General features: G+C 44.8%; 1 protein-coding gene, 2 long non-coding RNA genes and 1 pseudogene across 3 annotated transcripts; 1 reads left to right on the forward strand and 3 right to left on the reverse strand.

The window, feature by feature from the left end:
* Positions 1-18,991: 18,991 nt before the first annotated feature.
* LOC119566795 lies at positions 18,992-84,145 on the reverse strand. The gene is made up of 3 exons (XR_005226159.2): positions 83,999-84,145; positions 59,845-59,960; positions 18,992-21,732 (listed from the first exon to the last, which is right to left on the reverse strand). It is a non-coding gene; the product is annotated as an uncharacterized LOC119566795 (long non-coding RNA).
* On the reverse strand, positions 35,516-35,661 carry LOC114018930 (annotated as a pseudogene).
* On the reverse strand, positions 52,327-57,750 carry LOC122466644. The gene is made up of 3 exons (XR_006292327.1): positions 57,606-57,750; positions 55,700-55,783; positions 52,327-52,493 (listed from the first exon to the last, which is right to left on the reverse strand). It is a non-coding gene; the product is annotated as an uncharacterized LOC122466644 (long non-coding RNA).
* Positions 53,683-65,462, forward strand: PLAU (plasminogen activator, urokinase). The gene is made up of 11 exons (XM_007057488.4): positions 53,683-53,814; positions 55,471-55,587; positions 56,774-56,831; positions 56,994-57,098; positions 57,741-57,915; positions 58,340-58,437; positions 58,912-59,107; positions 59,905-60,050; positions 61,072-61,212; positions 62,639-62,787; positions 64,065-65,462. The coding sequence occupies exons 2-11, from the start codon at positions 55,528-55,530 to the stop codon at positions 64,251-64,253; spliced, it is 1,317 nt and encodes a 438-aa protein (XP_007057550.1). The 5' UTR covers positions 53,683-53,814; positions 55,471-55,527; the 3' UTR covers positions 64,254-65,462.
* Positions 84,146-142,840: the final 58,695 nt, after the last annotated feature.

Consider the following 142,840-nt stretch of genomic DNA (forward strand, 5'->3'; position numbering starts at 1 on the left):
GCAGGCTGCGCAACAGTCCTTGACCCATCCCGTAGGTGAGTAATTGGTCACGGAAGACGCGGACCCGCCAGTAGGCCGCAGCATCCTGCTTCCCCGTCCCTTTACCTTCCCCCATGAGGGCCCTTGTGGCCCGGAGGATTTGAAAAAAATCCCCCCATCGCTGGAGAGCAAGCTGTACCTTGTTGCGGGAGCCACGGACATCCTCTAAAAACTTCCGCAGCTCTCCTCGCAGCTCATGGGGGGGGTGGGGTTACGGTTTCCCGGTTGTTCCCCGGGGGGGGCCCTTGGTGCAGCCCCGTGGCCCACTAAAATGGGCAAGCAGGGTGCAGACCCCCGACGGGGTGCCTGATGGGCTGGAGCTTCTAGGCCTGCCTCAAGCCCTGGGGCGATACGGGGCGGTGGAGGGAAAATAGCAGCCCCTAATGGGTCGGGGCAGGAGAACGCAAAGGCCACTCCCTGGGGGTCATCGTTTAGAAAAGGGAAGGAGACAGCCCCAGGGGCAGCGATAACATCGCAGGAGGTAGACTGGATAGGGATAGGGGTAGGGGCAGGGGCAGGGTCAGAGGCAAGGTTCTGGGTTTCGGGAGGCGAGCAGCTGGATGGTGGTGCCTCCCGATCAGGCTCGAGGGTTAAGGGGGTGGGGAGGGAGCTCTCAGTGATACCGGGCGTGGGCTCCATGGTGGATTTAGCGGCTACAGCATCAAGACGTGGATTATCTTCTGTTGGGCCCCCGCCCGGGAAGGAAATCAATTGCTCTGCACCAACGGGGGGTGCCCCTGGCGGCTCGTGTCCCGGTCACGTGGCGCCGGCTGTCACCTGAGCAGGTTCGGTGGTCGTCAGCGGGGTGCCATCAGCGGCCGGGTCAATGGAGGAGTCCAGGGGCTCTTCAGAGGTGGGAGCAGAAGCAGCAGTTAGGAGGAGGGAGCATGGGGAAAAGAGGGGTGGAGTGAGGTCGCCCAAATCAAGGATTGTTGGCAAAAGGTTGTCCTCCCCCTGGGGTCAGATCTAGGGCCTCGATCTCCTCGAACATGGAGGAGAGGACACTTTCCGTCGCCCCGGGGTTCTCCCCGCTGGCACCTGCCATGACAGTTGCCTCAGGGTTCACAGGGGCTTCGGGCAGTGTCAGGACAGAAAGGGCTTCCTCGAGGGTCTCGGAGGGGAGGGGAGACACTACCTTCCAGTGCTACCACGTCTTTCCCAGCTGACACCGGTGGATGGGACGCACTCGTGGGCAAAGCGGAAGGTTCAGCATCGGTGCCCCCCTTCCTGGTCTTCCGGGGAGCCTCTGCCTCGGGTAGATGAGGTGGAGCTCGAGCCTTCCACTTGCCTCGCTTCCCCTTGACTAGGGCCCAGCCCTCCATGGCATCATCTGGGGGCCGGTTAGCAGGGGTCGTGTCGGGGGTAAAGGCGATGGCCCAGGGGCTTGGGGGGGGGACGGTGGGGCGGCATAAGGGAGGGAGGAGTCTCCCTGGGGCAGGCTCTCTCCCATGCCTGGTGGTATCTTTGCCACACCCTCCTCCATAGGCCCCGCCAGATTGTCAGCAGCGAGGGCGGGACTCTCCCGCTCGTCTGGGCGTTGTAGGGAAGGTGCCCCTTGGGCCTGAGCGGGAGAAGTAGTGGGTACCCGATACCCGAATAGGACGGGGGGCGGGTTCGGGTATCGGGCGGCCAGGGGTGACGGCAATGACGGGGCTGATGTCCTGCCGGGTCTCAGGGATCCCAGGTGCCCCTCCTTGCCGGGCTAAGGGGCAGTCCCTCCAGACATGCCCTGACGCCCGGCAGAGGTAGCACTGGGCTTCCCCCGTGGAGAAATACACCCGGTAACGGGCCCCCTGGTGGGGGACTAGGAAGGACCCCTCGAGCGCCTCTCCGTTGCGTGCTGCCGACGGCAATAGAAGCTGCACTTGCTGGCGGAAGGAAAAGATGTGACGGAGGGTGGGGTCCTTGCAGCCCAACAGGAGAGGGCTGATGACAGAAACAGGTTTCCCCAGAGTGGAAAGGGCGGGTAACAGGGCAGCATTTGGGAGAAAAGGAGGGACAGAGGTCAGGACCAGGTGGACGCCCAGGTCCTCTAGCGGCTCTAGGGGGACAAACACCACCCCCCCCACCGCCAGGCCCCTCTCCACCGCTTCCTGGGCGGCAGCCTCCGATGCTAAGAAGAAGACAACCTTCCCGTACATTTTGGAGGCCGCCACAATGGCCGAGGGCCCCACCACCCTCGCCAACGCCCACACGTAGGTCTCCACATGGGGCGAGGCGGGCACCAGGAGGCATTGGACTCTGTGCTTCCTTGTCATGGTGGGAAAGGGGCCCCAGCCGCTATTGATGGTGGCGGAGGCGGTGGGCGGGAGAGATGACGAGGTGGCAGGTGGGGGGGCTGCCGCCGCCCGGGCATACATACTGGGGGCTGAGGGAGGGACATCCGCAGAGCTGGTGGACGGGGCAGCGGGGGAGGACGCCGTGGTCGGTGGCAGGGCCGCAGCAGTGGGGTTGGCCCTTGCCACAGAGGGCCTGGTGGTTTTAGCGGGGCCCTTCCCCTTCTTCTTGCCCTGGCCTTTCCCGCTGGCTGGGGAGGCTTCCCTAGAGTCTGGGGAGGCGATGGGCATGGCAGCGGTGGAGGTCACCCCAGTGCCCTCCATTGCCGATGCCCCAGCGGTGGCGGTGGCAGGTGATTGACAGGAGTTGGGGTCAGGTAGAAAGGGACAAGCTGTGGGGTGGACAATTCAGGTGGGTGGGGGGGGCACATGAACCACCGTATGCTTGTCCAGAGAGTCCTGTTTGGTTGGCTGGTGCTTCTGGCCCACGCGGTGGAATCAGGGCGAGCAGCTAAGTGGAGCAGCTAAGTGGAGCAAAGATGGTGGAGGAGGTAGTTGTGAAGATGGTAGCATGGGAGTTGGGAGGATACAGATGGATCGGGGGGCAGCTCCGTGCCACACCCCCTGTGTCCTTACAAACACAGTTAAGACACAGTCAAGGCCTCCCCCAACACAAGAGCATAGTTCGAAAGTTACTCAGTCTTAGGCCCCCTCCACGGCGATTTGTAGATTCCCCTGGCGGTGTTCCTCTGGTAGATGGCTTTTTCTCTGTCTGTTCCGGGTCGCAGATGCAAACATTCCAGGGGTGCCGGAGCGGATGATAAGAAATTCTCTCAGCCAGAGACGGGTCCGCAGACAAACAGCAAGCAGCTGGGTCTGGGTCCTTCCACTCCCCCCGTCCGGGGAAGCGGGTCAGCAGGCCCTCCCTCTCTCAGGGGGCATGTTTCAGCTAGAGCGGCAGCAGCGTCCGAGGGCGGGCGGGGGGGGCTAACAGCCGGCCAGCAGCCGGCCAGCACTCTAGCAACAGCAGAGAAAGAAAAAAAAAAAAAAAAAAAAAAGGAAAAGAAAGGGGGAGAGCGTCTGGCCCGGGAGGGGGGAGGGGGGGGAGCCAAAAGCAGGGGCAAAAAGCAAGAAAAGCCCAGGCCAGAGGGCAGCAGCAGGAAAGCAGACTAAGTAGGTCCCTTTTCCCTGGGTAAAGTAACAGGGAAGGTTTTTGTTGTTTTTTTTTTTTTTTGAAACAGAAAAGAATTTTATTGTGTAATACTTGCAAAGAGTTACCAAAGAAAACAAAACAAACTATGCAACAAAACAACGCAAACAGAAGGTATAACACAGCAGCTTTCAGGACGGAGAAGTGTTCAGGCTAGCCTGGGCCTAGAGCGGGGGGGCTTCCTCGACACTCGTGGTCTTCCACCCCCTCGAGTTACCTAGTGCCACGCCCAGTGTCACCGATTATCCCTCTCCTGAGAGTGCCCGGCAAGATGGGCACGGCTGTGGGGTGGGCGGTTTGGGGGGGGGGGTAGACACCCATGTATTATAGGACCCCTCCTAGATGACAGTAATGATGGTATCCATAGCAGCAACGGCTGGGGCTGGCGTCTCTCGCTCTTCCCCTCAATCAAAGGGTCAGACGGAGGGAACCGGACGGGGTCACCGAGCAGAGAACCCCGGACAGCGCCCACCGCTCCTCGAAGGCGTCAAGGGAGTCGGTGGACGCCGCCCAGAGGAACTCCGCCCGGATACGTGAATGTACTGAGGATCGAAAAAGGCCCTACAATCGCAGGACGCTTCATGGGCCAACCTCCCCTCTCTGGTTTTATAAATGGTTGTTTTAGCCAAGGCTAGGAGGAGGTTAACCAGGAGACCTCACGATTTTTTGTGGCCACGGATGGGGAGTGTATAGATAAAAAGGTGAGGGGAGAAATGAAGCCAAAAGCGCAATAGAATATTTGTGAGGAGCCGGAAAAGGGGCTGCAATCTGGCACACTCTAGATATACGTGCGCCAGGGTTTCCCTCACATTACAAAAAGGGCAAGTATCCGGGATGGGGGTAAACCGTGTCAGAAACACACCCGTGCTCACAGCTCCGTGAAGGAGCCGCCAACTGATGTCCCCGACGGGCCTCGGGACCAAGGTGGAGTACAGGCTGGCCCACCGAGGTTGCTCACCCTCCAAAGGTGGCAGGAGGTCCCGCCACTTTGTATCGGGGCGGGACACCAGGGTGTGGGCGTGAAGGGTGTGAAGTGTGAGTGTGTATAAATATTTCCGTGGTGCGATTTGAAAACTGACCGGCTGCAGTGAGGGGTTTGTTGAGATCGGCAGGATAGGGGCCCAATGCAAAGGTCCGGCGGGCCTGGGGTAGAGGATGGGCGGGGTGCGCCCTCGCGCAAGGCTCGGTTGACATAAGCCCGAGCAGCGGGGGTCAAGGCGGCCTTCACCTCCCGAAGTACGCGCCGGGGAGTACGAGGGCTGGAGAGCCCCATGCGCCGAGCGAGTGTCAGGGGATCCAGCCAGTCTCTCCGGTCGTAGTCCAGGAGGTCTCCGACCCTCGTGACTTCCGCCAGGACCAACCTCTGGCGCACCGAGCGGGACTCCGCCACCTGCACATGGAGTTGGGGGTTGTGTAGCAGGGGCTCTGTGAGGAGATCTGCTCCCACGGTGGCCGCCATGGACCTGGTCGTTAGAAACAGTTTCCAGGTCCGGAGGAGGTCCTGGTAGAAGACCGGCAGCCCGGAGAGGTCTCGCGGAAAACCTCTCGGACAAAAATAAAAGAGCTGCCGGTCGTATCGGAGCCCTTGGAAGCGGCGCAGGAAGGCGTGCGCCAATATGCTCCACGTCGAACTACCTGCACTGTAAAGGAGCCTCTGCAGGGCCTGGAGGCGGAAAACGCGGACCTGAGTGTACAGACACTTCAGGCCCTGCCCTCCTTCCTTCGGGGGTAAATGAAGAACTCCGACAGGGGCCCAGTGCATTCCTGACCAAAAGAACTCTAGAATCAATCTCCGGAGGTGGGTCAGGAAACCCGGGGCCGGGGCCAGGGTGTTGAGCCGGTACCAGAGCATGGACAGGACTAGTTGGTTAAGCACCAGTGCTCTCCCTCGGAGGGAGAGACATCGAAGTAGCCTCGTCCATTTCCGGATCCGCTCTATCACCCCGCCCTCTAAATTTTGCCAGTTCTCCAGCGGGGAAGGGTGCGTGGCGGAAAGGTAAACGCCGAGATAGAGCAGAGGACCCGCGCTCCACCGGATGGTCTGAAGCGCGGGTGGGAGGGAGCTTACCTGCCGCCAGTCCCCCACCGCCAAGCCAGAGCTCTTGACACAGTTGACTCGGGTGGAGGAGGCTGCCGAATAGATGGCCTGGCATGCCTCCACTCGCGCCAGGTTGCCCGGGTCCTGGACCACGAGAAGTACGTCATCGGCGTATGCCGACAGGACCAGCCGCAGCTCCGGCTCCCACAGCACCAACCCCGTCAACCTCCTGCAGAGGAGACAGAGGAAAGGCTCGATCGCAAGAGCGTACAGCTGGCCCGAGAGGGGGCACCCCTGTCGCACTCCTCGCCCAAAGCTGACCAGTTCGGTCAGGGTCCAGTTGAGCCTAACCAAACACTCCGGGGAGGCATACAGCACCCGGAGAAAACTCACAAACTGAGGTCCGAGTCCAAACGCCTGCAGAGTGCTCAGGAGGTACCCATGGTCTACTCTATCGAACACCTTCTCCTGATCAAGAGACAGGAGGGCGAACGACAGACCGTCTCTCCGCCTGAGTTCCAAAAGGTCTCGGACTAGAAATAGGTTGTCAAAAATGCTGCGACCTGGGACAGTATAGGTCTGGTCTGGGTGGATCACGTCCGCCATCACGGACCCTAGCCGCAGCGAAATTGCTTTCGCTACGATTTTGTAATCCGTGCTAAGGAGTGAGACGGGACGCCAGTTTCGTAAATCGCGGAGGTCCCCCTTCTTCGGTACCAAGGCGAGCACCGCTCGCCTGCACGACAGAGGGAGGACCCCGCCCTGCAAGGACTCAGCCCAGACAGTGACTAGGTCTGGGCCGAGGATGTCCCAGAACGCGCGGTAAAACTCCACGGTCAGCCCGTCCATGCCCGGAGATTTATTGGTGGGCATGCGGCGGAGGGCTTCCGAGAACTCGGCCAGGGTGAGAGGCAGCTCTAGCGGGTCTCGGTTGCCCACGCTAACTGTGGGGAGTTCCTCCCAGAGCACCCCGCAAGCGCCAGGATCGGTCGGATCTGGGGAGAAAAGGCTTGTGTAGAAGTCATGGGCCCTCCCACACATCTCCTCCAGATCCGTGAGGGGGGTGCCGTCTTCCGCTAGAAGGCAGGTGACGTGTTTCTTGGCCCCCCTCGTTTTCTCCAGGGCATAGAAGAAGCGGGAGCCACGGTCCATCTCCCGAAGGAGGCGGATGCGGGACCGAACGAAGGCACCTCGGGCCCAGTGGTCCTCGAGGGCCTGGAGCTCCTCCTGCTTCTCCCGGCACGCTCCGCAGAGGGACGGGTCCTCGGGGTTGGCGGCCAGGCGCCTCTCCAGCTCTAAGACCTCCCGTTCCAACTGCTCTATCGCCGCATTTCTCCGTCGGCTGGTGCCCCGAGTGTAGTCACGGCAGAAGAGCTTGGCCCGCACCTTCCCTAAATCCCACCATCGCCGCACCAAGGGAAAGGCACGCCACTGCTCTCGCCAGGCCAGCCAAAACTCCCAGAAGGACGTCACAAAGCTCTCATCCTCCAACAGGCTGTTATTAAAGTGCCAATAGGCCGGCCTCGGTCTCTCTGCACGGAGGGAGACCGTTATGGTGGCTAAATGATGGTCGGAGAATGGGGCCAGCCGAATGGTGGAGGAGTGGCCCTGTGAAAGATGGAAACGGGATAAGTAAATACGGTCCAACCGAGAGTGGTGTGACCGATGGGCCTCCACCCGGACAAAAGTGAACGTGGAAGTATCATCTGGGTGATGGTCACGCCAGACGTCCATTAGGGAGTGATGTTTGACTATTCCTTGGAGAATGTTCGCGGCGGCTGGGCTTGGCTCGGCCCCTGAGCGGTCCTGTTCCTCGAGGGTGGTGTTAAAATCCCCTCCCAGGACCAGGCACTCGTGCAAATCTAGGGTGCCGAGAAAGTCGGACACCCGCTGATAGAATTGTGGCCGCTTTGGGCTCGTTTGCGGGGCATAGATGTTAACAGGGTTGACCACGAGCCCCTCCATACGGACTCGAAGGTGCAGCAGGTGGTCCGGCACGGCCTCAGTGACCCCTAGCACCTCGGGCCGTAGGGTGGGGGAGAACAGGGTCGTTACTCCAGCTTGCCAAGTCGTGAAGTGGCTATAGTATACCCCGTCCCCCCACTCCAGCCGCCACCTGTCCTCGACAGTCAGGTCCGTATGGGTCTCCTGCAGGAAAGCTACAGAGTACCCCCCTTCCCGAAGGTAAGGGAGCACCTGGGACCTGCGGAGAGCCATCCTACAGCCCCTGGTGTTCAAGGTTGCAATAATGAGAGGCGTCATGCAGAGGGCTGGGGGGGTGGGGGTTTCTTATTGGTGGGGGTGTTCGTGGCCCCCGGCAGGTGGCGCAGCAACCCGTGACCCATCCCGTGGATGAGGAGATCTTTTCGGAAGCCGCGGGCCCGCTCATAGGCCGCAGCACCGCGCTTTCCTTGCCCCCTGCCCTCCTTTATAAGGGGCCTTGTGGCCTGAAGAATTTGATCAAAGTCCCCCCATAGCTGAAGAGCCAGCTGTACCCTATTGCGGGCGCCACGGGTGTGTTCTAGGAACTTCCGTAGTGCATGCCGCAGCTCATGGGGGGGTGGGGTTACGATTTCCGGGGTATTCCCTGGTGGGGCTCTTAATGCAGCCTCGTGGTCCGCTAAGGCGGGTAGGCAGGGTGCGGACCACCGACGGGGCGTCTGACAGGCTGGGGTTATTAAATCCATTTCACGCCCTGGGGTGGAAGGGGATGGCGGGGAAAAAATTGCAACTCCTAATGAGTCGCGACTAGAAAGTGCAAAGACTGCTCCCTGGGGGGAATCTGCGAAAGGCGGGAAAAAAATAACCCCAGGGGCGGCAATAGCATTGCAGGAGGAGGTGAATTGGGCAGGGACAGGGGTGGGGGCAGGGGCAGAGGTAAGGCTCTGGGCTTCAAGAGGCGAGCAGCTAAAAGAAGGTGCCTCCTGAGCAGAGTCGAGGGTTAAGGGGTAAGGGAGGGGGCTCCCAGTGACGCTAGGCGCTGGCTCCGTGGTGGTCTTGGCGGCCATGGCATCAGGTGGTGGACCACCTTCTGCAGGGTGCTCGCCCGGGAAGGCAATTAGGGGGAGGGAGCATGGGGAAAGGGGGGCTGGGGTGAGGTTGCCCAGATCGAGGCCAGCCGGCAGTAGATCATCCTCTCCCTGGGTGACTGGGGTCAAATCTAGGGCCTCAATCTCCGCATACATGGAGGAGAGGCCAACTCCTGCTACCCCGAGGGCCTCTCCTCTAGGGCCCGCCTCAACGGTCGCTTCGGGGTTCGCGGGGGGTTCGGGTGGTATCCGGGCAGAAGGAGCTTCCTCAGGGGTCTTGGAGGGGAGGGTCTCCCGTGGAGGGGGGATTCTGCCCTCCAATGCCAGTCTGTCTTCCCCTCCCGACACCAGCGGATGGATCTCACTCGTGGCCGTAGCGGAAGGCTCAATACCAGTGCCTCCCTTCCTGGTCTTCCGGGGGGCTTCCGCATCGGATGGGTGCAGCGAAGCTCGAGCCTTCCGCTTGCCTCGCTTCCCCTGGACTAGGGTCCAGCCCTCCATAGCGTCGTCTGGGGGTTGGTTAGCAGGGGTCGTGTCAGGGGGCGGAGGCGATGGTTCAGGGGTTCGGGGGGGTAACGGTGAGGCAGCATGAGGGGCGGGGGGTTCTCCTTGGGGCGGGCCCTCTTCTATACCCGGTAATATCTTTGCCACACCCTCCTCCATAGGCTCTGCCGGATTGGTAATAGCAAGGGTGGGACTCCCTTGCTCGCCTGGGCGTTGTAGGAAAGGTGTTTTTTGGGCCCGGACGGGAGCAGCGGTGGGTCGAGTAGGAGGAGGGTTGGTTTCAGGTGCCGGGCGGCCAGGGGTGTCGGCAACGACGGGGCCGATGTCCTGCCGGGTCTCGGGGGTCTCAGGTGCCCCTCCCCCCTGGGCCAAAGGGCAGTCTCTGCGGACATGCCCCGCTGAGCGGCAGAGGTAGCACCGGGCCTCTCCGGTGGAGTAAAAGACCCGTTAGCGGGCTCCTTGGTAAGGGACTAGGAAGGACCCCTCGAGCACCTCTTCATCACGTGCCGCCGCCGGCGGTAGAAGCTGCACTTGCCGGCAGAATGAAAGGACGTGACAGAGGGTGGGGTCCTTGCAGCCCAACGGGAGAGGGCTGATGACAGAGACAAGTTTCCCCAGGGTGGAGAGAGCGGGTAACAGGGCAGCATTGGGTAAAAAGGGAGGAACGGAGGTGAGGACGAGGCAAACGCCCAGGTCTTCTAACGGCTCTAGGGGGACAAACACCCCCCCACCGCCAGGCCCTTCTCCACCGCCTCCTGGGCGGCAGCCTCCGAAGCTAAGAAAAAAACGACATTCCCATACATTTTGGAGGCCGCCACAATAGCCGTGGGTCCTACCACCTTCGCCAATGCCTGCACGTATGTCTCCACATGGGGCGAGGCGGGCACCAGGAGGCAACGGACACCGTGCCTCCTGGTCAAGGTGGGGAAGGGGCCCCAGCCGCTGGTGATGGTAGCGGCGGCAGTGGGTGGGCGAGATGATGAGGCGGCAGGCAGGGGGGAGCCTGCCACCGCCCGGGCATACGTCCTGGGGGCCGGGGGAGGGATGTTCGCAGAGCTGGTGGAGGGAACAGCAGGGAGGGATGCCATGGTCGATGACGAGGCCACAGCGGTGGAGGCAGCCCCTGCCATGGAGGGCCTAGTGGTTTTAGCGGGGCCCTTTCCTTTCTTCCCGCCCTGGCCTTTCTGGCCAACTGGGGGGGGGTTCCTAGAATCTGAGGGGGCGGTGGACGTAGCAGTGGCAGTAATCGCCCCGGTGCCTCCTGCTGCCGGTGCCCCAGCGGGGGCGGTGGCAGGTGTTTTGACAGTGGTGGTGGTGGTGGGGCTTGGGGGTTGGGCAGGGGGGTAGGTGGGGGAGGGACAACTGATATTGTTAGAGGGGCCTCGCCCCTCTCATTCCCCGCCATTGTGAGCAGGGAGAGACGGGGAGACACCTGGAGGAGGGAGAGGGGGAAGCAGATTAACCGCTCCTCCCTGCTAGGCTGCAGGCGGGGGTGGGTGCCAAATGGGTTGGACTGGTAGGGGGGAAAAACAGAAATCGGGGGCCGGTGATAGGGGCAAGCTGTGGGGTAAATAGTCCGGGGGGGGTGTGGACCCATGCACATTTGTCCAAAGAGTCTCATTTGGTTGGCTGTTATGTCCGGTCCGAAAGGCAAAGTTCAAAGCAAACAGCTGGATCCGAAGGCAGATGGCAGGTTGCCAGCAGGGACGGACGGCAGGGGGGCCGTGACAGTTGTAATAATGTTGGGGGGGGCACCGATGGATCGGGGGGCAGCTCCGTGCCACACCCCCTGTGCCGCCATAAACGCAATTAAACCACAGTCAAACTCCCCCCCACGAGAGTATAATTCAAAAAATTACTCAGTCTTACAGCCCCCTCCACGATGATTTGTAGTTTCCCTGGGTGATTTCCTCTGTCTTCTATCTTCTTCTCCAGCTTTGTTGGCTGTGTACCAAGGCTTCCGGCAGGCCGAGAATGTTGCAGAGATAAGAAGAAATTCCGAGCTGACAGCAGAACGGCTGGATCTGGGGGCTTCCACTCCCCCCTCCGGGTAGTGGGTCGGCAATCTTCCCCCCCCTCCTCCGGGGGTTTCAGCTAAGGCAAATAGCTGCGCCCGAGAGCAGGCGTAGGGGGGGTGCTGGCGGCAAGCTGGCAGCCGACCAGCACTCAAACGGCAGCAAAAAAAAACGGCAAAAAAAACAAAACAAAACAAAAAAGCGTCTGGCCCGGTCTGGGGGGGGAACTAAGGCAGGGTCAAAAAGTAAGAAAAATCCAGGCCAGGGGGCTTTAGGAAAGAATAGAAAGCAGACAGCTGAGGAGCAAGCGAGGGACGGTCCCATCCTCCAACAGGGAAGGCTCCAGAACAATCAGGAACTTCTGGAGACAATTAAGACAGGCTGATTAGAACACCTGCAGCCAATCAAGAAGCTGCTAGAATCAATTAAGGCAGGCTAATCAGGGCACCTGGGTTTTAAAAAGGAGCTCACTTCAATTTGTGGTGTGTGTGTGAGGAGCTGGGAGCAAGAGGCACTAGGAGCTGAGAGTAAGAACGCGGACTGTTGGAGGACTGAGGTGTACAAGTATTATCAGACACCAGGAGGAAGGTCCTATGGTGAGGATAAAGAAGGTGTTGGGAGGAGGCCATAGGGAAGTAGCCCAGGGAGTTGTAGCTGTCGCACAGCTGTTGCAGGAGGTACTCAGACAGCTGTATTCCACAGGGCCCTGGGCTGGAACCCGGCATATAGGGTGGGCCTGGTTTTCCCCCCAAATCCTCCCAACTCCTGCTCAGACACAGGAGGAGTCAACCTGGACTGTGAATTCAGAAAAATGGCCAAGCTGAGGGCTGCCGTGAAGCTCCAAGGTGAGCAAATCTGCCAATAAGCGCAAGACCTATCAAGGTAGAGCAGGAACTTTGTCACAATATATAAATATTAGTCACTGGAAGAAAGGAAGGAAGGAAAGCCCTTCTATCAAAGTAGAGAAAACAATGTCCTATTTTTTCTTTTCCTGCTGAATTTGAATATCTCTGGAGGAGTGGAAGTCTGATTCAGAATTTCTGCAAGTTTTTAGTGAACCATAGCAGAAATGACTAAAAGAGTGAGGAAATGGGAACAGAGACACAAAAAGGTATCAGGTTTTTATCTTTCTAAGAATGAACCTCAGTTTACAGAGCCCTTTCTTTGTAGCCGGACTGACACATGCCATGGTCTTCAGTGCACTGTAAAATGATTCCTGGCAGCCTCACTTTCACAAGCAATACTGATCATCCAAAATATGGCACTTTTTGCATGGACCCACCCTAGAACCACATGAGAATTGAAATTCACCCAAACATTTTTGGGGGGTTAATACTTTGTTCTGTTGAAAACAAAGCTTCATATGGAGTGTGACTGATCACAGAGAGAAAAAGGGGCACACGCTTTAACAAGCAGCAGCACCATAACTAAAGCAATGCCCCACTTACCCCCCCAAGTAGAGAGAGAGCTACTTCAGTTGGTGAAGAAGGCAAACAGTATTTACAGTCTCTTGAGCTTGATCATGACCCTAAGTTGAAGGCCACAGTTAATCATGAGGCACTTGGTTTCCCTGAAGGTTAGCAGTGAGCTTTCCAGCTCCACAATATTTGAATGCTTATTCAAAGCTCTAAAGCTATCAGAACCCTGTTCGTCCTATCAAGATTGCATTACCATGCTTCCACCCAACAGCCCCTTGATCCTCCATATAGATCCCCTTCCTCCCAACAGGCTTGTGTTCCCTCTAAGGCCCAGTTACCTCACACCCTCCCCAGTCATCCTCAGTGGGATACATTCTCTCATATCTGAGGCATCCTTGAATGTTAACATTCCCTGTTGTCACTCAAGCTAGTTACCTCCCTGAGGCTCATGGTTAGGGTGACCAGACAGCAAATGTGAAAAATCAGGACAGGGGGTGGGGGGTAATAGGAGCCTATATAAGAAAAAGACCCCAAAATCGGGACTGTCCCTATAAAATCGAGACATCTGGTCACCCTACCCATGCTGGAGTGTGCGCCAGCTGGGCATCCTTTGAAGATCAGGGAGGGAATTGCAGGCTTCTGGGCCTACCCTGTAACCCCTTTCCAACCTGCCACAGCATGAAAGAGGGGTGAAGAAGGAGGATAGTTGAAATGCCTGCACTTCGCTTTGGATGAAGGTAGATAGGGTAGGAGAGAGGTGTCCATAACTTAATTGTCTTGAACCTCAGAGAGGTTTGATTTTAGGAATGGATGGAGATTTATGGGTAAGGAGAAGGAGCAGGCTTCCATTTTTCCTTCTGAACATGTTTGCCCACCCCTCACAGAGTCAAGTGGCCAGCCACTGGAAACTCCGGAGGAGACTGACTTTTTCTGCTGGTGACTCAGGGTGGCCACCTACATTTTCTAGGAAAATGCAGAAACTTGTGATTTTTCTGAAATAATTCCCTATTTCCCAGAACATCTGTGCTCTCGGGCAGTCTGCACCACATGTGCTTAAGCTTCAGTTACATTCTATCATCTCACAGAAACAGAATAGATACAAACACTAGAGGTGGCACAGATCTAGCATCTATTCTGCTACACAGCTTTGCGTTCCCCACAGGTGCTGCTCTCTACCTCCCAGTGCCCTCTTTGGCTGTGAAAGATACTATTGCAGTAGCCAGCCTGAGAGCACTAAGATGATGGAGTTGCTTTGGTTAATTACTCTACTTTTAAAAGTAAACATTGTAGCTTGGCTTCTGAAGCACTATGCTGTTTGTGATGACTAACGTTTGTATGTCTAACAGTCAGACGCAAGTTCTGCCTAGATTACTGCGAGCTGACGGTAATGCCATGTGTCAATGAAAAGGTAATTTCCCACTGTTTTATGCTAATGGCTCAAATTTGAAGCTTTCCAAATTGACCCAGCATCTTGAACAGTTATTTGCAAATTCCTAGGCTATTTGGTGATGAACATCATGTCCTATATCAAAGAAAAGGTTATTATATTTTATTGGTGATCTCAGTATGTCAAATTCTGTGCATACGTCTATCTCTAGGCTAGATCAACACCCAGGAGAAAGTTTTATTTTTAGAGAATGTATATTTAGATAACTCAGGTGTAAAGTCAATTCCTCTAGATGACAAGAGGCAGGGTCTTAGGGTTACAGCACTGGAATGGGACTCAGGAACTCTAGATGCCATTGCTGGCCCTGCCACAGCCTCCCTGAGCCTCAGTTCCCTATCTATAAAATGGGGATAATATTTTCTTCCTCCTGTCCTGTGACTGTCTTATCTATCATTGTAGTACCCACCTCCCAATTATTTAAAATCAGAAACACCTACACTGCTCACTCTCCCTTCCTTCCCAGCCTGGAGGTAAACCAGTTTGATTAGTTTTAGATTGGGGCCAGGATTTTAAAAAGTGTGAGCTTGGAGATGGTGAATTTCTGAAGGTGCCACCTGAGATACTTTCGAAAGGGGCCTGGTTTTCAAAAAGTGCTGAGCACCAACTTGAGACACCTTTAAGGAGCTTGATTTTCAGTGGGTTGAACACCCCAAAAGTGAGGCACCCACAATCACCAGCCACTTCTAAAATAGTGGCCCCAATCTATAAACTAACTGGCCTGGGATATTTTATATTTGTGTGTCAGTGTGTTATTGGGTGTATTGCATGTTTGGGTGTGGATGTAGAAATTAGAAGGAAAGAGAAATAGCCCTCCCCCCATCATTTATTATCATTAAAGCAGCATGAAAACACAACAATCAAGATAAGGGCCTCACTGTTTTAGGTCATGTACAAACATAAAATAAGAAAAGTGTATAAGCTAAATAGGAACAAGAGGCAGTAGAAGAGTACAGAACACAACGGAAGAGGAAAGGGGAAAGATAAGGGTGATATTAATAGTAAACACACACAGCACGTACTATTAACTCTTTTTTAAAATGAATTAGGTGGACAAAAGCTATAGATGGATCAGTAACCACTCCCCCATCTCCCGTCAGCCATATTAATCAGGTGTTTCACTGTAAGCATCATGGCAGAGGTGGGTCTTAAGAAGGGACTTGAAGGACGACAGGCTGGAGGCTGTGCAAATTGATTGTGGGAGAACAATTCACACGTAAGGGATAAACTAGTAGAATGTGTAAAGGAGCTTGGTGGGGGAGAAGCAGACAAGTGGGAAAGAGGCTGCTATTACTGGCAAAGCAATGTGAGTGGGTTACAATGCAATGAGGTAAGTAGGAGAAAGTAGCCTGGGAAGGGCCTTGAGAGTGCCGAGCACTGTTGTGCCTCTCATGTGGCAGACTAGGGAGAGTCACCACTGAAGCAACAAGCTAGGAAGATAATTTTGAGTTCACTGTAACTCCTAGTTTAGACAGGTTTCAGAGAAGCAGCTGTGTTAGTCTGTATCCGCAAAAAAACTGTATTACACTTGCGTCTTCATGAAAAGACATACCTATCCCATGAAGATTCTCTTGAAAAGAAGTCCTTGCAGAAGGCTAGTAGGTAGTGCATTCAGGGCTTTTTAAAACTGTGCCAGATTTAAAACTGTGCCAGATTTAGTGTAAGCAGGTCCAACTCCACTGAAAGCAGTGGCATCGCAGACTCTTAGGGCTTGCCTATATGAACAGTTAATTTGCAGCAAGCTTGGGTATAAATCTGCCCTGCATTAGCCTGCCCCACACGTAGTGTCTGTGTGGATGCTACTGCTGCATACTAACATTCCCTAGTAGTGCATTTAGATCAGCTTCCATTTCAAAGCAGTGTAGATCAAAGAGCACTATGGAACTTTTAGTGAGTGGTAATACATGAACACTTAATGTGCAGCAGGCTAGAGCAAGCTAGATTTACACCCTCTAGTGTCCCTAAACTAACTGTTCATATAGACAAGCCTTGATACCAGCTATTATTTTGACCCACAGAGGCAAGTTCCATTCATTTCAATGGATTTACACAAGTAAGTAGCATGACTCATTGCATGTCTAATCCTTTTACGCTAGTTTTCCAGCATTATGGTTTAGCAGATAGTGCTTTGCCTTCTTATGCCAAATAAAGACCACTCATTTAGGTCCATTGTGTAATCTTAGAAATTATAGCCCACACCCAAACCAAATAACCAGCTTACCGTGGATGACCGAGAATGTTCTCAATTCCACTTGATAAAAAGTATGATAAGGAATATGATACCTCTACATGTGTGGGAGAATTACATACTTAGTGCTGTCAAAGTAGTGTTTGGTAACAAAACCTATATATTCTACCTTCCCGAAACAACAAATCTATTGTAATTAGTAAGCTTCAGGTACTGACGTAGAAGCATGTTCTTCCAAGCTGGAACATTTAAAATGTAAGGAAGGAATCTGACATGTACAATAACAAGTTAATGCAAATATTTTATTATCTAGTTTAAAATACAACCCCAAATCTCCAGGAACTAGCTGATATGGAACTCCCCAAGTATAACAAGCTGAAAGGGTATTTATTTCAGCCCTGTTTGTTGGGGTTGAAATAAATTGCAAGATCAGTATCCACAAAGCTCATTTGAAGTATCCACCGTGCTACTTAAGACAGTTATTTTCCTCCTTAGCCTCAGTAAAGGCCAAATCTTTGAGGTGCTGTATATCTTCAATTTCCATTGACTTCAACAGAAGCTGAGGGTGCCTTTTTCTTTGCAGGATGAATCGTTTAAAAATGGAAAACATTTACCAAACAAATGTTTCGCACAACTGCAGATTGCCCATGGGATGTTACACAAAGGTGACAAGGTTTTATCTAAAATATTAATAAACAGGGCACTGGACTGGGACTCAGATACCCAGATTGTTGTCCCTGATCTGCCACTGACCTGCAGTGTGCCCATAGGCAAGACACCTCACTTCTCTGTACCTGTACTTCACTTCCAGCCATATGTCTACTTTGTCTATTCAGTTTTTCAGCAAAAGGACTGTCTAGCACAATGGGGCCCTGAGTGGAATTAACACAATACAAATAAGTGCCTTAGTCCAGCCGTAACTTTTTGCTATATATTTTAAGTAATAACCACTGAAAAAGAAATACAGGAGCATTTGCTCACGCATTCCAGGAGAGTATATTTTCCTTTGGTGAAAATTCCTTCCATTTACCAGCAGGATAGCCAAACAGCCCTTTTCAATCAAAGTGAATCACCCCACTAGAGAAGCGCCATAGGCTGACTTGCTATCCAGGTATCAGCAGTGTTTTCTTAGGCTTTAAATCAGAGGAACGCTTTAATTTTCTGACCTTAGTGACAACGTTATTGAAGTTATTTATGAAAAATAACTAGAGACACAGATGGCGGTGCTCAAAGAGGCCTCTCTCCTATGATTAAGGATGACGTTATTAAGAGGGACTTAATACAATTTAGCCAACAGACTGAAGGCCAGATCCTCCAATCAATTACGTCCACTTTGCACTGCTCCTGAGCCAGATGCAGCCCCACACTCCCAGTATAAGTGGAGGGAGGAGGTATGATGGACCAGCACAAAGAAGAATTTATGACAGTGGCCTGAGTTAGAGCTGCTCCCTTGCAGCTCTAATTTGCACCAGGGCCAGGCGGTTCAGCATTAGGGAGTGAGAGTTGAGACTCCATCCCTACATCTTTTTAGATGAGTACTGAATTCCTAAACAGATCGTTGAACAGCTGATCCCAATGTCCACTCCAGATGAATGACCCCAAAAACATCCCTACAGCATTGGAGATGCAGACTAACTAGTGTGTTATATGGGGATTAGAGAGAAATCTCGGATACATTTGAAGGTCATCAAATGCTTCCCTAACAACCTGACCCGCAGGCAAATTTAATTTACTTCATGGGAGAAGACACTGTTGTTGGTGCTCAGTTCTGGGCTGCCTGTTTCAACTGGAAAACTTGTCTTCTTCTTGTAAGAAACAAAAGACAAATCAGCACTAGCCGAGGCAAGCACAATGTTATTTTTGCAGAGTCAGGAGGATCAAACAGCTGGGCTCTACCCAACTCATTCCTTCACTGTGATTCTCCTTCTGAACAGAGAGTACCCTCCGGGATCCACAATTGTCTATGCACAAGTTAATAATGTGATGTGTGCTAAAGAACTCAGTGTGAGAGATTGGCGTTCATAGCACAACACCTACTTAGATCTAAGTAGTAAGAGCAGAGCAGCGGCCACTGTGCTGCTAACACACAGGTGTTGGGAAGGTTGCATATTTCACTGTGAATGTCTTCTACAACTTCGATACCTCAGCTCTCCGTATTAATAGTCACGATTTCCTGAACAAATGTTAGGACAGCAATAACTTGACTTAATTATAACTTTTATATAGTATCCCAGTCATTCTTTGTGTGTTGCCCAACGTAATACTTATTTAATATGTACATATAAATATACCACTAGGACTAGTGAGTACTGTTAATCCTTTTAAAATCTGTTACACTAAACTGTTCAGTATGACCGGTTGAAAATTTTCAGACAAAAGTTTTTTTCCCCATGGAAAACTGGGCTTTTGATGAAATGAGAATTTTCATGAAAACTGTTTGCTTTCCTTGAAATGTTTTTGATTATTTGTTGGAAAACAGGTTTTTCTGGTTGAGAGTGGGTATTGGCTGAAAATTGTTGGTTTTCATTATTTTAAAATAAAAAAAAGTTTTCTGCTAAAAAAAATTGAAGACAAAAGGATTTGATAGTTTTTGTCAAAATTTTGGTCAGCAAAAAAATTTCTGAGGAGCTCTACTGCTCGGAATAGTGTTACTGAATAATGTATTTGCTCTGTAATAGACAAAAGAGTGAAATTATGCAGTGAAGGTCTTTCAAATGGGCTGTTTCAGTCCAAAAAACTTATAATTCCTTTTATTACCAAAATCAAAACCAGAAATCATAAATAAACATGAGGTTTTTAATCTAAATAAGAGTTCAGTGTTGAAGTCAAACCAAAAAAAATCAGTTCATTTATTATATAATATATTTCCACACTTTCACTGGAAATAAGCCATTTAGGATACTTTACAAACCCTAACATTTTCTTGGCTGACAAGATGCATTAAAAATGATAAATGTTGTTAGTTACCTCCTTCGTTTTAGGAATGAGGCCTATTTTTTGCTAGCTGGGAACATCAGCTTAAAAAATCTTGAAGCTAACATTAAGGCACTGATTCAGTTTCAACAAGGTATATAAAGATTTGCCTAAGAGCTTGTCTACACAGGGAAATGGATTGTTTGGAAGAACTATACTAGTATAACTATAGTGCTATGGCTATGCTGGTATAATTCCCATGGGGACACTATCTGAGAATAAAATTGACTTTTTCTAGTATAATTACTGCTTATTATATCAGAATGAGGTTGCCTTTATCCTCAAAGTGTTCACATGGGGAGTTATAGCAGCATAGCTATAGCTGTATAATCATAATTATACTGCTGTAGTTCTGCTGGTCAATTGCTAGTGTAGACAAGCCCCAACTTTCAGCAAATGAGAAGACTCATGGGCCTCAATGGGGCCACGTGCTTAAATGAAGGCTCAGGCTTTAGTACCTTGCTGAATCAAGGCCTAAAGAAATATAAGGCCATATTGCCCCCAGCTCTTACACAGGTGCCTGGGTATAGGTGGTACCTTCTTGGGCACAATCCTGCGCTGAGCTCCCCCTGGGATGAGGGTGCTTGGGCCCCAAGACAGGCCAGTGCTAGAATGACACAATTTGGCCACAGTCCGTAGCTTCCTGAATTTCTCTATCTCCCCTCCCACTCCCAACACACACACACACACACCCCTGATGTGGTGTAATGCACATGTTTTCAGTCAGCATGAGTTTGGGACGGCTGCATTACTCATAGGAGACAAAGCAACAAGTGAAATATACCTGTCATCCCACACAAGTACTGATAACAGTTGATATTGCACCACATATGGCCTATATTATAGAACATTATTCTAAGAATGTTTGAGAGAGTTTTAAAACATTTTAATGGGACTATTTCTTGTATCCCTCTGCCTGTGAAGCCATGTGCCTCAGTTTTCATGAGGCCAACTGTACAACGCTCAGAGAAAAGGAAAAAAATCAAGCTAAAAATATAATAAAAATAATAAAAAAAACTATTCAAATGATCTAAAATAACTTTCCTATAGCTAAAAATTCAATCTCTTGTTTCTGATGTCATCAAACTGCAGTTGATTTCAGTGAAAGTTGCTGGGTACTGAGAAATTTTAAAAACAATCAGACCACTTATTTAGGTGCTTAAACATGAGATTTTTGCAAATATCAACTCTGCCACAATCTGAACCTGTGGTTTCCACCAGGCTGCTGTGGGTATTTCAAATCGATGATCGCATCACTAAGCCACCATCCCTCCAACGGATGCTGCACCGTGAGGGTTCTGGCATTGCCTCTTTAAAGAAAATAGATGTATTGAAACATACTTTGCATCTTAGATAATTGACAGATTACACAGATTCAATCACTAGTCAGAACATGGACTCAGCACATCATTAGAAAGACATTTTGCTTGCAGCTGACATGGTTTTGGAACCTGATTCTGAGAAGGCTTTGCTGGTACAATAAAAGATCAAAGCAAGCAGAGCTAGTTAGATTGGCCCAGATCCACAAATCAACAGACGTTAGAAGCCTACGTACCTTTGTGGATCTGGGCCTTTGTATGTGCCAGTCCTGTGCATATCTAGGTTTTATTTTCATTAACAAGTAGCCTAAGCTCAGTTCTTAAAAGGGAGAAACAAGGGCTGACCTAGGAAAACTCAGCCAGATAAATGTTTTAATGTATTTTTGTTCTTCCTGTAAGAGGAAGGCAAGTTAAATATTGCTCTTGCAAGAGCAATGCCTTCATGTTGTGCTGTAGCACTTGGCATGATTAATTTACCCTAGCACTCTAGCTACCAAAAAGGCTTTTCCAATTCTGAGCTGATAAGTAGTTAACCATCTTCATTACCAAGAAATTAAATAAATAGCATCTCTATTCAGAGTTTCTTCCAGTAAGTTATTTTGGTGCATCCTGGTCCAACAGTGTTACTTCCTCTTATCGGTTCTATTCTTGATATCAGAAGCAGGGCTATTGTGATCGCACCTAGAATTGTTTATTTAGACAGTAGATAAACATAGCACAGGATGAAGTATAGGACCTTAAGTTTCCTATTCACCCCAAATATTGGTCACCATGGACACATTTTGAAGATCACAAATTATTAAGTCAGTGGAGTTGCAAGAGTGTAGTCAAAGATAGAAGTTGGTCCCCTATTTGTAAGTTATAAAACAATAAATCTGATATAAAGGAGGAAAGATATGGCTAATATACAAAAAAGCTTCTAAATTACACTAGATAAAATCAAACCATTTAAATAGAGATTTAATGCATTAAAAAGGGTACTACCATGCACAGGTAGTTAAACACTCTAACATATTTCTATAATACACTGAATAATTTATTTTCATTGTAAACAATAATTACTGTTATGGACTTTTAAAAATACCAATATGAACACAAAATCTGATAACAGTATGGCACAGACAGACTGAATGAAGTTGCACCAGGAAGGCTTTAGTTTCAAATTTTCAAACTTGCTGCCAGTTAGAGAGGTAGCACGGTCTACGGCAATGTTTCTCAGACGACGGGGAACAACCTGGAAGTGGGTTGCACACCAGTCCTGATTGGCTGGTGGTTAGAACTGTTTGGAAAAATTATGAAACATTTAACAGTTAAAAAAAAAAGAATTTTTTTCTGTACATTTCCCCCCCATTTTTACCCCCATGATGCAAAAGTTTGTTGGAGTGGGTAGACTGTACAATAGGTTTTTTTTTGGTATTTTGTGGATTGTGGACCAAAAAAGGTAGCGTCTTCTATGGAGAGGAATGAGATCAGGGTTAGGACACAGTCAGGAGTTTCTGGGTTCTAAGCCCAGATGTTACTCTAGCTTGCTGTGTGGCCTGGGGAAAGTCACCTCATGGTTCTGCCTCCATCTCTGCAGCTGTAAAACAGGAATAATAATACTTACCATGCCCAACACACAGGGATATTCACAAATCTTACTTGTTTACTGTCTGTACAGCACTTTGAACATATAAAGTGCTAAGTATTATTAATAATGGAAAGTAATATGCATGGAAAACCTTAACAGCGAATTTCTAGTCTTTTGTCCATTTTTTTATTGTAAATCTTTTATAACTTGAAGGACAAATGGGAATAAGCTGTAAAATGAAAGGCCAAGTGGTGCCTTCTAGACTTCCAGTTTGGGTGTCTCACTCTCACAGGCAACACATGCCATGAGCTCAGTGGCTCAGCTGGTGAGCTCACAATGCTGGGGAATGAATGAACAGGTAAGGGAACTCCTCATTACAATACAGTGACACTCAGCACTCCCGTCTCTACCAGTGATCTTCCACCTAACTCCACAAAATAGTCCACCTAAAATAGCAGTCCATCTAATTAAATAAAAGATTGTCATTATTAACATTTTCAGGCTTAAGTCACATGGAATGTCACAGGCCTCAAGTGCAGCAGAAGGAAGCAAGAGGCAAATCTGAAAGGTCAACTCTCTTCTCAATCTCACCTTCAGCAAGGGAGGAATATTGGGCTGAGTGAAGTTGCCACCTCACTGGTCTCTGCCCCAGTGATGAGATTTGGAAAGCCAATCCGCTTCTGTGGTGAGGGGAAGCAGGCAGGGGAGTGTCATGGGGCAACTGAGCCAGAGGAGATCACATGCTTACATGTCTATTCCAGCAGAGTGAGAAATCAGCTAGCCCCCTTGGGTCTTTGTGGGCCCAGAGAATGCTCTTGAAGGAAAGGATGGGCAGCATGCATGATGGGCTGGGTACCTCAAAGGGGTGAGGCTGTGAATTATTTGGGAGAAGTTGTTTGTTTATTCTTTCGATTTATACCAGATGCTATTCCGTAAGCAGCAAGCCCATTCAGTGTTTTGGGAGCCCCAACCACAATTAAAAGGGTCCATTAACCAGTGTAACAACCGACTTCACTTCATGATAGGTTAATCCCCCCCCAAAAAGCTCCTAGCAAATAATAAAACTTCCCCTCCCCAAAACACAATGGGCTTTGGAGTGGGGCCAGCAGGTTAAAGAGCTCTAGGATCTAGCAGACTATTATGAGAGTTGTGGAGTTGTAAGGCAGTCACAGAGAACACTCTGCTAACAGCTCTCTCACACGTATATCAAGAGGCTTTAGGTCAGCTGACTGCACCTTGGGCAGAACAAGGGTGTCTCCTGGGGCAGAGTTCATGTGACTCAAGGAGCATCGTGAATAGTGGGGTAGCTACATGAGATAGCTCAGCACCGCATCCAATTGTCTACAGGATGGGGAACTGGGAGAAGGTCAACTAGTCATTGGCTTCCTTCCCTTAAAACTCACTGAGAACAGGGCCTGCTCATAACTATCTGATGTACATGTATCTAGAGCAAATATGACTAATTCATAGTCACCTTTATCCTCAGGCACCTGCCCCAAGTCAGCTGCTTTACTCACACCGTGCATTGCCTCTCCTCAGTGACTGATTCAGTGGATAATAAGGCAACAACTTCCGGCCTGCCAAGTCTCCTCAGTTTGGCATTTAACGATCAATGGCATGAACTATCTCCAAGACTATCATGTTATTTGTCTTACATGTACCTCAGTAAATAAAGAACAGAAGAGTCAGGTAGGGCTTGACTCACTCAGGATAACAACAGAGGTGCCATGTGAAATGATTAGCATAAAGTACTGATGTACAAAGTACATTTCTGGGACCAGCTCCTCACCTCTGTTTCAGCCCTTTTATGCTGGGGCAACTGAGCAGGTGAGTAAGTTACATTGTTTCAGTCTCCAGCAGATGTACCAAAATCACCACCTTGCTGACACTCATTTACACCCTTGGTGGTGGTATCAGAAGATAGGTCAGGGAGTGTATAGGCAAAACATATTTTGAACTTACACAGTTTATGTAAGGACGAAGTATAACCAACTTTATACCTATTTTACAGGTAGGGAAGTTGAAGCACAAAGACTGAATTATAGTTGCCTCTAGAGATGATCTCACCAAATCAAGCCTTAGGTGCATTGCAAAGACAGCGACATGCAAGTATTCATTGTTGCTCCCTGTGCTGTGCCTGTTCTGGTGATTTTAAAAAGTATTTTAACTCACACAAATGTCTTAAAGGTGCATTAATGGAATATTGTGGTTTGGAGACAATACACAAAGCATGCTCAACCTTGCCTCAAGTTTGCCCCTCCGTGTGTACTGTAGACCACATGGAGCACTCTCTGCAGGGTCTGGGAATGGAGAGCTACAGAAGTAGCTGACTTCCCCTTTGCAGAAAAACAAAAAACAGGGAGGATCTGAGTATGGAGGGCCCTTCTGTATATGGATCATGTGTAACTGAGGCCATAGGTCTATTTATTAAATCCCTCTTCCTGTTCCCACTGTGCTAGCTGCTCCGAGTCTGAAAGCAGAACCCTTCCAACCCTCACTGAAAAGATTTGCCCGAGCATAAAGCCCAGTATGGTACAGCACTGGTTTGCCATAACATTTGTGCCTAAAATTTCAGGTTTGGGGTGGGACAAATGTTGAGACTTTTCTCCCTGTCTAGGTTAACAAGTAGGGCATAGACCACCAGTGGCACCTTGGCCTCTCCCTGTGGCACGTCCTGAGGACTGAAATGCTGTAGTCTAACAAAAGTCTTTGTGCTTAATATTATAGTGACATCTGGGTTAAAATTAATGGCCTATGATATACAGGAGGTCAGACTAGATGATCTAATGGTCCCTTCTGGCCTTAACCTCTATGAAACTAAGTATATGAGCCACCAGTGATTCAGTATAAGACAGCATGGGTTATGTGAGCACTTCACAAAGTGGCCCGTTTTCCTATTACTGCATTGACTTTATAACTGTGCAGCTCATGAGCTGCCATAGTTTTTGTCGTTAAACCCTGTTTCCTGAAATGGATCACTAAACAGAGCAATATCTGGGTATGTATTGGATTGAAAATTGGCAGACAGTCTCCACCTGGGAGGACAACTGCACCAAATTTTTAAAAAACAAATCAATACGGGTACTGCTTTTTAATTCAAAGAATTTTTCAATTGGCTTTAGCTGCCATTTTACATTACTCTAATAAAAAGGATTCTGACCTGCAATTTGGGATGTGTGACTGGTCTTGAGGAGAAAACTTCCTGCAGTTGAGCTAGATGCAGTATAATGAAAATAAAAATAGCAATAAATTATTTATGCTCTGTGATCATGATCATATTAAACTATGGGCTAAATCCTACAGTCCTTACTGAGTCCTCAAGGGTCTGGCCCATTGAAATCCATAGGAGTCTTTTCACTGAGTTTAAAGGGCTTTATATCAGACCTTATAGGCAGAGCTCTCATTGACTTCAGTGGGAGTTTTGACTGAGGCAGGAGTGCAATATTTTGTGCTCTCTCTGAATGGGAATCACTTGACGCATTACTAAAGTGCAGTCACCATTCTGATGGAAAGTAGCAGCTAGTTAATAGTGTACTTCTGCATAATGTAGGGCAGGAAGTAAGGGAAAACAGTACACTAAAGTGAAGAAATGTAATTCAGGCAAGCGGAATTTTACTATTCAGGCTAAGTTATCATAAACAGTTCATGTCCCTTAAAACAAAGCGATTCCATTGACTATGCCAGTTCCAAGAAAACTATTTAACTCACATTATTTACTGGCTAGTATACATCTCCAGAAATCTTATTTCCACTGTTTAGACTGTTCACCATAACAAGATTCTCTTGCAGAATTTCAGAGTGGAGCAGAATCATGGGATTTATAAAGGTGAGGGTACTTTGAGGTTTGTAGAACTTTTTGAAAAGGTAGGTAGAGAGGGCACCTTTGAAAAAACCCCAGACATGCACCTCTTGCTGTAATTAAACTTACTGCAGTATTTCCAATCCTACACACAAGGCGGATAATGCAAATAGCGCAGGGGAGCGTCTGGTGACTCCAGTTTCTGCTGAATGGGAGAAAGCTTGTAAGATCCTTCATAAGAGACATAAGGCCCAATTCCTATTTATACCACTCCAGCAACCACTCCAAGGCCATTTTAAGGCATAGGACTGTAGGTTCAAACCTAGGGTCCCAGCTGCTGGAGACATTTCATGAATCTGAGCTTTCAGTTAGAGGAGGAAAGTAGCATATTGCTCTCATGCTTAAGAAAAGCTTGAAAATGACAGCTGAGGATGCAGTGACACTTACCTTCATCTGCATACAAGCTGAATCAATTGCTTTGGGGGTGTGAACTGCCCAGGCACCTCAATGAGGTATTACCACTAAGACCCACTGCTTTGGGGGACCCTGCCAATACCACCCCAATGAAGAACACTGTGGAAGGATAAGGAGAGTGCAGTGTAGCTGGCCTGCCCACCTAAGGGATGTAAGAAATGGGGGACTCCCCCCTCCCCCCGCTGCCTATAAGGGAGTAGAGCTTTTGCTGTTGCTCCTGCAAAGACGGGGCAGCCCAGGCAGCTGTCCCTGCCTCTCTGGGAAGAGAAGGAGGCACCATGCCAATGCCCAAGGGAGTGGGCAGGGCTATGGGTGGAGCGATATCATGGTGCACCTAGGGTCCCAGATTGCCCCTTTGCAGTGGTAGAGTAAAGGGTGGTGTAAAGGGGCAATAATGTAAATATAAACCAGGCCTTTAGTACCCAACCTTCAGCCTCCTCATTCCCTATTCTACTAAACTACAACAGCTAAAACATTTAAAGTCAGCTGGGACAGAATCAAAATGTGGCTCAACATGTCAGGCCACAGCAGGCACAAACTCACTTCTGTTAACATTGAATATGCCTTTATTAATAAGAAAATCAGCTATTAATTATTTGTATTCTCATAGTGCCTAGGAGCCCCGCTCATGGACCGAGACCCTACTGTGCTGGATGAAAAGACGGTCCCCACCCCAAAAGCTACAAATGGCTCAGATTGTAGTAATCATTCACTGTTCTCTTCCTGCAATCTCTGTGCATGGTCCTAGTGAATAAACATTGCTACATGTCTGAGTTCTCCAACAATAAAAACCTGTGTCTGATCCGTTTTGCCTTCACCCTGCAGGTCCAAGGAGAGGGTAGAGTGAGCCTGCCCTTTGAACAGCCCTTGCTCTGAAATGTGTGGCTGCCATGGCTGTTCGTTCACTCTCTGAGGTTCTCAAATGGCCAGGTACAGGAACGGATGAAAAGCCTTATTCATGAACCAGGCCCAGCTACACCACAGGCAGGTAGGGACAACACCTTTTGTTTGCTCAGGGATTTTTCACCCAGTGCCCTGCAAGGAGTCACTCTGAAGCTGAAAGGGATTTCAGTCACCTAATGACTTCAGTGCTGCTCCATGTGAGTAATGGCTTGGCCATGCAAACTACACTGCACATCCCCACAAACTAGAGGGGAAAACCAGAAAGTCACAGGTTATCGGAAGGATCCTTTTACTGTGACTCTAAACCCATTTTCAGTTCCTCTGCTCAGAGCACTTCACTGCACTCACTCAGAACCATTCCCCCTCCACTCGCAAAGTTTGTCAGGAGACCGGGGTGTTTACTACCTTGGAACTAGGTTTGCCAATTTTGGACAGACATATTCCTGGAGGTTTTATCACATGACATGATCTTTAATTAAAGATTAATCTTTAAATTCCGGGAGATTCCAGGACAATCCTGGAGGGTTGGCAACCCTACTGGGAACCAATAGACCCTACCTCCTGGCCGGATTCACCATTACCTCCTGTAGTCATTTACACTAGTGCGAAGTGGGTATAAAACATGGCCATGCTGATTTAGGAGCCTTTTACTTTTCTCTGAACCATTTAATTATTTACACCAGTGCAAAGTGAATCAGGCTTAAAATGCCTGCAGTTGAGTTGTATTGGCTCCCAGTAACTAAATAAGCATGGTTAGAAAGTTTGATACCCAAAAATTAACCAAAGAACAACTGGCTGGGGAAAGACATAAACATGCAAAGGTAAAGAAGTTTAAAGAAAATCTGCTTCGTGGACACCGCTTCTCTCACCAGTGGCAATCCCTTTCAGCTCACCTTAAGTCCAGCCATTAACATTTGATGCCTTCTGCAAATGGATCAAAATATGCACAAGTGATGTATATCAGTCTAATAATAAGATACAAGTTAACCTTTGTGGTCATGTTGCTTTGCACATGTCAGAACATGGGCAGCAGCATTGTGCATACACAGGAGTCTGGATAACTGGGAGGGGAAAGCCAGGGTAGAGGAGATGAGGGCATCCGTGTGGATTCCAGCAGGTGTGGAATTGTGGCATACTCCAGCACTGTTACTGACGCACTGCTGAGATATTGCAGCTGGGGTTTGGTGCTAACTACCTGAATTGCAGGGATGAATGAGAAGGAAATTCAGAACAGGTTGGTATTGCTGACAAAGTATACAGATAGAACCAAGACATACTGCTGATTTCTTTAGTGTTGCATGTTCTAACACTAGTAGCTGGTTGCTGGTTACACCCAATGCTGATGCTGAAGAACTATTGACAGTAATTGTGACTGACTAAATAGTTTTTCCAGGGAGACTGGCCTTATTTGTTTAAAGGTCTCTTTAGCACCCTCTAACACAGATTTCTGCTCTGGAGAGCTACACTCAGGATCTTATTTTTCAGTCATCGCTTCCTTCTCCCCTGCTCTGCTTGACTCAGTGGCCCAGCCCTTCCTCTGACTTCCTCTTCCTGGCTGAGCTTCCATCAGAGTCCCCTCCCTTCCTTCATGATTGAGTGGGGAATTTTATTTTGGGGGAGAGGGGAAGGCAAGGGGATGGACTGGTAACTACCAAACACCTTCCACATGTCACACAGCAGAGTCTGAACCTTTTAAATCTTGACAATGGTCTTTTGGCGCCAGATGCTGTCACCTTTCTTCATGCTGAATAATAACCCCACTCCTCACATAGTCCTTTTCATTTCAGTGGGACCACTCAAGGAGTAAGGTGGTACACTCACTGATAGGAAGGATGGCAGAATGGGGCTTTTATTGAATAGTCAAGGAAAAGGAAGACAACCACTGTGAGGACTATTGTACGTAGGCTGATAGCAGAGACCACAGAGGGCTCTTCGTGCGAGGATATCCATCTACAGGTATTTGAAGGTCTTTAAATGTCAAAGAGCAAGGGAGTCCGAAAGGCTGGAACTAGGAATAATGAACTTTTAGGCTAGTTGGCACACACTGAAGTCTGAGAGAGGGAGGATAGTCTGATGGTTAAAGCACCAGACTGGGATGTAGAATATCAGGATTCAGTTCCTAGCTCTGTTACTGACTTCCGGTGTGACCTTTGGCAAGTCATTGAACACCTCATTTCTCCATCTAAAATGGGAATAATCCTTCTTCTTTGGGCTGTCTTCCCTATTCACATTATAAGCTCTTTGAGGAAGGATCTCTCACTACGTGTACAGCATCTAGCACAAGACTCCGAGAAGCGGGGGCCTCTAGGGGCTACTGGAATATAAATAATTATTATTTGTGGGACTATTTTTAAACACTTTTGCAGGTTGCATTTTTTTAAATAAAGAACATTGCTTTCCTTACAACATAAATACTTCTGCATGCACGTGATTGCTGTAACTCCAAAAGCAACAATTGTGTAGGGAAGGTGGATTTTTACTTTTATAAAGATGTGGAGTTTTTTTTTAAAGGTTTATATACCTTTAAGATATGGATACTGTTGGAGATTTTGTGAGATACATAGCTTATAACAACATCCATAGGCCTAGATGTGCAATGGGATCTGCTCATACAGACCATGTTCTTTTCCACCCCTACAGAAAATTTCTACTCTTCAGCAAAAAACTAAATGCCAAAATCACTTGATTTGAAAATGGTGCTGCAGTGCCTGATGGGAATTGTATAGTCTGGATGACTCATGCTCTCTCACTCCTCTGGAGGCCAGGTTCCTTCACTGGGCTACATCTCCCCTGATGCACTACAGTCTCCAATCTTGCCTATGCGTTTAACATTTATGCATGTGCTTAACTTTAATGGGAGTTTTCACGCGCTTAAAATTAAGCATGTGTGTAATTATTTCCAGGAATAACTAGCTGTACTCAAACACAAAACCCCACTAACTCCCACTACAAACAGCTTTATCTTTCACCTAGCCACCTAAAACAATAGTAAATCCCACAACTCCAGAAATAAAACCAGTTAAAACCCAAAACATTAATTATGGCAGTTAATCAAATGGTCTAAAAATAGTCCTATTACTATCAAACCCAAATCATTCACATGTAGTTAGACATGATAATTTTAACAATGCTAATGGTTAGCAAAGAACAAACTTTAGAAAAGTTTCAGAGTAGCAGCCGTGTTAGTCTGTATTCGCAAAAAGAAAAGGAGTACTTGTGGCACCTTAGAGACTAACCAATTTATTTGAGCATAAGCTTTCGTGAGCTACAGCTCACTTCATCGGATGCATTTAGTGGAAAATACAGTGAGGAGATTTATATACATAGAGAACATGAAACAATGGGTGTTACCATACACACTGTAAGGAGAGTGATCACTTAAGATGAGCTATTACCAGCCGGAGAGCGGGGGCTGGGGGGAAGAAAACCTTTTGTAGTGATAATCAAGGTGGGCCATTTCCCGCAGTTGACAAGAACGTCTGAGGAACAGTGGGGGGTGGGGGTGGGGGATAAACATGGGGAAATAATTTTACTTTGTGTAATGACCCATCCACTCCCAGTCTCTATTCAAGCCTAAGTTAATTGTATCCAGTTTGCTAATTAATTCCAATTCAGCAGTCTCTCGTTGGAGTCTGTTTTTGAAGTTTTTTTGTTGAAGTATTGCCACTTTTAGGTCTGTAATCGAGTGACCAGAGAGACTGAAGTGTTCTCCAACTGGTTTTTGAATGTTATAATTCTTGACGTCTGATTTGTGTCCATTTATTCTTTTACGTAGAGACTGTCCAGTTTGACCAATATACATGGCAGAGGGGCATTGCTGGCACGATAGCATATATCACATTGGTAGATGTGCAGGTGAACGAGCCTCTGATAGTGTGGCTGATGTGATTAGGCCCTATGATGGTGTCCCCTGAATAGATATGTGGACACAGTTGGCAATGGGCTTTGTTGCAAGGATAGGTTCCTGGGTTAGTGGTTCTATTGTGTGGTGTGTGGTTGCTGGTGAGTATTTGCTTCAGCCCCCAACTAAAACCTCTCCAACGCATCATCAAGGATCTACAACCTATCCTGAAGGACAACCCATCACTCTCACAGATCTTGGGAGACAGGCCAGTCCTTGCTTACAGACAGCCCCCCAACCTGAAACCTAATTCTGTCAAGAATTATAACATTCAAAAACCAGTCGGAGAACACTTCAATCTCTCTGGTCACTCGATTACAGACCTAAAAGTGGTAATTCTTCAACAAAAAACTTCAAAAACAGACTCCAATGAGAGACTGCTGAATTGGAATTAATTTGCAAACTGGATACAATTAACTTCGACTTGAAAAGAGACTGGGAGTGGATGGGTCATTACACAAAGTAAAACTATTTCCCCATGTTTATCCCCCACCCCCACCCCCTACTGTCCCTCAGACGTTCTTGTCAACTGCGGGAAATGGCCCACCTTGATTATCACTACAAAAGGTTTTCTTCCCCCCAGCCCCCGCTCTCCGGCTGGTAATAGCTCATCTTAAGTGATCACTCTCCTTACAGTGTGTATGGTAACACCCATTGTTTCATGTTCTCTATGTATATAAATCTCCCCACTGTATTTTCACTGAATGCATCTGATGAAGTGAGCTGTAGCTCACGAAAGCTTATGCTCAAATAAATTTGTTAGTCTCTAAGGTGCCACGAGTACTCCTTTTCTTTTTGCGAAACTTTAGAAAGAATCCCATAAAAGTATTCAAAAGCTAAACCAAATAAATTTAAATTTAAAACTCATAATGGAAATGAAAGCCATCAAAATACCTTAAAGTTTTCTACAAATCCTTTAAATCATGAAAAATCATGACAATTTTCATTTATAAAAACCAAACAACACAAAACCACACCATCGGTGAGGATTTGGGATTTGATCCTAGGATCTTTTGCAGGAGCATTTGGCATAGTTTTGTAAAGTTGGATGCCAACATCTGCTATTTCTAACTTGTATTTTTGATTAGAGGCATTATTGGCAAAATATATATAATTTTTACATTTTGGGAATTATTTATTTCCAAAGGGAGAACTGAGGAAGCATCTCTACTTAACCTAGACAAAAACACCACAAAACATTGTGTAGGGAACAATTCTGCACTGGCTAAAGGATGAACAAGGTGATTTAACAGGCATTTTCCACATCTGATTTGCACATTGCACTCCTCAGTGACACTGGTTAGAGCAGAGGCAGTCACAATGGCTGAGGAGGTAGTGTATAGTCTTGTACTACTCAAGTTTGTTTGATCAGTTACAACACTTTATAGAGCATAAAGCAAGGTCATCCCAGGAGAGAGCTTTCCTGTGTGATTCTGTTTTAGCACTCAGAACTTGGATTATAAACATCTGTTCCAGACTAGAGAGAGGAAACTTCACTTGACTCGAGCCCTGTCTACATTACAAAATAGAGCTGTTGCAGAAAATGGTTGCAGCTGAACCAGCACTGATCACTATTTAGCTGTAAGTGGAGACAAAGACAATTTATGTTCAGAGCAGTTTCAATGAAATTGCTATTGTATTGACAGGAGCCAATACAAATACTTTCTGGGGTACGTCAGCTGGGATATGCACAGCATGGGCTAGATGAAACATTGCTGACCAGGTCCTCTTGTACGTACTTACAGCTCAACCATGGCCAGATCCAAGTCCAAGCAGTTTATTTACCAATTCTTTTTTAACGGTCAGCTTGCTGACTGCTGTAAAGAATTCTCATAGGTTGGTAAGGCACTGTTTTTTTCTTTACTGAAGCCATGCTGGTTAATTCCTATCATACCATGTGCATCCAAGTGTTTTATTGTTTTTGCTAATTTACTTAGTGCTGACGAAAGGTTCAGTAGTATAATTTACTAGGTCACAAGGACAGTTAGCTTAACACATAGGAGGGGGGGGGGTTCTCTTTAAATTCTGGAGATCAACAGCCAAGCCAGTTGGTGCCAGCTGTGAGCAAGCAGTATGGTCCGAGTTTCTCATGCATTGGAATCAGATATAATTGTACAATGTGGTACAGAGACCCCAGGTGGAACTTTCTAACAAGTACCTTTGTTTCTTGTGGGCTGCTTAAGATATGCACAGTACAAGGCAAATTCATCCCTGGATTCTGTCCATGAATTTGTCCCTATGACTTACATGAAGTTTATCTAGGTCCCACACATGCAACTTCAGAACCAGTGACATTACAGTACAGCTTTGCTATCCAAGGTAGCAGTTCATCTAATGTAAGTGACCTCCCGGGACAGAGTAGGAATCAGAGTAGGACTCAGAATGGGATGGTGCATCTAGAAGGAGGATGGCGAGCAGCCACGGCACCACCTACTTCATGTCCACCTTCATGGAAGAAGCAAGAGCAGTTTTCAGGGTCAAGTGAAGTAGGTAGCTCCTTGCACGCCCTTGCTCCCCTGCATACGTATGCAGGTAAGTTCATGTTGGAGCCTCTAGTAATATCAAATCAGGTCTCTAAACACCACAAGCAATTTATGGGCCTAACTGTGCAAACACTGGCTAGCAGGCACAGTGTTTACTCCTGTGAAGTCTCATTGAAATCAATGGAACTATTAATGGGTGTAAGTTCTACTCCTGATACGAAGTCTTTGCAGAACCAGGCTTTATAATACTTAACAACAATACTCCACTCTCTCATGACATCTTCCATCCAAGGCTCCCAAAGTACTTTATAAAGCTATGCATGAAAAACATGGGAGACAGCTATAATTTTATCAATATTATGTGTATCTCTATTTGCTTGATGATTATAGGGAGGCCTGCTGTATGGAGGGCTAAAGGTTAACTCAGTACTAGCTGGCTTGCAGCCCAGACAGGAAGCCAGACAGTGACTTCAACTCAACTGCTGGTACTCAGATGGACAATGCAGAGGTTAATTCCTTTGAAGATTACCTCCTCCTGGGCCTCTCAAGCAGGAAAAGTGAAACAAAGCACTTGGGAGGGGTTAAAAGTCTCAGCCCAGAGGCTAAGAGGGAGACAAAGAGAGGCAATGACTGCCATGGAGACACTGTCCCTCCACACCCAGACATTAGGGGTTGGGGGAAGTTACACATGCCTAAAGCTGGTAGGTAGGAGAAGATGCATTTAGGCCTTTTGTTATTTTCAGACTTTTCTTCTCTGTTCTGTCCCTGTGAGTAAATAGGTAATGCTTTGTTCTGAAGAGGCTGGTCTGAGTTACTGCATTTAACTACTGGTCACAAGCCTCTATGGCAGATACCAAAACCAGCTGGACCTGCTAAGGAAACATGGAAGGCAAACTGGTCTGCAGTAACCTGGAGACTCAGTTTAAAAGTGGGGTGAATCATGGGATTCCACCCCAAGAGAAGCTGAGGTGCTGGGCTTGGCACTTAAAGAGGTGCCTGTGAAGAGACAAAGAGGGTCAAAGGTATAGCTTACCCTGAACTGTGACACTAATTCTCACAGTATACCTGGAAGGAAAGTAGTCTCCTGTGTGGTGGAATGTGGTATCCATTCTGCATCAGCAACAGGTTTTAGAAGGGGAAAGAGAAGAATAACTTTCCCAGTAAAGCCATCAGGGGAAAAGAAGGCAGAAGATAATTTTATTAAGATAATGTTGAAGTAAAAAGAAAATGGTACAGAGTTTAAGCATAGAAGTTTCTGGTTATCAGGGAATAAGGTACAGATTATCAAGGGGTGTGAAATTCAGTTTAGGAACGGGTGGCGTAAGGAATACATAATCTGCAATCTCCCCGATTGGGGGTGAAAGTTTAACCGGTCAAAGTACAGACATTGAGATATGGGGGTATGTTGTCCATATAATGGCTATGTTCAGGTGTGGAGTATAATGAGCGGATACGATGATGGGGATGGATCTACCCTCATTTGGTGGGATTTAATGTTCAGTGAGTTTATGGTTCCAGTTCATATGGTTCAATGGAAAAAGTCTCTCAGTCCCTTTCCCATAGTTGATGCACGATGTCGTACCGGCTCACATCTCCTGGTACTGTCGGTGGCCGGTGATGTGTTCGATGTAGATGTCCCTGGACCATCGGATGGTGTCCGAGACCATGAGGCACCGCATGAGCCGTGCGTAGCATCGACCGATTCCACAGGTCCGCAGCACACGCTAGTTGCAGGGGTCCCAAGCGCCCAGGGCTCCGACGATCAGGGCATCCACCTGCACCTCGTAGCCCTTTGCTCTCAGGGTGTCAGCCATGGGGGCGTATTTTTCCAGCTTACGAGCTCGGGCTTCGTGGAAGGCCAGGGTCCTGTTCTCGACGGAGACCGTGATGTCAACAAGGATGATCTTTTTCAACCACAATAGTCTCCCCAAGGGGAGGTGCACCATTCCTGGAGGTACTGCAATACCAGGTCGATGCGTGGAGTGGATGGAGAAAGGTCCTATTCCATCTCCCTGTTTCAAAAATCCATTTAATATATAGTCCTCAGATAGAGGACGTAATCTACTCCAAGATGGAATCTGGCCAGAATGTTGTGGCCAATATCTCTGCTGTCATCAGTAGTGTTGATGAATCTGCCAGTGATCACATGTGGACAGGACCTCAGTTTTACATCTTACCCCCCCTAAAACCATGCTGGGGCGTTGGTTCAGCACTGACTCAGAGGGCAGAGTGCCATCTACTGAATCACCAACACCACTTCCTGCAGGACTTTGGGTTTTTGGATGTGGTATTTCCAAGTACTGATTAGATTTGTGGCTGCTTAGCTAAGGATATCACAGAAAGGATATGGGTGCAAGACATATAGGTTTTCCATAGGTACAGAAGAAGTATTTGAAATGAAATATCCTGTCGTATTACACAAAAAACTTGAAGTGGGTTATGCAAATATATACTGTTGCTCTGTTAGGTGCTGTTCACGTCTTACAGCAAGGAAAACTCATTTCAAATACAGGAAAGAAGGCAACATTATCTGTCCTTTGTGTCCCGTGCCTCCTCCAAGACACTTTAAGGAATGCACTTCTAAGAGAGGCAAAGAGTCCTGATGGCACCTTATAGACTAACAGACGTATTGGAGCATAAGCTTTCGTGGGGGAATACCCACTTCGTCGGATGCACAGCATAAGCTTTCGTGGGTGCATGTATGCATCCGACGAAGTGGGTATTCACCCACGAAAGCTTATGCTCCAATACATCTGTTAGTCTATAAGGTGCCACAGGACTCTTTGCCACTTTTACAGATCCAGACTAACACAGCTACCTCTCTGATACTTCTAAGAGAGTAGTCATCTTACTTAACAGCTAGGCATGGTTATCTCATATTACAAAGAGATTAGCCAAACTTTTCTGGGAGAGTTATACTTTTATCTGTAACTTTGGTTGAAGAGTAACAGCCGTGTTAGTCTGTATTCGCAAAAAGAAAAGGAGTACTTGTGGCACCTTAGAGACTAACCAATTTATCTGAGCATAAGCTTTCGTGAGCTACAGCTCACTTCATCGGATGCAGAATTTGTTCTGCAGTTTCCACAGTATGCATCCGATGAAGTGAGCTGTAGCTCACGAAAGCTTATGCTCAAATAAATTGATTAGTCTCTAAGGTGCCACAAGTACTCCTTTTCTTTTTGGTTGAAGAAATCTTCTTTTTAAATAACTCCTAGATACATGTGCGCACACACCCATGCCCCAGCTCAAATGTATTTGTCCCTTGATATGAAAAAGAAAAGATCACAGCCTCTGGCTCCCTGCATAGTAGGTGGCTGGCTCTAAATGGTTAAACAGCACATTTTCACTGAGGTGGTGCTGGCATGCCAGCACAAACAGCCACAGTTGTACAGGATATATAACTTGTTCCTGCAACCCTGCCAAGTCCAGGCAACCTCCCCTGGAATTTGACTGCTCTTTTATAATTCCTGTGAAGAAAATTTTGCTCATATAGATGTTTGCAAAAAAGCAGCTGGAAAGGATTAGGAACATGTTTGAAATGAAGTTATAAGTTAGGACTGTTTGAGATCCTTACGTATGAATTTTTCACTGTTTACCCAACTCTAGCTGTTCCCCCTTTGCTGGCTTTTTAAAATCAATTTAACTGTCTCCATAAGAGATCCTGGTGAAGAATCCAAAACTTCCCCAAACAATCTTCTCTAACTAGTGCTTACTAATTTTTGTGTCCCTAAGCAAGGCCAAGGATTGAAACAGCTGGAGACTGAGCTAATCCAATTTATAACCAAGGCTCCTCACAAATGGAGCTGTGGGATGCCTGGGAGGTCTTACATCAGCCAGCTCATGGCCAGACAGGAAGACCCAATCCAACCATGATAGTGCATTAAAATTTCCTCATTGCAGTTAATGGGAGTTTCTGGTGCACAAGCACTGGAGCATCAGTGATGCTGGAATAACCCTATTAATGAGTTTCTCCAGACAGTGACTGTACTGTGCGTGTGCGCCCTGAACACTCCGTAAACGGAGACTCAAGCCTAAGATGAGCCAAAAGAGCAGGTTGTATGTAAGCCACTTAGAAGCTGTGCCAGGCTTGTCTCAGCCAGAAGCTGCTTTGTGCAGAGTGAGGAGTGCTGCTACCTATGATGCAAGGGGTGCGCTGAGCCATTAGGGAGGTCAATGGGGCATCTTCCATGGCCACTACAATAAAATACTTTAGCCTACAGGAATCCTAAGGACCCAGTATGATGCATCAAAAGAGTCCACTGCTAGAGAACACAGATTCCACTAAGCAGGATGGTAGTAATACAGTAAAACAATAATCAATCAGGAGTACACCACTGCATTCAAGAATTCAGTGCACACTGACTATGGATAAGATCCATTATTACTACAATCCCATGTGGGATTGTAAAAACAAAAGCTTTTCCTTGCGAGACCTCACATCCTCAGCACAACTGAAGAGCCTGTGAGAGCTTTTGGGACAGACCTCCAAGATGAGGAACGGCAGATAGCTGGGGCTATATCCCGATAAGCTCATATTCCCTGGCCAAGAGATTCTGTCATGTTGTAGAAAGATAGGATGATGGTGCCTTTTAGCAGCATTTGTAGCACTAGAGCCTGGGAATTTATTGACCTTTGGGGAAACTTTTCCTAGCCATTCTAAACACTTAATGCTTCCAAAGATGTTCTTCCTTATAAGGATTGAATATCAGTCTCCTTTTCTTTGGTCTTTACTCCTTCTCCTGGATTTATATTTCTTTTCTGCTCTTGAAGTCAACTTTGACAAAGACAACTTTGTGGAAGATGTCTGTAGCATCTTTGCCAAAAGAATCTAATAAAGGTGGCTTAATTTTTTTATTTTCCTTAATAGAGCAATCTTGCCATCGGCCCCAGAAATGATGGCATTTTTGTCTGCAACATCCTTGTTATCTCCAACCCATATCTCACAGCATCATTCCTGAAAATTTACACATCATACCAACAGGTGTTTACAAACTTCCTGGCAAGCTGCAATTCTTAACTAAACTACAGCTTCTGGACTACATTTGGCTCTAATGGGGTTGTTCGCAATTGCACAAGAGCTGAATTTGGCCTGCTAATGACATTGGAAGTGTACCATCTGGAAACATCTACATGTAGAGTCACGCATCACCCTGTTTCAAAGCTTCTAATAAATTCTGGAAATGTTCCACGGTCTTTACTGAAAACTTGAATATGATGTATGGTTCCTCCTTTACCTTTTAACTAGGGCTGTCAAGAGATTAAAAATATTAATCATGATGTTAAACAATAATAGAATATCATTTATTTAAATATTTTTGGATGTTTTCTGCATTTTCAAATATATTGATTTCAATTACAACACAGAATACAAAGTGTACAGTGCTCACTTTATATTTATTTTTAATCAGAGGTGAAAGTAACCCAGTACGGTCCGGTATAGCATACTGGCAAGAGCTGGTGCGCCGTACCGGACCGGCTTCCCCAGGTGGCAATTTAAAGGGCCTGGGGCGCCCAGCAGTGGCTGGAGCCCCAGGCCCTTTAAGTTGCTGCCAGAGCCCCACTGCTGGAACGCCCAGGTAGCAGAGGTGGCCGGGAGCCCTGGGGCTCCCTCGGCGATTTAAAGGACCCAGGGCTCCGCTGTGGGTAGCAGCGGCCGGGAGCCCCTGGCCCTTCAAATCACCACCGGAGCCCTCAGCCGCCACTGCTACCCTGCGGCTCCAGCAGCAGGACTCGGGCGGCAATTTAAAGGGCCCAGGGCTCTGGAGCCCCGAGCCCTCTAAACGGCTCCCAAGCCCCAGGGCTCCCAGCCACCTCTGCAGCTGGTAGCTCCAGTGGTGATTTAAAAGACTGGTGCTCCGAGCTGCCTCTACTGCAGCCGGAGCCCGTGACCCTTTAAATCTTGATTTAAAGGGCCCCGGGCTCTAAAGGCCCTGCCTCTTCTGGTTGAGGCCCCGCCCCTTCCGGTCAAGGCCCCGCCCCTGCTCAGGACTCCAGCGTACAGGTAAGTCCTTTAAGTTGCTTTCACCCCTGTTTTTAATACAAATATTTGCACTGTCAAAAACAAAGAAATAGTATTTTTCAATTCACCTAATACTAGTACTGTAGTTCAATCTCTTTATCATGAAAGTTGAACTTACAAATGTAGAATCATGTACAAAAAATAACTGCATTCAAAAATAGAACAATGTAAAACTTTAGAGCCTACAAGCCCACTCAGTCCTACTTTTTGTTCAGCCAATCGCTCAGTCAAACAAGTTTGTTTACATTTGCAGGAGACAATGCTGCCCATTTCTTGTTTATAATGCCACCTGAAAGTGAGAAGAGGTGTTCACAGGGTGCTGTTGTAGCAGGCGTCGCAAGATATTTACCTGCCAGATGCGCTAAAGATTCATACATCCCTTCATGCTTCACCCACCATTTGAGAGGACATGCGTCCATGGTGATGACGGGTTCTGCTCGATAAAGATACAAGGCAGTGCAGACTGACGCATGTTCATTTTCCATCATCTGAGTCAGATGCCACCAGCAGAAAGTTGATTTTCTTTTTTGGTGGTTTGGGTTCTATAGTTTCCGCATCAGTGTGTAGCTCTTTTAAGACGTCTGAAAACATGTTCCACACTTTATCCCTCTCAGATTTTGGAAGGCACTTCAGATTCTTAAACCTTGGGTCGAGTGCTGTAGCTATCTTTAAAAATGTCAGATTGGTACCTTCTTTGCGTTTTGTCAAATCTGCTGTGAAAGTGTTCTTAAAATGAACATATGCTGGGTCATCATCTGAGACTGCTATAATAAGAAATATATAGCAGAATGCAGGTAGAACAGAGTAGGAGACATACAATTCTCCCCCAAGGAGTTCAGTCACAAATTTAATTAATGCATATTTTTTTAATGAGCATCATCGGCATGGAAGCATGTTCTCTGGAATGGTGGCCAAAGCATGAAGGGGCATACGAATGTTTAGCACATCTGGCATATAAATACCTTACAATGCTGGCTACAACAGTGCCATGTGAACGCCTGTTCTCACTTTCAGGTGACGTAAATAAGAAGCGAGCAGCATTATCTCCAGTAAATGTAAACAAATTTGTTTGTCTTAGTGATTGGCTGAATAACAAGTAGGACTGAATGGACTTGTAGGCTCTAAAGTTTTACATTGTTTTGTTTTTGAGTGCAGTTATGTAACAAAAAAATCTACACCTGTATTGCACTTTCACAATAAAGAGATTGCCCTTCAGTACTTGTATGATTTCTTTTGTTTATCATTTTTACCGTGCAAATATTTATAATTAAAAATAGTAATATAAAGTGAGCACTGTACACTTTGAATTCTGCGTTATAATTGAAATTAATATATGTGAAAATGTAGAAAAACATCCACAAATATTTAATAAATTTCAATTGGTATTCTATTGTTTAACAGTGCTATTAAAATTGTGATTAAGTGCAATTAATTTTTTAAATCATGATTAATTTTTTTAAGTTAATCACGTGAGTTAACTGCAATTAATTGACAGCCCTACTTTCAACATATCTATGTTCCAGGTACAGATTTTTTTTGCAGATACCGCCTGCTCTCGAGGACACATTCTCCACCATATCCCAAGTCATTCCAAAAGCTGTGTAAGAGTACCATAATACTTCAGTACTTACAGACAGCTCAATACTCAAAGAACTTCCTAAGGGAGAGTTAACTCATTGTTGCCATTTGGCAGGTATGTATAGTGACGTGCAAAGAGGGTAAGCACACAAAAGATACATGCAGTCAGTGACAAAACCAGGAACAGCACCCAGCTGCCCTGACCCTCAGTTCCATGCTCTATTTTCTGGAACCTACTGCTTCCAAAAGCAAAAGGTATATATATTCTTTCTGCTTAATACCACAACTTGAACATGGATTTCCTTTGGTTTTGCAACATGTGTCTGTTTATCCTCTTTTCCTGTGTTTTCTCACTCATTTGGAGAAGGATTAGTTATTCTCAGTGATTATTTAAGATAGAAAAAAATGTTAGATGATATAAGTTACATCCTGTGTACATCACAAGATCCAAAGACAATATACATTCCTTTTTAATATGAATCACAGTGGGAAGGACAGAGAAAACACCATTAGACAGTTAATGCCAAGCAGTGCAAGAAAAGCCGATAAGTAAAATTTTCAAAACTGTCCAAGTGACTTGGGAGCATATGTTCCATTGACTTGAAAATGGTATGTAGCCTTTGAGTGCCTAAGTCACTTCTGAAAATGAGATGTTAAGTGCTTTTGAAAAAAATTTACCCAAAGCTCCTGTATTTATTTTGCCATTTCTGTAACGATAATAGGGGCATAAGGCTATTTGTTTAGGACCAAACTGTAAGTTTGTGAAGTGTTTCTACTGAGTTTTATAATATGCTGCTGCACTTTTAAGTCAACAGAAAATTCTGTAGCCAAATGCCAAAAGCAGCAGTGTTAACTCAACTCCTAACCTAAATGAACCTCTTTCACCACAAGGAAGAGAACTCCACAGCGACTGAAATAGTAACATTAGCAAAGAAGGCGAGGGAAGCAGCACTTTTATAAAATGTTGTCTTTATTCCTGCTCCTCTCCCTCTTCAAAAGGGAACTCTCAGCTAGAAGGGGATTGGGTAAGAGTCCATCACTACATCGCTGTAGCTAGGCATAGGATTAGCTGCCACAGGGGATATATAGACAAGAAAGGCCATGCTAGTGCACTGCGCTCTGTCATGTTAGGGGTGGTATGGATTATAAAGGGTTTTTTTATTGTTTGTGGAGACAGGAAAAGAGGGTTCTAAGTGCCTAGATACCCTAGGTCAGATTCTCATCCTTGTTACACAAGTATAAGTCCAGAGTAACGCCAATTACATAAGTGGAGTGATTGGATTTATAAACAGAGCAACTGAAATCAGCATCTGGGCTTCTGATTCTACCAGATATTTTGGAAACCAATCCTGTTCCATTGAAATCAGTGGCAGCAAGACTAGGACCCTCCTGTTCTAATATCTGTTTCAATACTATGTACAACATTTTAAGGAGCATAACACAGTAACTTGGAGTTGGTTCTGTATTCTTTATTCACATTCCTGATTCCTGCAAGCACTTCCATTGAATTGAATTGTGTTTCAAGGGATAGGTAAGAAATAAATATTACAACTACAAGAAAATTCTGCTTTTTTTTGTTCACCAGTTTCCATTAGCCTAGCGGCTCTGGCATAGCTTTCCTGTTAGACTGCAACATGAATAACCACCTGAGGTGTGCTGAGGGGGAAAAACTGAAACAGGCAAATTTTCCACTGAACCTGAGGGGAAAATCTCAGCAAATTTTATAATAAAGTTAGGGAAACTCTCTCTCCCCCCGCAACCCCCAGTCCACAATTTTACAAAACATTAGTCTCTCCCATCTTAAAAAATACTACCCATGACCCCACTTACCTCTCCAACTACTGCCCAATCGCCTTCTCCCTTTCATCTCTAAGCTCCTTAAAGACACAGTTTACAATTGCTATTTGGAGTTACTCCCCTCCAATTCCATCTCAAACCCTCTGGCTGCCACCCCTTGCATTCCATTGAAATTGCTCTTGCCAAAGTCTCCAATGACTTCTTCTAGCCAAAGCTCAGAAGCAGAAATTCATCATCATTCTCCTTGATCTATCAGCTGCCTTTGACCCAATCAACCATACTCTTGAAATCTGCCCTCCCTTGGCTTCCACAACGGTCCTCTCCTGGGTCTCCTCCTACCTCTATAATTCCTCCTTCAGAGGATCCTCCTTATCTCTTCTCTAACTTTCTGTAGGGATTCTACAGGGCTACGTCCTTGGTCCCTTTCTCTTCTCCTTTTATACCTTATCTTTGGGTAACCTCATTCAATTACCATCTCTGTTGACAATTCACAGATCTTCCTCTCTACTCCAGACCTGTCTCTTTCCATCCAAGCTAAAAATCTCTGACATCTTGTGGATGTCTAGCAGTCAGCTCAAGCTCAACGTCCCTAAAAAATAAACCCGTTTAATATTCCCCCTCAAGCCCTGCCCATTTTCTCCTCTCTCCGTCACTGAGGACACCACTGCAATCCTGTCCGTCACACAGGCCTATAACATGGTAATTATCTTCTCCTAAAACCTCTCTCTAGGTCCTCACATCCAGGCTCTTTCTAAATCTTGCAGATTCTTTCTGGATAACATCTCTAAGATACAGCCTTTCCTATCCATCCACACGGCTAAAACTCCCATCCGAGTTCTAATCACCTTGCATCTTGATTACTGCAGCATCCTTCTCTCTGGCCTAGACAAAGGCCATCTTGCCCCATTCATATCCAGTCAGAATGCTGCTGTGAAGATCATTTTCCTCGCCCATTGCTTTGACCATGTTACATGTCTCTTTGCATCCTTCCACTGGCTCCCCCTTCTCTATTGCAACAAACACCTTATTAAATTGCTGTTTACAAATACTGCCATGACTCCTGGGGAGTGTGAGGGGAAGGTATGAGCCTTACTTAATCAACAATATCGGTCTATATTTATTAACTATTTCTGGCTGTTTATTCTGTGCCCCCTTTTCCCCATAATAAAGTTTTCTTTGTTGTACTATGGACTCAGAGCTTGCGCAGGGGCAATATTACCTGTCAAAAGCACCCAGGGGATGGGAGGGATTCAGTTTTCCCAGGTTTCTGGAATGGGGCTTGAGCTGGTATTATTTGTTAAGTTTTTAGAAGCAACCACTAGACAATTGAATCTGCCCTTGTGCTGCCAACAGCACTTGGCAGAAGTGGTACACAGGAAGACCTTTGTGCTTTCTCCCATGTTGCCACTGACACTTGGGAGCAGCTCCCTGCCAACCGCTGAAAAGCTGCCTCATTATCCTTCTTCAAAACACTCCTGTTCTGTGATGCCTACAAAATAATCTTTTCCATGTTTAGGGCACTGGTATGCTGAGACAACTGTCAATCGTGCTGAGCAGTATCATCTCATACTTTCCTAGAACATCAACCTGTACTGTATCAACTGTTATCTCATTTTAGAATTAGATTGCAAGCTCTTTAGGGCAGGAACGGTCTCTGTCTTTTTTGTACAGTGCCTAGCACCACGCAGCCCCAGTCCATGACTAGGGCCCCCAGGCACCATCAGGGCCAGCTCTAGGTTTTTTGCCGCCCCAAGAAAAAAATTTGGGGCTGCCCCCCACCCCAGCCCTGGGGTCCCCCCTTCTCCCCTGTTGCCCCAGCCCTGGGCTCTTCCCCCCCACACCGCACCCCCCTGCCGCCCCAGCCCTGGATCACTGGTAACTCGCTCCCAGGGCGGGTCATCAGCATCCCGCTCATGACACTAGCAGGGGCGGCAGCTGCATCCACCCGACTCCTTCCCGGCGCTCAGGGGGCCCTGACTCTGCCCACTCCCCCCTCGCCTCCAGCCGGTTCGGCGCTGGCAGGGTCAGGGTACGCAGTGGGACTCCTGGGATGCGCCTCAGCCCAGGGTCCCTCCAGCTGGGGCTCCCACCTCCAAGACCAGCTGGGAATCTGGAGGGCAGAGCCGAGGGGACCACCCAGACAGGGCGCTCAGGAGCCATGGCAGGGCAGCCCCAGAGGAAGCGGCCAGCGGAGCCCCAGAGGGTAGGACGTGGGACCCGCATGGCAGCACCCCGGGCACCGGTCCCCTCTATGGCCCCGCTGTTGCTGCTGCTCCTGGCCGCCATGCCACAGCCCCTGGGCGGCTCAGGCCATTTCGCCCAGCCCTTGCTGCGGCGCTGGGGGGCGGTCGCCCTGCAACACTTGCAGACGGCTCCTCCGTGTGCCCCATGGGGCGGCCCCCAGCCCGAGTGTCCCGCGCTCCACATGTCAGACCCCGCTGGCAGCACGAACCACAGCGTCTACCTGGGTGAGCGCCTGCAGGGCCGGCCCCCAAGCAAAAAAAAAAAAAAAAAAAAAAAAAAGATGGCCCGAATGCCGCCCCTACAAATCTGCCACCCCAAGCACTTGCTTGCTTTGCTGGTGCCTAGAGCCGGCCCTGGGCACCATAGTAATACACATAATACAGACATATTTTTCTGCATACTCTGGTTAGATGTTCTACTTCTTTAGAAGTTTGGATTGGGGCCCATTTCAAAGGCACTTGATTGATTTACAATCAAAATAATCCTTTTACATATCAGGGATACAAATCTAGTTCCAGTCTGCAGCTGTTGACAGAGCTCTGCAGTTCAAGGAAGCTGGGAAGAATTAACACACACCAACTCCTGCCCTCAGGGCAGACAAGTCTCTCCTGGAGGCTATTGTTACAACTCTGAATTCCACCTGAGAGGGTGGAGGTGTAAGAGCTAACAACCACACTCTTTCCTCCCCGCAGGCCAGCAAAGGCTTCTGAGAGAGGATACTTCTCCAGGTATGGTAGGAACTATTCATACTTGTTAAGCTGCCTCTCCGCCAGGACACCTGCTATGGTGTTGGTACTGCTCGGCTAGGTGGCCCACAAGGTCAGTGCTTCCTTCCCCATGGGCAGACCAACCTAGGTTAGTCTAGGCATTTGTGGTCCTTTGCTGTGTGAGGGCCTGCTGCATGGGCAAGCAGGGAGGAATGGAGTCTCTAATGGCGTCCGGGGTGGGGATCTCTTGAAGACAACAGTGCCCAGTGGTTGTATAGCATGAACAGCTGGAGTTAGGCTGCCCCCCCAGTTATATTACTACTGGGACTTGCCTTATAGATCTCACCCTGGGAGGTTTGTTTGCGTCTCATCTTTCACTAAATCTCTCTTGTTCCTGCTGCAATGGTCTCAGAATGGAGATGCCTCAGCATCAAGAATTTGGGGGATGGGGAAGTAAATTGGCATCTGGTTCTGACCCAATTTGTCATTTTCAGTGCAGGTTACAGCTTTCTGATTGGCTGAAACTCCGCATACACAATGCTCCCTGTCAGCTCTTTCTGCGAAACTCCTGTAAATTCCCAAATGCTTGGTTTCAGTGTGCTTTTTTCAGAGCAGTATAGGGTATGTGAACATAGCATTCCCTTGAAAAACTGCCTTACAGAGTTTACGGTCAGCATTAGCAGGACAGCTGACTCACCAAAAGACTCTGTATGTTTCTGTTTGTCTTGTTTGCCTTCTGGCCTCGGAGAGTCAAAATGAGGTTCTCACCCCCAATGGGCCAGCTGATTTTAAACTAAAGATGGGCCCATGCCTGCACACAAGCGGACATTTTGGGATGTTTTATAACTGGATCCAACATCTGCACCTTAGACTTTAGACATTAATTGACTCATCACAGCATGGCATATTAGTTTGCACAGAAACAAGTGACAGATGACTATCCCAGCTCTGCACATTTTCAGGCATCTATGCAAACCCAATCAACCCCAGAGAGGGTTGGAAGCGTATACAGACTGAATCTGCTTTGGGCATTTGTCACAATCCATGCACCATAGGTTAAAGATAGATATACTGTGCACCAGTGTAGCAACCCACCAATGCAGCCACTTCTGGGGCAAAACAGGCAGCAGTGTGAGAGCACACAGCAACACTATATTGAAAAACAAGGAAGAAAAAACGCACCTCAGATACCCACTTTATACACCCAAGCTCCAAAGCAGAATGAATAAGATCAGAATGATGGCTGGGATTTATTTTCAAAGGTTTCCCAAGGAAGTTAGGCACCCAACTTCCTCCAAAGGGTTCCTAATCCTTTCAGCCTCTTTCAAAATTCCAGCTGAAGTGTCTAGCAACACTGTACTTGAGCACGATTATATTGTTTTGATTTTTCAAGCCCCGTTCCTATCTGGGCACCGCACTAAAATAGCTGAGCAAACAGTTGGTTTCTGGACTTGAGTGAAGCAAGTTTTTAAGACTGATTACACTGGCATTTGTTCAGGGATAAAAAGCAGACTATTACAGCTATTCATGGAGAAACATGCAACCTCAACCAGCTTCCCAAGAGTGGCTAGGGACCTACAGCTGATAAACTCTGATACTTTCACCAACAGGAATAAAAAAGATCACTGAAACAACACTAAGCAGGCTAAGTGCAGGACAGGAAGACAGTTAGTTTAAAAAATACAACCTGAGCAGCAGAATTATACCTAAAGGAAATGAGATCATCTTTCACTGCTTGATTAACACCACAAACAACTGACAAGTAACCTGGAGTCATTAAAGCATGAGAATTTTTATGATTCACATTTACTTAAAAATCAACTTCTTTGGAAATTCCTGACAGCCTACAGATGAGCTGTAGTTTGAGTGTAACAGTTAAAAAGGAAAATCACATATATTTGTTTAACTTATCACCCTCCAGTGTTGCAAACTTTATCAGTTTATTAAAACATAATTGTCCTCCTTGTAAGAGCCAGAAGTGACCCGATTTGAAAAATAAACTTAACTGCTAAAGGGAGAAAACGAAATGCTTTACTGAACAGGTGCCCAAGTGCGTGAACTTTCAGCTAGAATATTCTAAAACAGTGTCTGTACTAGCACATTCCTTTACACATGTACCATTAAGACTACACCCAGTATCTTGAGATCCATGCCCCTGTATTTCAGCATAACCCATTATCGGTTAGTTTTAAAGTGTAGTTCTACAGTCAAAACAGAACAGATTCAGGAAACCTGCTGTCTGCATGTATTTATATGTTCAGTTTTTTACTCCAGTGAATGCTGCAGAGATTACAGTTTACAGGAGAATAAACTGGACTCTACCTTGGCTTGCACATCCTCAGAATTGTTGGCTAAATGTCAGATGCCAGGCTATATCCAATGCTCAGTTGCATTCATGTAACTGTGTAGAAGACAGATGAGTTTTACAGATAGCTGATGGAGGGCAAACTTAGACCTGTAGAATTTCTATGGGCCACAAGCAGGGAAGAACCCAGTTTGACTTTCATATTCCAAGCTGAGTTTGAGTTTGTCCAAAACCACAACAAACAACATTTTACTGGTTGTGGGATTGATTCTGATCTCAGTTATACCAGGTGTAAATCATGAGCTACTCCATTGAATCAACAGAGTTACACCATCATAAAGCCAAATTAGAGAAATCAGAATCAGGCCCATAACAGAGCAAATACGGAGCCGTGGTCCTGCAACTGCATCCATATAGCAAGCCTGCTGCGGCTGTGCAACCCTGCTGCGGCTGTGCAACCCTGCTAGCTTCAATGGGGTCCTGCGGAAGGGTTTGTCCATGCAGCTGCAGTTGCAGGATTGGAGCCCTGATTTGGAATCACTGAGGCTTTGATTCAGCCAAGATCCTAAGAAAGTATGTAACTTTAAGGACATGAACTTTAAGGATTTAAGTGTTATTCACTTCACACATGTGCCAAAGTTCCTTACTGAATCAGGGCCTGAGGCGCTAAATCTGGAACTTATGACACCATTTTTAAGAGGCACTTTTCAGGCTAGAACTTCAGTTCCATGGAAAGTTTCTATATTTTAGATAATGCTTAAATTATTTATTTAACTGACTATTTGATAGTTCTATCTATTGGGCTTTAAATAGAGGCCACAAGAACAAGTGTATGGTGAATGCATTTTATTTCTTCCTGAGTTTAATATCTGACTATCACTTGTGAAAAAGAACATCCTGAACAAACAATTCCCAGGCTTTCACACAGGGAAATGAAAGCAAATGGAGATCTACTGCCTTTACAATCTCTTAAGCCCATACTGCTAGATAACCGAGCCCACGCTTTTTTAAAAACAGTCAGACATGTAGCACAGATACACACAGTGAACAATGTAGTGTCATACAGGAAGCAGCAGGCCAGAGAGCAAGACTTGCTCACAGGTCACCGATCTCAATTTCCGTATAGTACTGTAGATTCCTTCTTCAGCTACGTGACTTCTCAGTCTTTAGTCAAAGTCTTTCCTGGGCACATCAGCTCATTGTGGCATTAGTTCTTTGGTGATCTCTTCAGCAGGCCTTTCATTCCCTCAGTATTGCTCCCAAATATCTCAGATTTGGAATTCTGAAGGCCTCCCTTATTTTTCTGTCCCATCACAGCCTTTGCATCAGACTTGCCAAGTGAAAAATCAACCCTATGCAGAGGTTGCAGGCAAGGCCTCCCCATCACTTAAGGCAAACGATAATGGAGAAATCCTGCCTCCATAGCTGCAGAAGGTCCCATGGCAGCAGAACAAGTCCAGCCTCTGGGGAACTGTGCACTCCCACCCCCGTGCAACACAGATCCCTACTGTGGGGTTCTCCCTGTGCATCAGCACTTGGGGGCAAAGTCAGAACTGCCATAGTGCACCTCCTCCTGATCTCTGCCCCTTAGCCTGGTGGATAATGGGTGCACAGAGCTACGCCCACCACAGCCTCATTCCCCAGCACCATTTACTCAACCATTCGGGCATGAGGATTTGGTCTGAAGGAGTTGAGAGGGGGTTGTTGTGATGCAGAAGGTCTTGTCAAGCCTTTACTGTGGTGAATGTTGCCCAGTATGTCTCAAATGGAGAGACAGTGGGCCAGAACCTCCCCTAGATGTGGCCTCATTGCTGCATCTCCTCAGCCGAGGTTTCTATCCACCGTCATGCCTGTCAACATGCGATAAGCCAGTGTAGCATGGGACAAAACAGCTGAAGTGTGGAATGCTGGGATTCTGCTGCACACTGCATCCAAAGGCAGATTATGAAGGTTTTTAACTCCAGAACATTGATGTTAATATTTTCTCTGAGTGAGAGGATGAGATGTGGCAAACAAGTAGAATTTAGGGGGGAAAGGAAAAAAATCTACAGCATAATTTAGCCCATTTCTGAACTATTTCTAACGACACTGTTACAAGAGGGAAAGGAAACTAATATAACACTACAGCCACATTTAGCCCTTTTTTATCGACAAGAAGAACAGGTGGTTTGGAGTCATGTAGCTGAAGTGTAGTTCACTGCTTGTGGGTAGTTCATGATGTGTGGGCATATGCCATAAGGGGACAAATTCATCCCTCCTGTAATTTCATTGGCCACAGGGGTTTTACACGAGGGATGGATTTAACTCAGGGACTGTAGCAGGGATCTGAAGCAGTCTATCAGATATGTAATAGTGAAGAAGGCAAAAAGGATTTTATCAAAGGCTTTTCATGAAGGTCCCATTTCTTCCTTTTCCTACTATCTGAGTGATCTGCCTCCAGTCTCAACTGTGCAAATGGCATATTAAAAGTCAGCAAGTAAACCAGTCTTCTGGGTTTCCTTAAAAATCTAGAGCAAGGTCTTTGCTGACTTACACCCTATAAAGCCCTGTTGAAGCCAACAGGGTTTCACTGGGATTGCGGCTTGGTAAAATTTGGCCCATTTTCTTCTTGGTAGCTCAGTCATAGATTTCCAAGATGGACGATTCTTCAAATGATTACGTTAAATCACCATGGCAAAAAAAATGAGTGGTTCTAATGAAGCTTAAAGGCCATGGTTGGTTTTCTACTCACCCTCAATTTTGGGCTTCCAAGTTAATCTATTTTCATCCCCCCTTGATACAGTAACCATAAACTCAACTTGCTTTCCTCAAACAAATGACCTGTTCTAATACTAGTAGCCCTGGCTGCCTAAACAGAGTATAGGATTTGAGATCATAAGTAATCCCTTTACGAGCTCCAACTGAGGGGAGAAGGAGATATAGGAGTCAGAGAAGTTCTGTGTCAGTGGTTCTCAAACTTTTCTTTTTGCGGACCACTTGAAAATTGCTGAGGGTCTCAGCGGGCCACTTAACGTTCTTTCCGAATGTTGGTTTCAGAGTAACAGTCGTGTTAGTCTGTGTTCGCAAAAAGAAAAGGAGTACTTGTGGGGGGAAATAACCTATTTCCCCTTGTTTTTTCCTACCCCCCACCCCTCAGACGTTCTTGTTAAACCCTGGATTTGTGCTGGAAATGGCGCACCTTGATTATCATGCACATTGTAAGGAGAGTGATCACTTTAGATAAGCTACCACCAACAGGAGAGTGGGTTTGTATGTGTGGGGGGGGTGAAGGGGGGGAGGAGGAAACCTGGATTTGTGCTGGAAATGGCCCAACTTGATTATCATACACATTGTAAGGAGAGTGATCACTTTAGATAAGCTATTACCAGCAGGAGAGTGGGGTGGGGGGAGAGAAAACCTTTTGTAGTGGTAAATACCCATTTTTTCATGCTTTGTGTGTATAAAAAGATCTTCGATACTTTCCACAGTATGCATCCGATGAAGTGAGCTGTAGCTCACGAAAGCTTATGCTCAAATAAATTGGTTAGTTGCTAAGGTGCCACAAGTACTCCTTTTCTTTTTTCCAAATGTTGTTTGTACATTTAGCTAACTATTGTAAAGCGCTTTAGATAAAAGCACTATATAAAAGAAATCTTAATAATAATTAACGTTTTTTGTTCTACAAATAAAAGCACACAACTCAGATTTTAATATCAGTACTTACACCTTTCTAATGCAATGGATATGCCTGCTCTCCCCTGCCGTGGCAGCCCCAGAGCTGAGTCTAGGAAGGAGGGCGGTCTCTCCCCCGCCACAGCAGCCATAGACCTGAGGCTGGGAAGGATGGCCGTCTCTCCCCGGCAGTCACAGCCCTGGAGCTGCAGAAAGTCACCTCTTTCTCTGGCCACTGCAACCCTGCACATCCCAAATTCCCCCCCATCCCCTCTTCTCACACCACTTTCCCCTCCCACCTACCCCTATTCCCCTCCAAGGCCACCACCTCACCTTACATGTGCATCTTCTCCAGGGTCCAGGCATCTAATTAGTAGAGCCACACCTGCGCAGCTCCACTAATTAGGTGAGTGGCCCTTCATTCTCTCGTGTGCGGCCGTCCAGGCATGCACCTTAGAGGGAACTATCCGCAGACCACCTGAATGGAGCTCGCAGACCACGGGTGGTCCTCAGACCACAGTTTGAGAATCTCTGTTCTATGTTGTTCCATGTCAGTACATTGTTGCACAATATTATTGTGTGCTGATGTTGCTGCCATTCACCATCCTGCTACAAAGTCACAACATAAAGTGGGAAAATATTTGAGCGGGCAATTTTATTCAAAATAGATAACTGGAGAGCCCAAGCCCTCCTCATTATTCCAACCGTTCCCCTGCTGGCACCAAACAACAGTTCTGCCAGGGATGTTCGATCATATATCCTTGACTTCCATCTATCTTTCAGACCAGACATATGTAGGATGTTGCCCAAATTCTACTGGTCAGTTCGTAACAGACAAGTCCCTTTTCAAGCACGGATGTTCACATGGGCCAGCTTTCTTAGACGCAATATCCTAGGATTCATACCCAGTGTAACACCTAAAGAAAGACCCATGTTCTTGCATGTTCTTTCAGACATGACAAAACTGAACCTCTGTAATCCCCTGATTATTAGAAAGATCCCATAGAACATTTCTCAGAAATACAGGGTGCCACGTAGTAATGGGCAATTCCAGGGCAAATCACTTTCAATAGAACAACAATTGATCCCCATTCCCCGAATCCTGTGTTCTAGCCAAATTGAAGCTAGAGTAATATATTCTGCTAATTTAAAATTACCTCTTGAGTTTCATCTGGAGACAGTATTCTTGATTCACTGTTCTAAAAGCTTGTGTAGTTCTGTTGGTGCACAACACATGCCCTTCATCCCTAAGTGGTGGCTGTTTCATCTGAAAGGAATTATTTCCCTAACATATAGGGTCAAAGTCTGCCCTAGTCTACAGGTGTGCCCTAACGGAACTCAGATGGTAAAGCAGTGGGATCCTTCAGGATAGAAGGTGCTGTATATTTTTACGTAAGTTTATATAACAGTCACTAGGTGCTGTTACAACACAAATAACGCATTTCCTCCCTTATCAAAAGCCTAGCCCATATTTCTGCTCCATTTTTAGATACTACTGAAAGCGATTACTGACTGCCAGGAGGACACAATAAGGAACTCTACAAAGAGATAACTCAGACTACATTTAACTGTTAGATTATAAATGAGTTACAGTGAAACTACAGTAGGAAGAGATCAGAATCCCCCTCCTGAGTCATTCTGCTCAGTTTTTGTTTGAAAAGAGATAAGTGACCTCTTTTCTAAAAAAAATTCTCCCAAGGGTGCAAAGCTTGAGACAACCTTAACCGGTAACAATCTTGTCATCGGGCTGGAATGCTAGTTGGAGCCAGCCAATCATCTTTCAGGCTAAGGGTTTATATACAGATGCACTTCCTCTGCAGAACAGTGAGAAACCGAGCACAGGGCTCAGATTGCTAAAGGACCTACAAGACTAAACCTGCTGCTGAGACAGCACAGAACACTGCAAGCCTTCTGCATTGTTAGTGGAGTGGTAAGTGCAACGCCTTTACAATCTAATTGTATTTTATAAACACACATGCAGTGTGCCATGCCAGTTGGAAATGAGTGGCTGCTTTACTAAAACCCACAGGCACAAGTTATATTTTTAGCAATTTGAAAGGTTCATTTCAATTGCTAGTTCCTACTCCAAACATCATATAATGCAACATTAAAATATCTATCACTGCAGCCTGCAAGATTTTATGATTTGGGGTTCTAAAGAACTGAGCTTGGAAAATTAATGTTGGAATATCAATGACTGATGTCCCACTTTAAACTTGTTAAGAACTGCAGTCCACTAGCTCAATACAAATATTGTTTGTAAACAGAACAATAAGTTTTCTGCAATCTAAAATGGATTTGAGAAACATGTATTTGTCTAGCTACCTGAGGAATGATTTATTTCTTGAAGTAGTATACTGGTGCTTCTTATACTTAAGCTACTCTAGACGTTTTTAACTTTTAGATATATACCCCCGTTTTGGAATTTGGGGCATGTAATGTCTGATTTCAGGGGGGAGGGAAAATATTCCAATTAGCTGCGCTGATTTTCTTTAGAATGGTGAAAACAGCCATTTTATGGACATTTTTTTTCCTTCATCCATCATGTTTTGTAAGCCAGTTCGTTTGTTTGTTTAACTAGTCACTTATAGGCAGATTACCATTAACATGCTATGCTGCCTTTGCTGCACATGCACAACACCTCTGGCTGTCAGTGGCAACTGCATATGCAGAACCAAGGCAGAATATGCCCCAGCGTCTTTTATATGCCAACTTTTTATATTGTAAATAAATGGGGGAGGGTGGAGAAAAAGGCTAGATTTTTAAAAGAATCCCATATAGGCACCTACCTGAAGAATCCGGGTTTTCTAGAGTGCTCAGCAGCTCTGACTGAGAACAAATTAGCTACTTAAATGGGAGCTGAGCTCTCCTGAGACTGCAGCTCCAATTTTGGATGCCGAGCACTTTGAAAATATGGCCACAAACTATTGAATGCCCATTGAGAATAGGCAACCACAGTTGGACAGCAACCGAACAATACTTACACTGAATTCTGTATTGACAGCTCTGCTCTGCAGTTGTGGTTAAAGAGGGGAGCTCTCCACTTCCAGAGCCCTCTACTCTTTTACTTGAGTTTATACAGATGGGTAGTTTTAAATTTGCACCAATGCTTTGAGAAGGATGCAAAATAATGTTACTGAACTGACCGTGGCTGGGCGATTCGAGGTGAAGGTTGCAACCAAATCCTTAACTGAGAGCAGGATTTGTCCTTGTGTTTCACCCATGAATGTACAAGCGTTCACACACAAGAGTGGGTCTGTTTAGACTTGCCCAGCTTCCAGTTCCAACTGCTATGATAGAGGTCTCAAGAAACAAAAGCTTTCTAGCTCCAGGAAAGGTGTTAAGGAGCATTAGCAAAATAAATCTATAGGGAATCTATCCTTTAAAACGAGTTCGAGACCAGGTTCAGACAACAAGCTCTCTTTTAGTTCATGGGAAAGAAGAGCAAATAGTCCAAGCTAACTTATTCTTTACTCCTTCTCTTAAGCGTACTGTGGTTCATGCTGAAGTTCAAACTGCTGGATGGACAACCGTAACCTAGCACTCCAAGCCACAACACCACTTTAAGTTCCTCTTTTATTTTCAGAAGCAGAAATACTGCAGGTAGAAGAGGAACCAACCAAGTCACGACTTCCCCAACAGCATGAAGTTACTCATCATTATCTCAGTTACGCTGGGGGCACTCGTCACAAGCCTAGACTCTGTAAGTTTCGCAACAAGCACAGCCACTCACTCAGCACAGATCCTGCTTATTTCCATTTTTGACCACACGATAAAATCTTCCCCTTTGATCACTGAACTAGGCCTATTATTACCGTCTTGCTTTCTGCCACATGTATGCACCAGGCTTTTTTCTGTGACACAACTGTGGTTTGAACCTTCTTTCCTGTAGTTGTCACCTATGGATATAGAAGAAACACTATGGTTTTCTGGAGAGAACTTTGATGGGGATTAGATAGGATGGAGAGAGCAGCAGCCTCTGCCATTTTTGCTCTTACTTTATTTCTTCTTAATTCTAGCGCTATTGCAGGACATCAAGTACTAGGAATTAGCAAAGATTTAATGCAGGATATTAGGCTTTATTTGAATGCCTCCCCCGCAATCCCCATGCTGACTTTGGATATTTTGGCTCCTATCAGCTTTTATCACATAAGGCAGTGCTGTCCATACACAAGGATTCAGCAGAAGCTTTCTGTAGCCAAGTCCTGCTTTTGAACTGACCGATCCCCTTCACTCCAAAGGGCAGTGTACTAGGAATCTAATCCTGTCTTCTCCTGCTTTAGAGCAGAGGCCCCTGCCTGCAGTATAGTTCCAATGTGCCAGGCAGAGTCAGGATCTGGAACACAGGACAAGTAGAACTACTGCTGTATAGATCCACTGGCCATCATTACCATAGAGCAAGGATGCACCAGCAGCAGGGTTAACAAAAGCTAAGGACTGTAGTGGTGGATAAGTCCTGTGCCTTTATTCCACTGTCTGGTGTAGGTGAATGGGAAGGAGGTGGATTCCCCCAATGACCCTTTGCTCACTGTGTGACCATGTGGGCTTTGTTTCTGAGGCAACTTTGGCCTTCTTAGCAGAATTGCAAAAGAAATGTCAATTTGGTGCATTGAAGCAGTTGGGTGTTTTCATTCTACTTTATTGCAGTAGACTTTCACTGTATCCCCACTCATCCTACCTGGACTGCACTGAATGCCCCAAGTTCTGCTGTCAGTCGCATGCATATAACACTAACAAAGTCATTAGGGTTGCAGGCATGCAGGAAGGGACAGAGCTAGGGCCTGTCTGTGTACACTCCAGAGACAGACAAAAGTGAGCACATAAATAAAGGAACAATCTGTAAGAAACTTTCCTTAAAAAATAAACAAATTTTTATTTTCCCCCCTTAGGCTGTGACCAGGCAGCAGCGACACAAGCTATCAAGCAAACATAAATCAGGATACCAGGGTAAATACTTGCCATTTCTATTTCTGTCTCTCTAAAACAACACATACTAGACAACAAAATTCCTTTGGAATAGTTACATACCAAACATGCGTCAACTATCCTTCAATTTATGGATTTACTGAAAGATTTATAACTTTGGTTATTGGTGTCTTTTGCTTGCAGATTGTAACTGTGTAAATGGAGGAACCTGCATTTCCTATCAACTCTTTTCCCAGATTAACCGTTGCTTATGTCCAAAAGGATACAGTGGACAGCACTGTGAAATAGGTATGATACAGTGGTTCCTATCCCATTCTATATTCCACCTCCCCCCCCACAACTGCCCATTTTCTAAAATTAAGGTGTTTCTCATCTCAGTTTCTATGCACCAATAAAAATGAAAGTACCACTGACAGAAACACAAATGGATATTTCTTAATAACTTGTATTAATGCATAAGGGAAGGCGCAATGCCTAAATATTAGGGCAAAGACAACCAGGACTCCTGGGTTCTATTCTCTACTCTGTCACTAGCTAATCTTGAGAAGGTCACAACCTCTCTAATTCAGTTTACTAGTTTGTAAAATACAGTTGGTTTGTTTTACATTCGTCTCCAGAAGTATTGTGAGACTTAGGTTGTGAAATATGCCGAGATCCTTACATAAAAGGTAACAGATTTGATTCAAGACATGATTTTTGTGTATTTTCGGGAGAACCAAAACACATATACATTTAGTCTTAGAGCTGCATGTGTCGAACACAGCAATGAAGTGACATTCCAGTCCACATACTGACCTGTTTGTTGGCAAGTGTGTCAGTGACAGGAATCTCATGCTGCTTCTCATTAGAATGGAACCACCTGGCTTCTTTCCACCGTGGCATACGGTGAACAATCCAGAATATGCTGCCAACTGTGTGTTCATATTTCAGACACTGAAAGTCAATGCTATACTGAGAACGGTCAGGACTACAGAGGGACCGTGTCAAAGAATGAGAAAAATGAAGAATGCTTATCCTGGGACTCCCCTTCACTAACAAGGAGAGCTTACCATGCAGGCATGAAAAATGCCCTGCAGCTTGGACTCGGGAAACACAACTACTGCAGGTAATTCCTACAGCTCTCATGCCTGTTGGGCTGGCTATTCCCCAGAGCACCTGGAGTGATAGGATGCATTCCGTGGAGTACTAGGAGTTTCCAAGACTGCTTGCTAAAATTTGGACTTGGTCCTTCAAGGTGTCTAGCCCCCTTATTTTTCCACTGAAATTAATGGTATTTGGGTGCTCTCTGCACTTGCTGTCTTGGGCCCTTCAACAGCCTTATAAAGAAGTACCAGTGCAGCAAATAATATGGATGAGCTGCAGGTTTTATGCATAAAATATTTGCTTTTGTCCTTCTGCAAATTTACTCCTTTGACATGCTTTGCAATAGAAGACCCCTGACAGCCCTCTTCAGGGGGAATTCAGATTTTATTGAGTCACTAGCACTTAGAAGCACTGTTTACAGAAAACATGTCTCCCTCATTTTCCAGAAACCCGGATGGAAAAGCTAAGCCCTGGTGTTACAGTAAGAGGGGATATCTGACTTTGGCAACAGACTGTGACATACAACTGTGTCGCACAGAAAGAGGTAAGCTAGGATTTACTTGAAAATCACTTGGAGATTTGAACTTGACTCTAACCCCCAGACTTCTACAAAAGAATGGTACAAGATATGTTCAGTGCAAAACAGAGGAGCAGGAGAGATCCTTTAGTTTTTAAGGCACCTTTTCACAGTACATGGTGAATTTCAAACTGGAGGCCCCTCGTACAACTGGGGGGCCAAATTCTTCTCCATTGCATTTCTACAGCCCCACTAGCTTCCATAGATTATCTGCAAGTAGAATTCAACCCATAATATCCACCATTTCGAATTATACATGCTCTTAAGGGCTAGATGGTGTGACTGAATGAGAACATCACAACACATTTTCTTGAACATTTGTTGGACAGAATTAGTGGTATTTAAGCTAGTTTCAGCACCAGGACTGGTGCTTACTTGTCATACTATGAGTGCACTTTAACTAAGCACACTTCCAACAAGTTTTTTCCTTTCCTTTCACAGAACCCACATGTGGCCAGAGGAGCTCCAGCAAGTACTTCAAGATCGTTAGCGGGAGCATTGCCGCTATTGAGTCTCAGCCTTGGATAGCCACCATCTTCCATTATTCAAAGAGAATGGGGCAGGACAAATTTGTGTGTGGTGGAAGCCTCATTGACCCTTGCTGGGTGCTTACCGCTGCACACTGCTTCTCCCAACTGTAAGCACTCATTACTCCTCCCGTGTCTACTGCTCATTTATTTTTGCTTTGCCCCTTTGGGCAATGCCCCATGGCTAAAAACCACACACGTGTAACTCAGCCACAGCAGGACTGTTCTTTTCTTTAAGCAGAGCGGGGAGAAAGTTAAGCCATTAGAAGCCTATATCTTGTACCTCGTAGCAAAAGGGAGATATTTTGCTAGAGAGTGGAGCTCTGAGGGTGAATTTTAAAACAAATTCAGATAGCAATTTATCCCTCCCTGACAGCCAGGATTTTGTTCTAGCTCAGCTGTTTTCCAAACTCAGAACTTGTTCTCTGACTGGGGTCTGCTTACCTCTTGCACAGAACATTGGGTGATTGTGGAAAGCTGACTTCCCCCTGAATTCTAACAGCTTCAAGAGGTGTCATTGCCCAGAAAGCCCTGGACACCTATAGAACCAGCTGGAAACAAGACAGCCAGCTAGAAATACATTCTGGCTGAGGTTTTTCTAAGTAACTGAAGGGATTTGGACACCTAGTTTCCATTCATTTTAAAAGAGGGAATCAGGACCCCAAATCCATTAGAAAAGTATTTAGGCTCAGACTCTCAAAGCTGCCTAGCTTCACTTTTCTACATGAACAGTTGCTGTAGTTGACACAAGACTTTTGAAACAGGGAATGAGAAGGGAGAAGTTCACAGGACTCTAAGATGTTGTTCACATTATGAACCAAATTATTTTTAAAACAAACAAACAAACCTGTCCTTGCTCTCGGAAACCTGATAGTCTTCATGTCTCCTTTATTTACCTTCTTCTCAGGGGAACGGATTCATCAGGCTACACAGTTGTTCTTGGAAAGTCCAAGCTTGATGCAACTGATGACAAAGAACAAATATTTCAGGTGGAAAGAATCATCCATCATCATGAATATTCAGATGAAAGAGGTGACTTCAACAGTGATATTGGTAAGTGGTGTCCGAAATACATCTATAATCCTGAGCACATATGAAGTACACTGTTATAGTAGGGGCACTGATGCAGAAAGAAGCAATGCCTAGTAGTTGTCGAGAAGGGGGATGCTAGGAGCCAGGCACTCCTGATAACTAGGCCTGTTTTTGGCTAGAATTCCCTCTTGGGCAAGTCAGTGTTTGTAAAGCACTTTGAACATGTGAAGTGGAATGTAAATGATAAGTATCATTACATGACACTTTCCCAGGCTGTAGATAAAAATTGATTTCATATTGCCCCCTCCCCCCACAAAATACAGACTTTATGTTTCTAATTCCATTGTACGCAATACAGATTTGCTAGTTTTACACCTGCTAACCTCAACCCCATCATCCCTCCACCAATTACCCTTTAGAAAAGAAAGAGGCCTTGTTTTCACAGGTCTAGGCTCAAAACAGCTGAAGTTTCAACCAATGTTTAGATCTGAAGGCAGCATCTAGTGGCTGAGTGCTGTAGCACAACACAGCACATCCTCTTCCGCAGACCCTCAGCTGGAGGGACAGTAGATGCCACCCCCACTCACAAGTCACGGAGCTGTGTTCTTACAAAATGCTGAAAGGAGCACCTGGGGATTACCGTCTCACTCAAGAGAAGTTTTTTCATTCACTGTCACCATAGTTTTTCATTCACTGTCACTCAGATGGATGAAGTTAAAGGGTGAAAAACTTGCCAATTTCAATTTGGAAAGATCTGTGTGACTAAAATAATAGTAAAAAGAACAGGAGGACTTGTGTCTCCTTAGAGACTAACCAATTTATTTGAGCATAAGCTTTGTGTGTATAAAAACAAACATCTTCTGTATTTTCCACACTATGCATCCGATGAAGTGAGCTGTAGCTCATGAAAGCTTATGCTCAAATAAATTGGTTAGTCTCTAAGGTGCCACAAGTCCTCCTTTACTTGTTGGAAAGTTATCGTTCCAGCTGATTATTTTCCTACTTTACAATATTAACTGTAACCACTTTGATTTTTATGTAGCTCTCATGAAAATAAAGTCTCCTTCCGGACATTGTGCAGTAGAGTCTGAATATGTCAGAACTATCTGTTTGCCATCTGAAAACCTAGTGCTGAGGGACAATTCCCAATGTGAAGTTTCTGGCTATGGGAAAGAAGACAACTGTAAGTGAACATCATCTTAAACTTATACTGATGGAATGAGGGCATATACGGCTAGTCAAACTTGGGAATCTTCTATGCTTCAGCTTTTCATCATGGCAACTCAAGTCTGCCCAGTATACAAAGCTAGGCGCTGTGCTATGGGGGGGAATTGACCAAAGTTCATTTTTTACTACAAATTGGAAGCGTAGGTGAGGGGATTTTTTTTGTCTTGAGAATGACAGGACAAGTCAATGTGATCTGAGCATGGTGTATTAAAACTAAGTAGTCTCCAAAACAGATAATTCATGTGTCTGGAACCACAGTCCTTCTGAGTAGTCTGACTTTTCCCCAACAATCAGTCGCTTTCTTCTTCACACCCTCTCCTGTTACAGTTATCCATACACTGAGTGATCTCTCCCCTCTACTGCCATATATCAGGATAGGTTTCCATCCCTCTCCTGAAATCTCTAGCACCAGTTGATCTTGGGCACCTTTATTCTTGGGAGAATCCTTCTTTAAAACCTCAGCAGGAATGAGGAACAAAACATAGGTACTAGAAGAGAAGTACAAAAATCTTAAAACCAGGAGATAGAAGGTGACTATATGAAGAGCAATGGCTGGGGATTTTCAAAGGGCCTAAGAGAATGGAGCTCACCTCTCACTGGGTACCTAACTCCCTTGGGCTCCTTTAAATTCCACCCTATAACAACTGCAGCTTGCTGCAGTGCAGAAGAGGCACATGTCTGGGGCAGCACAGCTTGTGCATGTTATAGAAGTTTTAAAAGAAAGCCATGCAGTGCTACCAGTGTCCACTGAGACCCACCAAACTCAGGTGAAACAATCACATTTACGAAAGTCAATGAGTCATGCAGATTGGCTGTTTTGATGTGCCCCATCATGCCAACAATTCAAGAGTGTCTTCCTCCTTTTATGCCACACGCATTCTTTTGGGACTCTGAATCCCAGCACCATCTCTGACTCTCCATGTCCATTTCCCTTGATATGCCCCAGTTCTAGGAAGAACTCTTACCAAAAGTACCTCACACCTCTATAAAACTACACAAATTAATACAAGAGACACAAAGCATGCCCAGTCTTCTGTTCCTGCTGCAGACCAAAGAACTGAAAGTTAGCTTGGTCTTCTGCATGAATAAAGACTGCAGGTTTGGCTCCACTAAGAGAAGTTATCAAGCCCTGTTTCTGTCTGAGAATCAGGTAAGTTTTCTGTTTGAGAATCAGAAAATTCTAACGGAAACAATACATTTTGCACCTTATTCATCTACTAAAAGTAAAAATAAAAACATTTGTCGTATAACAAAGATGTAGTATTCTCAAAACTGATATTTTGTGTGGACAAGTTAACTTCTTCTGCTGCATGAAGAGGGAACATAACAGCATGAGGGTTTGTGGGGGAAAGCCAATCTAATCAAGCTCCTCGTGTTTGCAGGGGCCATTTACTATTCCCAAATACTGAAGACAGCCAACGTGAACTTAATATCACAGTCATTGTGCCAGGATGAATACTATGACCAAACCAGGGTGAATGACAACATGGTCTGTGCTGGGGATGTGCAGTGGAAGTCTGATGCATGCAAGGTAGGAATGCTTACATTTTGTTTTAAAACCATTTGCTGACAGAGTTCCTCTAACATAATCCACATGGTTTGTGTTAATGGTAAATCACTGGAATCTTTGAAGTCCACTGGCCTTGCAGAGAGGGACAGGGGTCATTTTTTGAACAAGAACTCAGTTACTCAGCGGAGTTCACCTTGCAGTAATCAGGTGTGATACAGAAAATATTCTGCTGGTGATGGAGGAGCAGCAATCTTTCTCCCCACCCCCACCTCCTTCCAGCTTGTGAAGGAACAGCAGTGCTGTTTCATGGCCTAGGGAAGTGGTCCCCAACCTTTCTGTTGCAATAGCATATTCACGTTCCCAGAAGAGTGTGGGCGCTGGACGACCAGCCGCCAAAATGCCACCGAGAAGCGGTGTCATAGAGAAGCGCCGACACCGAAATGCCACTGAGAAGCGGCGTCATCAAGAAGTGTCGCTGCCAAAATGCCGCCAAGAAGCAGCGGCATTTCGGTGGTGACACTTCTTGCTTTTGGGCGGCATTTCGGCAGCTGGTGGCCGTGCTCCTCGGCGGTGGAAGCACTCCCTTGTCAGTAGGCAGGCACACATAAATGCCCCAACGGGCGCCATGGCACCCGCGGGCACCGCGTTGAGGACTACTGGCTTAGGGCTATAATAGCTTCTGTAGCTACTGCATGGCCACTCTGTTGGAACAGCAGTGGGTGGGTGTACACAGCAGTGGGTGGATGTACACAGCAGTGGAACTGCCCCTGCTCTTCTCCAGTTTACTCTAGTTTCATTTCACCAGCGTGCATGGTTGTGAAAAGAACTATAGCAGAGCTGGCCTCCACAGCCTGGAGGAGATGCAGATCCCTTGCACAGGTTCCTCAAATCCAGCTCTGTTCCCCTCGACCTTCACACTGTGAACCAGGCCCTGCACGGAGTTGGAGGAGGAGGGAACATGACTTGCAATTAGTACTAAAATTCTCTTATGGGCAGACACTTGAATATTTATTTCTCTTTTTCCAAGTGAGGGTGGAAAGGGAATGGCTTCTGATCCTGCAAGACAATACCTGCCATCCTGGCTTAGGCCTTCTGTAACAAGAATGCTCCATGTACTAATCTAATGATACCAGACAGAGGACTTCATGTAACATAACTCACTCCCTTCTAGCCCATTGAGGGGGCTGCCTTTTCCCTTACAAGTACAATGCTGACCATAAAAGCTACTTGAGCATTCTATCCTAGCTTTCCAGGATCCTCAAAAATCAGATTGTGATCTTTTTTATTTGCTTTGTCAGGGAGATTCTGGTGGACCACTGGTCTGCGAGCACAATGGCAGGATGTCTCTGTATGGGATCGTCAGCTGGGGAGATGGCTGTGCTAAAGAAAAGAGGCCCGGCGTCTACACCAGAGTCACTCAATATCTTTCTTGGATTGAGTCCCACATGAAGGGAGTCAATTTCAAAAGCCGTAGCCTCCCTAAATGAATGTGACCTTTCCTCAAAGCCTGGACCCAAAGCAGGAAGTCTAGAGCATTCATTTCAAATAACTGGAACTGAGCCACATATTGATGCAGTACATTGAAACCCTGAATGTTAGTTTGGAGTTGATTTGTGCATGTTTGTCTCTCGGGTCTTCATTTTAAATGCCTATGTGGTTTGTTTTCAACATTCATAGCCATGTATCTGACAGATATCTCCATTGGCCACTACGTGGCAAACCTGAAAGTCCTTCCATGGAAGACTCAAATATTTAACACTGAAATCATATTTCCAGTCAAGATACTGTACATGTCATGTTATCTCCCTACTTTATATCTGAATCACTGTTAGTCACTTTTATAAGTACCTACACAAGTTTTATCAACCATCCAGTTATTGGTTTTAAATTGTAAGTTTTTTTTTAAAGAAGTGTCTATTTTGTAAATATTTGGCCTAAATGAATAGTTGTTTTATTTTAACATTCTGAGGAATGTTAGGATACAAATCACTAGGCAGCAGGAACCCTATGCAGTGAGTGCCTGGTGCTAGTGAACGAGAAAGAGAAAGAGAATTTTTATCACTGCATTGCCATGAGCTGACTGCAGTTCTGATTAGACAAAACCAAAACAAAACAAGAAAAACGCCACACACACCACTCATCTTAGAACAAAGGTAGTGAAACAATTTTTGGCATAGAGGCTCAATCCTGTACTCCTTAGACATGCCGAATGCTCATGGACGTCAACGGGAGTTTTGCCAGGGTGCTTTGGTGTAATGAGGTTAAGTAGGGACTGTGCTGCAAGAAAGCAAGTCATTATAAATAATCCGAGTTGACTTTCAGGCCACCTCTCAGGAATGTTTGGTCCCTTCCATAGAGCCTGATCCTGCCATCTCTGCATTTCTGTCATGACTGATGGCAGGATTTAAGGATTCACAATCACTCTTTAAATCTGTGACCAAATGCTGCCCTTGAATACATGCCCACTGTATGTTGCAGGGGTGTAAATTCCAGAATTGTGTCCCCACTCTTAAGTCAACGTTTGGGAGCTACCTCTTTTCCCAAGACTCATAGTATGCCAGTGCATTTTATTTTTTAACTAGCTTTTGTTTTTGTATGAGGGCTGGAACCTCAACTGTTATTTAATAATTTTACTTTGTTTAACTTATTGTTTGTATTTTGGGGATAAAAACTGTCAATAAAAATTGCTATTCCTATGTGGATGTTTCCCCTCTTTTCTCTATGCTACAGTTGCAAGGGCATGATCTGAACACAGGACTGGGAGCTGTGAACTCCCAGTTTTCATCCCATCTCTGGCCTTGAGCAAGTCATGACTTCTGACTCAGTTGCCAAGTATTTTAAGTGGGGATAAACAACTCAGTGTTGTTGGACTTCATGTTTATAATGCACGCAAGAATAAAAAATGCTCAATATTGGATTAGCTGCTTCAGCCATGGGTAATGCTCAGGCTTATGAGTGAAGCAGGAGTGGGGTAGAGTTTAACACAGTAAGGTTCATTAAGGATTCTGTCATTTGTATGATCCTTAGTCACTGAAGCAAAGAGAACCAGATGTTCTCTAGAAAGCTGTTTGCGGTATGCAGAGGAAGTGTCAGCACAGCAAGTATGAGGCAAGAGAAGGTGCTTCGTTCCTGACTCTGCTATATGAGGTTTACTGTAGCTCTTGGCTGCGGGAAGGAAAGAAATGGACCTTAGGAAAAGAGAGGTGGGAAGAAGATGCACCAGCTCTAATAATGGAATTAAAGTGTAATTCAGACACTTAACCCAATCTTGCTCTCCTTTCAAGCTCACATTAGTACCATATGTTCAGACTTTTACCCTCTGGTGCTGCTATAGATGCCAAGGAGTTAAAAAGCAACAGATTCTCTTTCTTACCACCACCACCACCAAGGTACCAACCAGGGCCAGCTCTAGGATTTTTGCCACCGGAAGCAAAAAATTTTTTGGCCGCCCCCTCTTTTTTTCCTTGCCGTGCCCCGCCCCCCCCGACTCCGCCCCTTCCCAACTCCTTCCCCAAATCCCCGGCCCAGCCTCCTCCCCTGGGCGTGCTGCATTTCCCCTCCCCCCACCCATTGTTTCCTGCGGCTCCCCCACCGCAACCCCCCGCCCTAGCTCACCTCCGCTCTGCCTGCTCCCCTGAACACGCTGCCGCTCCGCTTCTGCCCCCTCCCTCTCAGGCGATGGGGAGGCAGCGTGTTCAGGAGAGCAGGCGGAGCGCGGGTGAGCGGGGGGGAGCGCAAGAAGTAACTGGGGGGTAGAGGAACCACTCCCCGCCCCAGCTCGCCTCCGCCTCCCCCAAGCACGCTGCCACTCGGTTTCTCCTCCCTGCCTCCCAGGCTTGCCGCGCAACACACCTGTTTCGCATGCGGCAAGCCTGGAAGGGAGAAAGGGGGGAGAAGCGGAGCGGCGGCGGCACGCTCAGGGGAGCAGGCGGAGGTGGAGCGGAGGCGAGCTGGGGCGGCGGGGGCACATTTCTAGGGGCGGCATGGCCAGTGCCAGAGTGCCGCTCCTAGAAATGTGCAGCCCCAAGCACCTGCTTGTTTTGCTGGTGCCTAGAGCAGGCCCTGGTACCAACAGCAGCTTCTGCTAAGTCTGACAGAAAAATAAGGCCTCTTTGGTGCCGGCATCCAGTGAATATGGCCCCTGCATAAGGAGACGGCAGCGTGCACGGGTGTGTGGGAGCCGACCTGCTTTTACCTGCTGTCCCAGTGGTGTCCCAAATTTTCAGGTGCCCTATGCAGCTGCATATGCTGCATATGCCTAAGAACGGCCCTGACCACCAACCTAGACTAGACTGTAATGCGTAACACAAATATGGAATGTTCATTAATGAATGCATGGGTCCAAATTTCACCCTGGCATATACACTTTGCAAAGCCATCAGAGCTACTGGGATTGCACAAGGTGTGAAGCAGCACAGAATTTAGCACATCCTGTTTAAATCCTTTGACAGGAGTGGCCAAACAGCGGCTCACGAGCCACATTTTACAGTTAAAGTGCAGCTCGCGGAGCCCCCGGTGCCTCCCTTTCTCCACGTATCAGACTGCAGGGAGGGGAGCTCAGGAATTCTGCCCTGCAATGGGATGGTGGGGCTAGGGGATTCTGCCAAGCGGGGTCAGGGGGGGGGCACAGAAGGGAGGTTCTAGGGCTTCAGCCCCAAAGGAGACACCTACTGGGGCTCTGCTCTTGCTGAAGTCCCAAGCTCCAGCAGGTACCTCCCACAGGACTGAAGCCTTAGCCCCACCACCCTGCCACAGGGCAGAAGCCCTGGGCCCTGGCAGGTGCCTGAGGCTCTTGAATGTCTGAAGATTATCGTGTGCAGTTCAGAGGGTCAGGAAGTTTGGCCATCCCTGCTCTATGACATGTCAAGAACTCCAGCTTTACGAGAGAAAGCTTCAGAAAAAATATGAATCAAGGCAAAAACCTTACGAGTCAAGTACAATTTGCACTTATTTACACAAATTGCAACATTAAGAAAAAAACAAAACAAACAGTCTCAATGACACAGATGACTAAATTAAAAAAAAAGAAAAACATCACAGATCACAGGGAAGTTTAAAAACTGACTGTGATATTAAGCAACTTTGTATGTAATTGTCTTTTAAAAGCATTTAGGAAAAACTTTTGAAAGAGGCCTTGATTTCAGTCTCTGAATTAACTCTCAGAAAAAACTGTTAAAGAAAGATTTGTAACTATAAAGAAGAGTTGAGCAAAATTTGGTTTGGAGCCACACAAGCCAACGTTCTAGATGGAATGGGATTCTAATTAATTGCTTCCACCTCGCATGAACTGTGGCTCAAAATTGTTTGAATGCATTGTGTGTGTAATTTACTAGCACTGGCTGACAAAGAACGTCCAATAGACTGCTAGGACCTTATTCCTCCATCAAGCCACCAGAAAAATGTGTGTGTGTGTGTGTGTATGTGTATGTAAAAGAGACAATGACTGGTGTAAGTGTAAATTGCCACAGAAGGATTCAAACTACAAACCTAGAAGTATGAAAGGCGACGCATGAGAGGGGCAAAAAGGATCACATGCTCCTCCGCAGATGCTTGGGGAGGGGGCACATTTAGCAGGGAACTCCTGTGGCGAAAGGAGCCAAACGTGTGGCCCAGGAGCCAGTGCCCCACGCTGGCAGCTCCTCCAGGGCAGCTGTTCCAGTACTGCCCCCAGCCCTGTCCTCCGGCAGGGCTGTACAGACCCCAGGAGTTGCAGCCGCATGGAAGGGCTGGGAGCAGTATAGCCGTGCCAGAGGAGCTGCCAGTGTGGGGCTCCACATTCTGCTCCTTTCGCCAAGCCCTGCGGTTCAGAAATCTGTATCTGGCACAGTGGGAGGACCTAGGCCCCCCCAGAGGCAAATGCGAGATGGAGAGGGGACGGTGAGAGCATGGAGGCCCTGGGCTGTGGGCGGGGAGGAGTCACATAGGGAGGTCACGTGCCCCTTTAGCTGGTGCCCCCTTTTGTGTCCCTCCCATGAGTCGCCTAATCCGGGAAGACGTTCCAGAGATTAAACAAACAGCAAGACTCATCGATCATGGACACCCACACTTTTGAATCTGATGCCCTTTCAGTGACACAATTCCAGCAAGACAGCTAGAAGCATTTCCAATTAAATATACCCATGGGACAATTTCATCATTTATTGAAAATGGAGTGAGGTGTCCATCCTAACCAGATCTAAAATTTTTGGAAAGTAATTTTTGTTTGTTACATTTGTTATTTTCCTCCTCCTCCTATTTCCATTTGTGTTTCAGTACCAACACAAGATGACCACCAGAAACCAGTCAACCAATATGCAGCATAGAGTCCTTTGCATTGGGAAATGCTGCTGGCCTTCTACCTGTGTTACATAATCTCCCCACATTTCATAGCACAAAGCCTGTTCTGAACTCCTGGTAATTCACAGAGCTAACCTGCAAATCTCTCGCTCTGGGCTCCCTATGTTGAAGGCTTGACAATAGTTTAACCTTACTTAAACTAAAAAATCAGAAACAACCAAACCATAATAAATCAAAGTGTCCCTCTGGTTGTGGAGTTTGCAGCTGTTCCAAAAAGAGACCTAACATGCAGAGACACCAGTGCTGCTAGCCATGACATTTTTAAAATCCTTGTCATAAATATAAAGGGAAGGGTAAACACCTTTAAAATCCCTCATGGCCAGAGGAAAAACCCTTTCACCTGTAAAGGGTTAAGAAGCTAGGATAACCTCGCTGGCACCTGACCAAAACGACAAGATACTTTCAAAGCTGGAGGGGGGGAGAAACAAAGGCTCTCTCTGTCTGTGTGATCCTTTTGCCAGGAACAGAACAGGAATGGAGTCTTAGAACTTAGTAAGTAACCTAGCTAGATATGCGTTAGATTCTGTTTTGTTTAAACGGCTGATAAAATAAGCTACGCTGAATGGAATGTATATTCCTGTTTTTGTGTCTTTTTGTAACTTAAGGTTTTGCCTAGAGGGATTCTCTATGTTTTGAATCTGATTACCCTGTAAGGTATTTATCATCCTGATTTTACAGAGGTGATTCTTTTACTTTTTTTCTTCAATTAAAATTGTTCTTTTAAGAACCTGATTGCTTTTTCATTGTTCTTAAGATCCAAGGGTTTGGGTCTGTGTTCACCCATGCAAATTGGTGAGGATTTTTATCAAGCCTTCCCCAGGAAAGGGGGTGTCGGGTTTGGGGAGGATTTTGGGGGGAAACGTTTCCAAGCGGGCTATTTCCCTGTTATATATTTCTTAGACGCTTGGAGGTGGCAGCAATAAAGTCCAAGGGCAAAAGGTAAAATAGTTTGTACCTTGGGGAAGTTTTAACCTAAGCTGGTAAAAATAAGCTTAGGGGGTTTTCATGCAGGTCCCCACATCTGTACCCTAGAGTTCAGAGTGGGGAAGGAACCTTGACAATCCTAAATTATTCTTCAAACTCCTTTATCACCGAGAGTGCTGGTCAACTCCGGTGACCCAGGTCAAACTACTGTGTATCTATTGTTTTTTAAACACGCTCATATGCAATGGTAATATCCACACAAAACAGCAGAGCCATATGAAAAACTGCATTTCAGTGTGCACCTTTGATCATCTCAGCTGCATTCTGCACAGTAGTTTGTCTCCACCAGGACTACCTCCAACTTTCCAAAACAATGAGCTGCTTTAAAAGAGCTGCCATTCGTTTATTTAAAATTGATTTGCCTCAAAATTTGCTCTGAGTCTATTGGTCAGAAGAACTTGACAAACAATATTCAGACTTGGATCAGTTGTAGACTTAGGGTATGGCTACACTCTGAGCTAAGGGTGAGACCCCACCCAGTTCGAGAAGACACACCTGCACTAGCTCTGATCCGGCTAGCACATGGCAGCAGATGGGATGGGACTACGATCCTGCCCACATACTTGCGGTGGCTAGCCCCTCCCATGGCTCATGCAGCTACGCTCTATGTTTCACACGCTTGCTGATTCAGGGTTAGTGTGAATATGTCTCCTCGAGCTGGGAACCATACCCCAGCTCAAAGTGTAGACATACCTTAAGGTCCCATATTTCCTTCAGGCAGGGGAAATTGCTAGCTTTCCAGCTGGATAAATAGCTCTTGCTTCTAACTCTGGAAGTAACCAAGGTACCATTTTACAATTGTGACTTAACAGAAACAAGAGATACATTTCATTTCATTTTAGAATAGTGGCCTAAGGGAAGGAGGGAGACTGGGCATGTGCACACAGCCCCTGGCATGAGGGGAGAAGAATAAGGGACCCTGCTGTGGGGGAGGAGGAAGGGGCAGGCAGAACCCCCATCATCGGGGCAAATAGGATAATGAGGGTTCACAGAGCCCCTGCCATGCAGGGAGGATGAGAGAAGGAGGACTACATATAGCCCCCGCCATGTGGTGGTGGTGGGGGGCAATGGGACACACAACTCCTGTCAGCGGGGCAACTGGGGGACCCCGTTACGGCAGGGGAATGGTGGGCAGTGAGGATGAGGGGAATGAGGGTGCACATAGAATCCCTGGCAGGAAATGAAGGGGGATGGGAGGGTGGCACACATGGAGCTGGTGCAGTAGAACGGATGAATGCAAGGAGCCCCTGGTGTGTGTACTAAGCTCAGCCTACAGAAGCTAGGGAGCGTGCACTCCCTAAGTAGTCCAACAACAGAAATGAAATGGGGTCATCAACATCTCCAATTAAGCGTACATAGCACATTCTGTTCTAATTCGATTAGACTCTCTATGGCTTTGATGTATATGGAGCAGAAAACAGATTCTACATGAGTCCCTTTGGGTGGGTTGACAAAGAGTACATGCCTGGGAGAAGACCACTAAGCAAAGAAAGTGATGCGGTTAATAAGGGTCTCTGCAAACACAACCCCATTTTCTTGTTGAATATAATGCCTCTCTTGGACATAAAATGAAAGATTTGGGGAATTAGCTCAATTTGGAGATTTGTGAACACAAGGGGATACTTTTTTTTTTTAAAGGGGGAGGGGGTAAAGCCAACATGAGGGAAGTTTCCTCCCCACACCCCTGAAGAGCAAAGGTAGCTAGACTGCAAAATAATCTCATTTCTGGATTTATTCCCCTTGGGTAGATGATTCAATCAAGTCCCCAGCAGATAGGACTAGTCCTTCCTTAAATTCTGTCAGATTCTTTGTTGAAGGGGAGGCACCTACTTACCATAATTTATGGATCAGAGATTGGCCAAAACCAAAACTGTGAACCCAAATGTAACCAAACTTTGAGGGAATCCCAACTTTTTTATTTAAATCTGTTTCTAGTTTAAGTACACTAGAACCTCAGAGTTAAAAACACCAGCGTTACAAGCTGCTTGGTCAACCACACACCTCATTTGGAACCAGAAGTACACAATCAGGCAGCAGCAGAGACCCCCCAAAAAAGCAAATATAGTACAGTACTGTATTAAATGTAAACTACTAAAAAAGGGGAAAGCAGCATATTTCTTCTGCATAGTAAAGTTTCAAAGCTGTATTAAGTCAATGTTCAGTTGTAAACTTTCAAAAGAACCAGAACGTTTTGTTCAGCATTATGAACATTTCAGAATTCTCCATTCCCAAGGTCTGAGTAATTCTGAGGTTCTACTGTAAGTCTGTAACTCTAAGAAACCATGACCTGTCCTAGAGCTTTGGGAGCAACCATATTTCCCCCTGCCTCCCAACTACACTATCAGATTTAAGGAGTTGCCCCTAGGTGGAGCACCAGCCTCAGACAATGAGATGGGTTCCTTCCCACAGTCAGTGCTAAGAGTGAACTCATTGTGTCTGCAGACATAAATCACAGTCAAGTGTTTATATTTATATTTCACCCTTTGCTCTCCTTTAATTTCAGCATTCAGGAAAAAAAGGGCAACAATAGACACTCACTAAACACTGAGTCCCTCCCTTATAATTTACGGCACTCAGAAGCTCGGCTTCTGACAGAGGAGAGCAACCGAATCCTCCACGCTTGTTATGATCCTACACCTTTCTGGTTTTGCCTAGATTTACACCCAATTGTAGAAGAATTACCAGAAAAAAACCTGTCACGACAAAATTTCCCATCAACTCAGAATATCACTAAACCGGAAAGCAACCATGTCTGCATACTGACACACTCACAGAAAAGCAGGCAGGCTGGGGAATGAACAGCTGACAGGTGGTTTTATAAACTGTAGGGCTATTGATTACTCACAGTTAACCCACGCTATTAACTCAAAAAAAGTAATTGTGATTAAAAAAATTAATCGCAATTAATCACAGTTTTAATTGCACTGTTAAACAATAGAATATCCATTGAACTTTATTAAATATTTCTGGATGTTTTTCTACATTTTAAAAATATATCGATTTCAATTACATCACAGAATACAAAGTGTACACTGCTCACTTTATATTATTATTTTTTATTACAAATATTTGCACAGTAAAAATAATAAAACAGTATTTTTCAATTCACCTCATACAAGTACTGTAGCACAATCTCTATCATGAAAATGTAACCTACAAATGTAGATTTTTTTTTTGTTACACAACTGCACTCAAAAACAAAACCATGCAAAACTTTAGAGCCTACAAGTCCACTCAGTCCTACTTCTCGTCCCGCCAATCGCTAAGACAAACAAATGTGTTTACATTTACGGGAGATAATGCTGCCCATTTCTTATTTACAATGTCATCTGAAAGTATGCCCCTTCATGCTTCGGCCACCATTCCAGAGGACATGCTTCCATGCTGATGACGCTCGTTAAAAAAATAATACATTCATTAAATTTGTGACTGAACTCCTGGGTGGGGGGAGGATTGTATGTCTCCAGCTCTGTTTTACCCACATTCTGCCATATATTTCATATAATAGTAGTCTCGGATGATAACTCAGCACATGTTGTTCATTTTAAGAACACTTTCACTGCAGATTTGACAAAACACAAAGAAGGTACCAATCTGACATTTCTAAAGATAGCTACCGTACTCGACCCAAGGTTTAAGAATCTGAAGTGCCTTCCAAAATCTGAGAGGGATGAGGTTTGGAGCATGTTTTCAGAAGTCTTAAAAGAGCAACACTCCAATGCAGAAACTACAAAACCAGAACCACCAAAAAAGAAAATCAACCTTCTGCAGGTGGCATCTGACTCAGATGATGAAAATGAACATGCATCAGTCCACACTGATTTGGATCGTTATCGAGCAGAACCCGTCATCAGCATGGATGCACGTTCTCTGGAATGGTGGTTGAAGCATGAAGGACATATGAATCTTTAGCAGATAAGGCAAGCAAATATCTTGCGACACTGGCTACAACAGTGACATGCAAACACCTGTTCTCACTTTCAGCTGACACTGTGAACAAGAAGCGGGCATTATCTCCTGCAAATGTAAACAAACCTGTTTGTCTGAGAGACTGGCTGAACGAGAAGTAGGACTGAGTGGACTTGTAGACTCTAAAGTTTTATATTGTTTTATATTGTTTTATATTGTTTTATTTTTGAATGCAGTTTTTTTTTGTACATGATTTTACATTTTTAAATTCAACTTTCATGATAAAGAGATTGCACTACAGTACTTGTATTAAGTGAACTGAAAAATATTTCTTTTGTTTTTTACAGTGCAAATATTTGTAATAAAAAATAAATATAAAGTGAGCACTGTACACTTTGTATTGTGTTATTATTGAAATCAATATATTTGAAAATGTAGAAAACATCAAAAAATATTTAAACTGCATTTTATTATTCTTTAACAGTGTGATTAATCGTGATTAATTTTTTTAATCGCTTAACAGCCCTAATAAACTGCATTTATTGCCAAAATACAAATGGCTGGTTTTCCTGCAATGGTTCTTGTCCTTTTCAACCCCTTTTCTAACAAGTGAGCAAGTTACATCCAATTGTGTAAAAAAGTCATTGACATCTAATACTGACCAATAGCTATGGACAGAAATGGAAGATATATTATTATTTAGAACTGTCTCACTGTTACCTTTTGCTCCTCACATCTATTTACTGGGTTCACCTTGCCTTATAGCCAGACTGTAAGCTCTTTGGGGCAGGGACCACTGTGCATGTTGGGGGGGGGAGGGAAGAGAAGGTGGCAATAAATGGGGACTTGGTGCTACCACAATATAATAAATATGTAGACTGTATATATGGTTATGAAAACTACCACAAAACTCTTGGTATTTCACAAGTCACAATATTCATCTCAAGCTCTGTGTCTTAATAAACACACACACTTACTTGCTCTATATAGCTCTTGGGGGGTGGTACTCAGCTCCACACAGGCCAGTGGCACTGTTTGCCATGAACCACTTGGAGGCGCTAGAACATTGCTCGAAGCCAAGAGGATTACTGCAAGGGCATCAGCAGCATAATTCAGGGGAAGCAGCATGGGAGGAGAGTCCTAGGAGTTCCCTCACCCTGGCCCTCAGGGAGCTACCTGCCAAATTCTGTGAATACATCTAAAAACTTTTAAAAGGAATAAATTGTTCCCCTTGTGCATCCCTTAAAATGCAGCCCATTCAAGGGGCAGAACCTGCCCCTGCTCCCTTCGCAATGTGCAATACCAGCTTCATAAGGGGAAAGCAAAGGGAGTCAAAGGGCTTGTCTACCCTTAGAAGTTCTACCACTTTAACTATATCCATATAGTTAACACAGTTAACCTCTCTAGTGTGGACACAGTTGTACTGGTTTAAGTCTGCTTATTCCCATATGAGGGAAACTAGAAAGGAACAAGCTATATTTTGTCAAATGCTGTGAAGTTTTACAGCAGCTTGTTTGGGAAGACTTGCATCAAGCACTCACAACACTGTTGCTTGTGTGTAAAATTGGCAGCCCAAACACATGGTAGAAAGGAGCTAATGGCACCCTATACCATGGCATATTCTTCCACTCTCCCTTCAGATATGTACCAAGATGTGCTCAACTCTGCCACCTCACTTCAAAGGAGCTACAGCAAAACTTTCAGTTTGGGTTTTTATTGGTCCAGCCCATCGAATCTGAGTTTGCTTGGACTTTCTGCCTCCAAAAACAGTTCCCGAAGTCAAAACCAGCAAGCCTTGCATGTACTCCAGTACAGGTGGGTGAGCACTACACAACACCACCACCAATATGTGTTCAAGTTTTTTAAAAAAATTATTTCTGCCTTGGACCTTTCTACCAATATTGGGATGGCTGAGTTCTAGTAGTCTGAATATTTGCAAATAAATACACACACTTGAATACTCTGAGAAAGTAAATTTTAAAATTTGTTCCCCACCTGACAAGTTAGATCATCCATAGAGGAACAGAAATGATAGCATGCGAGTTGTGATCACAGACTAAGCAAGCTCAAGTTTTGAACAGCAAATGAGAGTAAACTAAATTTGCAGGAGCCATCAAACACTTTTGCACAGGAAAAATCTCAGTCTATTCAGGGTTTCTGCTTATAGGGAGAAGGCACAATTCATCAATAATTTGTTTACTACAAGTTAGTCTCTACTCCTGTTCCCACCCTAAAAGCAACATAGGTGTAACACCAAACCAGGTGACTTTTGCATGGCTGCAGTGCAGCATAGCCATACAGACAATTGCACGTGCGCCTTTCAAAAACTGAAACATTAGCTGCTGTAGAATAGAGACCTGATTTGCCTTGGGTGCTCAGTTTATGGGCAGATTTGTGTAATCCACTGGTCAATGAATGTTATGACTCTCTCTCTCTCTAGTCTAGATGATCCAGAGGATGTGAATCTGTTATAACCCATGTAGCCACAAAACCTGGCTCTTGAGCTCAAATGGCAGAAACTCAAGCTTTCAGTCATGGAGGTTCAATCACCAGCACTGGCCAAGACGGAGATCATACTTTTAGTACCCTTGATGTTCTAGAGTGCAACTGTGTTACTGTCCAGAGGAGGGAAATCTATTAAGAAAACAGAAAATCTTAGTTCACAGTCACACTAAAGAGCACTTGAGAAAAGATGAATTTCCACAGACATATTTAACCTAATGAACAGAATTCAATGTAGCTTAAAGAAATGAATGCTGCTTGTTAATATCAAATTCTATGTTTGTTCTGTGTCATTCTGGAAAGATAAAATAAATATGACATTTCCAGGGATCAATCAGCATGGTTGTGAAGTTCCACATTTCTTCCAGGCTGTTCTCATTAGAAATGGCAATTCTGCATATTTTGAACAATTTACACCACAAGGATTATTAGACTAGTACAGCAGCATAATGTACAGAAGTTACTGAGCAGCAGCTCACTTCATTGCAAATTGGTAACACTTGAAAATAAGGGTCTAATCATTAATTCCTTTGGCACCAGTCAGTTCTGCCGCATGCACATGACATACCATTTAGAGAAAACAGTTGAGGATATATTGTAGGGAAAAGCCCTAAGCTAGCAATTGTGGCACAGGATCTTTTCAAACTAATTTCTCAGACTATTATCCTATGCAAAAAGTGATGCTTCAGCTCCCAAGCGCAACTAGTGGAATTCTGCATAAGAAGCAGATTACAGCGACAATCAAAGGCAAGATCCATTTTATTCTTGAAGATACTCTGCAACTAAATCCATTAGAAAAATTAAGTGAAGGATAAAATACTAGGTAAGTAATGAATCTTATCCAACTGGACATTAATGACATGTAAACATCGGTTACTGAAGCCCAAGATGACATGACAGACCATGAGAGAGCACAGTGATGTACTCTACATGTGAAAGGCATCTTTCATGAATGACATGGAAGCTGGAGTAATCTCTCAGCCATGCAGACAATCTCTCCAGGTCATTAGTTCAGAGACATTAAGTAAGTTTTGTGGAGAAGTTTCCACTGTTACTGCCCCTGCTTCACTCTGTATGGATAGCAGACTCCCTCCTCCTGCACCAAATTCTTGTATTCACCATATTTGATAAGAATCTAAGATATGAATAATTTCAGAGAATTTATTGGATGAATTTCACATTTCCAATCACATTTTCTCTGTGAAGAGACAGAAAAACCAAGAACTGGTCATTCAAAATTAGCCAATGAATAATCTGCACAAATAAAGCTTAGCTTGTAGCTGTTTCCTGAGCAGTTCATTGTAAAATACTGGATATTCAAAATTACTTGAATTTTGAATATCCAGACTCCTGGAATGGCTTCTCTTCTCTGATTGGAAGAGTGACACTATTAGAATCTATTTTCGGAGGCAGTTGTGCTTACCGATTCCAAATTTGCTTTTCATCATTCTTCTGCAATATTTGCTTAAAATTGACAAGACATTCCAGAGTGAATTAGTTTGATGAACTATTAATAGAAAACAAATGCAAAGGCAATCATGGAAGCTCATTTTTTAAAAAATTCAAACTGTTTGAAGGAGAGTTTTTGAAGTATGTAACCAGCTCTAGCTGCAGTCGAGACTGCTTTTTACAGCTAAGTAATTTACTCCAGGAAATAGGCTTTGTAACAGAAACAATGATGTCCTGAATTAACAAGGTATGAGCAGCTGCACCTCTGTAATATCAGATCTACAGGATGGTTGCCTTTACGGTATAGTGTAAAGCTTTCCTCTAAAGTGTGTGCGCATTAGGGGTGGGTGTTCCTTAAAGAGGGCAGCTTTTCCCATATGGATTTGCATTTACATAGTGTCTAATCAGAACATTAGAATCCCTGGAAATAATTGTGTTATATATACAGTATAGTAAAATGAAGTGCAAGAGGTCAAACAGACTTACCAAAAGTCTCACAGAATGACTCAGCAAGATGGTAAAAGAACTAAGAGGTCTAGTTCCTCAGCCTCTGCTACATCACTTGACCACTCTTCCTTCTAAAACACACTCCCATATTGCAATAGAAGCCACAAGAAGACTCAGACAGCAAAGCAAAGCAAAGTAAATACAAGCCTGAATGAAGCCAGACACATGTTAAGAACCTGAGTCCACAGCGACCAGACAGAATTAAATCCCCCAAGGACATAGGGACAAATACACTTCTGGTTTAACCGGTCATTCAACAGAGCTACTTTCTGCAGCATTTTCCATGCAACTCCAGTGTGAATGAGTAAATTAAGGCTGATCCTTTCTGCATTAATTTACCATGTTGCCTTCTAAGGAGTTGTGGGGCAGTGGATTTTGAGAGATTCCCTGGCAGTGCTCCTCTGGTAGGAGCTGTGCTGTCAGGATCCAACTGGCATGAGGCCCCTGCTAATCACCTTGGATCTGCTGGTTTTGAAGGTGGAAGCCCCTAGCAAACTAGGACAGGCGAACCCCGCAAAGAAAACATTAGAGTTGACAGCCCTCTAAGCTAATAACTCCTTCACAAGAATGTCCTGATCATAACCTAAGAACTTGGATTCTTCCACTTCAGCAGAGAACTGTCAGCCTGAAGCCATCCCGCACCTCCATATAGGGCAGTCTCACGGGAAGGAGCTGTAGCAAAGAGACATGTTCAAAGTGGATGATTCAGGCTCTGAACTGAGAGTGGAGAAATGGCCACTCCCAGTACAAGTATGAAACCAGCAATTCCCCACCTTAATGAACATGGATGCTCAACAGTTCCTATAAGCCATTTAATCTATTAACGAGCATGTGTCTTTCACAGTGCACAGATCATATGGCTTTTAAAAGGGGAGGCTGGAACAAGGCAGACCAGACAAAGGTACAGGAACTTAGTAAGTGCCCTGGGGGTGGCAGCTCTGAAAGCCAACCTGTGAGAGAGTCAAATTCCGATTGTTGTATGCAGTGTAGTTGTAGCCATGTCAGTCCCAGAATACTAGAGAGACAAGGTGGGTGAGGTAATATCTTTTATTGAACCAGCTTCTGTTGGCGAGAGAAAGCTTCTCTCTTACCAACAGAAGTTGTTCCACTATGAGATATTACCTCACCCATCTTATCTCACTCAGTGTGACAAATTTAACAGGGCTCTGAGCAAAGTCAGCCATGTATGACAAGGACTCGTATCTTATGTGATCAATCTGCTAAGGTTGTTTGTGCTGCTGCTCTTTACCTCCTGCTCAGGAGAGAGTCACCAGGAGGATATGGCTCCACAGAAGCTGGGACCAGTGGGATGTGGAAGCTACATTACTAGGGATTCTGAAAGGCATGGAGTAGTTGGAGACAGTGGGTAAGGATCTGTTTGGGACCCACCAGCTACTAACTAACATCTGAACTTGCCTGGCGGATGGTAACACACCAGGCATACCAGGGAGTGTTTCAGGACAAAGTCTGTCAACATGCAATACTGCAACTACCCCATGCAGGAAAGACAATCACACGTGGCTGAAAAAACTTATTTCCAGCCATATGTTGGATTTCACCATTCACAAGACATACTATGTTGATTAGCTAGGAAGCAATCAATTCAGAAACAGACACCAGTATCATGAGCTCTGAAGCTCACCCCTCCACAAGCTTTGAATACTCACAATGAACTACCTGTATAGAGCAAAATGTATTTAATGAAGAAATTCAGGAATAGATTTTGAATAAGTAAGCTGAAGTGCCTGTCTGATCACCATTTATGGACAGAAAATAAGGGCAATTTGAATTCTACTGCTCTTTTTAGTGAAAATTATTCACTCAGCTCCAACAGGTACGGACATGTGCCTGTGCCAAATGGTTGCTGCCTGCTCTATAAGAGCTTTGCGAATGAGGGCCACAAATGATACCACAATATCAGCTAAATAAGCCCCTAGCACATGCATGTGTGTTGTGTCTTCTACTATAACCATCTGTCATGACTATTTATTTTAGCAAACAAGAACATAAGAACAGCCATACTGGGTCAGACCAAAGGTCCATCTAGCCCAGTATCCTGTCTACCAACAGTGGCCAATGCCTGGTGCCCCAGGGGGAGTGAACCTAACAGGTAATGATCAAGTGATCTCTCTCCTGCCATCCATCTCCACCCTCTGACAAACAGAGGCTAGGGACACCATTCCTTACCCATCCTGGCTAAGAGCCATTAATGGACTTAACCTCCATGAATTTATCCAGTTCTTTTTTAAACCCTGTTAAAGTCCTAAACTTCACAACCTCCTCAGACAAGGAGTTCCACAGGTTGACTGTGCGCTGAGTGAAGAACTACTTCCTTTTATTTGTTTTAAACCTGCTACCCATTAATTTCATTTGGTCGCCCCTAGTTCTTATATTATGGGAACAAGTAAATAACTTTTCCTTATTCACTTTCTCCACACCACTCATGATTTTATAGACCTCTATCATATCCCCCCTTAGTCTCCTCTTCTCCAAGTTGAAAAGTCCTAGCCTCTTTAATCTCTCCTCATCTGGGACCCGTTCCAAACCCCTAATCATTTTAGTTGCCCTTTTCTGAACCTTTTCTAATGCCAGTATATCTTTTCTGAGATGAGGAGACCATATCTGTACACAGTATTCAAGATGTGGGTGTACCATGGATTTATATAAGGGCAATAAGATATTCTCCATCTTATTCTCTATCCCTTTTTTAATGATTCCTAACATCCCATTTGCTTTTTTGACTGCTGCTGCACACTGCATGGACATCTTCAGAGAACTATCCACGATGACTACAAGATCTTTCTCCTGATTAGTTGTAGCTAAATTAGCCCCCATCATATTGTATGTATAGTTGGGGATATTTTTTTCCAATGTGCATTACTTTACATTTATCCACATTAAATTTCATTTGCCATTTTGTTGCCCAATCACTTAGTTTTGTGAGATCTTTTTGAAGTTCTTCACAGTCTGCTTTGGTCTTAACTATCTTGAACAGTTTAGTAACATCTGCAAACTTTTGCCACTTCACGGTTTACCGCTTTCTCCGGATCATTTATGAATAAGTTGAATAGGATTGGTCCTAGGACTGACCCTTGGGAAACACCACTAATTACCCCTCTCCATTCTGAAAATTTCCCATTTATTCCTACCCTTTGTTCCTACCCTGTCTTTTAACCAATTCTCAATCCATGAAAGGATCTTCCCTTTCATCCCATGACAAATTAATTTACATAAGAGCCTTTGGTGAGGGACCTTGTCAAAGGCTTTCTGGAAATCTAAGTACACTATGTCCACTGGATCCCCCTTGCCCACATGTTTGTTGACCCCCTCAAAGAACTCTAATAGATTAGTAAGACACGATCTCCCTTCACAGAAACCATGTTGACTTTTGCGCAACAATTTATGTCCTTCTATGTGTCTGATAATTTTATTCTTTACTATTGTCTCAACTAATTTGCCCGGTACTGATGTTAGACTTACCGGTGTGTAATTGCCAGGATCACCTCTAGAGCCCTTCTTAAATATTGGCGTTACATTAGCTATCTTCCAGTCATTGGGTACAGTAGCTGATTTAAAGGACAGTTACAAACCATAGATAATAGTTCCACAATTTCACATTTGAGTTCTTTCAGAACTCTTGGGTGAATGCCATCTGGTCCCGGTGATTTGTTACTGTTAAGTTTCTCAATTAATTCCAAAACCTCCTCTAGTGACACTTCAATCTGTGACAATTCCTCAGATTTGTCACCTACAAAAGACGGCTCAGGTTTGGGAATCTCCCTAACATCCTCAGCCGTGAAGACTGAAGCAAAGAATTCATTTAATTTCTCCGTGATGACTCTATCGTCTTTAAATGCTCCTTTTGTATCTCGATCGTCGAGGGGCCCCACTGGTTGTTTAGCAGGCTTCCTGCTTCTGATGTACTTAAAAAACATTTTGTTATCATCTTTTGAGTTTTTGGCTAGCTATTCTTCAAACTCCTTTTTGGCTTTTTCTTATTACATTTTTACATTTAATTTGGCAGTGTTTATGCACCTTTCTATTTACCTCACTAGGATTTGACTTCCACTTTTTAAAAGATGCCTTTTTATCTCTCACTGCTTCTTTTAAATGGTTGTTAAGCCACTGTGGCTCTTTTTTAGTTCTTTTACTGTGTTTTTTAATTTGGGGTATACATTTAAGTTGAGCCTCTATTACAGTGTCTTAGAAAAGTGTCCACGCAACTTGCAGGGATTTCACTCTAGTCACTGTACCTTTTAATTTCTGTTTAACTAGCCTCCTCATTTTTGCACAGTTCCCCTTTCTGAAATTAAATGCCACAGTTTGGGCTGTTGAGGTGTTCTGCCCACCACAGGAATGTTAAAAGTTATTATATTATGGTCATTATTTCCAAGCGGTCCTGTTATAGTTACCTCTTGGACCAGATCCTGCGCTCCACTCAGGAGTAGATCGAGAGTTGCCTCTCCCCTTGTGGGTTCCTGTACCAGCTGCTCCAAGAAGCAGTCATTTAAAGTATTGAGAAATTTTGTCTCTGCATTTCGTCCTGAGGTGACATGTACCCAGTCAATATGGGGATAACTGAAATCCCCCACTATTACTGAGTTTTTTATTTTGATCTCTAATCTCTAATCCCCCACTATTATTGAGTTTTTTATTTTGATCTCTAATCTCCCTTAGCATTTCATCATCACTATCATTGTCCTGGTCAGGGGGTCGATAATAGATCCCTACTGTTATATTCTTATTAGAGCATGGAATTACTATCCATAGAGATTCAATGGAACATGTGGATTCATTTAAGACTTTTATTTCATTTGATTCTACATTTTCTTTCACATATAGTACCACTCCCCCACCCCCACCTCCGCACGTCCTGTTCTGTCCTTCCAATATATTTTGTACGCCGGAAAGATTGTGTCCCATTGATTGTCCTCACTCCACCAGGTTTCTGTGATGCCTATTATATCAATATTCTCCTTTAACACGAGGCACTCTAGTTCACCCATCTTATTATTTAGACTTCTAGCATTTGTGTACAAGCACTTTAAAAACTTGTCACTGTTTATTTGTCTGCCCTTTTCTGATGTGTCAGATTCTTTATGGGAATGTTTCTCGTCTGATCTGGCCCACACTTTGTCCTCTTTCATCCCCTCCTCCTGACTAAAACCTAGAGAATCTCTATCAATAGACTCTCCTCTAACAGAAGTCTCTGTCCGATCCACGAGCGCCTCTGCAGCAATTGGCTTTCCCCCATCTCTTAGTTTAAAAACTGCTCTGCAACCTTTTTAATGTTAAGTGCCAGCAGTCTGGATCCACTTTGGTTTAGCTGGAGCCCATCCTTCCTGTATAGGCAGGGCCATCCTTAGCCATAGGCAGAATAGGCAGCCGCCTAGGGTACTACTCTGCCGGGAGTCCAGACAGAGGGGAAGCAGTGGAGCACGTAAGAGCAGGGATGCTAGGTCCTAGAGAGAGCCGAATGCAGCACAGTCTGAGGGAGGGGATTGGCTGCTGGGGTCTCTGGGAAGGGGTGGGGGAAGGAACTCACCTGTGAGTGTGACTCTCTCCCCTGGCATGAGGTGAGGCAGGCTCGGCAGTTGCAGTATCCTTTGTTGCCCCCACCCCCCCATAACATCCATTCTTCTCCCCCTCCCCATGGAGCACCCCCCCTCCCCTCCCCTCCCACAGGGCTGGGTTGGGTGAGGGGAAGGGGGGGATGGGGGCTGACTGGTTGCAGTGCTGAGGAATGAAAGTGAAAGTAACTCATTCCTGGGCAGCCAGCCAGGATTGGAAGGGTCACACGCAGCTGGCTGGGCCAGAGAGCATGAGTGAAAAATCAGGCTGGGGGTTAGGGTAGGATCCCACTTTTATAGGGAGAGTCCCAATTTTTGGGTCTTTTTCTTATATAGGCTCCTATTAACCCCCACCCCCTGTCCTGATTTTTCACACTTGCTGTCTGATCACCCCAGGTGGGGGTAATTGGTGCCTATAAAAGACAAAGCCCCAAATATCAGGACTGGCCCTATAAACTCAGGACATCTGGTCACCCTAGCTGGGGAGCGCGTCTCTCCCCTGGGCTGGCAGCGATCCATCACATCTGGGGGGGAGCTGCGCAGGGCGGGATGAGCTGCTGTGGCTCCGTGGGTGCCCCGTCCCTGAGATCAGATGCTGTGCTAACTTCACCACGGTCCGTTGGGCTGGCAGTGGTGCCCATTGGCGTGTGATTGGACCTGAGGGTTTGCTGCTACTGTTGCTACTTTGCCCCCCAAGAGCTGGATTTTGGGGTACTGCAGGTTTCCACCCATCTCCTCCTCTACTGCAGCTGTTGGACCAGCAGGCTGGGGCGTGAGTGAGCCAATCATGAAAGCACTACTGTGTTGCCATTTAGATTGTCATTTAACAACTTTGTTTGCCAGAAATGCTTGCTAACAATCCTGAATCCAATTTCAATAAAAAAAAATCAATATCTTAGCCAAAAACAGAAAATTAAGTTGTTGACAATTATTTGTGACAAGTTTGGTTTGGGGCAGAGAGTGGGCCAGTTTTTATCAGAGAAACAAAAAATGTTGACTGGCTTTCCTATAGCCCTGTTACCTCTAAACAGAGCCCTCCAACAACTGTAATATGATCATCTCCTTACTAGTGTATAGAGTGACCATATGTTGTACTAAGATTCTCTTGCTTTTTTTTCCCAGTGAGTCAGCATAGCTTTTGCCAGCCCAGAAGTTGGGCAGCCAATGTCTTACGTTTTCACAATTTTTGTCCAACTTTCATAAAGTAAATACACGGTTAATATGAGTTAAAAAGGCCAGGGACACTTCCTTGTGAAGAATCTGTGCAGCAGATCATGCTAGAGCTGTGAAAATGTCAGTTTTTGATGGAACTTTAGAGGCAGTGATTTATCTTGTTGCCCAAAATATGCTGCTAGTGCTAATGTCTTTCCAAACAAAACTAAGGCACAATAGGACTTCTGTAACAGTTCTGTGCTGCCTTAATCTAGATGAGACGATTCTGTGCTGACTTCATTTTGGTCACTTTGTGCTTTACCGAGGAGTAAAACTAGGGTTATATTTTGCCACTGTTTGGAAACCCAGCTTATTAAACTGGATAATGCCATTGATCTATTTACAGTATAAGGTTGATATAGAGTTGTAACTAACATTAAGACTGATCCCACTATATATTTAAAACTAAAAAGTTGCTTTGTAAAAATGACATGGGTTTCCAACTCTACTGTGTCTCAGTCAGGGAGGAGCACCTTGTGAGGTGTCTTCACACTAGCTCAAGGTCACAGACTCAAGATTATCCTATATTAGTTCATTTTAAATAATACTTCTGATAATCTGATAATTTAAACAGTTATTTCTTTAAAAAACACCCTTATAAGTTATGTCGTATCGAAAAAAACTTTCCGGGTCACAAAAAAGAAAACGGAAAGATGAAATAGGATTAGCTGTACAAGCACAGAAGGGTTCTATACTTAAGTTTATACATTATGAAAAAACGAAGTTGATCAAGATCATCAAGTAACTGCCGAAGAAAATATTTATGCAGACGAAGCTCAAGAAATGCAACAACACACAGAACAATCATTTGAAACAGATGCAGACACAAAACAAGAAATTACAACAGTTGAAACTCTACTAGCATGGGATATAGATGACATTGGCACATGGCCACAATCTTTAAACAATGAATTCCATGGCATTATACTTGAGAAAGGCCCTGGGAGAATAAAAGGTCTTGAATATCCTAAAGACATCAGAGGTAGGAAATTCACAGAAAACAATTACTACAAAAGACTTTCTAATGGTGAAATTGTCAACAGACGGTGGCTTCTGTACTCTAAATGAAAGGATGCTGTATTTTGTTTCCCATGCAAGCTTTTCAATAGTTGCAATTTTAAGATAGCAACCATGGGTATTAATGATTGGAAAAATCTTAGTCACATATTACCGCAACATGAAAAGGCACAACACCATATTGAAAGTATGCACAAATGGCATGAGCTGAGTGTAAGGTTAAAAATTAGACAACTCTTGATGCCCAAAATCAAAGATTGCTGGAGTCAGAGAAGTAGCATTGGCGTCATGTTCTTGAATGTCTATTATCTATTGTAGAATATCTATCAACAAACAATCTTGCTTTTAAAGGAAGCATTGAGAAATTATTCCAGCCCAAAAATGGCAATTTTTGGGGCCTTGTACAACTGCTGGGAAAATCTGACACAGTGATTCATAGATTCATAGATATTTAGGTCAGAAGGGACCATTATGATCATCTAGTCTGACCTCCCGCACAATGCAGGCCACAGACTTTCACCCACCACTCCTGCAAAAAACCTCACACCTATATCTGTGCTATTGAAGTCCTCAAATCGTAGTTTAAAGACTTCAAGGAGCAGAGAATCCTCCAGCAAGTGACCCGTGCCCCATGCTACAGAGGAAGGCGAAAAATCTCCAGGGCCTCTTCCAATCTGCCCTGGAGGAAAATTCCTTCCCGACCTCAAATATGGCGATCAGCTAAACCCTGAGCATATGGGCAAGATTCATCAGCCAGATACTACAGAAAATTCTTTCCTGTAACTCAGATCCCACCCCATCTAATATCCCATCACAGGCCATTGGGCCTATTTACCATGAATATTTAATTACCAAAACCATGTTATCCCATCATACCATCTCCTCCATAAACTTATCGAGTTTAATCTTAAAGCCAGATAGATCTTTTGCCCCCACTGCTTCCCTTGGAAGGCTATTCCAAAACTTCACTCCTCTGATGGTTAGAAACCTTTGTCTAATTTCTAGTCTAAATTTTCTGGTGGCCAGTTTATATCCATTTGTTCTTGTGTCCACATTGGTACTGAGCTTAAATAATTCCTCTCCCTCTCTGGTATTTATCCCTCTGATATATTTATAGAGAGCAATCATATCTCCCCTCAACCTTCTTTAAGTTAGGCTAAACAAGCCAAGCTCTTTGAGTCTCCTTTCATAAGACAGGTTTTCCATTCCTCGGATCATCCTAGTAGCCCTTCTCTGTACCTGTTCCAGTTTGAATTCATCCTTCTTAAACATGGGAAACCAGAACTGCACACAGTATTCCAGGTGAGGTCTCACCAGTGCCTTGTATAACGGAACTAAAACCTCCTTATCCCTACTGGAAATACCTCTCCTGATGCATCCCAAGACCGCATTAGCTTTTTTCATGGCCATATCACATTGGTGGCTCATAGTCATCCTATGATCAACCAATACTCCAAGGTCCTTTTCCACCTCCGTTACTTCTAATTGATGCATCCCTAGCTTATAACTAAAATTCTTGTTATTAATCCCTAAATGCATAACCTTACACTTCTCACGATTAAATTTCACCCTATTACTATTACTCCAGTTTACAAGGTCACCCAGATCCTCCTGTAGGATATCCCTGTCCTTCTCTAAATTGGCAATACCTCCCAGCTTTGTATCATCCGCAAACTTTATTAGCACACTCCCACTTTTTGTGCCGAGGTCAGAAATAAAAAGATTAAATAAGACTGGTCCCAAAACTGATCCTTGAGGAACTCCACTGGTAACCTCCCTCCAGCCTGACAGTTCACCTTTCAGTAGGACCCATTGTAGTCTCCCCTTTAACCAATTCCTTATCCACCTTTCAATTTTAAGAACACAAAATTGAAAGGACACAGTGATGAGTGAACATCTCCAAAAAGTAACTGAAAATGAAATACATGACCACTATTTAGGACCAAGAATTCAAAATGAACTGATCATGCTAATGAGTGATAAAGTGAGAGATAAAATTGTTTCATTGGTTACTTTGGCAAAATATTTTGCCGTAATTCTAGATTGCACTCCGGACATAAATCATGAAGAACAGATGTCGTCAGTAGTGAGATTTGTCGACATTAACAATTCAGCACAGATTACAGTTAAGGAATCATTTATCACATTTTTAGACGTAGAAGACACTACAGCTTTTGGACTTCTTCAAGCTCTCCTTGATGAACTAAAACGAATGGGGTCATCCGTAATGAACATTAGAGGACAAGGCTATGATAATGGTGCCAATGTGAGAGGATGCATTTCTGGCGTGCAAGCTAGATTGCTGGCAGAAAATCCACAAGCCTTTTTTGTTCCGTATGCATGCCACAGCCTTAATTTGATTTTGTGTGATATGGCCAAGTCTTCTGTAGAAGCTATTTCTTTTTTTGGTTTGCTGCAATGCATTTACGTGCTCTTTTTAGCTTCCACTCAACGATGGCAAATATTCAAAGCACATGTCAATGGTATTACCGTTAAGCCTCTATCTGAGACACGCTGGGAAAGCAGAGTAGAAAGTGCAAAAACGTTGAGATATCAATCTGAGGAAGTTTACGAAGCACTGGTTGCTATTTCGGAAGAAGCCAGAGATCCAAAAGCGAAAAGTGAAGCAGTTATTGGCCTCTGAAATATCCAGCTTCAAGTTTCTGACATCTGTCGTAATCTGGTATGACATTCTTGTTAAAATCTCAAGTGTAAGCAAAATAATGCAGAGTCCAATGATGCACCTTGATTCAACACTTACCTTACTAAACAACACACAAGACTTTTTAGTGAAATACAAAATGGATTCAAAGAAGCACAGGTTACAGCAAGAGAGCTTCCACAGGCACTCTGTGTAGAACCAAAATTTCCATGTCCAAACGTGACACGAGTCTCAAGGAAAAAACGGCAAGCGGAATATGAAGGCGCAGATGAGCCCATAGACAATCCAAAAAAGAAATTTGAGGTTGAGTTTTTAATGTTGTGATGGATAAAGCAATATCTGCCGTTGATGAAAGGTTTAATACCTTACGAGCACACCATGAACAGTTTGGATTTTTGTATGACAGAACTAAATGCAACGAAATAGGAAAACAAGAGCAGCAAATGACAAAGTGCAAGAACCCAGAGAGCCTCCTGAAGCACGGTGATAGTTTTGATTTAAATGGACTTGAACTGTACGAAGAATTGAGTACATTGTCATCAATGTTGCCACATGCAAAATCGGTGATGGACATTGTACGGTTTATTCATATCAGCAAACTTGTTGACATATATCCTAATGTGTACATTGCCACTCATATTCTACTGACAATTCCTGTAATAGTAGCATCAGGAGAATGGAGGTTCTCAAAACTAAAGCTCATTAAAAACTATCTCCATTCTACAATGAGTCAGGAACAATTGACTGGTCTTGCTATTCTTGCAATCGAACAAGACATCACTTTGTCTTTGTCATATGATGACATTATTACTGATTTTGCAGCCAAAAAAGCCAGAAAGATCACTTTAATTAAAAACAAATCCTTGTTTCAATACCTCTTCATAGAAATTTCCAATAAAATGTTGACAAATTTAAAAGATTATATTATTTGCATCATTCTGTCAATAAATCAGAATTTTTTCTATAGCACTACTTCTTTAGTGCTAGTCCACCAGCATTACAGTATGCTTAATTAAGTTAAACTGTTTTTAATAAAGTGCATGTGGCAAGTTTTCCAATACTGTAAGCTTATGTTTGTGTTGCTAAGAGCAAGTCAGGCATAGGGGCACGAGTTTAATAATCCCGCCTAGGGCACCATAAATCCTAAGGACGGCCCTGTGTCTAGGCTCCCCCATCCCAAAAGTTTTCCCAGTTCCTAATAAATCTAAACCCCTCCTCTCTACACAATCATCTCATCCACGCATTGAGACTCTGAAGCTCTGCCTGCCTACCTGGCCCTGGTAGCATTTCTGAGAATGCTACCAGAGCGGTCCTGGATTTCAGTCTCTTTCCTAGCAGCCTAAATTTGGCCTCCAGGACGTCTCTCCTACCCTTCCCTATGTCATTGGTACCTACATGTACCACGACCACTGGCTCCTCCCCAGCACTACACATAAGTCTATCTAGATGCCTCAAGAGATCCGCAACCTTTGCACCAGGCAGGCAAGTCACCATATGGTTCCCCCAGTCATCACAAACCCAGCTATCTATGCTTCTAATGATAGAATCTCCCATTACTAACACCTCCCTTTTCCTAATGGCTGGAGTTCCCTCCCCTGGAGAGGTAACCTCAGTGCGAGAGGATACCCTAACATCATCTGGGAGGAGCGTCCCAACTATGGGAAGATTTCCCTCTGTTCCCGTTGACTGCTCTCTTTCTCTGGGCTTTTCAAGGTGGGTCAAATCTACAGTGTCCCGGAAAGCCTCAACAACATACCTCTTTGCCTCCTTTAGCTCCTCCAGTTCTGCCACCCTGGCCTCCAAAGCCCATACACGGTCTCTTGAGGGCCAGGAGCTCCTTGCACTGAATGCACACATACACCACCGGCCCACATGGCAGGTAATCATACATGCTACACTGAGTGCAATAAAGCTGCTGGGCTTCTGCCTGCATTTTCTCCTACAGTTACCTAGGTTAATGATAGGGTTTTTGTTTGAATCAAGAAGTTTTGATTATAGTGTAGTTAAAAGGTTTTAAAGAATGGTAAGGGTACCTCACCCCCTTCCCAACTCCCTCTCAACTCCCTGTTAGCAGTCGCAAAGCTCCCTGGTCGCTTGCTCACTGCTTTATAAAGCCCTGGCCTTCTTGATAGCCCTGCCCCCTGATGAAGGCTCAGCCAATGAACAGAGGCGTCTAGATTTCAAACCTCGTTTAGAAGCTCACAGCTTCCAACTGCCGGCCACAGCACACAGTCCTTCAAACAAACAAATAAAATGTTACTGAGTATGTCACTTAATCAATTCTCCGTCATTGCAGTGGCCCCGGGCCCTGGTGCACCTCGGTCCCTCCTGTTTGCTGCCTGTGGCATGCGATAGTTTAGTCTCCTGAGATGTAGGGGCTGCGGAAGCTTCCTAAAAGGAGTGGGGGGGTCCCACTGGAGCCTGAACCATGACCCCACCCCTCTCTGCCGCCCCTTCCCTCCGAGGCTCTGCCCCTGCCCCAACCCCCACCCCTGCACCACCCCTTCCTCCCAAGATCCTGCCGCCTGCTCGCTCTTCTCCCACCAACCCCCATTCTCCCTTATAGCCGGTATAGCCGTCTGGTACCCCTGCCTGGGGGCTGTAATACTTTGATCTAATTCTGGTGGTTGGGCTTGAGGTGGAGGTGGCAGGGTGATACTGAGGATCCAGTAATGCACAGAAGGCCTTAACATCTGAGCACAAAGCACTAACAAGAGGCAGTGGTTCTGCAATCAAACCTCATTTTCCTTCCAACCTATGCAAACTGTTGCTAGAGGGGAGATTATATGCGGTCTCCTTTTCGTTGGTTTCAAACTGCCAGCCTAAATAGCAATTTGGTTTGAATAATTCCCCACGTCATAATGCAGATGTCAAATACCAGCCTAAAGAGACACTGGCTACAGTCTATACAGCAGCTTTGGTTTAAAAATGAATGCTATTGAATGAGAAGCTAACAGAGCAGGTACTTTTGATTTTTTTTAATCTTGTTTCCAGCAGGAGACTGGAAATTCCACAGGCGGCAGAGTTCTGAATAATTTAGGATGCTCCAGGAGTTGGAGGAAATATTTAAGAGGGTAAAAAAAAAAGTACTTACGTTTGCTTAATTTGATGTGTTTGATCTACAAAGAGTGCATTTTTCTTAGGTAAGAATGTCTAATAGCATAGCAGCCAGAGTCAGAAGCCATTATCATGTAAAGCACCACAGCTTGGAAGGATGCATGAATATGGTGCAGTTTCATACAGTTGGTCAAGACAAGGGTGACAAGTTTAGTGGCAGGACTTTTCCTTTGTCATCATGACTGAAGAGGAAGAAAGAGCACTGCTGGACTGTAGGACCTATTCTGCTATTCAGAATAGGCAAAGCCCAAGGGGAGATGGAGGAGGGATCAGCCAGTGATCACTTTCAACAGTTCTCTAGTGGGTTTGAAGCTTACAACATCAGTCAGTTGAGACAGGTTCCACTTAAATGAGCCAAAGTCAATGGTGATGCATAAGGTGGGTTAAGTTAGGTGCTGAAAAGTGGGTCTGAAGGAGTCTAACTTATTATTTACCCAGGCCAGAAAGGAGATGTATAGCAGGAAGAGCAACTAGCAGGGAGTGAGTAAATTAAGGTAAGTTTCTCCTTGTATCCTTTGTGCATCCCCTTCACAGGTGTGTTGCCCCAACTTGGGCCAAATACAGAGCTGGGGTTTGAAATATAAATAAAGCTTGCATACAGATAAGCAACTGTTTTACCAAGAAACCCCATCACTCTGAAAACCTTGTTTGTCTAGATACTGCAGGCTCAGACCTGCTCCCATTGAACTCTATGGCAAAGATTTCATCAACTTCATTAGTGTCAGGACCAGGTCTGAAGGGGCCAATCCTGCATTCAGCAACACCTGCATCAGCTCTCATTCAGCTCCACACGTGCTGGGCATATATCTCAAAGGCAGAATTTGGCTCAGAGGAGCTGTTTTAACCTTACCATGCTTTTAGGTGACCAAGCAGTAGAAATGCACATTAACAAGACCAACTGCCTACTCAGCTAGCTATGAAGCACTGTTTTAGTTCTCCACCTGCACGTATTCAAAGCATGTTAATATGTACGCTTTACAAGATGCATGAACCTGGAGACATTATGCAATTTGTGCTTTGCAAACATTGGCACAAAATCTATTTAGAATTGTAGGACTGCACTGTGCCTTTAGCACAGGGTGGTACATACGCTGCACTGCTTCAGGAGTAGCTCCAAGAGACACTGTTCCTCAGAGGGACCACTCTGAAGCACAATACCTCCATGTGCTCCCTTCATGTGCAGTGTGTGGGATGTAAGATAGAACAGTTGTACCTCTCATCCAGCCAGAAATCCTGCACCCACCTGGAGAAAGGTCAAGCCAAGGCTAAAACCTGTGCTAGTTTAGGCCACAGACTTTTGTGATGTAGGTGTCTGTCCACTGGGAACCAAACAGACCATTAGCTCTGTGATGCAAGGCTAGAAAGGGTTAAACATCCTGCAAAATAATCAATCCACAGAAGACATGTGGGGAGATAATGTTTATGTTTTTGTGTATTTACATATGTATGAGTAGGGCTGACAATATAAAGTCCCTGTCTATGCTGTATTCTGATCATTCAGATGTCAAAAGAAGATCCTAGCATTTAAATGAATTGTAAACACAGGATATGTTGGTATTCATCTCTCTTTGAAATGAACTGTGAATGGTGGAGGAAAAAGCAAATGGTCTTATGTTAATTTGTATAGCTAAGTATCGGTGATGGACCTCCTTCAAAGTCATCCTAATTACCTTTTGTTCCCTGACAAAATCCCAACTTGTCAAAGAGGACATGAAACTGTATAAAAGATCCTTGGGTCCTGATTCTGTCATCTCAGATCTGCTTAAGCTTCAACAGGGAAGTTTGAGTGGCAAGACTGAGGTCCCAGTTATGCTGGTATGCCCTGAATGTGATATTTGGACATTGGACTGTGACCTATGAACTGAATTCTAAAGGAACTCTTTGCAACTACAAAGCTCACAATCTCTGCTATGAATCTGAACCTCAAGAATTGAACTCATGTCTGTATGTATATTGATCTTTTAACCACACTCGCTCTCTCTTGTTTTTTAATAAATTTTAGTTTAGTTAATCAGAATTGGCTGTAGCGTGTATTTGGGTAAGATCTGAAACATTCATTAACCTGGGAGGTAATGTGTCCTGTCATTTGGGATTGGTAGAACCTTTTCTTTTATATGATGAAGTAAGATTTACAGAAATTCTCATCATATTTGACATGGGTACCTGGATGGAGGCCTAGGGCTGGATCACTTTAAGGAAACTGAAGTACTTGTGGCACCTTAGAGACTAACAAATTTATTTGAGCATAAGCTTTCGGAAGTGAGCTGTAGCTCACGAAAGCTTATGCTCAAATAAATTTGTTAGTCTCTAAGGTGCCACAAGTACTCCTTTTCTTTTTGCGAATACAAACTAACACGGCTGCTACTCTGAAACCTGTCTTTAAGGGAACTGTGTTGTTTAGACTTCTGAGTAACCAGTAAGGTAATAAAGACATGGTTTTATGCTGGCCTGGTGAATCTAAGTATTGGAATATCCACCAGCTTTTGGGGGTTTGGCTGCCCCATTCTTTGCAATTCACTCTAATTGAGTGACCACAGCTGGCTCCCCACTAGGATCCTGGTCACAGTGGCATAGTCGTGCTTAGATACATATTACCACAGGTTAATTGGGTTTTTGGATCAGAACCACACTCTTGTCAAAATTTAATTTTGATATTGGAGAGTTTAAGGGTTAAAAATCAGTTACAGTCAATGTTCCCTCTATTTTTTGACAGGTCGTGTGCGCAAAAAATTTCTTCTGCACAAATTTCTGAAGCAGAGTTCAAATTTGTGCGCCATGAGGCAAACGCGCCCAAGCGAGTAAAATGCTTATATATTTAAAAAGTTTTAATTTGCAATTTGTGATAATAATAGTTTTACACCATGTTATTTTATAAATGTCATTATTAAATAGTGAGAAAAAGGAAATTTAACCTCCTTTCCCTTTCCCCCTCTTGCCAGCTAGTACAATCTGGCTTTGTTGATAGATGGTGGGCAAACAATGTCAAAAGTCGCCCGCGTATGATATTTCAGCCTGGCTCCGATGTAGTATTTCATTTTTTGTGCACGTGATGTTTCGCCATGTGCACAGGGTTTAGGATCTGTGTGCGCACGCACACTCGCACAGCTGAGAGGGAACAGTGGTTACAATGAGTGACCCATGATCAAGATCCTGACAGAAAAAGCCTGGAAGAATTGTGCTTACAGAGAGGGTTGTATTTTAAGCAAAAGGCCCCAGAGCAGGAACTGAAAAATCTGTTAATTGCCAGTGATAAGGAAGCAGACCCAGTGAAAATGGTTGCGGTGAGAAACCAGCAGCTAGAACTTGAACAAAAGCAAAAAATAGCTGATATGGAAGGAGAAGCTGCTGAAAGAGAGCACCTGCGATTTGAACGTGAACAAAAAATGGCATATATTTGATTGCAGGAACTAGAAGCTAAGGCAAAAGTGGACAGACTTAAGCTCCAACTCAAGAGATAAAGGAACAACAGGAACTGTATCATCCTGAAAAACCAGCTCCTCTCAACAGCAAAGATGGAGATAGAATCTATCCAGTTTGTAACAATGTTGGTATGTTGTCTGTGTGTAACCAAATTTACCCCAGCACGGCCAGATTTTATGTAAATACTTTTACTGTGAGCTCGGATGAAGGTAACCCCATAACTTGTGTAGAGAATGTAATAGTCAATGGTAAAAGCTGTTTAGGGCAAATTACAGCTTCTAACATCAGTCTTGTTAAAGCAGATCTTGTCAAAGAGGAAGATTACTTACCAAATAAGAGTGTGAATATTGTAATCCTCTATGAGTTTACTGTAAGTGTGCCTTTAGCCAGAATCCATCTTGAATAGAATGGTGTTAAACATGAAGTTATAGCTGGTGTAAGGAAGCTATCGCCTAAGGATCTTTTGATTGGTGATATTAAAATTTTGTTCAGTCAAGTTGATGACATAAACCAGTCACAGGAAAGAAATAATCCTGAATCTGTGTCTACTGGGAGCAAGGGTTTGCCTATGGAGGGTTTCTCCAAATGTTTGTATGAGAAAGACAGCTGTTTATCTGTGCAAAGAAGCAGTGCATATGTGGAAGAAATTTCTGAGTGTCTGTCTGGTATCTCAGAAGTGAATCTGGCATTAGACAGGACTCAGGGAAATGTTTCTCTAGAGCAAATTAAAGTTGGTGAGCAGGTTAAAGCCCTAACTGAAGAAGGAAGGGGTACATTCTTAGTGAATGATAAACTGTTAGCTAATAAAGCTTGGGAAAGTAAACCTGACCCAGGTAAAAGTGATGTGCTTAAAGCAGTTTATCTGTTAAGGGCAGGGCCAGATTAACCTTTTGTGGGCCCCCATGTAGTCACTGTGGGCTCCAAGTGTGGGCCTGGTGTGGCAGTGCCATTGGTGCCATAGTATACCCCGTACTGAATCTCAGAGACATTTTTCATTTTGATCACATGCCTCTGCATGACTATATTCATTGCCATACACAGCTCCCTCAGCCCCCAGTTTTTCTCATTGAGCTGTACACCCATGTGAGTATACCAGTGTCCACAGTGAGCAGAACTTTCATAGTGATCAGGGAAACTCCCCACAGATTTATCTCCTTCCTCATTCAGACCTTCAATAGCCATGTCTCCAGTACCACTCTATGTCACCAGTCACCGTATGTGGTCCTACTCTCAGCTCAAAGTTCCAAAGCCAGTAGATACCTGATCAATTCTTACAAATCCCTCCCTCAGCACCCATCCTGCCATTTGAGCAAGCCACTTGCAAACACCGTTTCCCCAAAGTGAGGACTTAGCCCTTGGGAATCTGAAGACACCAGCCTTTCTCCCTCTGCTCCCTTCTACATGCTAATCTACTACCTGATCACCACTACCTCTCCCCATACTTGTTTCCTTTCTACTTTGGACATGCTGCCCAACCAGCTGGGGCTATTCTCCTGCTGCAAGCCTGACCTGCTTCCTCTTTCCCTGCTCCCCTTGACATTCCTTTCCTACTGGTGACCTCTGTTCCTTGAGGTTAACTCCAGTTTCTTTATCTGCTCTAGCTTCATGGCCCCCAGTAGTCACAGAGCCACCTGCAGCTTCTCTGGCTATAGCCATGGGGCCAATTGCCAGAGGCCAGCCTTAGATAGCTGCAGCTACTAGTCAAGGGAGGGGTGGCTATTCCAAGGCTGAGCATGCTTGAACCTTGCAATGGCAGCACTAGGGACTCTAAATCCTCAGCGCTGGCCCTAGGCAGCTGCAGACTCTGCAGTTATACACTTCCCTCCTCTAGGCCATGGCTTTAAGTACCTGAGATACCCATCACCTGCAGCAGAGGCCACCAGTTCCCATGCACCCCTCAGCTAGCACAGAGTGCAGAAAGTGCAGCCCAAATGATTTTGGAGGCTGGGGTGCCAGAAGGTTCCCATCCCTGAGCAGCAGCTCTGCAACAAGCTCACATGCTCCCCCTTCGCTGTGGTGAAGTGAGTGGGAGTCTTTTCATTGTCTCTAATGGGCTGTCTATAGAAGCAAAGTACCTTATTCTAGACTCTAGGAGCAAAGTGCATTCTGTGGTGCCCCAGTTTACTATTGTAACAGGAAGGTCACACATTACCTAGTGAACAAGCAACACCTCCTACAGCACCTAACTTTTTCTGAGAGGCTTCCCACTTAATTACTAAATGTAAACCTGCTTCGCTTACCAGGGCTGAAAATATCAGGGAGTATGGTCACGAAAGCAAGGCACTTCTGAATTCAGTAAGAATTTTGGATGTGCACAGAACACAGACAGGACTGGTTCCCACATGGTTATAGAACTGCAGTAAAGTGGAACAATTTTCAGTTTGTGTGATTGGAGGATATCTAGATCCATATTATAAGACTGTCCTACATAAATGAGGAAAAGTTGAGGTGTCTTTATTATTTTTTTGTTTCACTCTTCGTTTCTATGGGGAATTTGCCAATGCAATATTACTGTCTTCCTTTTAAACAAACAAAACTTAAAAAAAAAAAAAAAAGAAAAAGAAAAGGTAATGGCTGTTGAAAATAGCCATTCCAGTTGTAGTTAGCACTGGGAAGACCCCAGCATTTGTTGCTCAATTTTATCCTACTTTTTCTACAGCAAATTACAGTGCATCAGCATATTTGATTTGGGAGAAATGAAGTAACAGCCGCCCAAATTGAGCTTGAGCATCCTGAATTTTGAGGGTGTTCAAATCTGGAAGGCAGGTGCTAGATTCCCTTTCTGAATATTAGGTAAATCTGGAAAGGAAAAGTCAATTTCTATTTTCATGGCTCAGAAGTGGAAATCCTCCTGTACTGTATCTGAAGCTGCCCAGGTCCTCCTCCCCTCCCTTACTTTTCATTTTAACTTCTGGTGGGATCCATATACCTCCCTTGCTAGGCTTCAGATAGAGAGGTGCACTGTCCATTTAGTCCACCCAGTTCCTTCTTTGGGGGCTGCCAGGCGACATCACACCAACATCCCTAATCCAGTCTGGGGAAGTCTTCTGAGGTGATATCTGGGCCAAAGCCTTCTACTCCTTGGGCATACTTGTTCCCCACTCACATGACCACCCCCTTCTAGCAGCCAGCTCTCCATTCACAGCAAGCTGCGGTACATGGAATCTCACAGCTTCCCCACTCCCTCCCCTACCCTCTCCTGTTGATAGTGGCTAAGGGAATGCTGGGAAATGTAGTTCCTTCCCTGCTCCAGGGCCGGCACTATAGGCAGGGAGCTGGCCGAGAAACTACAGTTCCCAGAGCCCTGTGGGTTCTCAGCTCCCAGGCTGGATCCCTGCCGCTCTGAGGCTCCATTTTTGCAGCGCTGCGAGAGGGGAAGAAGTGAGTGTTATGGGCCCCCTTCTGAACTTGGGCCCAGGACTATGGCGCCATTGGTGCCATGGTAAATCCGGTACTGGTTAAGGGAGGGGAAGGCAAAGAAAGTTTAGATTACCATAAACAACGAGGAGTCCTTGTGGCACCTTAGAGACTAAAATTTATTTGGGCATAAGCTTTCGTGGGCTAGAACCCACTTCATCAGATACATGGAGTGGAAAATACAGTAGCAGGTATAAATACACAGCACATGAAAAGATGGGAGTTGCCTTACCAAGTGGGAGGTCAGTCTAACAAGATAATTCAATTAACAGTAGGATACCAAGGGAGGAAAAATCACTTTTGTAATGGTAATGAGAATGGCCATTTCATACAGTTGACAAGAAGGTGTGAGTAACTGTAGGGAAAAATTAGGTTTTGTAATGACCCAACCACTCCCAGTCTTTATTCAGGCCTAATTTGATGGTGTCCAGTTTGCAGATTAATTCCAGTTCTTCAGTTTCACGTTGGAGTCTGTTTTTGAAGTTTTTTTGTTGAAGAATTGCCACTTTTAGGTCTGTCATTGAGTGACCAGGGAGACTGAAGTGTTCTTCTACTGGTTTTTGAATGTTATAATTCTTGACATCTGATTTGTGTCCATTTATTCTTTTGCATAGAGACTGTCCAGTTTGGCCAATGTACATAGCAGAGGGGCATTGCTGGCACATGATGGCATATATCACATTGGTAGACGTGCAGGTGAACGAGCCCCTGATGATGTGGCTGATGTGATTAGGTCCTATGAAGGTATCCCTTGAATAGATATGTGGGCAGTGCTGGCAACGGGGTTTGGTTCCTGGGTTGGTGTTTTTGTTGTATGATGTGTAGTTGCTGGTGAGTATTTGCTTCAGGTTGGGGGGCTGTCTGTAAGCAAGGACTGACGTGTCTCTCAAGGTCTGTGAGAGTGAGGGATCGTCCTTCAGGATAGGTTGTAGATCCTTGATGATGTGCTGGAGAGGTTTTAATTGGGGGCTTTAGGTGACGGCTAGTGGCATTCTGTTACTTTCTTTGTTGGGCCTGTCTTGTAGTAGGTGACCTCTGGGTACCCTCTGGCTCTGTCAGTCTGTTTCTTTACTTCACCAGGTGGGTACTGTAGTTTTAAGAATGCTTGGTAGAGATCCTGTAGGTGTCTGTCTCTGTCTGAGGGGATTGAAGCAAATGCGGTTGTATCTTAGAGCTTGGCTGTAGACAATGGATTGTGTGGTGTGGTCTGGATGAAAGCTAGAGGCATGTAGGTAAGTATAGCGGTCAGCAGGTTTCCGGTATAGGGTGGTGTTTATGTGACCATCGCTTATTAGCACCGTAGTGTCCAGGAAGTGGATCTCTTGTGTGGACTGGTGCAGGCTGAGGTTGATGGTGGGATGGAAATTGTTGAAATCCTGCTGGAATTCCTCAAGGGCCTCCTTCCCATGGGTCCAGATGATGAAGATGTCATCAATGTAGCGCAAGTAGAGTAGGGGCATTAGGGGACGAGAGCTGAGGAAGCGTTGTTCTAAGTCAGCCATAAAAATGTTGGCATACTGTGGGGCCATGCGGGTACCCACAGCAGTCCCGCTGACTTGAAGGTATAAATTGTCCCCAAATCTGAAATAGTTGTGAGTGAGGACAAAGTCACAAAGTTCAGCCACCAGGTTTGCCATGATAGTGTCAAGGATCCTATTCCTGATGAGCATAGGCAGCCTTCTGAGCTGATGGCTTTGTCTAATCAGCAGTTTGGGAAGGCAAGGTTAGTGGAACATGAGTATCCCTATACCTTACTTGTTACCAGTGTGGAGAATTGTGATAGTGAAGGACGTGTTCCTGTGTCTGTTAGGGGTAATGACTTGCCTACGAAGGGAGCTACCCGAATCTCCAAGTAATTGACCATGAACAGCCGTGTGTGCTGGGACAAGGCAAATGATATCCCAAGCTGTTTGTCTGTTCAAGGGAAATGTTTCTCCAGCTCTTTTCTGTTTGTAGAGCAGATAGAAGAAGGCTGTCAGTCTATGATGGTTGAAAATTTATTAGTTAACCCAGAGCTGATTCTGGATACAACTAAAGCCCAGGAAGGAAGTGGTCCTGAATTTGTGTCTGCTAGGGATGATGACATTGCAACTAGGTTGCATCCAGTTGATGTCATAAATAGCTCCCAGAGACCAAATGATTCTGGTGTTTCTATTTTGCTAGTGTGTTGCTGGGTAAAGATATGACAACCTTGTCTGATCAGGGTGCTATCATAGGCCGGGCACAAGGAAACCATGAAGGTGATTGGACTATGTTACTCACTGACAGTGAAGAAACTTGTCACAAGGAAGAGACGGCTTCTAATCTTGTGACTATGAAGTCTACCAGTTTACCTGAAAGGGGGTTTTGTGAAAATCCTCCTGATGGGCCAGAGGTGATTCTGGATGTATGTGAAACTCAGAAGGAGTTTGGTGATTTGTCTGTTGTGCCAAAGTCGGTTCTGGACATAAATAAAGCTCAGAAAGAACCTGTTGCAGTGCATGATATTGCAGAAGGAAAGGAATTTCTTGGTGAAGTCTGTGAAAAGGAATTGTTTCCACTGACTCTTAAAGGGCTATTATTGATAGTAAACAGTCTCTCTTCTGAGGAAAGTGTGTTGGTGCCTAGTGGCCAAAGTCTTTCAAATGAAAATGAATCCACTGAATTTGAATCCACAGATTGCAGAGCAAGGACATGGTCTCTGCTTTTCCCTAATCCCATAAAAGCATCTAAGGCTACATTTACACTTGGAGCTAGGGATGTGATTCCCAGCTCACATTAGACTTACCCGCACTAGCTTTCATTGAGCTGATGCACTAAAGATAGTAGTGTAGCCAGGGTAGCATGGGCAGTGGTGAGCAGAGGAACAGACTAGCCATGCCAGCTACATGCCCACAATGTTCAGGTAGGTTTGTGCTCAGCATTGCTAGTCCATACCACCACTTGCCACTGCCCATGCTACTCCAGCTATCTTTAGTGTGCTAGCTCAAGAACCACTAGCTGGGAATCATATCACTAGCTCCTAGTGTAGATATACCCTAACGGTGGTGTACTGAAAACCATGTTAAAATTATAAACTATTGCATCAAGTGGTAAGAGGTTCCTGGTCTTTCTTGCAGGCTAGCAGGCTCTGTCAGGAAGCATGTGATCAGAGTCATCAAATATTTGTCTGCAAAACAGCCAATTTGCAACTCTCAGCCAAAGGGAGCAGCCTGCTTTCTCTCTCTGTGTAGTTGGTTGTGTGTCAGATTTCTGAATTCTAATAAAAAAGCAGTATTATACTCTTCCTAAAAGGTTGCAATATGGGATATTACCATTGTATGGGTGGGTTTTTTGGTCCTGGGCTTTCATGCTCCCAGATTAGCTTAAAGTCTTGCTCAGAGTTAATGAAAATGCACACTCAGAAAAAGGAGGACTTTAAATTCATACAAGCAGTGTGAATTTATGCATGATCCTGATAAGCACCATAGTTTCTTCTTGCACAGAACTTTGCTGTGAGAGATAATTACATTATCAAAGGCTCAAATTGCTGCATTGTTTCTTCATCCCTTATACGGATTAGTTAAAATGGCACATGAAAGCCATCAAAGCATAGTTCTGTTAAGCAAGAAATTTATCAATTTGGCCTAACATTGATGCCTTAATTGAATTTTTTATAAAACCATACTAACTTCCCAAATGAACAAAATAGCAAAGACTCTTGCTGATCTTCATCCAGGACGGTTGCCTGTATATTCAGAATGACAGTGTGCTCAGTGCTGTACAGAGGTGGGAAAGCCCCAAAGAGCTTACAGATTAGCATAGAAAAAGTTCCAAAATACAGTTACAGGGTGTGGTACCTCTTAATCCCTAGGGTTGGTTACTCCAGAACAAGAAGGCAGAACAGTGGTGGGGAAGCTTGCTCTCAGCTACCCATGCTTCTGTGCATAAAGGCCTTCAGTCTTCAGTGATGTCCAGTGATACCAACACTATCTTTTAAGAAATTTAAGAGTCAAAATCAAAGGCCACCCAAACTGAAAAGCGGATGGAGTTTCTGACTTCTCAAGCTCATATGGTGTTCAGAAAGTCTCTTATCAGTACATTACCCACTGATTGCTATACACACCAACAGCCCAAGCCATGCCCCATTGGGAAACCTGTGTCTTCAGTTAATCTTTTCTCCGACGTTGACCCACACCTGCAGGAACTAGCAAGAGACTATGGGTATAGAAGCTTCTGTCAGAGCACACTTCTGTGTTTGCAAAACACACACAGTAGGACTTGTATTAAAAGGTGACCTGCAATAGATGAAATTCTTCATGGGTCTTTTTTCGCTCCTTCAGCAATGTATTTTAAAAAAAAGTCAGAAAGTATTTCTACCACCCCACCTCACTCCCTGCAAAAAAACCGTCCATTAACAAATCGGGAATTGTCTAGACTGGAAGATTATCATGATCTGAGAATTAGTGAAGTGATGACATCAAAACAGTCAGAGTGAAAGCTGAACAACTGAGAGGGGAGGGAAATTTCAGAGTACATCTGCACTGCAAATTAAGATGTGACTGCAGTGCAGGTAGGCATATTCATGCTAGCTTTAATCTAGCTGGCACAAGTAACAGTGGTAGTAAGGATGTAGCCTACTAAGTATCATGGGTATGTATTGGTTGCTCACCCAATCTGGGATACATATACAGCTGTGTCTTTTACTACCTTAACACTAGTGCAGGTATGCCTTCACCCATTACAATTACACCTTCATTTGTGGTGTATGTACCCTTAGATTGCTTTTGTTAATTAATTTAATTATCTATTTAATTTAAATGACTATTTAAAGAGGCATCTTTGTTAGAGATCTCACACACACTCTTCAATTAAGGTAGAAGAGTTCCCTATGCAAACCTGAACACCTCCCCCAAGACTGTCCAGCAAAACCAGAAAGAGCCAATGTTGGCACACTAAATATTTCTAAGATGATATACAAGCAACATTTTATTTTAAAGCCCTTTGGGGCTTCTTTATACATAATGAAGCAACAGAAGAGAAGATAACCCCGTTTAAAAAGAACCCCTTTAAAGTCACTTGAAAGAACGAAGCAAGAGGAAACTTCATCCATCTATAGCAGATGTGGCCAAACTGGCTCGTGAGCCACATGCGGCTCTTTTACAGTTAAAGTGAGGCTCCTGGAACCCCCCATACACACACCACCGTACACCCCTCCCCCCATTCTCTGCCTACAAAACTAGGCAGGGGGAGCTCGGGGCTTCTGCCCTGTGGTGGGGTGGTGGGACTAGGGGCTTCTGCCCTGCAGGGATGGGGGGGGGTCTAAGGACTTTAGCCCCATGGGTGGGAATCAGTGCAGAAGCCCCGCACCCCGGCAGGTGCCACCCCACGGGGCAGGTTGGGCATGTCTTGCGGTTCTCGAACTTCTGAAGATTGTATGTGGTCGGAGGTCAGTAAGTTTGGCCAATCCTGATCTATAGTTTAAGGTAGCTGTACTGTTATGTTATTGCTAATGCGCGGTATTAAAAAGCAAGACTGAAATACCACTTCCTTGTGATTGCTAAATAAAACCTTAGAGCAGCAAGCATTTCCTAAAATGATTTGTTTCCATAATGTTACAGAGGAGCTAAATTTCCATCATAATACGGGGACGATTATGGCACGGCAGCTAAATATCAACCACAATTATTGTTTTTGCAGCTGGGGCAGCTATGTCCAAGACAAAGCAAGTTTAAAACCAGTCTTCCTGTCTCATTTAGCCTTCTCAGGAAATGAAGACATGGAGTCTCATCTTAAGATGTCCTTGGCGTCCATCAACTCAGCATCCTTTCATTATTGCACCCCTAAAAAGGGTACTTCTTAAATCATACAACCTGGTGCACAAGATTCATAGATCTCACAATTTAATCCAATTAAATCATTTCATTTTCTCTGAGTTTGTAGCTCCAAAAGCAGCAACTGGAATTAGTGCTGCAGTGCGAGAGAAATGACACCTTTCATCCCAGCTCTTCTGATGTTTTTGTGAGTCTCGAGATAGTTGGTATTTTTCTTAAAGCTCTTGCTTCTGGCGGGATGGGACTGAGGTGATAATATCAACTATCTTTTTTTAAAAAAAAAGGTTTTAGGCCACATGGTTGCAAAAGAAAGCTTTAAAATATGACTTGACTGTGCCCATAGGACTCAAATTCAAGAGGGTATATAAAAAGAGAGCTCCCCATTTTTTTCCAGTCTCATGACTTTTAGGGTCCTGACTCATAAATTTTTTGAGTGTTTGGGTTGGCAAAACTGTAAGCTAGGTACCCCAGTTTTCATGCACTGAGCCTTTGGACAGAGAGTGGCAGAAGTATAACCACCACATGAAAGTTTGAAGACAGAAAGTGAAGAAATACTGTAGCCCACTCCAGAAGAACCCAACTAGTCAGAATGGAATGATCAGAGGTTAGAATGTAGCACACACCGTGGGGCTAAACCCCCTTCTTTTACAAGAAGTGCCATGGTAACCCTAAGTGCTTAGAACTGACACTCACTAGAGGATGATAATTCTGGTTTGGGTCAACTTTTAAGGTTTCAAACTTTTGAGGTTAAACCTAGGTCTCCCACATCCCAGGCCAGTCCTATAAACACACCACACAGCCTGCTGCCCTTAATTGCCCACTTCAAACCCCTTATGCTGCAGCTGTATCACTGTAGCACTATAGTCTAAAGAGTGCAGAGAGAAGGGATTCTTCCATCACTGTAATAAATCCACCTGTCTAAAAGGCGGTAACCAGGGCAATGGAAGAATTCTTCCATCCACCTAGCAACCTTTACACCTGGGCTTAGGTCAGCTTAACTACATCTCTCAGAGAACTGACTTTTTCACATCCCTGAGCAACATAGCTAGATCAGCCTAACTTTGTAGTGTAGACCAGCCCTCAGAAACTGATTTCCTTCCCCAGACCTGAAGAAGAGTTCTGTGTAGCTCAAAAGCTTGTACCTTCCACCAACATAAGTTGGTCCAATAGAAGATATTACTTCACCCACTGTGTCTCTCTAATATCCTGGAACCAAGATGGCTACAACACTGCAAACATCAATTCTTGAGGCAGATTTGCTCCATGGGAACTGGGTATTTGTGAATGGGCTGCGATTCCTGAAAAAAAGGCAGTGCTCTGAATGCTGCCTGTGACCACCTCTGTTCCAGGACGAGAGAGAGAGAGTGTGTAAATAAAACAGGTTACACTTCGATTATACACCTGGATTCCATGTCAATGATTTATCCTCCACCAGGAAACTGTCCAGCAAGGATCCAGACATCTGCTACTTCTTGACAAAGGGGAGAGGACTAGATGCCACAGCACAATGGTGCTAGAGTGTGAAGGAGCACACTTGATTTTGCAACTCATCTGACAGACCACATCTCCAGCAACATAGAATTCTCAGCACCATCTTTCATATTAGTTAAGTACCAACTCGGGGAAAGAATGCCACCTTCTCCAGGTGATTATCACCTTCCTACAGGACCCTAGCTTTTTCTTGGAAGGCACTGACTCCAACTAACATGCTCAGCTGGCAGGGGTGCTGGAACGATGTATATGGTGGGGGGGAGGGGGTGCTGAGAACCATTGAACCAAACTGTAAACCCTGTATATAATGGAAACCACATCAAGACAGGGGGTGTGGCAGCACCCACAGTACCCCTAGTTCCAGCACCTATGTCAGCTGGATGAAAGTCTGAAGTGATGTTCGGCATTTACTCAAATGTTTTTAAAGAGTCATAAACATGAAAGGTTACCTTTAAAGCAAACAAGCAGACTATCCATTAGTAACCTCAAGGATTACGATCATTGCTAATGATCTTATAGTGCTTCACTTAAGAAAGCTGGTTAGTGCTGGATCAATAAGGAGATAATTTTGGACCTCCTTCCTTGAAAAACAAAAAAACTATTTCATTGCTTTTAAAATAAACTGACTCATGAAAGCAGATACATGTATAGTCTGTTGCCTTTGGAAAGATATCATATGAAGTTATGTACTTCATCCACCTCTCTGAATGCTTTATAGTTTTAAAGAGAAAGGGGAATGTAGAGAAGAGATTTGAAGAGTGGGAATTACTCGTGATTCAGAGTTAAAGTGTTCTAGTTAGATGACAGCACAAAAGGAACATATACAGACAAGGCCATTTTTTCTTGAGCCTTGCTGAGGAAAGCAAGGCTATCTACGAAATGTCTATACTGCCCATTACTAGTATCCAGGTGCCTCCCTCAATAGATTTCATGGAGTTTTCTGCTCTTCTCCTTTCCCTGGGGACAGAAAACTGCTCTTCAGCTAGATACGGAAGACCAGATCCTCAGGTTCAGCAGAGCCGAGCTCAGAACACCCGAGGAAGGGGACATAGGAAGGAAGTGGGCGGAAAGCCAATTCCCTGATCCTTGGGATGTTTTGGCCCATCTCAAGATTGAATAGCTTCAGGATGGTTCTAACCTGCCCTAGCAGGAATAGCAAACTGGGGCCATTCCACCAGCTGAGAATTATTTCACCCAGGCACCCACATGTCTTTCAGCACACCCACTATGCCCGAAGTCTATGTTGTACAGCTTGCTAGTGGATCCAGCGAGAAAGTGCCTTAGCTAAACTCTCTGTGATTCCCTATGCTCAGCCACCATGACTTATAGGGTCCCCAGTGAGACATGTGACATGGTCTCCACAGCCCTGATTTTATAAAAGGCCTCATTTTGACTACCAGTATTTGTGGGTGCATCTTGTAGCGCTTAGATATCTAAGCATCCAATTGCACTTGCAAGACATTTTATAAAACACGCTTACAAATATTTGCACCCACTGAAACCAGAGGCCACTTGTAGGGTAGCAAGTCAGGCCCCATGTTATTAGGCTCATAGCAAAATCACTGATGTGCAAGAAGTGATTGTTGTTCTTTGTTCCCTAAACCAGCCCTTGCAACTCTCCCATGCATGGAATCAGATGCAGGAGCAGATAATCTGTGCCATTACTGAATGGCCCATACTTCAAATTGACTAGAGAAAATCCTTTTGGGGAGCATAGGGTATGTCTACAGAGCAAAGAAAAACCCACAGCTGACCCAGCTCTAGGACCCGGAAGTCTACACAGCAATAAAACAGCCCAAGACCCACGCACCCAAGTCAGCAGGCATGGGCCAGCTGTGGGGGTTTTTTTTGCTGTGTAGATATACCCTAAGAGGCCAGCATGCTTATTTAGTGCAGCGTCTGCCCCCTCCCCAAATCCCTGGACAGGTATTGCCTATGGACCCTGGTTTAGTACAATAGGATATAAACTGGAGCCTCTGAGTGCTTGGCCTTGACAGAAAGATCTGAAAATTGATATTTTAAGTGACTTTTTAAACTTTCAATCATGGCTCCTTTCAGGGGGTGGAAAATTGCTGGAGGAGATCCCTCCACACTGCTTCCCTCACTGAGTGAAATACAGTCTTCCCTTTGGCTGTCAGCTCAGGGCTGGCATTGGACTCACTGGGGCCCACAGCCGAAACTAAGGAGTGGGCCCCCACCCCGCCTCCTTAACTTGCTCACACATTGGATTTCTGCAACGTTTCGGTTTTATCAATATCATAATAGTAATATTACTGCTACTACTGCCACTCAAGCCATCATACAGTGTAAAAAGGACTTTTATGCAAGAAAAAAAAGCAATTCAGAACGCATCTCTTAAGGAGTATGAAACACAACAAACTTATCCAAATCACTTAGAAGGGGACCTTCCTAGCTTTGAGGAGGCAAAATCTTCAATTATTTTAGAGAAGTCCAACTTGTGACGAATTTTGCGTTCAATTGAAATCTCAGCCAGACCATTCGGACGATCTTGTGATACTGTTGAATGTAAATAGTTCTTCAGTAACTTTAAACATAAGAAGCTTCTCTCTCCTGAGGTCATGGTTAGAAGTACAGTCAAAAGGAGATGCAATGCAATGTTTAGGTTTGGATACAGGTCCAACAACTCGACTCAGTGATTGCCTAATTTTACTCTGCTCTCTCTCTCAAACTGGGGCACAGGAACAGGGGGAGCCAGGGAGCCATGGCTCCATCACTTTTTACCAGCCCGAAGGGCGAGTGATGGGGGGAGGTGGCGGAGAGGAGCGAATAGGGGCAGGGCCTCAGGGGGAAGGGGCAACACGAGGGTGGGGCCTTGGAAAGAAGGGTTGGCCCAAGGGCAGGGCCTCGGTTCAGGTGCCGGTGGCCCCACACACACACTTTTAGGGAGCTTCCGTCACTCCTGCTCTGGAATCCAACACCAATCGACCACCAGCGATTTGCTCTTTCAAAGTGCAGATGTAACAAATCAAACAAACACAATGGCGTTGCGATTCAGTAAGCAAATGAGTTCACAAAAAATATGCGATATGAATTTTGTTCTGCCACAGTTATTTTTTAGACTTTAGTGAGATTTATTTCCAGTTTTAGAGATTAAATTGCTGTAATACTTGCATTACATTTACCCACATTGACACTGCAGATATGATAGAACTCAGTGGTTTTCGAACTGGGTTGTGACCCAGTACTGGGTCGCAAAATGGAAGGCACTGGGTCATGGTGGCTCTGGTCAGCACGACTGACCGGGCCATTAAAGTCCAGTGGGCGGTGCTGCCCGGCTCAGGCAGGCTAGTCCCTACCTGTTCTGACACTACGCTGCGCCCCAAAAGCAGCCAGCAGCAGGTCCAGCTCCTAGGCAGGGGGGCCGTGGGGCTCCACGCACTGCCCCCAACCCGAGCACCAGCTCCGCATTCCCGTTGGCCGGTTCCTGGACAATGGGAGCTTGGGGGTGCAGTGCCTGTGGGCAAGAGCCGTGCGGAGCCACTTGCACTCCTCTGCCTAGGAGCTGGACCTGCTGCTGGCTGCTTCTGGGGCACAGCGCAGTCTGCAGTGCCAGGACAGGCGGGAAGCCTGCCTCTACACCCCAGCTGCACCACTGACCGGGAGCCACCGGAGGTAAGCCTGCATCCCAACCCCACACCCCAATCCCATGCCCCAGCCCTGAGGCCCCCCTCAAACGCGGAGCCCCTTCCTGCACCTCTAGCCCCACCCCAGAGCTTGCACCCCCATCCCAGAGCCCTGACCCCCTCCTGCACCACAACCCCCTGCCCCACCCCAGAGCTCCCTCCCACACCCTGAACCCCTCATTCCCAGCCTCACCCCACAGCCCTCACCCCTACACCCCAATCCTCTGCCCCAGCCCTGAGCCCCTCTCAACACCCCAAACCCCTTATCCCCAGCTCCGCTGGGTCACAGGCATCAAAAATTTTCTTCAGCTGGGTTGCCAGAAAAAAAGTTTGAAAACCACTGATATAACTTAGCTTTGTGGGGCCCTGGGCAATGGCCCTGTTTGCTACCCCCTAATGCTGGCCCTGAGTCTGCCACAGTGATGATGGGGTCTGCAGGAGAGCTATAGTACATTTCCAGGAATTAGAATTTCCAGTGCTGACTGCAACCACAAGAAAAAACTGCCCCAGCAAGGCATACTCATTTCCTCTGTGGTTTATGCCTCACCAACAGTCTAGAGCCACATCACAGATGCCTACGTGGAGATACCAGGAACTAACTCTATAAAGACACAATCTTAGCTGCCCAGGGTCCTTTAGCTGTGGGCGGGCTTGTACTGCCGCCCCTCCCCGCCCCCCCCCCAGAACCCAATAGGACGGGCCTACTAGTTCAGGTGGTCAGTAATGCATCCCTGACATGGGGCTTTGTGATGAGGGTTTTAAAGGGGAAAGTGGGAGGTTCCTGGGACCTTCCCCCCATAGGCAGCCTGCCAGCCATACACTCTTGCACACTGTAGATCCCTGCTGCTGTGGCTAACATATCCCACAGAACTGGAGATTGTTACCAATGTACAAACAACAAAAGTGAGCCAGAGCACAGACTAAAACCTCACTAGTCCTGTGGAGCTTTTACTGCTAATAACATTGGTTTTATTTGCTGCCTCCTGGCCTTTATCTACATACTCTGACCAGATGTAGATATGTATGTCACGCACACACACCACCCTTTGTCTTTGATTTTCACATCCCCAGTCAGCAGCTGCAGAAGTCAACACATCTCAATTCAGTTCTCAAGGTCTGGAAAACAGTTCTTTAAAGTGATCAGAGGTCAAACCATGTATGTAAAAACCCAGAGCCAAGACAACAGTGCACTCATCTGAACTGACCCACCAACATGACTTTGTATTACTTCAGCTCACAGTGTGTAAGTGGGCTCATGTTTCTCCAAAACAGGTCACGCAGCCCTGTTAGCAATAATATCTTCCCCCAGATGATTTGGAAATTGCAGTTTAGAAGGCGCAAAAGCAATTACCATGCAACTTCTGCTTTGATGGAGGAGACAGAAATAACAATGAATTTGCTTTATAATTGGATGATGCTTACTAATGTACCACGTAAACCCCCCATCATGACACGCTTGTTAGCATGCACTGCAAAGTAACCATCAGCCATTCTATGCATGAATTTTGTACCCTGTAAAGCATTGCTGAAAAAATTCCATCTATTCATAACAGATTCTTAAAGTTTACAGCTCCCAAGCTACAGATGGAGAGTTTGAAGTCCAGAAATTACAAAGAGCAGGAAACACAACTTATCTAACCCCGTTTAAATTCATTCAGAACATGATCATGTAAGATGGGTTGCAATGACACCTACACACCACTATGACTGGTGTATTAAAACCCAGCCACACTGTCCCAGAAGAGCATTGCCACCATGTGTTGCAACAGCTGTAAAACACAGCTCTGTCACAGAGTGCTTCTAACTGTGCAAGAGTGTTGTAAGTGAGATTTCTCAACATCCCCCCTCCATCAACCCTGACTCGCTTCATATGGGGGTGCCAATGCACAAGTACAACAGAATGCAGCTGATCCCACAATCCTATTCAGCACCTATCCTACCCACTCCACCACTCCTCAACCAACAAGACTAGTCTCCTCAAGCAGCAGCATACAGGTTTGGTGGTGACTGGCAAAACAGAGGCCGAGCATCTGACCCTGAACTTCCTATTTCATTGGCACAGGAGTGGTAGATCATAGCAACAGGAAACAGCAAGGAATTTTTTGTCTACAAACCAGTCCTATCAAAAGCAGCTGATATGCAGAGAAAACCACAGAGAGCAAAGTATCTGCTGCAGGCAATGAAAACTCTTGCCTTATGCGAGACTGCAGTCAGTTAGGCGCTAAACAGGGCCCCATTTGCCCCTGTAGTCCCTTTTTGCAGCTGTGCCCCATCTGCCAATTGCTCTTCTATGACCCTGTAGCCTGGCTGTGTCCCCTCACTATTTTGCCACGCGTGTTCTTCAGTTTTGTAAAAATCCATTTGTGCTGGCTGACACTCATTTCTAGCACCATGAAATGCTGCAGTAACAAGAATGACTGATCACAACAGTGGTAAAGGTTAAGGGATTTATTCAGAGCTGTTTCAGAGTGGTAGCCGTGTTAGTCTGTATCAGCAAAACGAACAAGGAGTACTTGTGGCACCTTAGAGACTAACAAATTTATTTGGGCATAAGCTTTTGTTGGCTAAAACCCACTTCATCTGATGCATGGACTGGAAAATACAGTAGGAAGATATATAGATATACAGAGAACATGAAAAGATGGGGGTTGCCTTACCAACTCTAAGGAGACAAATCAATTAAAGTGGGCTATGATCAGCAGGAGGAAAAAAAATCACTTTTGTAGTGGTAATCAGGGTGGCCCATTTCAAACAGTTGACAAGAAGGTGTAAGTAACAGCAGGGGAGAAAATTAGCCTGGGGAAATAGTTTTTAGTTAGTGTAATGACTCATCCACTCCCAGTCTTTATTCAAGCCTAATTTAATGGTGTCCAGTTTGCAGATTAATTCCAGTTCTGTAGTTTCTCGTTGGAGTCTGTTTTTGAAGGGTTTTTTTTGAAGAATTGCCACTTTTAGGTCTGTAATTGAGTGTCCAGGGAGGTTGAAGTGTTCTCTGACTGGTTTTTGAATGTTATAATGATTGACATCTGATTTGTGTCTATTTATTCTTTTGTGTAGAGACTGTCCGGTTTGGCCAGTGTACATGGCAGAGGGGCATTGCTGGCACATGATGGCATATATCATATTGGTAGATGTGCAGGTGAACGAGCCTCTGATATTGTGGCTGATGTGATTAGGCCCTATGATGGTATCCCCTGAATAGATATGTGGACACAGTTGGCAACGGGCTTTCCTGCAAGGATAGGTTCCTGGGTTAGTGGTTCTGTTGTGTGGTGTGTGGTTGCTGGTGAGTATTTGCTTCAGGTTGGGGGGCTGTCTGTAAGCAAGGACTGGCCTGTCTCCCAAGGTCTGTGAGAGTGAGGGATCATCCTTCAGGATAGGTTGTAGATCCTTGATGATGTGCTGGAGAGGTTTTAATTGGGGGTTGAAGGTGACGACTAGTGGCGTTCTGTTACTTTCTTTGTTGGGCCTATCCTGTAGTAGGTGACTTCTGGGTACTCTTCTGGCTCTGTCAATCTGTTTCTTCACTTCACCAGGCGGGTACTGTAGTTTTAAGAACACTTGGTAGAGATCCTGTAGGTGTTTGTCTCTGTCTGAGGGGATTGGAGCAAATGCGGTTGTATCTTAGAGCTTGGCTGTAGACAATGGATCATGTGGTGTGGTCTGGATGAAAGCTGGAGGCATGTAGGTAAGTATAGCAGTCAGTAGGTTTCCGGTATAGGGTGGTGTTTATGTGACCATCGCTTATTAGCACCGTAGTGTCCAGGAAGTGGATCTCTTGTGTGGACTGGTCCAGGCTGAGGTTGATGGGGATGGAAATTGTTGAAATCCCAGTGGAATTCCTCAAGGGTTTCTTTTCCATGGGTTCAGATGATGAAGATGTCAGCAACGTAGCGCAAGTAGAGTAGGGGCGTTAGGGGACGAGAGCTGAGGAAGCATTGTTCTAAGTCAGCCATAAAAATGTTGGCATACTGTGGCGCCATGCAGGTACCCATAGCAGTGCCGCTGACTTGAAGGTATAAATTGTCCCCAAATGTGAAATAGTTGTGAGTGAGGACAAAGTCAGAAAGTTCCTCCACCAGGTTTGCCGTGACATTATCGGGGATACTGTTCCTGACGGCTTGTAGTCCATCTTTCTGTGGAATACTGGTGTAGAGAGCTTCTACATCCATAGTTGCTAGGATGCTGTTTTCTGGAAGATCACCAATGTGTATAAAATAAAAGGGCTCCTCAGAGTCATCATCATTGTTTTTAAAAAGGCACTTTACGACATCTAATGTGCCGCTGCAGCCTGGCCACTAGGGATTGCTGGAGGATGTCACACTGTGTCCCAGGCAACACAGATCTATGTCACACACAGAAGGTGCAAAAGAAAGCAGGGTCCCACTAGCCAAAGTTCTGCTCATGACACTAGTTCAAGTTCTGTGGGAATTGGGATCTCTTCCTGCCTGGTTACAGCAAACAGACACCTGAGTTTGACATCTAGAACAGTGCTTCTCAAACTATCTGATGTGGCAGACCGGCAATTTTTTTTCCCCAATGTGCCAGGGACCGGTACCATATTTGTGCCATATTATTATCGTTTTCACATAGGCACGTAGCACATCAGATCAGAAAAACTAACATTCTTCACTGTATTAATTGGAATGGGAGTGTGGCGTACATGCGGAGATGTTCCCATTTAAATACACTGACGACTGACTGAAAGGCTCTGCGTCTGTGCGGATAGTATAAAATGACTGTTATTTGTTTACGATCCAAGAAAATATTATTTGAACTTTCGTAGTAATATTAATTTAGACTGGAAACAATATAATGAATAAAATAAAAGTTGGCAGACATTTTTTATTTTATGTTTATTTTGTAAACAAATAATACATTACAATACAAATTAAAAAATATTTAAAAAATCAAACCAGCAAAGTCTCCTAAAAAGGTATTATAAAAAAAATTATTAACATAATAATAGGCGTGTTAAAAACATAACCTTTACTAATGTGAAAGGTGAGCCTGCTTCCTCTTTGTCAGTTCATCTAGTTGTGGTTCAATTGAGGACAGTGCCACACGCAATGGAGAATGACTATATATACTATTCCTGTACTTTGTCTTCATGACACTCATGGTTGAGAAGCCAGTCTCGCAGAGGTATGTTGAAGGATATGGGAGAAGAGTTTTCAGAGCAATTTCAGAAAGCTCAGGATATTCTGCTTTCACTTTTATCCAAAAGGAAGCAAGTGATGTTGTAGTTTCGAAACTCATCTTCAATCTTTTGTCAGCAGCCAGCTCCAACAATTTATCCTCCATAGTGACAGTTAAGTCATCTTTCAATGGAATAAACGGATTTCAGATCCATCCAGTCCCTTTTCATAGATCTTCTTCTGCTGGAAAGTAAAACTCAAAACATTCTGCCAAATTCGTCAAGTGTTCACTGATGACATTTCATAGAGATGTAACATCAAGGTCTTCACCTGCATCGGCGATGACTGTCGCTAAGCTGCGAAACATGTCATAACAATCTCTTGACACTTGACTCTTCCATGCTTTTAGCTTTCATTTCTGTCCGTTGATCTTGTCTGCCATTGTAAGACACGAAGCCATCCTTCCCTGCTTTGAGGTGTTGAGATAATTAAAGATGGCAAAGATATCAGCCAAATAAGCCAGCTTGGCTATCCAAGCCACATCTTGGAACAATTGTGACCAATTTGGTTTTTTGTCCTGAAGAAATTCGGCAAGCTCGTTTCGGAGCTCAAATACTCGACAGGACTTTTCCCCTCGATAACCAATGTACATCGGCATGCAATAGGAGCTGTTTATGATCAGCTCCCATATCATCACATAATGCAGCGAATAGTCTCGAATTTAAAGCATTCGCCTTTACATGGTTCACAATTTTTACGACCTCGCTGAGCACACTGTTTAGTTCTGTTGACATTTTTTTTTGTTGCAAGACTTTCTCGGTGAAGGAAGCAGTGCATTGACTTGCATTCGGGTGCAAGCGCCTTAATCTGGGTAACCACTCCAGAATGCCATCCTGTCATTGTGGCAGCGCCATCAGAACATACGCCTACACAAAACTTGAAATCCAACCCACATTTGTTAACAATGTAGTCGCTCACAGTCTTGAACACTTCAGAACTAGTTGTTTTTGTTGGTAGTGAAGCAGAAAACAAAAACTCTTCCTTCAAATTACCCTCATGTTCAAAGCGCACATACACCATCAGAATTGCCATATTAGCAACGTCTGTACATTCAGCAAGCTGCAAAGAAAAGTATTTAGCTAATTTAATCTGTCCTATGAGCTGATCTTCCATATCATGAGCCAGATCGTGAATTCGTTGAGCTATAGTGTCATTTGAAAGTGGCTCCTGAGCCACTTTCTTTGCCGCCGGCTCGCCCAGCATTTCCATGCAGACATCTTTAATACAGCCTATCACTAGTGTCTCACAGATTGTATATGGCTTTTTAGCCTTAGCAGCGCGAAGCGCTACTTTATAAGAAGCTCACAAAGCACAAGTATTTATGTGTGACACTTCAAAGATCTGTTTCTGACGGCCTTTTAAATTAACATGCTTTCTTTCGAAGAACTCTTTCGGCTTTGAACTAATTTCATTATGTTTTTTATTTAAATGCCTCTTGAGCTTTGATGCCTTCATTGCATTGTTAGCCAACACATCGCCACAAATAATGCACTGCGGTTTTGGCACTCCACCATCATTCATGGCTACAAAACCAAACTGAGGAGTCATATTTCCGAGTAAAGCTAGTATGAATTCTTTTTGTTGACAATACTTCAGTTTCATTTACATTGCCGTCATCTGATTCAGAATTACTTGCGTGTTCAGCAACCGGATGTCTCTGCTTGATAAATGTGTCGATTGGGCCTCACTTCGCCGTCTGTAAATTAGGCATAAAAATAATTAATATAAATTCCATTACCCCGGGTATGTACTTAATTTATGATATTAGGATGAAAGCTGAATAAATGCAGTGGGAATGCTTTTATTGAGAAATATGTGTGGGAGAACATTGATTAATAGGGTAAGTAATGTTAGGATAAGAAGATAATATAAATTTTAAAATTACATTGCAAACAGGATAATAATTGAAAAGTTAAGATGGTTTGAACATATGGAAAGAATGAATAATGAACATCAAAAATAAGATTTACCTGTCTGAAAGATACGGAGTGAGAAAGTGAGGAATTTCGAGAACTTCCTGGCAGAAACATGGAGGTTTGATTATAGAAGAGGGGAAAGCTATAAGTAAGAACAATGAGAGCATGTATGAAACGATATATGGGTATGGAGGAAGCGAGGATGTTATGCTCAAAGAAAGCACACGCTTATGCTCAAATAAATTGGTTAGTCTCTAAGGTGCCACAAGTACTCCTTTTCTTTTTACAAAGCACACGGGATCTTTTCAGGGGGAAAAGGCAAATACGCCGCATTTATTGAAAATACAACAGTTAGCATATGCTTTTCAGTTACACACACACACACACACACACACAGAGTCCTGCCAGTTGTTGTTTATAGTTACCAGTCTGTTGTAGCTCGAGTCAATCTAATGGCCAGTTAGATTGAGCACGAGTGAGGAGCTGGGCTCTGTCGGTCGCGATCCGATGCTCCGAGGCTTTGCAGGACTGAACCCAGAGTTCCATGGCAAAACACCCCAGCTTTATAGTTGTAAATTCCCATTTGAGTCCATGCATTTTGCAATGTCATCCTGTAATCATTAGTCCTTAAGTGGTGTTAATCTTGTGGTTTTCTGCTGTTATCATTTGATGGTTATTGTCGGGCTTCCCATTGTTATCTCCTATTTGTTGTCTCGCCTTCGGGGGTGCCTGTCTCACCTCTGAGGTCGTCAGTGCTGCTAACATGCTTAGCATCCGATACAATGGATGTTTTCTGATTGTCTCCTGGTCTTTCCAAGTCACTCACTTTTTCTTTCAGAGTAGCAGCCGTGTTAGTCTGTATCCGCAAGAAGAAAAGGAGTACTTGTGGCACCTTCGAGACTAACAAATTTATTTAAGCATAAGCTTTCGTGAGCTACATCTCACTTCATCGGATGCATGCAGTGGAAAATACAGTAGGGGGATTTTATATACACAGAGAACATGAAACAATGGGAGTTACCATACACACTGAAAGGAGAGTGATCGGGTAAGGTGAGCTATTACCAGCAGGAGAGAAAAAAACCCTTTTGTAGTGATAATCAAGGTGGGCCACTTCTAGCAGTTGACAAGAACGTGTGAGGAATGGTAGGGGGGAAAAATAAGCATGGGGAAATAGTTTTACTTTGTGCAATGACATATCCACTCCCAGTCTTTATTCAAGCCTAAATTAATGGTGTCCAGTTTGCAAATTAATTCCAACGAGAGACTGCTGACACGTTCTTGTCAACTGCTGGAAATGGCCCACCTTGATTATCACTACAAAAGGGTTTTTTTCTCTCCTGCTGGTAATAGCTTACCTTACCTGATCACTCTCCTTACAGTGTGTATGGTAACACCCACTGTTTCATGTTCTCTGTGTATATAAAATCCCCCTACTGTATTTTCCACTGCATGCATCCAATGAAGTGAGCTGTAGCTCACGAAAGCTTATGCTCAAATAAATTTGTTAGTCTCTAAGGTGCCACAAGTACTCCTTTTCTTTTTTCACTCTTTCTTGACCATCTGGATATTTGTAATGGCTTTCACACCTTATCTTTTCCTGATGCATTCATTCCTCATTCACACAAACAGTCTCTCACAGAAACCTTCAAAGGTATACAGACAGCAGTATTTTATATTCAGCGGAATACATTGTAAATCAAGCCTTGCTAAATCTTATAACTAAAACAATTCACATTGGGGCTTCAGGCCCTCAACATTTCTCTAATCTATTTATCATAGACACAATACAAAATCCTGTCTCTTACTAACTAAACTTTATAACAGGTCCTAATTGTAATGCATATTGGAAACAGGATCCCAGTCTCAGACGGTCATTCCTTTCTGTTATTCAAGAAGGGTGGCTGGCAGAATGAAATCAAAGTTTACATCAATTCTTATAGTACAATTAGTACAATTATAAAATCCTGCTCCTCCAAGGACTGTCTGTCTTTTTGGCTATAGCTGTGTAGTGCTCAATTGTCTCCATCTACTTCATAAGGGATATGGTGGGATTGGATAGAAAATAATTATTAAAATTTATAATATTATTAGTACTTTCATTCTCAGATCAGTGGGTTCGGACGGGGTCCCAACTGACGAACGCGCAGAGATCCATATGACGCTCTTTATTCAACTTCTCGATGGTAACTGCCAGTGGGGCGGGGTCTTTATATGCGAAGGAGTGGGGTAAGCGCGCGCTCGCACGTCTCATACAAAATATGCTGTAACACTATGGTATAATTATCAATATTATAATATATGCTTCTGAAAACATAATATTATTTAATATTGTCAACCTTTATTGACTGATAATTATTCTTGGTGGAATTCCGGTGCGATTTTTAAATTATACTATTATTTCTCTCTTTCTTTCCTGGAAACTCGCCGCGGACCGGCAGCCAATGGCTCACGGTCCAGCGGTGGTCCATGGACCACCACTTTGAGTAGCACTGATCTAGAAGGCTGATATGCAATGTGCATTTCTAAGGCACCTCTCACTGGCAGCTAGAAGCCATTTACAGGAGCTTGAGAATGACCCCAGGAAAGAGGAACCACTCTCCACCTCCCTTACAAATTGCCTACTTAGGTAGAGTTGCCTGGCACTTACACCGCTACAGAACAACCAGGGACTAAGGCAGGGGAAAGTCTACCCTTACGAAGGAGAAAGATGCACCTAAACAAGCACAATCAATCCAGTAGGTTTCTCCCTTGCCCCCTTGGGCTCTCCCACCCGCTTGGATGGTCAGGATTCCAGTAATAAAGGGCCCCCAAGCAGGCCAGAGGTGTGCAGGGCGGGGGGGTGGGGGAGAGGGCACATTGATTCTGTTTGAAATTTTTTCAGCAAAAGGAAAGAACTGCTTCACTATCCCTCCCCTCGCAGCCAAGATCTTGAGATGAACTGAATGTTACCCTGAGGATGGGGAAGCTACTTGAATACAAAATATTTTAATTTACTAAAAACATCAAGTTAATCAGAATCACCGGCTTGTTGCCACTTCATTAGGCCTAGAAGTGTTAAGATACAGCACAAGGCTTGCAATTATAGCCTACTAACTGTGGGGACACTAGACAATGCATACTGATACACAAGTCACATTTAATTGTTGAAATTAGGCGGTAGATAGTAACTTAACTGGAACAATGCCAGTACTTTAAACAATTACATTCCTATCATGACAGAGCTTTGTCTTCTGTTGGAAGAGAGACACTGAGTTCATGACTCAATTTTATATTTGCTAAAGAAAGAATTAAAGCTGAAGATTAAATTAAGCATTAAAGCTGAAGATTTCATGGTTTCTAAGAATCCTGAGGACCATAGGAAAAAAAAGGAAGTTGTGCAACCAAGAGCAAGTTTGTGGTCAGTTACTTATTTAAATTACCAGTGATGTTAGACAGTTTAATTCACGATGCCTTTAAATTTAACCTGCTAGCATTTATTTCTCCCCCATCTCTGCACTGTGCATTTATGCAACATTACCTGCCAATGCAGTTTGGAAGCACGGAGTGTGAAGGTGTCACAACTGTCTCACAATTATATCTAGGTATGATTAAAATAAGGAGCAGAGTCCTAATAATTAAAGTTTGGCTCTGGGCACCAACTTGGTCTCTGGGGCTGCAGTGTCTCTGGTGTGCACATAACAAAGCTCCATGTCCGTCTCCCATCAACCTGGATTCTGCTGTTTCTGTATTAACTGAAGTTCAGAGCTGCAGGAAGTGAGCTAGACAAGACAGAAATGATTCTGGTAGGTGAGGGCATTGTGTCTGAACATGCAGCTGGATGGGTGATGCTCCCCTTTTGTAATATGGGCCAAACAATCTTACCTCTTGCTGCTTATGCCCCATAAAACCATTTGCCATCTACAGCTGGTCAGGAGATCACGACCACTCCTTAGGAACATGGCCTCTGCCACAGTTTCTATCCAGACCATCATGGATTTTTGTCCTAGAACCCCTGGATCTTAGAGCAGAGACACTGGTCTTTGGAAATACTTTGCCTGCTGCTCCCAACATGCCATTGCAGAGCAGTTACCCTGAGTTTTTAAACCTGTGTCAGCAAGTCAAAGGGCCTACAGCAAGCCTGGGTCTACAGATTAGGCTCACAGGGCTACGCTACGGGGTTAAAAACAATTGTCTTAGATGTTCGGACTAGGGCTAGAGATTCGACTTTGAAGCTTAAGGATGGGGCTAAGCTTCAGAGTCTGAGCTCCAGCCTAAGCTGCAATGTCTACATGGATGTTTTTAGTGCTGTAGCATGAGTCTGAGTCTGTGGATTCGGACTCAAGGATGTGAGTTTTAAAACACAGTGTAGACACAGGCTACTCCAGATTTGAATCTCCTTGTTCTTACTTTCAAGGCCCTGCACAATTTAGTGCCTATTTTCCTTTGGTTCAGTCATCTAAGCAGTACACCTAAAATGCCCTCTTTCACTCATCTGTACATCTTCTTCAGTATAGCCTCCTGCACCCAGAACCTCTTCCCTGGCCGAGACTACCTTTTCCTCCTGCAAACACACTTTTCCAACAGCCACAGAAACAACTCTTAACAAGGTAGATGCATATTTAGCACTTACTAGCATCAGTGCCTGCAACATGTTCGTGGCCTTCCAAGCAGAAGAGGCCTGGCAGTTCTTCGGGGTAGGAACCAATTAGAGCTGTTTGAACAAAGGGTTTTTCAGTTGGCCAGCAATTCTGAAAAAAAGAAAAAAGAAAAAAAAAATAATTTCAGGGCAACTCAGCAATGAAAATTTTCAAAGTTGTCACTGAACTGAAGTTAAGAAATTGGGAATGAATTAAACATTTTGTTCAACAAGAAATATTTTGTTTTGATTTTGAGCCATTAAGTTTGTTTTTTTAAAAATAAAGTTGAAAGAAAGTTCTCACCGAAGTTGTTTCAAACCAAAAAATTCAAACATTTCATTTGGAAAGAGTTCAAAAAAATAAATAAACTGTTTTTTCAGGTTTGTTTGTTTGTTTGTTTTAAAAAGGATCGTTGTGGCCCAGACATTTGGCAAAACTGACATGAATTGGCAAAACAGTCTGGTGTCACCAAACCTGCATTTTTGGCCAAAAAAGTTCAGCTGAATTGTTTTGCTCAGCTTTGCTGCCAATCTAAAGGCAACAGAAAAACAATTAAATGACCAGGACGTTTCTAAACATATCAGCTCAGCTCCTCACTGTTCCTCATCCTGTGGATATTTACACTGAGAGCTCTGCGCGGCCAGAACCTGGTCTCGATGCCTGGCTCACTTGGATCTCAACACTTAACACCTGTGCTTTGTACTCTCCATCGACCAGCATGATACTTCCCAGGGGGACCAAGGACTGGGAGGCCCCTTGCTATGACCTACCCTTAGCGTGTGGATGCCTTGTCTGTCCTTGCCAGGGATCAGCTCCCTGATGCCACCCGGCACAGGCAGCACAAGCACTCCCCTCCCAGCCGACACAGGCTGGGCTGTTCCTCTACAGGTAAGAGATAGGCCATGTTCCAACCCCCAAGCATCCACCTGCAGTGCCCAGCCCCGGGTCCCCTGGACACTCGCAGAATTTAAGTAAGGCTTTTGGCATAGTCCCACATGATAGTCTCATAAGAAAACTAGGGAAATATGATCTACATGAAATTATTATAGGGTGGGTGCACATAGGGATGCCAGGCGTCCAGTTTTTTACCAGAACGCCCAGTCAAAAAGGGACTGTGGTGGCTCTGGTCAGCGGCGCAGCGGGTCCCGGGGCTAAGGCAGACTCCCTGCAGCTCTCAAAAGCGGTTGCCCGGTCCCTGCAGCCCCTAGACACATGGGCAGCCAGGGAGGCTCTGCGTGCTGCCCCTGCCCCGAGGGCCAGTTCCGCATCTCCCACTGGCCGGGAACCATGACCAACGGGAGCTGCAGGGGTGGCAGCTGTGGGCACAGGGGCAGCGCCTGCGGGGGTGGGGACCACGCGGAATCTCCTTGGCCGCCCATGCGTCTAGGGCTGCAGGAACCTGGAGGCCTCTTCCTGGCAGCCGTGGTAAGTGCCACCAGGACACCACAACCTGAACCATCTCCCGCACCCAAACTCCCTCCCAGAGCCTGCACACACACCCCAACACCCCAACCCTCTGCCCCAGCCACCTCCTGCACCCCAAACCCCTCATCCCCAGCCCCACCCCAGAGACCACACCCTCAGCCGGAGCCATCACCCCCCCACACACACACAACCCAACCCCCTGCCCCAGCCTGGAGCCCCCTCCTGCAACCCAAACCCCTCATCCCCAGCCCCACTCCAAAGCCTGCACCCCCAGCCAGAGTCCTCATCCCCCCCCACACACCCACCCTGCCCCAGTCCAGAACCCTCTTCCACACCTCAAACCCCTCATCCCTGGCCCCACGCCAGAGCCCTCACCCCCCTCCCACACCCCAACTGCCTGCCCCAGCCCGGAGAAAGTCAGTGAGGGTGGGGGAGAGTGAGTGACCAAGTGATGGGGGATGGAGCGTGCAAGGGTGGGGACTCAGAGAAGGGGCGGGGCTGGGGCAGGGTGTTCGGTTTTGTGTAGTTAGAAAGTTGGCAACCCTAGGTGCATAACTGGTTGAAAGACTGTACTCAAAAGTAATTATCAATGGTTCACTGTTAAATTGGGAGGGCATAACTAGGGAGGTCCCATAGGGGTCAGTCCTGGGTCCAATACTATTCAATATTTTCATTAAATGACTTGGATAATGGTGTGGAAGATATGCTCATAAAATCTGCAGACAACATCAAGCTGGGAGGGGTTGCAAGGATTTTGGAGGTCAGGATTAGGATTCAAAATAACCTTGACAAATTGGAGAGTTGGTCTGAAATCAACAAGATGAAATTCAGTTAAGACAAATGCGAATTTCTTCAGTTTGGAAGGAAAAAAAATCAAATGCATGACTACAAAATGGGGAATAACTGGCTCGGTGGTAGTACTGCTGATCAGCATCTGGGATTTATAGTGGATCACAAATTGAATACGAGTCAACAATGTGACGCAGTGGCAAAAAAAAGTTAATATTCTGGGGTGTATTAACAGGATCATTGTTGGTAAGACACAGGAAGTAACTGTCCATCTCAACTCGGCACTGATGAGGTCTCAGCTCGTGTACTGTGTCTAATTCTGGATGCCACAGTTTAGGAAAGATGTGGAAAAATTGGAGAGAGTCCAGAAGAGGGCAACAAAAGTGATGCAAAGTTTAGAAACCCTGAGCTGTGAGGAAGATTTAAAAAAATTGGGCATGTTTAGTCTTGAGAAAAGAAGACTGGGGCGGTGGGGGACCTGATAACAATTTTCAAACGTGTTAAGGGCTGTTATAAAGAGGACAGTGATCAACTGTTCTCCCTGTCCACTGAAGGTAAAACAAGAAGTAATGGGCTTAATCTTCAGCACGAGAGATTTAGGTTAGATGTAAGGGAAAAAAACATTCCTACTATAATAGTAGTTGAGCTCTAGAATAGGCTTCCAAGGAAGGTTTTGGAATTCATCATTGGAAGTTTTTAAAATTTTGTTGGGAAAACACCTGTCAGGGATGGTCTAGGTTTACTTGGTCCTGCCTCAGTGCAGGGGGCCAGACTTGATGGCTTCGAGGTCCCTTCCAGCCCTACATTTCTGTGATTCTGTGAATTCCCAGATCCTCTATTCCTAAAGGAACAGTACTCCATGTCTTATTAGTTACACCAAAGAACACAGCTCCACTTAACACACAGCACTTATCCTTGCTTTCTCTACAAACAAATCTAAGCGTATTTAACAAAGAACAGAGATTCAAATGATAGCAAAAAAAAACAATATTGGAAACAAATTCTTACTATCAAATAAGATCATAACACACATACTAGAACCTAAACTTACCTAACGAGACAATCCCGTCTCAAAGGTTAGCTGACCCAAAGAATCTCTCCCATTGTCAGACAACCAGACATCCTAAGACAAGCCACCTGGCTGCTTGTCTCCTTGGTGAAGGATCTCTGGGCATAGCCCCCCCTCCCCACAGCTTGTCTTTTCCTGTCTAGAATCTCCTCTGGAGGTTTTACCGTCACTTGATTAGCATTATGCTCAGTCTGTGAATAGGTGTTCATTGCATATTGTATACTTCACAATCTGCACATAGCCAGTCAGGTAAACAAACAAGTTTCTTTCAGGCAGAAAATGCTTAACACCTTCTGGTGACCAGCCCCAATTTACAGCTCTTAAGAACTTTACATTTTCAGTATATATACACACATAACTCCTTATAGCTTATCTGTACATACATTTCACAATGATCATGATGACCAGAATGACATAGGATTTCAGTAGAGACCTTATGTGACACTCTTTGGCAAACTAGCGTGCAGATATCAGACCCAGGGGACCTCTGTATCCCTTATGCACCCCTGTGCCCTCTGCCAGTTGGCACCAACAGATCTCTTGGTCACAACCAGCAACCCAGTTCCAAATGCAGCTCAAGGTTCTAATGACAGTCTAACATCCATGGAGTCTTCTGGGGTAGTCTTAAACAAGCCTGCTACTATAATAGCTGATGTTCCTTAGACCAGTGGTTTTCAAACTGTGGGTCGCGACCCAGTACTGGGTCGTGGAATGTAAGGCACTGGGTTGTAGTGGCTCTGGTCAGCACCGTCGACTTGGCCATTAAAAGTCCCATCAGCGGTGCTGCCCAGCTCAGGCAGACTAGTCCCTACCTGTTCTGATGCTGCGCCGCGCCCTGGAAGTGGCCAGCAGCAGGTCTGGCTCCTAGGCAGGGAGGCCATGGGTCTCTCTGTGCTGCCCCTGCCCCGAGCACTGGCTCCACACTCCCATTGGCCAGGAACCGGCCAATGGGAGCTGGGGTGGTGGTGCCTGTGGGTGAGAGCCACGCAGAGCCGCTTGCGCGCCTCCACCTAGGAGCCAGACCTGCTGCTGGCCACTTCCAGGGCGCAGAACAGTCCACAGTGCCAGGACAGGCACACCACTGCTACACCGCTGACTGGGAACCGCCCAAGGTAAGACTGCGCCCCAATCCCCTGCCCCAAGGCCCCCCCAAACCCAGAGCCCCTTCCTGCACCCCAAACCCCTCATCACTGGCCCCACCCCAGAGCCTTCACCCCCAGCCCAGAGCCCTGACCCCCTCCCACACTGCTGCCCCAGCCCAGAGCCTCCCAAACCCACAGCCCCCTCCTGCACCCCAAGCCCCTCATCCCTGGCCCCACCCTAGAGACTGCACCCCAACCCACAGCCCTGACCCCCTCCCACACCCCTACCCCAGCCCAGAGCCCCCTCCCACACCCTGAACCCCTCATTCCTGGCCCCACCCCGCAGCCCTGACCCGGCACCCAATCCTCTTCCCCAGCCCTGAACCTCTCCCACAGCCCACCCCAAACCCCTCATCCCCAGCTCCGTTGGGTCGCAGGCATCAACAATTTTCTTCAAGTAGGTTGCCAGAAAAAAAAGTTTGAAAACCACTGCCTTAGACCACATTGGGGTACAGCTAGCCAAACTCTTCTTTCCAGAGGAGGTATTCTCAAATGCAGGCCCTTGCATCTGTATTTGGAATTTTCCCCCTCTGACTATTCAGTGTCTGAGCTTGGGAGAGAGATTCACCAGTTGCTTGAATATTTTATGTGCTACATGTATCGTTATGAAACATGTTATTTAAATCCTTTACACAGAACTTGGGTGCTTTCCATAATGAAAAGAACTATACAAATTACATCTCTTTGCAACAGTGAAAAAAATGCAACTCAAAGTCTATCATAGGCTGCATTGGACTCCTGCTCACACATATAAGTTTAGATTAATGGTACTAAAATATTTAGACTGTGTAGTTATTAGTGGAGAGCCTAAACATGTTATGCATATTCAAAAAAAAAAAAAAAGTTCTTTTTTTTTAGCCCAAGTACCAAAAATGGGGGCAGGGGAAGTACTTGGAATCTTCCAAGTTCAGAATTAAAAGGATCCCTGCAGAACTCCTACAAGACAGCTCTACTCACCAAGTGACTGATACAAGAATCATTCTGCAGGACTAGAAGACTAGACAAGATTGATCTGTGGAACTTGGACAGAACTTGCAATGGTCTCTGTCAATTTGTTTCTTCGCTTCAGCAGGTGGGTATTGTAGTTGTAAGAATGCTTGACAGAGATCTTGTAGGTGTTTGTCTCCGTCTGAGGGGTTGGAGCAAATGCGGTTGTATCGAAGAGCTTGGCTGTAGACAATGGATCATGTGGTGTGGTCTGGATGAAAGCTGGAGGCATGTAGGTAGGCATAGCGGTCAGTAGGTTTCCGGTATAGGGTGGTGTTTATGTGACCATAACTTATTAGCACCGTAGTGTCCAGGAAATGGATCTCTTGCGTGGACTGGTCCAGGCTGAGGTTGATGGGGATAGAAATTGTTGAAATCATGGTGGAATTCCTCAAGGGCTTCTTTTCCATGGGTCCAGATGATGAAGATGTCATCAATGTAGCGCAAGTAGAGTAGGGGCATTGGGGACGAGAGCTGAGGAAGCATTGTTCTAAGTCAGCCATAAAAATGTTGGCATACTGTAAGGCCATGCGGGTACCCATAGCAGTGCCGCTGATTTGAAGGTATACATTGTCCCCAAATGTGAAATAGTTATGGGTGAGGACAAGTCACAAAGTTCAGCCACCACGTTTGCTGTGACATTATCGGGGATACTGTTCCTGACGGCTTGTAGTCCATCTTTGTGTGGAACATGATCCATTGTCTATAGTCAAGCTCTTCGATACAACCGCATTTGCGCCAACCCCTCAGACAGAGACAAACACCTACAATACCTCTATCAAGCATTCTTACAACTACAATACCCACCTGCTGAAGTGAAGAAACAGACTGACAGAGCCAGAAGAGTACTCAGAAGTTACCTACTACAGGACAGGCCCAACAAAGAAAATAACAGAACGCCACTAGCCATCACCTTCAGCCCCCAACTAAAACCTCTCCAACCCATCATCAAAGATCTACAACCTATCCTGAAGGACGACCCATCACTCTCACAGATCTTGGGAGACAGGCCAGTCCTTGCTTACAGACAGCCCCCCAACCTGAAGCAAATACTCACCAGCAACCACACACCACACAACAGAACCACTAACCCAGGAACCTATCCTTGCAGGAAAGCCCGTTGCCAACTGTGTCCACATATCTATTCAGGGGACACCATCATAGGGCCTAATCACATCAACCACACTATCAGAGGCTCGTTCACCTGCACATCTACCAATGTGATATATGCCATCTTGTGCCAGCAATGCCCCTCTGCCATGTACATTGGCCAAACTGGACAGTCTCTACGTAAAAGAATAAATGGACGCAAATCAGATATCAAGAATTATAACATTCAAAAACCAGTCGGAGAACACTTCAATCTCTCTGGTCACTCGATTACAGACCTAAAAGTTGCAATTCTTCAACAAAAAAACTTCAAAAACAGACTCCAACGAGAGACTGCTGAATTGGAATTAAGTTGCAAACTGGACACCATTACATTAGGCTTGAATAAAGACTGGGAGTGGATGTGTCATTACACAAAGTAAAACTATTTCCCCATGTTTATTCCCCACCCCCCACTGTTCCTCACATGTTCTTGTCAACTGCTGGAAATGGCCCACCTTGATTATCACTGCAAAAGGTTCTTTCCCGCCCCCGCTCTCCTGCTGGTAATAGCTCACCTTACCTGATCACTCTCATTACAGTGTGTATGGTAACACCCATTGTTTCATGTTCTCTGTGTATATAAATCTCCCCACTGTATTTTCCACTGGATGCATCCGATGAAGTGAGCTGTAGCTCACGAAAGCTTATGCTCAAATAAATTTGTTAGTCTCTAAGGTGCCACAAGTACTCCTTTTCTTTCATTAGACAGGCTTTCCATTCCTCGGATCATCGTAGTAGCCCTTCTCTGTACCTGTTCCAGTCTGAATTCATCCTTCTTAAACATGGGAAACCAGAACTGCACACAATATTCCAGGTGAGGTCTCACCAGTGCCTTGTATAACGGTACTAAAACCTCTTTATCTCTACTGGAAATACCTTGCCTGATGCATCCCAAGACCGCATTAGCTTTTTTCACAGCCATATCACATTGGCGGCTCACAGTCATCCTATGATCAACCAATACTCCAAGGTCCCTCTCCTCCTCCATTACTTCTAATTGATGCGTCCCCAGCTTATAACTAAAATTCTTGTTATTAATCCCTAAATGCATAACCTTACACTTCTCACTATTAAATTTCATCCTATTACTATTACTCCAGTTTACAAGGTCATCCAAATCTTCCTGTATGATATCCTGATCTCTCTCTAAATTGGCAATACCTCCCAGCTTTGTATCATCCTCAAACTTTATTAGCACACTCCCACTTTTTGTGCCAAGGTCAGTAATAAAAAGATTAAATAAGATTGGTCCCAAAACGGATCCCTGAGGAACTCCACTGGTAACCTCCCTCCAGCCTGACAGTTCACCTTTCAGTAGGACCCGCTGTAGTCTCCCTGTTAACCAATTCCTTATCCACCTTTCAATTTTCATATTGATCCCCATCTTTTCCAATTTAACTAATAATTCCCCATGTGGCACGGTATCAAACGCCTTACTGAAATCTAGGTAAATTAGATCCACTGCGTTTCCTTTGTCTAAAAAATCTGTTACTTTCTCAAAGAAGGAGATCAGGTTGGTTTGGCACGATCTACCTTTTGTAAAACCATGTTGTATTTTGTCCCATTTACCATTGACCTCAATGTCCTTAACTACTTTCTCCTTCAAAAATTTTTCCAAGACCTTGCATACTACAGATGTCAAACTAAAAGGCCTGTAGTTACCCGGATCACTTTTTTTCCTTTTCTTAAAAATAGGAACTATGTCAGCAATTCTCCAATCATACGGTACAACCCCTGAGTTTACAGATTCATTAAAAATTCTTCCTAATGGGCTTGCAATTTCCTGTGCCAATTCCTTTAATATTCTTGGATGAAGATTATCTGGGCCCCCCGATTTAGTCCCATTAAGCTGTTCGAGTTTCGCTTCTACCTCAGATATGGTAATATCTACCTCCATACCCTCATTCCCATTTGTCATGCTACCATTATCCCTAAGATCCTCTTTAGCCTCATTAAAGACTGAGGCCAAGTATTGGTTTAGATATTGGGCCATGACTGGATTATCCTTGACCTCCACTCCATCCTCAGTGTTTAGCGGTCCCACTTCTTCTTTCTTTGTTTTCTTCTGATTTATATGGCTATAGAACCTTTTACTGTTGGTTTTAATTCCCTTTGCAAGGTCCAGCTCTACTTGACTTTTAGCCTGTCTCACTTTATCCCTACATGTTCTGACCTCAATATGGTAGATTTCCTTGCTGATCCCTCCCATCTTCCACTCCCTGTACGCTTTCTGCTTTTTCTTAATCACCTCTCTGAGATGCTTGCTCATCCAGCTTGGTCTACAACTCCTGCCTATGAATTTTTTCCCCTGTCTCGGGATGCAGGCTTCTGATAGTTTCTGCAACTTTGCTTTGAAGTAATTCCAGGCCTCCTCCACCTTTAGATCCACAAGTTCTTCAGTCCAATCCACCTCCCTAACTAATTTCCTTAAGTTTTGAAAATCAGCCCTTTTGAAATCAAAAGCCCTAGTTGCACATTTGTTTTTGTTAATCCTTCTGTTCAGTTTGAACTGAATTAGCTCATGATCACTTGAACCAAGATTGTCCCCTACAACCATTTCTTCTATAAGGTCCTCACTACTCACCAAAACCAAATCTAAAATGGCATCCCCTCTAGTCGGTTCAGCAACTACTTGATGAAGGAATCCATCAGCTATCGCATCTAGGAAAATCTGAGCCCTATTATTATTACTAGCACTCGTCCTCCAGTCTATATCTGGGAAGTTAAAGTCTCCCATGATCACGCAGTTTCCATTAGTATTTACTTCATTAAAAACATTAAAGAGGGCTCTATCCATATCCAAATTAGATCCCGGCGGTCTATAGCACACCCCAAGCACTATCCCAGGGGAGACTCTTATAGTTTTCTTCCCCAATGTAACTTTTATCTTATCCATTCCATCGCTTCTTATTTCTCTATATCATCATTGATATACAATGCTACTCCACCACCTTTACCTTTATTTCTGTCTTTCCTAAACAGCACATACCCTTCAATACCCGTAGTCCAGTCATGACTACTATTCCACCATGTTTCTGTTATCCCTATAATATCTGGGATCACTTCCTGCACCAGTAGCTCTAGTTCCTCTATTTTGTTACCTGGGCTCCTCAAATTGGTGTACAAACATCTTAATTTTTGCTGTTTGGCCTCGCTCACATTCTGCACCAGATTAGGCACGGTCATTCTACAGCTAGTATAACCTATTAGACTGGTATCCACACTGCCCTTACTCCTTATATGCATTCTCCTACCCATAGCTGTATCCTTTCTTACTTCGTTTTCTTCCCTCTCAATGCTAAAATCCGGCGTGGAGATTACCTGGACATCTCCCAACCATCTCCCCCAAATTCCTAGTTTAAAGCTCTCTTAATCAGTTGTGCCAGCCTCCATCCTAGAAGACTATTTCCTTCCCTACTCAGATGAAGTCCATCCCAAGAGAACTGTCCTCTGTCCATGAATGGCTCCCAATAGCCATACATCCCAAAGCCCTCCTTATAGCACCACTTTCTAAGCCATCTGTTGATAGTCATAATCTTGTCACACCTTTGTTGCCCTTCTCTAGGAACACGCAGAATCCCACTGCTGCTACAGCTGTCTGTGCCACTGCCTGACAGGCTGGCTACCTTTATAAGACCCCTTCTCCTCCAACAGAACTCCCACTGAAACTCCGCTGTTTACAGCTCTGTTTGCTAGCTCCTGTGCCGCTACAGCTGTCTGAGGCATCACCTATCCTACAATGTGAGGGATTGTCCTGCTTTCACAGGGCAACCAGCCATCTCCCAGCATGCATTTCAGACCAGTGCAAGATCATGTCCTGACTATGATGACCATATCTTAGAATGGAAAAGGGAAAAATAGAAATGGATACCAGATAATTGGCTACAATGGAGGTACAGATTTCTTTATTTGAAGAGACTGTACTCAAAAATGTATACAAAGTAATTCATTTAATTGTACCAATCTAAGCACCAGTAGAAAACATACCATCCTGACTGATGCAGCTAACATCTTCATTGGCAATGTTTTCCAGCAGGCCCAGGAGCAGTGTTTTATGTTTTTTTATAACTTCTCGAAAGGCAGCAAGAGCCCGATAAGACAATATTTGCATTTCATCTCTGAAAGGAGAACCAGCCAACAGTGAGGTGCCTAGTTAGACATGGAGCCTTTCTAAACCTAGATCTGAAAAACAATGGGACTGGGCAGTTTCGGGGGTGGGGAGGAATCAGCAGTGAGACACAGACACTTTCACTTCTAGGCTCCTATTGTGAATCCATTCAAGTTCAATAGCAACTGAATATCCCTTCAATCTGGAAGTGAGTTTGTGGATCTCAGTCCAGTTCCTAGAGGACAACGGTCCACATCACAAAAGCCACAGGTGTACTGTATTCGGCATGCCTCTTGGGGGTCACCGCAAAAAGACCAAGGACTGAATGGACACTGAGCTACTCTCTCACCCCTGCTAGTGAGCTCTCTGCAACACGATGAAGACACAGTAGCTAAGATAATGTAGGGAAAGTTGCACTGTCACTGCTTGTTCTGTGGATAAAAAGAGGATGCATTTATAGTACTATTAACAGAATCTTTCAAAAGGCTTTTAATTAATTCACTTAGAGTGAAGGGGGATTTCAGAGATTCACAATTAAACCTCTCATCTCACAGGTTGATTACCTGTAATCCCATTTATAGCACTTCATGACTGCAATCAGTGACCATAATCAAAGTCCTTCCCTTTGCACAATTTTTCCCCAAGTAATGCTGCCACGTAAGTTGCCAAGCTAAAACCAGAACCCTTTTAGACAGCCGTATTAGACATATGCACTGTGCCTTATTATGAAAGCTCAGCTCTCTGTACATGCTCCAAAGACACCACCAAGCCTGAGCTGCTTTTGCAGACAATGAAACTGAAATCACTCAGGCCTACCTCAAAGCATGGCTAAATCCTAGAGGATATAGCAGAGGCCTAAGCGCTGGTACTCTGCCCAGTTGGAGATGCTTTGAATTCCATGAACTACCAGGTCTCATTCTCACTCTAAGGATTAACCTGCCAAGAGAGATATTTTGCCCAGTTCCTGGGACTACCTTCAAGAGGAAAATTTTACCTTCAAGTAACCCATCCTGTTACTACAAGTGAGTATTTCCCAATGGCTGACAGGCAAAGTCCCACACAGGGTCAAAGGGCATGGGGTCAGAGAAGCTTCAGGTGGACAATTCTCCTAAGGAAAGAAGGGAGAAATATTCTCTTTTCCTCATCAGAGACCCTCTGATACTATATAGGAAATGGAGCACAGGCAGCCTACATACAAGCACTGAAACAATCTGCCTTTTGATCAGTGGCCCCACACAGAGGGATGATTTTTTTCTCCCAGCTGAGGTTTTGTAGGTCTCTCCTCAGGCCAGTGCTTTCTGCAACTGTACAAAATATCTTTTGGGCTCCATATTTTTATGGCCCATCTCGCACATGCTGTTGTGCCAAAATAATGCTGGGGTTAAAAAACAAAGGATTTCCTTTGCATAAATTATTCACACACCAAGCACACATGACAGCACAATTCAGCCTGCTTGCCCATTTTGCTTTCAACACACAGGGAGGAAAAGAGGCCAAAAGACTCCAGACATGGGTTTTTCTGTACATCATAGCATGGTGCGTGTGTACCCAGCAGATAAGGCAAACTGTTTTCAAATAACCCTTCCTTAAAGAGCAGAGGGATTCATTTATCTACTGACATTTACACCTGTCAAAAAGTTGAGGGCTCAATAAGCAGGCCCAGCTTGAAAATAACTGCATTTTTCACAAAGGATGTGCTTTATGAACCTGACCCATCCTTAATGCAGCCCTCGGAGACGGGCAGATACTAATTCCCCTGCTGGGGGAAGGCTCAGAGATGTTAAGTGACTTGCCTGATATCAGACAGCAGCTCTGTGGTAAAGCTGAGATGAGAACTCAAGCATCCCAACACCCAATCCTTTATTCTAACCACTAAGAAATGCTGAAAAGCTAGTTATGTTCTGAAGAGTCATTCAGGTGACAAACAGTTTTCACAACAGCATCACACTATTGACTCATTCAATTTGCGACCATTTTGACTCCCAGATCATTTCCTCCAGTACTGCTGCTTAATCAATTATTTCCCATTTTGTATTTGTTCATTTCATTTCCTTCCTAAGTGTAGTACTTTTCACTTGTCTTTATTGAATGTCATCATACTCAAGTGCAGCAAGCTTGTTTCACTAGATGGCTCACATGGATACTGACTGTGCAAGTTGCCCTTGTTTCTCTAATATCCTGGGACCAACATGGCTACAACTACACTTCATACAAGTTGCCCTTGGTAACTTTAAGCAGGTGCCTCCAGTTTCACACTCAGGGCCAGTCAGACAGGCAGAACTGCAGGGTCTCAATGTGTAGATGCGACGATGGGGTAGGGAAGAGGGTTTTAGGTTTATTAGGAACTGGGGAATGTTTTGGGAAAGGAGGTAGCTATACAGGAAGGTTGGGCTCCACCTAAACCACAATGGAACCAGGTTGCTGGCATGTAAAAGTAAAATCGTTGTAGAGGAGTTTTTAAACGAAGGGCTGGGGGAAAGCTGACAGGTGCAGAGGAGCACACTGGTCAGACTCAAACATTCCTTAGGGAAGGATTTATTAAAGGGTATATTCTATACCCTGGTAAAGAGGAGAGGATAGAAGTTGATAAAGTACAGGTAGGAACTGAAGAGGAACAGTCACACACAAAAGAGTCCCATTTAGTCACATCACATGAAGGCAGACAACTAAATATTGGCAAGTTGTATAAGCACTTGTATACAAATGCTAGAAGTCTAAATACTAAGATGGGTGAACTTGAGTGCCTGGTATTAAATGAGGATATTGATATAATGGGCATCACAGAAACTTGATGGAATCATGACAGTCAATGGGACACCAATACCAGGGTACAAAATATATAGGAATGACAGAATAGGTCATGCTGGTGGTATATAGCACTATATGTGAAAGAAAGCAGAGTGTCAAATACAATCAAAATCTTAAATATAATCAAACTGTACCATAGAATCTCTATGGACAGAAATTCCATGCTTGAATAATAAGAATATAACAGTCGGAATATACTATTGACCACCTGACCAGGATGGTGATGGTGAAATGCTCAGGGAGATTAGAAAGGCTATAAATATAATATAATATAGTAAGTGGGGATTTCAACTATCCCCATGCTGACTAGGTACATGTCACCTCAGGATGGCATGCAGAAGTAAAATTTCTAGACACCATTAATGACTGCTTCTTGGAGCAGCTAGTCCTGGAACCCACAAGGGGAGAGACAATTCCTGATTTAGTCCTAAGTGGAGCACAGGATCTCGTCCAAGAGGCGATTATACCTGAACTGCTCAGTAGCAGCACCCATCATATAATTAAATTTAACATTCTTTTTTTGGCGGGGGGCAGGAGGGATACCAAACAAGCCCACAGCAGTAGCATTTAACATGAGAAGGAGGAAATACACAAAAATGAGGGAAGCTAATTAAACAGAAATTAAAAGGAATAATCACAAGAGTGAAAGGCCTGCAAGCAGCATGGAAACTTTTAAAAAACCACCCTAATAGAGGTTCAAATTAAATGTGTACTCCAAATTAAAAAGAATAGTAAGAGGATCAAAAACATACCACCATGGCTAAACAGAATAAAAGAAGTGGTTAGAGGGAAAAAGACATCCTTTAAAAAACTGGAAGTTAAATCCTACTGAGGAAAATAGAAAGGAGACTTGCCAGAATTTATGCAAGTGTAAAAACATACTTAGGCAGGCCAAAAAAGAATGTAAAGAGCAACTAGCAAAAGAAACAAAAACTAACAGCAAAAAATATTTTTAAGTATATCAGTAGCAGGAAGCCTGCCAAAATCTGTGGGACTACTGGACAATTGAGGTATGTAAGGAGCACTCAAGGAAGAGAAGGTCATTGTGGAGAAGCTAAATGAATTATTTGCATCAGTCTTCACTGAAGAGGACATGAGGGAGATTCCCATGCTTGAGCCATTCTTTTTAGGTGAAAGATCTGAGCAACTGTCCCAGACTGAGGTGTGAATAGAGGTGGTTTTTGAACAAATTGATAAATTAATCAGTAATAAGTCACCAGGACCAGATGGTAGTCACCCAAGAGTTCTGAAGAAACTCAAATATGCAATTGCAGAACTACTAACTGGGGTATATAACCTATCACTCAAATTAGCCTCTGTATTAGATGACTGGAGGATAGCTAAAGTGATACCAATTTTTAAAAGAGGCTCCAGAGGCAATCTGGCAATTACAGACCAGTAAGCCTAACCTCACTACCAGGCAAATTTGTTGAAATTATAGTAAAGAACAGAATTGTCAGACACATAGATGAACATAATTTGTTGGGAAGAGTCAACACAGCTTTTGTAAAGGGAAATCATGCTTCATCAATCTATTAGAATTCTGTGAGAGTGTTAACAAACGTGGACAAGGGTGATCCAGTGGATATAGTGTACTTGGACTTTCAGAAAGTTTTTGACAAAGTCACTCATCAAAAGCTCTTAAGCAAAGTAAGCAGTCATGTGATAACAGGGAAGGTCCTCTCATGAATCAGTAACTGGTTAAGATAGGAAACAAAGGGTAGGAATAAATAATCAGTTTTCAGAATGCAGAGGGGTAAATAATGGTGTCCCCCAGGGATCTGTACTGGGACCAGTGCTGTTCAACATATTCATAAATTTATTTGAAAAAAGGAATAAATAGTGAGATGGCAAAGTTTGCAGGTGATACAAAGTTACTGAAGATTGCAGTCAGCTTTGGACTTAACTAAGAGTTACAAAGGGATCTCACAAAACTGGGTGACTATGCAAGAAAATGTCAGATGAAATTTCAATGTTGACAAATGCAAAGTAATGCACATTAGAAAACATAATCCCAACTACACATACACAGTGATAAGGTCTAAATTAGCTGTTACCACTCAAGAAAGATCTTGGAGTCATAGTGGATAGTTTAAAAACAACCACTCAATCTGCAGCAGCAGTCAAAAAGCTAACAGAATGTTAGGAACTGTTAGGAAAGGGATAGATAATAAGACAGAAAAATATCAGAATGCTGCTACATAAATCAATGGTATGTCCACACCTGGAATACTGTGTGCAGTTCTGGTCACCCTTGTCAAAAAAAAGATATATTAGAAATGGAAATGATGCAGAGAAGGGCAACAAAAATTATTAGGGGTATGGAACAGCTTCTGTATGAGGATAGAGGAAAAAGACTGGGACTGTTCAGTTTGGAAAAGAGATGACTTAGGGGAGATATGTTTTAGAGGTCTAGAAAATCATGAATGGTGTGGAGAAAGTGAATAGGAAAGTGTTACTTACTCCTTCACATACCACAAGGACGAGACATTACCCGATGAAATTAATAGGCAGCAGTTTTAAAACAAACAAAAGGAAGTACTTCGCACAGCACAGTCAACCTGTGGAACTTGTTGCCAGGGGATGTTGTGAAGGCCAGAAGTACAACTGGATTAAAAAATAATTAGATAAATTCATGGAGAATAGGTCCATCAGTGGTTATTTGCCAAGATGGTCAGGGATGCAACTCGATGCTCTGGGTGTCCCTAGGCCTTTGACTGTCAAATGCTGGAACTGGATGACAGAGGATAGATCACTTGATGGTTGCCCTGTTCTGTTCATTTCCTTTGAAGCATCTAGCATTGGCCACTATCAGAAGACAGGACACTGGGCTACATGGACCATTGATCTGACCCAGTATGGCCATTCTTATGTTCCTATTTAGTAAAAACTGGAATAATTGGAATGGGGTGAAGTAATGAGATGGCCACACTGGTAGGTAGCACACTTCAGCAATGAGTTACTTACTTAGAGGGATTTCTATTGCCCTCACCTCACAACAGCACTCAGCTACTCCAGTCAGATATGGGGGGGAATATTAATGAAGCAATAATTAAACCTTACAGTGTCTCTGAAAGCATCCAGGTCCAATTGTACCCTATAAACTTCATCCAGTTCCAGCCATTCTTTTGATATTTCACCATCATTTTATGTTAGCTGGTAGGCTTTTTTTTTTAATTTTTTTTCCATTTATTGGATTGCATATATAATATTTTCAACTGAAATTCTCTCTTGTTTCCGCGATTACATGCCTTTCTAGAATCCCCTGGTGTAAATGTTTTTATTAAAAAAAGACATTTCATTATTAGGGATGGTACACTGTTGCATCTGCTGGGGAGCATATTAACATCAGTAATTCTTTGGCAGACACAGCAGCTGCCATTTACCCAAAGGTAACACAGGTGCGTGAGGCACACTAGAAGGTGCAGACCTGTTTATTATTTTACAGCAGCCAGGAGGAACACTGCCATAGAAATAAATGGCACAAGTCCGATCCCCACTCCGAAGATCTTACAGTCAAATTTCGAACATACAAAGGGGCAACAATAATAGGATCAGGTGGTTTCTGAAAAGTGTTTGTGTAATGTGGCTGAAAATGGTTTGGGTTTCGATATATATATAGTTCCCACAAAACACACACCCACCACACACTTTGCTAACTTGAAGGTGAGGTAGCTCAAGAGTATCCTACAACACACTCAGTAAGAATCAGGGAAACTACTAAATAGTATAAAATTTGTCTGTATATCATTCAGAGTAAACAAGAGTCCTGTTCTCCATACAGCTTTGTTAGACACTCAGTGTGCCAAAATGAAGGCTGCATGCATGTGTAAGCGGGGGAATGGGCCCTCTATTGTGGGGAACTTTCCTGGCTTCTGCACTTATCCCAGTGAAATGGGCTAGCAGAAAGATCTGAGTCCTCGCTCCCACTTCCTTTACCCAGAGGCCTCCCTGCCCTCAAGGACTCCCCTTCCACTCTCCTGTCTGGCAGAGTCCTCGTAACCCCAACAAGGCTGGGCCCAGGATTCCTGGGGGGCTCGATCCCCAACCTTGCTGTGGTCACCTAGGACAGGGGCTAGGGTGCCCCCACTCCGGGGTGCTCTCTCTGCACTGGACACTTCCCTGACATACAATTTAAAATAAATACAATTTATTTAATCAGCAATTAATTTTAAAAAGAATAAGGAAAAATGGGAAAGGTTAAAGGAAAACACATCACCCCACTCTGTGGCAGGGAACATCACAAACAGTGTCTCTTGAATGTCAGGGTAGTTCATAGTCTGTTCCTTATAGGTCCCAGGCCTTCTTCTCAGGCCCTGGCTGTGCTGCAGGGATGCTGTGGGTTGGACACTTGCTCTGGTGGTGGTCACACGCTTCCGGGCTTTGGGTGGTGGGACCCTTCTTCCCAGCCTCAGCCCCCCATCGGGTTAAGATCCCCCTCCCAGTCTGGCCTGCAAGGACCCTTGTCTGGGGGTGTTTTCTGCGCTGGGCCCTTTGCCCAGGGTCCCTCCTAGGCTGGCCCCAGTTGCTCACCGCACCCAGCTCCAGCCCCAGCTCCGCTGTTCTAGCTCCGCCTCCACTCTGCCTCAGCACTGATGCTACTGCTCTGCCTCCAGCCCCCTGAGCTGCTTCTCTGGCTCTGTGGCTGCAGCCCTGCTCCCAGCACAGGATCTGCTCCCCGGGCTGCTTTTCTGGCCCCTCTGGCTGGCAAGGCTCTGCTCCCCAGCCCAGCCTGGGCCCCTGCTTTCTCCTCAGCTCAGTCCCACTCTGTCTGACCCAGCCAATTCGAACTCACACGGAGGATGGGACCCCCCCGGCCTCCTGACTCCCTGATTAGCCTGCCCGCCCTGTCAATCAGGATGACCTGGAGCATTGGCCTCTCCCCATTGTTCCTGGGGACTGTCAGTCTTAGGGTCCTGATTTCCCATCAACCCACCCCCTTTCTTTTGGCACTGGGAGTTAGCCCACCAAAAAAAAAAACCCTCACTGAGTTTGAGTAAGGGGACAACAGTCCCCTTACACTTGCACACACTAGAGTGACCATATTTCCCAAAGGGAAAACGGGACAGCATGTGGGGCTGGCACGAGCCCTCCCCTGCCTGCACGGGGCTGGCCTGACCCACTCACCTGAGCCCCCGCACCTGTCGGAGCTGGCCTGAGCCACTCGCCCGAGCCTTGCCTCCCGCCAAGAGGCTGGGGCCAGTGTTGCTGCTCACCCAAGCCCTGCTTCCCGCACTGTGCGGGGTTGCCATCTCTGCCCCCCCCAACGCATTCCTCCACACTGCACCCCACTTTTTTGACAAAAATGGGTATTTGTCCTGTTTGCTCTTGCCAGCTGATCAAATTTGCAAGACAAATGGGACAAATGCTCAATTTTGCCAAAAAAATCGGGACGGCTAGGACAAGGCTTAAAAAAAAAAAAAAAAAGACTGTCCCAGCCAACACGGGACATAAGGTCACCCTAGCGCATACGCACTCTGCCTTAACTCTGCTCCTTTGTGTGCATACATTTCTCTTCACTCAGTTATAAGAGTGCACCAACACTTGCCTGACTCAGTGCACTGTAGGAGCTTGTGGGTGGGTCACTCATGTTTTTTTGTAAGAATTTGAAAGGTCTCCTCTTGTATCAGAAAAAAGAAATTTCAAGACCTCTACTTTTTTTTTGGTAAAACAGATCTGTTCCTTTTTCAGCCAGTCTTAATAATTAGCCCTGTCACCAAACTGAGCTTTTAACAGAGGAAGGCAAAGGTTAATAAGTCTGACACTTTGAAGAGAATATGGTAAGGCTCTCTAATCTTTCACGGCCAAGTGCTGTGACAGAGCATGTCGGCACACCATGCCCTGGGAAAGTTCCGGTAATAGATTAGACTGGCAGAGACACAAGCATTATATTCCTGTCAACAGAAGAAAGAAGACAGGAGTGAATCAAGATGGTAAATAGACCTTTCCCCTTTATTATCTCTGGCAGCTATTCCCCACAAGCCTTTGTGGGGGGAGCTTTGCTTAGGCATGTGCCGATTATATAGCTAATGAGGAAGAGAGCTCTCTTACATGCAGCTTTCAAACTTGGATGCATTTTCTATTTGTATGCCCAACTGGTAAGAGAACAAAAGAGCTGCAGGTCTCTTTAGATAAGCATGGCAAAGAAGTTAAAACTATAAATTGAGTTTTCTTTAGATGGTCATATTCCAATCTGCATTGCTTATTTCAGCTCAAGGCAAACAATTTCACAAGTCACTCGGTCAGGATTTAGGCCCTGACCCGGTGAGATACGGAATGCCTTCAGCCTCCACTGATGCCAATGGGAGTTGAGATGCTCAGAACCTCAAGGAGAGACTGAGTCACGTTCAGAGTTGATTCGATTTTATTATTTACTAGCCTTCTGCAGACTTGCTACTTTGGATTCCTTTTCCCATTTCATTTTCCGTTGCTCACAAATGTTATGTAGGATATCACTGATAAGTATATCCTGCAGTGGTGCTGCACTGTCCAGTGGTCCTGACCAGGACCAGTAGATAACTCCCAACAACAGCACCCCAGCACATGTTGGGTTTTGCATGAAACCTGGAACAAGTAATTTAGGAGACTAAGTTAGATCTCTGCATACATCTGGCTGGAACAGAACCTTTGTTAGAGCTGCTAGTTCTAAAAATTCCAGTAATCGTCACTCTGTACACTGATCCAATAGCCCTATGGGATTTAGGTTACAACAGCTCTTTGCTGCTGATGTTCAGTTTTACACTGCTTCCAGTGAAAACTGTATTGAACTACATTTGTTTGAATGCCCCACAATCAATTTTCTACACAGAAGAGATCTGTATTTGGATCTTAAGAGCGCTGTCATCTCTGACAAATCCCAATTTTTAAAAAATGACCCTTTTTCTTCTACATATCTTCCCCCTGGGTGTATCCAGAACTGTAGCTGCTAACTCTAGTGATCAAAAATTAGCTTTCCCCACTACCCCTACAGAACTCTGAATTCTATTCTGGCTCATTCACTGTCAACAGAATTGCAGGGTCTTTATGTAGGTTTTTATTCCACGTTCATCACCAAGGTACAAGAGCTCCTCATCACAGGCAATGCATGAGTCAGAAACAGTACTCAGCTTGGTTTTCACATTCCAGCCAGAGTTTACAGCACTGGCAGTCAAACACCAACAGAAAAGTTTTAACTTGTAAACATATCAGATTGAGATGAACACTCAGACACAAACACAGATCCTTCCAAAGCCACTTACAGTCACTTTAAAACATTGCCTAGTAATACCAGCTTTTACTGAATAGGTTGCCTTACATAAACAGATGATCTAACAGCCCAAAAGACAGTGTGTCCCATTAAGTTTAATGTTTCCAGAAAATTGCTCACAGTGAAAAAAAGATGTTTATCTCTATGTGCATAATAGCTGGCTTTCTACAGACATATACCCTCTTTCACCTATTCCCAGTTTAGTAAAAATAAATGAGATGATTTATATCCCCTACTAATTATTATAATTAGTGTAAACATAGCACCCAGAGGCCTTAAACCATGATCAGGGCCCACTGTGCTAGGTGCTGTACATACACATATTAGAAGACAGTCCCTGCCATGCAATCGAAGTTATAGAGGTGCTACTAATGAAGTGCTACATTTGAGCATATTAAGTCACTAAAACAATGAGTGTAACAACTACTTCCTTTGGGAGACTCTTTCTAAGTTTTGTAAACATTATCATAGTTCAGAAATGTTTGAGGTTAAGCAAAGGAAAATTCTGGCTGAACTTTACCCCTTTACTCTTACTTATAGGTTTTGGCCACAGAGCAGAATTTAGTGTGGTCCGAACAGGCCACTT

This window comes from Chelonia mydas, chromosome 7, assembly GCF_015237465.2.
Source record: "Chelonia mydas isolate rCheMyd1 chromosome 7, rCheMyd1.pri.v2, whole genome shotgun sequence".
In the NCBI taxonomy this organism is placed as follows: Eukaryota; Metazoa; Chordata; order Testudines; family Cheloniidae; genus Chelonia; species Chelonia mydas.

What these genes read in the sequence shown, in the direction of transcription:
- PLAU (XM_007057488.4), top strand. Translation starts at nt 55,528, where the DNA reads ATGAAGTTACTCATCATTATCTCAGTTACGCTGGGGGCACTCGTCACA. An exon ending in TGGACAGCACTGTGAAATAG is followed by an intron (nt 57,099 to 57,740) that starts GTATGATACAGT and finishes TTCATATTTCAG; the next exon opens with ACACTGAAAGTCAATGCTAT. An exon ending in TGACTTCAACAGTGATATTG is followed by an intron (nt 60,051 to 61,071) that starts GTAAGTGGTGTC and finishes ATTTTTATGTAG; the next exon opens with CTCTCATGAAAATAAAGTCT.